A 144179-nucleotide genomic window follows, 5' to 3' on the forward strand; every position below is an offset into this window, starting at 1 on the left:
ACCCCTTGACCCAACTCGGCAGCCCTTCTGCTCCTCGGACAGAATGTTGTTGGTCTCGAGGTGCGCATTGATCCTTCCACTAATAATGGACGTGATGAATTTGTAGAGGGTTGGTAAGCAAGTGATCGGCCTTGTGTCTGCGGGGTCCTGCACCGTGTCCTTCTTAGGGATAAGGTAGGTAATCCCCGCAGTGAGGAAAGGTGGAAATTCCTCCGGCCGACTCATGACCTCATTTATACTGCGTGCCAACCGACTGTGTACGCTGGTAAATTTCTTATACCAGAAATTCTGCACCCGATCCAGACCTGGGCCCCTCCAGTTCTTCGAGCTGTTTATGGCTCGTCGAACTTCCTCTTTGGTAACATCCGCGAAATTCATGCCAGGTGTATTGGCATGGCGGGTGCCTTTGGCGGTGATCCACTCAGCATGCTCAGCATGCTGGGCAGGTAACCCCCAAAGCCCACCCCAATACTCTTTCGCTTCCGTCACCGAGAACTGTATTGTCTGGGCGCTCTGTTGGGATTCGTTGAGAGATCTGAAAAAGCTCCGCTGGTTCCTCGCGTATATTGCATTCTGGACACGTCTGGAATAACTTTCGCCATACCGTCGTAACCGACTGCATATGACAGAAAGTTTCTGTTTTAGTGTGTCCAGAATTTCAACAACGGGTGTCTCACAGGGGATGGCATAGTTCCGGTAAACCCTCTGCACTTTATTTCTCACCCGTCGGCTGGCATTGCCAGTGCTGATCTGAATCAGTCTAGCAATGTCCTGCCTTAGTGAGTCCCGCCGACGTTCCAGACGAATTTTCCATGGTGGATCTCTTTTGTCACTCAAACCAATAACGCGAAAGCGAATCTTCTGACCGTGCAATCTGATAGCCGCAACTGCACCACAATACACAAGTGATTGTAGTTGCAGCAGCGACATATCAGCACACAGTCGAGACGCAATCTCATCATTGATTTGAGATAGAATTCCCGGAGTTGCTGGAGATGCATAGAGCCTGGGAATACCTGGTCTATGCAAAGGATCCAAATCCGAGAATTCTATACACGCTCTTTGGAATTCGTCCCGAACTTCAGCGGAAACCTCAGCTGGACGGTGGAGAAGAGTTTTATTATTATTATTAAGAATTTACTTGCCAAGATTGGTCTGAACATCGATGGTAAACAACCAAAAGGCCCCCCAAACAACGATGGCTTGATACGCTGGATAGGGATTTAAAAGCCTCGAGATTGCATCCAGATCAGCCATTTTATAAAATAAAATGACGAAACCGATCACAACGAGCCGACCCCGCTTGTGAACCGGATAAAGGCTGAAAAAAAAGAAAGATAGTGCTCTGGACTCGAATCATAACACCACGTACAATCCTTTCTGACAATCAGGTAAAAGTGAATACTAAAGCCATTCACAACACACTCTTTCGTAATACCTATAAAAGGAGAAAGAGTAATGTTGCATTCGTAAAAAACGCCGGCACACGCAGAAGTTTATCACGAACTCCGTCGAGCGAGAAGCGCCAACTGAAGACGATGGACAAATAATGCCACCACCACGCATGGAAGAAACTGTCCGTGCAATCCACCGGCTTGAGAACTATAAGTCGCCAGGAGCCGATGGAATTACATCCGAATTGGTTAAATATTGAGGCGACCAATTACACCAAGCGGTTTGTTAACTGATGCTCAAAGTGTGGGACAGCGAATCAATGCCTGACGACTGGCAACGATGCATTATCTGTCCCATATATAACAAGTCGGAATACCGGAAGCTCGCGCTTCGGGTATAAGGGTTTTGTGTTTATCTTATCTAAGAAATTTCAACGCACATTTTACTATCCGCATATATTGCTACAAATCCAACATACTCCTTCATATTTTTTCAAACTACGAGACATACGTACATATTACAGCCATAGATATTACGCTCACCCTAAACAAACTGCCTATTTCCGAGTACTGTACACATATATGCACGTACATATATAAATCGATCGTACCCATATTTCCGATTTACTTCTTATATCTATCTGAATTAGGCACTACCCGCAAAGTCCATTAGCACGCATATACTATATACCTACATACACACATATCTCGTTGCAATAATTGATATTCATATACAAATGACTAAAAAACTAAAACAAAATAATCCTTTTCCATCCAATTCATACGAACTAACTTCGTTGTGGTATTGACGAATTGATATGTGATGATGACTTCATGCAGGTTGTAGAGTGCACGAAATTCACAAAAAGTTGTAAAGTTTCACCCCCCATAACTTTGTTAATAATGGTTGGATTTTCTTCAAACTTGACCGAATTGTGCACCATGTTATTCATTACACCTATGCTAAATTTTGTACTTCTGCGATGAACATAAGGGGGGTGCCTGGTGAATTTCTAAAATGTGGAAATATACTTTTATTAACTTTATTTCTGCAGATATCGAAACCGGATATATTTTGAGGCCTAGATTTTATAGAGGTGCACTACTGTGATTTTTTTCTAATTTTTCGGTTGGATGGGTTCTGCGAACGAGACCTGTTACACTTTTTGATGGTCATATTTTGAGCCTTCACTCCGCTATGTTTCACCCAATTTCAAATATTGAACCAGTTTCGAAAAATACTAATTGAGACCTTTCATTTGATACCCCACATGGCTACATTTTGTGAAAAAAATATTGCAGCCTCCTTTCACCTGTATGGGGAGCCCCCCTTAAACTTAACGCAAAATGGCGCCAGTTGCTGCATGTAAAGGGAACGGCAGATCACATACTCCTACCAATTTTCGTGACAATCGGTTTAGCCGTTTCCGAATAAATCGGGTGTGACAGACAGACAGACAGACAGACAGGCAGACAGACGGACAGACAGACAGGCAGAGGGTATGCTCTGCCTTCACGACTGTCTCAGATGATGCAGCATTCGTCATCTCTGGAACGATGCCGATTGACATCTTGGCAGATGAGATGGCGAACATATACATTGCAAAGCCAACCTCTTCCTCCTCGCGGACGAAGAAGACTGAAAGGGAGAGATCCATAAATAGATGGCAAGAGCGGTGGGAACGCTCGGCAAAGAGCCGGTGGACGCACAGGCTCATTTCTGTCATCAAGGAGTGGTTGGAGAGACGACACGGTGAGATTAATTATAATCTCACCCAGTTTCTCACGGGGCACGGAGGATATCTCCAATACCTTCACAGGTTTAAATTGGAGACCTCAGCCGATTGTCCAAATTGCAATAGAGTCCCAGAGGACCCAGAGCATGTATTCTTCCACTGTCCGAGATTTGTGGAAGAAAGGAGGAATCTAGAGGAGACTCTAGGAGAGGTGCTGGTACCAGATAATTTAGTGCCGAAAATGCTAGCACATCAAGAGAATTGGGATGCGGTAAACTCCATGATCGCATCTATCCAAAATAAACTGCGAAAAGCAGAGGAGAGGAGAAAAACGCGATCACGTGCGCAGCGTTTAGAAGAAAGGTGACAAAGCTAGAGTGAGCTGACTCCGCCCCGTGATGTAATACCTTATGGTTCCGCGGGGCAGGGAGGGAGTCGGGGGTGGTTTTAGTGGGTAAAAATCCCACACGCTGGTGTGTCCAGACCAGTGTCTTTTTGAAGATTTCCACCTCCTCAACAAAAAAAAAGACAGACAGACATACAGAAAGACAGACGGACAGACAGACATCGAATCGATTCTAATAAGGTTTTGTTTCACACAAAAACCTTAAAAAGGGAGATATCACGTAGTGCAGCAATTATAGAAGTATCACTTTGCTGAGTACCATCTAGAAGATATTCTCCGTTATCTGGCTAGGTAGAACATCATTGAACCATACCAAAGAGGCTTCACTCCAGGCAAATCAACAACAGATCAAATTTTCTCTGTGCGGCAAGCAATGGAAAAACTGTTGGAATATGGACATCAGTCCATACAGCCTATGACAGCATAGCCAGGGTGAAAATGTACACCACCATGAGAGAATTCAGTATCCCAACAAAATTCATAACATTCACTAGGCTGATCCTGACCAATGCCTGATAAAAGCAGCAGGATCACTCTTGAGACTATTCGACATTAACAACGATCTACTACAAAGGGATGCCTTAATATGCGTCCTCTTTAACCTGGCCCTGGAGAAAGTGATTCGCGATGCAGATGTAAATGCGAGAGGCACCATCCTCTTCAAGTCCACCCAACTACTGGCCTACGCTCACGATATCGACATCATGGGAAGAACACCCCGAGATGTAGGCGGCGCGAGATCTTGGGCTGCACATTAATGAAGGCAATACGAAGTACATGGTGGCAAAGTCAGCGCCAAAATCAAAAGAACGAACAACTTCGAATCGCACTGGCCGAACGAAAACAATGAAGATAGGCGACTACAACTTTGATAACAGCTATGACAATGAAATACGCGCACGGTTGTTGGCAACCAACAGAGCCTATTTCAGCTTACAAAAACGGTTTCACTCGAAACGTCTCACCATAGAGCCAAAGCCCTTACTGTGCAAGACAATAATCTTGCAAGTTCTCATCTATTCCTCGGAGACTTGCGTTCTTAGCAAGAAACATTGCGAACTCCTGGCCGCATTCGAGAGAAGAATCTTCCGAAGAATTTTTGGCCTCCTACATGAGGATGGACGTAGCCTCCATAACGACAAAATCTATGAGTGATACCACAACCGTCCGATTGTGAATAAAAAACAGTTCAACAGGTTGAAGTGGGCGAGTCACTTAATCCTTATGGATGAGAATGATCCAGCCCGGAAACTCTATAAGGGCAATATGTGTGGTAGAAAAAGAGGACGAGGCAGATCCTGCTTGAGATGGAGCGATGGCGTTGGTCAGGACGCCAGATAGCATTTTGGGATATCGAATTGGTGGACCTTGGCGGGATGTCTGGAGTTCGTTATTAAGGCAGGCCTAGACCGCATACCGGCTGTTGCGCCGTTGATGATGATGAATTAACGGTTTAAATCTTAATAAAATTACACTTTCCTAATTTAGATTAAATCTCACCTCAAATTGACAACAAATCTTTCCTCGGCCGATATTGACTTCCAGAACTTCGTATTGGTGGCTTCTTTTTCTTGTAATTGTTGCTGATTCAAACAAGTGGCCGACACAAGTTGAAAAGAGCGGGAGCTGGGACAGCCTATTAAATTTTCCTCTTCTGCTCCAGATATCGCATTATAAACTTCATTTTTGATCCTCAATTGTAAAAGAGGTGGTAATCGCTGCACACATTGCTGCAGACATTGCCTTAAAAAATGTTGCAATGGGATTTTGCTTTTCTCGCGTCCATTCTTTTCTTCAAATAGTCCTGAAATACCTCCGCGAACACTATTTTGCGTCTATAACCTGTTGTTTTCTTTCGAAAAATTCCAGGCTTTTCAGATGAGCTTTCTTGTGTGAAAAGTGGTTTTATCGAAGTCAGCATTTTCTCTGGGGAATCGCCAACAACCAACAAACTTAGCGGATGATCGCTATCGTTGCTGGAAGTACCAACCGAAACGCTCCTCCCAATAGTGGTTCTCTTTGCTTCAACTACAAGACGAGAGATCATTTGCGAGATCACACCTGGGAAGAAAGCTACAAGAAAAGAGTGTAAATTTACCTCCACCGAAAGTATTACCAGGGACGAATAAGGCAGTACCGCATGTTATTGTTGGAGACGAGGCATTGCATTTAAAAATATATCTGATGAGATCCTACCCAGGTTCCCAACTAAGCGGCAATGAAAGAAAAAAAATTTCATAATTGGCATAGCCGCGCTCGACGGGTTTTAGAGAATGCATTTGGCATATTATGCCAGGAATTCAGAATATTTTGTAGGAGAATTCAGCTTAAAGGAGTGATCCCGCTTTTTTAGAAATTTGTTGTGAGGAACTGGATAAAGATACAAATACGAGTTTTTCACCATAGATTTACTAATACCTTGGGCGTGCATAGTAATTTTTCCAGCCCGATCGCATAGTTCATTATTGAAATACAGAGCAATTTCTATACCCATCTCCAAAAAAAGGTGTTTTCTTCTGCCACGCTAGAGGGCGCTGCGATCACCTTAGAGAAAAAAGTAAACGGCATTTTAACGTACAGACAGTCCGCAAACTAGGATTATTAAAAAATATTAAAAGCTAAATTTTTGGTGTCGTGTTAAACTTTTTTTGTGAATTTTGGTGTTTTCTCACAGCTTCTTCAATGAATAAAAAAAACTGCTGAATGAATCGCAATTATCCTAGTTTGCGGAATCGATAGATTTTGGGCTATGGTGGCAGCCGATTTTCAACATGCGGTTACGAGAAAAACGCGTTTGAAAAGTAAATTGAGATTTTTTGCCATAAAACCTTAACTGACCACTAATCTGCTATACCTAGTCCATGAACGTTAGGTTTCTCGAAGAAACACATATACGGACTTGGCTTCAATTCTTGTCTTTTTAGTGAAGTCATTCGAACGTCATTCGGACCGATAAATTCGAGCATTATTACGCCGATCTACATAAATCTGGCATGTGACTTATCACGTGTTCAACGCTATAATTTCCGAACGACTCCGAATAGCAAAAATCACTTTGCCCCTATAGTCTACACTATATCTAGATACAACTGATGCCAAAAGAAATCGATTCCGCGGATCCGACACCCGGGATTATCCTCTTAAATATTTAAAAGTTAAGATAATTTAATATGTACATAAAACCAGGCAGAGTGTATTTGCTGTCATAAAATAATTTTTAACAGGTAACGGAAACGTCTTCTCAAATTTTTTGTATATTCACTAGTTAGTTTACAACGAAAACCACGATAATAACTGGACTTTTTTCTGCGGCCTGATTGTACACATTTTAAAAATTTTTAAATTTATCTATTTTTCGACTTATTGGATACTCCCATTCGCTTGTTAATTTCTTCTCACATATTTTCTTTCATTGCTTGATGTTTGGAATTACTGCTGCGCACATTAAACAGTGGTTCGTTTTTACTCACCAATGTAATTTATTACTCTTGCACCATTTTAAAAAAGTGTACTTCAATTATAAATGACAACTGGGAAAATCGCATGGATTCGTTAAAATAATGACGCGCGACCCTGCAAAATATTCTCTGTCACGCAACTCAGCCGCGTCACGTTGCCCGCTGAATGTTGCGTCACGCAGCGTTGCTCAAGTGTGTATTGCTGCCTACAAATTAATATAAACATATTTTGACATTTAGTGTAGTGATTGGCCGGGTTGTACCTTTAGGTGATGCGGTAGTGTTTGGATCGTGCTCGGTGATGGTAATGTAATATTACACTTTAAAGTGATATCACTTTTATGATACTACATATATCACCAACCCATCTCTAGTAGAAATTTATCTCAACTACTACGCGGCAGCTCAAAATGTAGAAGTGACGATAGATTGTGGAACGCCGTGAAGTGGGCAAAGGGAAAACCGACCACACATGAAACAGAGGCATTTCCGTAAACTGGTTTATTACGATAGACTTAACAGCAACAATATCTACATCTAATGCGTTCTTCTTACTACAGCCATATAAATTGACGCAAGACCGGGATGTCTGGAGTTCCTTAGTTAGGCAGGCCTAGGCCGGATACCAGTTGTTGCACCGTTGATGATGATGATATAAGTCTTACCGGGTGGAAGAAGTGCCTCCCGCCCAGAAGTTACCGAAGTCAACCGGCGACCCTCTTCTTAACGACTTACATTTTAAATATTATGAGGAAGATACTGAAGAGGTATACAACAGGCTCTTCTTGCTAGTCTAGCGGTGTAACAGTGTGGGTATGACCGTCTTGGGTCTTTATAATCGATGTAATAGTAATGGTCAAGGATCTTGAAATGCGATGACCATTAATTCGGCTAACTTGAGATAAGATAACGGAATCTTGGCTAAACTAGGTGTCTATGACTACTTAGTTCCATCAATTGAGAGTCATCTTGTAAAGAGGCTCCGCTGGACGGAACACGACGGAATAGGAGGTGTTCTTAAGGTGGGAAATCATGTATAATCTGGTGCTTGTTCATCAAGTGCCAGAGGAGGTAACGTTGATTATTTTACAAATGACCTGAAAATGGTTGTAGTTGCGAAACAAGCCGAAGGAATGGAATTATATTGAAGCGAAACAATTCATTCCATAAACCTGGCGGATTAAAAAACAAAGGCGTAATTGTCACCAATTGCGACAAAAACAATATTATCAATATCCATCAACATCATGAGGTTGATTGAAAATCGATCATTAGATACCTGGAGTCGCTGAGCTGAGCTCTGGACTAATAGCGCTAAAGCGCTCAACGCATTTAAGATCGCCTTGAGTGAGGCAGTGTGTGCCATTGCAGGAATGAACCTTTGATCCCCCTCGCACTTCTGAAAAGCTAACAGAATAAATGCCAGGAACAGTGGGGAAGTTTCAAAAAGGGTCGATGCACTCATACGTGTATTAAGAAATATTTCGAACAAAAACATGCAATTCCTAACGAGACACGATAATTATAGAGTTATAGGAAATATTTGCATTGCCTTGAATTGGACGAGTTCCCCGACTTTACCGAATGCACCACCACATTTGCGGAACATATTATGCTGCAATATTTGAAATTCATCGAGAAGAGCTGAAAATTGATAGACGCCTTCGACTTAGTCATTAAACACTAAAACCTCGTAGAAAAGTGGCCAAGGTCAGAGGCTTATTGGATTGTAGTAAACGCCAGAATATTCACAATTCAAAAGAAGAACTATGCGCAAAAGAGTAGAGGTGGTTTAACCTGGCACAGTAGCACCTTTTTGAGATTTCCTGCTCTATCTATAGTAATGTTCAAATAAAGCTAATAAAAGTATATTATTATATTTCGTAAGTTTCCTGGAAATTCTCACAATACCACTCTCCTGGTTAACGATTTCTCCTGGCCTTCTTTCGAACTGCATTCAGAATTCACTTAGGGAAGTAATGGAAGCAAGTGTTACATAGACTGAGGGAATAATTATAAGTTCGAATGCACCCATAAGCTAGACATTATGTCGATGATGATTGTTGTTAGACTATTCCAAAGTGGATTGAATTTTTATTGGTAATTCAAGAGTTTCCCGAATTTGTAGTACACGAATTTGAGCAGTCTGATTTTTTACATTTTGTGGGATGCAAAGAGATTGAGCACATGGACATAAAAAGGACATTTTTCCTCTTTCCTTGCAATACTAGCGTGTCATAAAATCAGGAACCTTCCCTTCTACGTTGGCTTTAAGGGCAATATTCAGTTTTTCATGGTTGAAGAACCGTGGGCACGCTAAGCTTAGACGCTACAATCATAACATTACAAATCAACAATTCGGGTTCAGTGGTAGCGCATAATTTATTGATAGCAGGCGGTACTCGCGACCTAAGCACCTCAGACACGCCAAGAGCATGGATTCAAGCTGCCTTTTCAAATTCCTTTCTTTAAACTCAAATTAAATAATTTGAGTCATGCCACCCCTCTGGGACAAATTCACGTACCCTGCAAAGCTGCTGCTTGTGACACTATGCGGAATTTTCTCGCAATGGTTCACTGAGCGTTATGGTCTTTTGAACTCAAGCCTGCCTGGCGTCCCATGCAATGGAACTCGGCACCTCGGCATGAAGGAGCAACGAATCTCGAATTTGCGTAAGCAACTCAAGTCCCTTTTCGCCAAAATAGGACAAGACTCCAATGTTCCGTTCGTGCTCATGTAAATTTCGCCCAAGCATATTTCTCGCATAATATCGGCATTTCTTTTGAATAAAGTAAAAGAGCTAAAGGCTCAAGTTATGCCGAAATTAATGGAAGCTTGCACCTTCCTAGCTTCGTCCCGGGCGCACGAAATATGAATAATGAAAAACTGAGACTGATCTCATACTAGTATCGATTGTGTGCGTTGTGCCGCGGTGGTGGAATAAGTTCAAGAAGTACATAATGACCTTTTCCTTGAATTCGTATTCCATCGCTCGTTTCAAATACTTCTCAATTTTCAAATGTTCCGACCAAAATAAAGCATTCAAACTCGACGGGCAACGTAATATATTATACGAATAAGGAAATTAACGATATAGCCGCATAAATTATTTGCACGAACAGAAAACATTAGACCTACCCACATTTAGGCAGGCGAATTTGAAAGGACGCCGAGGAAAGAAAGCACAGCAGAGATTTTCTAAAAACGGCAAGGCAGTTACTTGCCAACGTACTTGCGAAAAACCGTAGTAGCGTTCGTTATTACAAAGATCGAGCGCCAACCAGACATGCGCTGCCCGTGTCGAGGTCAATTATGCCTGAAGGGTTGACTAATAACAACCCTAGCGCGGTAAATGTACCTTACTTTCTTTAAATCATCGCTCCGGGTAAGACGTGTTGCGTGCTAGCTTGTGGCGAGTGGTGGACTTTACCAGTTATTTTATCCTTGTGAGACGTGAGCCCTAGAGGAGTAGTTTCTGTGAAAAGAGGCGGTCACGGCGAAAACGCGTAGTCAAGGGACGATCTTGGTTGTGATTCATAGTGGTTGTTGCATAAATCTCTCAAAGGCACATCACCCCACATCGACGGAACAACAATAGCCGCCACCATGCACGCCTTGAAACGCTTCACACAATGCGGAAGTCTAACGATGCTGTTCACAGTCTTCATCGTCCTGTTCGGAGTGAGTTCCACGGCCCTGACCACATTCGGCAAAACGAGTCCTAATGTCCAACAGCCGCCCACCACACCTCCAGGTAAGCTCGCTTACTATCTTATCAAATGCCATCAGAAGGAAGCACCCGCGGAATGCGAATATCAGTTACACGCTAACGGACGACAGTAGACCTTCGCCGACTCAATTACGGAGCGTGAGTTAGTATCTCGCAAAGTGCGTTTTCGTGATTTCCGGACAGCGAAACAATTTCTATCACTTCCGTTGGAACTATGCCGCCGTGGGAAGTGGCTACTTTGTCCTTTTTATAGGTCTGTGGGTTAGGTCACCACTCGTTGTGTTGTGCTTTCTGTAGACTGAATACGGGCATGCTAATATAACCATATCTTGCGAGTGTTAAATTGAAATGCTGTGATGAATACATGGAAATGGAGATACGTGCTAACAGAAACAAGAATGTTTCTTTGTTTCAATGATAATTCATACACGCATATGCACTGCGTGGCTAAATAAAATAAATGGAATTTCGAATGCAGCATTTGCAGATTATGCAAGCGAAGCTGCATTGAATAATTCAGAGCTGATTGATAGGGTGATCTCCATATATTGGGTTGCGTCCAAGGACCAGCCTATGTTCAGTGAACACATAAAAAGTAGAACAAGCAATACGATATATGTGAGCAGTTATTAAGGGAATGACTACCTAAAACGTTGATATCAAGGACATATCTGAATCGATGCAATGAGATTCTCGCAAATATTCACTTCACGTCGGCGCGTCTTACTTCAAAAGTGCTTGCATATTACCCACTTTTGCTCTGCTGTTCCTGCTTCTGAAATTCTTTATTGGTATAAAAAAATACATATCTCCTGTCTGCTGCTTTGTGAGACATAAGGTATCCATATACAAAATCTACCTAGTTATTTTTCACGAGACTGCGCTTCAGTTTTATAACAGAAACATTCGTGACCCCAACTAATCGTATCAGGGTAGGAGAGGGAAAGGACAACCACTTGGAACTCCTCATCGTCAGTTAGCTTATATATTTTACCAGTACAGACTGAACTCCAAATATCTTCTGGATGGAGCAATGTTTTAATACCTTCTTGCCCACAGGAATTTTATCCACCGTTTTTTCTTATCAAACGCCTTTTCTGGAACTTCTTTTGATCATGGTTCACGAATCACAGCCTAGCAGCCAAACCCTCTGATATGGATTCCACTGTCAGTGAAGCATCCGCTACTGCCTACTCGCACCACTGAGCCCGGATAAAAGGTGCCCTCCCTACCATAACAGCTCTTTGTGTCCATGCTATCATACACTACTTCTTCGGACGAGGTACTCGAGTACATTAAGAACAAAGTTGGCTCGCCTTAACCAACCCTATGTGTCAAACTTACAATTGACAACTCTGACCAAGTTATAATTTCGTTCAAAATAACTTATTGCAATGAATTTCCAATGATTCGAGAATCCGTTTTTGTGGCGGAACGTGTAATCATCAAGCCGTACATCCGCACTAACTTTCGGATAAATTTCAGAGCAATCCATTGACCGGCACTAATTCCACCTTTCCTGCCTGAATATTCTATCAAAATGTTAGGGCCTCCTCATCATATCATCTACATTGCAGCATCCTGATAACCTGATAAAATATTAAACTCCAACCTCTCCGGAGGGTACTCCGTTTTTCGATGCGACAAGGATCGTACTGCATTACGGAAGTCCACTGGCAGTGGAGTCCTAATTGTAACTAAATATATATTCCGCGCCGAATCCACCTTTTCCTCTCCTGCATTGGTTTTTTGTCTGAATTTCTTACTGATATTTTCCCTTCATTCAACCTCACATGCTTAACTGGTCTCATCATCATTCTAGCATTCCAATGGCTTCCAACCAACCCCTCCCCCCAAAATTTTCTCTACTAGTACTCTCCCATATATCTGTGCTCTTATCCAACTCGATTCACTACGGAGGTTCAAAAATATGCCTGAAAACATGCAATAAGGAAGACGTTCCTGTCTTCTAGAAACGTTCCTATTCTTACTTATTTCACAGATTTGCGTTCGTCTGTGAAATCAAGGATTAAATAAAAAAGGCCACAGTTGGGGGTCATTACCAGCCGTTTTGATCACATGATCAGAATTTGCGTAAAACCACGCCATTTTTCCCCACTTCTATCTGTTTGACTGGCTCCAGTGCCAATTCCCCACAGCAATTTTCTGACCCACTTCGTCACTTCGTCATCGTTTGCAAGTGCGTTAAACTAGGCACGGACGTGCCATCAAATTGTCAACCAAGTTCTTGATTGCGGTAGGATTGCACGTTTGCAACCAACAACTTGCTGAACAGTTTGGTTCCATGTCTGTGGCTAGTATTAAGCCGATTTCACATGTTCGCCGCTTGCCGCAAACTCTAAGCCTCTACAAACGTACGAGGTGAGCCACAAATCGCTTGCAACTGCAATGTCTAATGAACATACCACGTTTTCGAAGTTCGTTCCAAGTGGCCAACTTTCGTGCGTAAACTTAATTTGAGACCCCTCGCTCATCTCGCATACACACACGCACACACATTGCAGGAAGTTTAGCACATCCTCACTAGATCAGACACACAGTCGCAAGCACTGGCGGCATATTCCTCTTTACTTGTGCAAGAAACCGACATTCAATCGGATCTGCGACAAGCTCGAGCGAACCTACACATACCAAGGCAAACATCTTATCCGCATGTTTGCGTTTACCACAAACTGTTGAGGTTTGACAAGGGCGTGGACGTACTATATTGCCTACAAGCGCTGGCAAATCTACACGAACCAACCCAAATAGCCTATCCACACGTTTGCTTATGTTGCTTTTTTTAGGTTTGGCAAACATGTGAATTGCTCCCCTGACTTTATTTTAATCCAGCCCTCCTTGACACATTTTTTAACTCCCTCGTTAAAAATATCCTCAAATATTGCTCTGTTGGTCCCCCTTACGCAACTGTAACCGCCGCGTTCTCGACGCTATGCGACTCACATTCACCCGATCCCTTACCTCGGATATTACTTTCTGCATTATCCTCCTTAGCACACTTAGGGGGTATATTTTTGTAGTTCCCTCCGCGGAGTTCAAAAACCACTTTAACTACATGATCCCAAGATTAACTTAGTCCTACAACACCGTACGGCTGTAATATGTGCGCATATTTTGTAGTTAGGAAAAATAGGAAGGAATATGTTGTCTTTCATTTGATAAAAAAATATACATCCCCTTTTGCACGTAAGAAGACCCACCTTAAATTCCACGTAGAACGATGTAACTCGCTGTATGAGAGAGCGTTCACAGTTTCCATCTTCCCCCTTATTTGGTATCAATCGGTTTAACCGTTTCTGGGAAAAGTGCGTAAGACAGGCAGCCAACAAACCTATAAGGTTTTGTTTTACAGAAAACCTTAAAAAGGTAGTGTGTGTATGCTCTTTTCTCATAGAGGAAAGGATATAAGTACACATATTATTATATTAGCTACTCTGATGTACAAAAGGATCTTCTAAAGAGCACCCTGTTAGACAATAGTATTTTCTAAGAATTTAAGAATTCCATATAATGTCTACGTTAAGTTCATTATGATGTGGTGGAAATGAATACTAGGCTGAGATCTTGGCTTTTCGATCCTCTGAACACCATATACACAAATGTATATGTCTTATACCAGCAACGATTGGGAGGAGCAGTCCATCAGACCCATGGAAAGTTTGAAAAATATGCATAGATCGAGATAGGCTCAATGTTGTTTTAGGAAGAGGGGGTTAAGGGAATGAGCAGTAGTCGAAGATACTTAGCACGAGGAGGTTGAAGAGAGTTAAGGAGGGTTGGAAGGATTCAAAATCAGAAGAAGAGGGTAGTGTAAAGTCCGACAGTTTTACGGCCCGATTGTTAACTTCGGCGCATTGGGTGTCGAAGTAAAGCTTATTGTCTAAAGTGAATCTTAAGTCTTGAGTGTCAACAGTCAAAAGAGTAGGAATAGAAAGTGGGTGTGGATTTGAGCGATTACCACTTAGAGATACACTTTCTGATGTTTAGCGCTATCCCATTAGCAGAGCACCAGCGATTAAAGGGAGACATAGCCTATAGGCGAACATATAGTAGAAAACAGCTTAAAGTCGTCGGTATAGAGCAAGCAGAGCAAGTAAGGAGGGGGAAGGTCGTTGACAAAGAATAGGAGCCAGATGATCCCAGCATCAAACTCAATAGTAGGATTATGGGCGTCGCAAACAACGTAAGAGTGGCATGGGAAGAAGGGTGGAGAAGATAAAATCAAAAGTAACAAATGATTTCTGCAAAGGTTAAATTGAAGGGCGTTCATGAAAGTGGGTAAAAGAAAGGAACGATGGGGAGGTATTGGAGAGGGAGGAACACCGAGAGTAGTAGGCCACGGGAGTAAGAGAAGTTTAAGGTCTCCACAAAAGAGGAAAGGACTTCTTAGGCCTTCTGATAATCTTCGTACGGGAAAGGAGACGAAGGCAGGGAAAGGGGGCAGCTATCAAGGAACCTTAGCCGGTTGTATTGCCAAGTACAACGAAATCCTTCTCACAACGAAATACAAAGTAACCTTCGAGAAGCTCGGAATCTAAAATCCTGTCACCCAACCAGGTTGCAGTAAAGTAGATGATGTAGTGTTAAAACTCGACCCTTTACATTTTGGTAAAAAAGTCTTATATTTCGAAAATTATTGAAAGTCGGCGAGGCAACCGGGCAGGCTGGAAATTTTCTCGATGCTTGGTTCTTTGATAATGATGATGTTTCTTTCTATTGGCTAGTAAAAGTCAGGGAAGAATAGGATCATAGTAGGTAATCAGACCAAACGATTCAATCTCACCACAGCATAATCTTTTATCTTCCTTAGTAGTATCTCCGATTACAATGACCGCCAAGCACTAGCAGATCAAAATTATCGACAATAATACACGCACTTACTGCCTCTTCAGGAATCATACTCAGATATACCTCTCGGCCCTCAATCCAACCCTAACCAACAATTTTGAGCTAGGATGGAACTGGGTATTGTGGTGATTAATATGAGCGCCAGAGCCCGATGCTGATAACCACTTCTTCCACCACCAAAGGACAAAATAATTTTTGATACCAACCGACTCGAGGGAGACTTGCTAGAATCGACTCACCCATAGATACCTCACCTCTTTTCTTTGCTTAATCCGATAAACGCTCTCCAAGCACACCACTACATCTACCTTGGCTTTGACGGTATATCATTAGAACTGAACATGAACGCTTTCAACTGCAGTCTTTAAGTTCGCTATAGATGCCACTGAATTGGAGAATCATTTACATGCCACATCGCTCCCTCCAAACATTGATAAATCATCATCATCATCATCAACGGCGCCACAACCGGTATCCGGTCTAGGCCTGCCTTAATACGGAACTCCAGACATCCCGGTTTTGCACGAGGTCCACCTATTCGATTTCCCTAAAAGCCGTCTGGCGTCCTAGCCTACGCCATCGCTCCATCTTAGGCAGGGTCTGCCTCGTCTTCATTTTTTACCATAGATATTGCCCGTATAGACTTTCTGGGCTGAATCATCCTCATCCATACGGATTAGGTGACCCGCCCACCGTAACCTATTGAGCCGGATTTTATCCACAACCGGACGGTCATGGTATTGCTCGTAGATTTCGTCGTGGGATTTCATAGTTCTCATCTATCCACCAAAGTTCGTTCGGATCGGTTTAGCCGTTTTGGAGGAAAGTGCGTGTGACAGACAAACAGACAGACAGTGAATCGATTTTAATAAGATTTTGCTTTACATAAAACCTTAAAAATGTTCGGGTTTAGCGCACGCATGGAACTAAATGGCTCACAATCAGCAACACGCAATCGAAACGATGAAGGTAGGTATGAAAGTATCAGTAGACGTTCCGAGGAGCCAAATTACCACTTTGATGCGTCATTTTGATGCCAAGCTCCTAATACCGGGATTGCTGTGGGAAAGGAAGGTGAGCAGAATCCAGCAGCAGCGGACCTCTTTGAGGTCCTCAAAGAATCGTTTATTTGATGTCCGCTCCTGGTTCTGGTTAGAGTTGGAAAATCGCAAAGGAAGTGAGACGAGGAAGAATCATGACGGATTGCATTCTCCTTTCATCCTCAGTTGAAATCGGGACGCAGTTCATCCACTTTGAAAGTTCTGCTGAGGGGAGAACAAGATGACTCTCTAGTCATAGAACAACTCTACCCAAATAGGGTTCATATGAACAATGGAGTAAAATTATGATGAGGTATACATTATAGTCTCACCTTAAGAGAGCGATCAGTATCAACACAATATCTGATGCCATTCGACGCCAACAAAATTATAGTAAATAATACCGAGCATTGGAAAAAAATTGCCCATTATATTCCTGGCGCATAGTAGCTTTCAACGGGACGGATCTTAATATCCAAATAATAATAGAAATTGCAATACAAATAATATATGTTTGATCGATTTGGAAATGAAAATAAGAATAAAATTCGGCAGTCCAATTGCATAGGTGGAGCCAAACATCTCACTCACTCACTCACTCACTCAGCCCTCATAATGAGGGATATAATTTGATATAGGTAGACTTTTTCCTTAGATGAAAGCGAGGAATGACAGACTCCAATGATTTAAATGTATGATTCCACAATCCCTTAGCTGGAACTTCTTAAAAGGCGAAAAGTGATACTTAGATCCATACAAAAAAATTTACTAGCGCATCTAATCGTGATCCTTTTAAAAAAAAGCAAAATAAATATTGATGCCTCAATCTATATAGTAGGGATGAAAAAAAATATTCCGAAATCTACTTTATTAAACGTTGAGTTTTGAAGCCCATCTCCGAAAGGGTGGCTAGTTTATGGAGGAGCAGAGTCATGATAATCCCTCTTCAATCCTGATGAAAACTCGTGACGGTCGCTCCCTTTTAAAAACTGGAGCCTTTGATATCATCACGGTAAAGTTTGATTTTTCAACCCTACCCGAATTTAGAAAGAGAGAAAATAGAAAGGGTTTGAAAGAGGAAGGCAAAGGTACCTTCTCTCTAATCCTTTTAAAAATTGACGACGCTCACCTCTTTAAAAAATTATCGCGCTCTAAAGTGGGGATATTTTCATGTCAAAACGGTAAGGTTCAACCTTGAACTTAAACTCTGTTATAAAATCGTGGCGGGCGGCGCCCCTTAAGAAATTATGTGCTTTAAACGGGGGTATTCTGAGATCAAAATGTTGGTTTGTGAGTACTACCCTCAAAGGAGGGGGAGGGGGGGGCGGGGGGTAAAGAGAATACACCCTACCAATAAGCTTATTAATGATACGAGAATGGCCCCTGTGGCGGTGCTAATTACTTCCAAGCACTTGCCTCACATTAGAAGCTTTAATTACCTTTCTCTTATACTAAACTTATCTAAAGCTAGCTAATTGCTACAGGGATAATACTCACTCGGTAAAAGTCTGTGTGTGAACACCACAATGAGAAGCAGGATCGATATTGGATTTAAATAAACATCACATATGTAAACTCGACTTTCATTCAACTCCTGCCATCAGCCTAACCTGGCAATTCCCAAACCCATTTTCGAGGCACCGCAACATTTTGAAAAGTAGTGGCCGCTACAAGTTTTTAACAGGACTAGATTATTTTCTTCCTCTTACAGGGTTTCCGGCCATGAGAGAATTCGGTATGCCGCTTAAATTGATAAGATTGAGTAGGCTGATCCTGACCAATGTACGAGGCAAGATAAAAACACCAGGATATCCCGACCTTTCACCGTCAACAACGGTCTAAGACAGAGAGACAACACCAAAGTAATCCATGATACTCATGTTAATGTGAGAGGCACCATTCTCTTCAAGTCTACCCAAATACTGGGCTATCCTTAACATGACATTATGGGAAGAACAACCCAAAATGTGCAAACTGCCTTTATCCAGATCGAGTATCTTGGGCTATAGATTAATGAAGCTAAGAGGACAGACATGGTTAGCACCAAAAGCGAAGGAACCAACAGCATGAATTAGGAGTGACCAAGTGATAACAATAAAGATAGGAGAGTACAACTTTGAAAATGCTCATAATTTCTTCTATCTGGGGTCGAAAATCACAACCGATAACAGGTACGACGATAAATCCACAGGGCTTTTTTCAACTTACAAAAGCTGGGTCAAAACTATTACTGTACATTGTGCAAAACAATGAACTTGCTAGTCCGGCGAGCGGTTCACTTAATCCATATGGGTGAGAATGATGCGCCCCAGAAAGTATTTAAGGGTCCGATATTACCCTAATTCGTTGGAAACAAAAATTTATTAAAATAGGTTCACTGTCTGCCTGTCTGTCCGTCCATTTGTCTATCGCAAGCACTTCTTTTGGATGAAAGCATTAATGAAAAAAATTCTCAGATATTTTGAAAATTAGATGACGGCTCCAAAAGCTTAAGGGATCTCCCGTTGTGAAAATGGAAAGAACGAATGTCGTAAGGCTCGGAAAGTTTTCCCCAACTGCGCATTTCTCTGAAACCTTCAGGAGGATACTTCGAAACCCCATTACCCCCTCTCAATTGTCTCATTGTAGATGACACTCCTTTAAAGAACCTATTAAAATTCACGTTGGTGGGAGTTGATTTATCGTCATCTTCAATTTTGTGTTAATACTAACTAAAACTAATAACAATTCGTTGGACAACTTTCATACAGACTTTTATTTGTAACTACATAATTTGGTTTTTAAGGTTTTGTTTGTAAACAAAGCCTTATTAAAATCGGTTCAATGTCTGCCTGTCTGTCTGTCACACGCACTTTTCTCAGAAACGGCCACACTGATTGACACAAAATTAGGTGAGAAGGTGGAAACTGTGGACCCCAGACATGCAGTGAGTGATATCCTTCTGCGTTGAGATTTAAGGGGGGGGGGGGGTCCCCATACATGTAAAAGGGGGGTGTAACATTTTTTTTCACCGAATATAGTCATGTGGGGTATCAAATGAAAGGTCTTGGTTAGTAGTCTTAGTTTTGAGATTTGTTGAAAAGGCGGCGGGTGGGAGAGGTGGAAAGTGACGATTTTTTTAACGAACCGATTCTCAGAAATTACCCAACCCAACCCAACCCAAATCTGAAAAAATTCATGAAGCTGCATCTATATGGTGCCCAGGCCTCAAAATACTCTCCATATCGATATCCGTTCAAATTAAGTTAATAATAGTATATTACCATATTTTTGGGAAAATTGAGTAAAACCCTCCTTAAGTTTATCTCAGCGTTACAAAAGTTGGTAGTAGTATAAAATATAATATGAAGCATATTATCTCCAAGTTACAGTAACTCAAATTTGTCTTTACGGTATAAATTTACAACCCGAAGTACTAAATCTGACATGCTAAATACATATACATAATGGGCTATGTACAAATGGAATAGTTCTACACCCAAATATACTCACAGAAGAAGCAAACAAAACCTTTATACCTGAAGTGGCCAGCTTCCGGTTTCCCGACTTGTTACTCGTAATCAGAACTCATTACATCAGCGAAACATTGAAGTTCGGTATTGAATCAAACTACTGCGAAGAGCGTATGCCCAAATAGCGTCAAAAGTATTTTGATAAAAATTACTTTGATTTCGGAAATGGCTATGTAGGTTAAATTAGGTCAGGCGGCAAGCACTGTTGCAATAAAGAAAAAGAAAGTCCCACGGTTTATCCTCATTTTCCTTCAATTCGATTGTTATTCCACACCATGAAGATTTTTGCATGGCAATGACATTCGCATCATCGTTCAAATTACCCTGAAACAAACCAGGTTTGTCTAGAACAACGAAACTACTGATGCAATACATGCTGCGAATTTCTTTCTACTTTGACAATTTGCATTTATATCCTTCAGATATACAGTTTATTTTCAAATTACCGGGTAAACTGTATGTCAGGCGATTTCGATTTCGATTTGCGCCAATTTTTTGGCTGAGTTTCATCAGGCCAAATAGTGGTTATGAGCTACGAAGCTTGCTGTCCATCTACATACTTCATCCTGTTTGTAGGCACTCAGTCCACATCCAGAGCATTTTTAAGGTTTTGTGTGAAACAAAACCTTATTAGAATCGAGTCGATGTCTGTTTGTCCGTCTGTCTGTCTGCCTGTCTGTCTGTCTGTCACACCCGATTTATTCGGAAACGGCTTTAATTTTTAAGAGGGTGTGATCTGTTTTTCCCTTTATATGCAGCAAGTGGCGCTATTTTGTGTTAAGTTTAAGGGGGGGGTCCCCATATATGTGAATGGATGGAACAAAATTTTTTTCAGAAAATGTGGTCATGTGGAGTACCAAAGGAAAGGGCTCAATTAGTTCTTTTCGAAACTGGTTCCATATTTGATATCCGGTGAAACATATAGGAGTAAGGGCTTAAAATATGACCCAAAAAAAGTGTAACAGGTCTCGTTCTCAGAACCTATCCAATCGAAAAATCTGGAAAAAATCACCGTGGTCCATCTCTACGAAATCTAGGCCTCAAAATACATCCAGTTCTGATATCTACATGAATAAAGTTAATAATAGTAGAATAGATATAGAAAGGGCTCAATTAGTACTTTTCGAAACTGGTTCCATATTTGATATCAGGTGAAATGTAGGGGAGTGAAGGCTCAAAATATGACGATCAAAAAATGTAAGAGGTTTCGCTCTCAGAACCTATAATAATATATATCTGCACAAATAAAATTAATAATAGTATATTTGCACATTTTAGAAATTTACGCGGCAACCCCCCTTATGTCCATCCCAGAAGTACATTTTTTGTGATTTTCGTGCATTCTACAAGGTGTATGACGTCATCATCCCATATCAATTCGTTAATATCACCACGAAGTGAGTTCATATGAATGGAATCGGAAAGAATTTTTTTTTAAATTTTTTAGGCATTTGTATATGAATATCAATTACTCCAACAAGACATGTGTGTATGTAGGTATATAGTATATGCGTGCTAATGAAATTTGCGGTTAGTGTCTAATTCAGATAGATATAAGAAGTAAATCGGAAATATGGGTACCATCGATTTATATATGTACGTGCATATATGTGTACAGTACTCGGAAATAGGCAGTTTGTTTTTTTAGGATGAACGTAATATCTACGGCTGTAATATGTACGTATGTCTCGTAGTTTGGAAAAATATGGAGTATGTTGGATTTGCAGCTATATACGGATAGAAAAATGTGCGTTGAAGTTTCTTACATAGGATGAACATAAAACCTTTATACCCGAAGTGCGAGCTTTCAGTATTCCGGCTTGTTTTCTTCTCTTTAGATGCTACCGGCATTTTAATTTCTAGAAAAATGGCCACCTGTAGCCACTAAAATCATAAAGCATAAAGAACTTCTAGAATATAAAAGTTTGCTTTTGGAAATAGAGTAAGCTGTGTAAAAATAATAGCTTCCCAAATGCAAATGTGGTTTTCTTCCCCACAATTTAGCTATTTAACCAAATTTTTCTCAAATTTTAACATACATAATGTACTAAATTTCTTACAAAGAATTAATTTCCGTTTCACCGTAATGACATTCTGTTAACCTAATTTTATACTAAGTGCTCAAATTGTCGTACTTATAATAGGATAGATGGGAACCCACTCACTGAAATCGATGGTACCCATATTTCCGATTTACTTCTTATATCTATCTGAATTAGGCACTACCCGCAAAGTCCATTAGCACGCATATACTATATACCTACATACACACATATCTCGTTGCAATAATTCATATTCATATACAAATGACTAAAAAACTAAAACAAAATAATCCTTTTCCATCCAATTCATATGAACTAACTTCGTTGTGGTATTGACGAATTGATATGTGATGATGACGTCACGCAGGTTGTAGAGTGCACGAAATTCACAAAAAATTGCAAAGTTTCACCCCTTATAACTTTGTTAATAATGGTTGGATTTTCTTCAAACTTAACCGAATTGTGCACCATGTTATTCATTACACCTATGCTAAATTTTGTACTTCTGCGATGAACATAAGGGGGGTGCCTGGTGAATTTCTAAACTGTGGAAATATACTTTTATTAACTTTATTTCTGCAGATATCGAAACCGGATATATTTTGAGGCCTAGATTTTATAGAGGTGCACTACTGTGATTTTTTTCTGATTTTTCGGTTGGATAGGTTCTGCGAACGAAACCTGTTACACTTTCTTATGTTATATTTATAGCCCTCACTCCCCTATGTTTCACCCAATATCAATATATCAAATACCAGTTTCGAAAAGTACTAATTAAGACCTTTCATTTGATATCCCACATGGCTACATTCTGTGAAAAAAAATTTTGCAGCCTCCTTTCACCTGTATGAGGAGCCCCCCCTTAAACTTAACATGAAATGGCGCCAGTTGCTGCATATAAAGGGAACGGCAGATCACATACTCTTATCAATTTTCGTGACAATTGGTCTAGCCGTTTCCGAATAAATCGGGTGTGACAGACAGTAAGACGGACAGACAGACATCGAATCGATTCTAATAAGGTTTTGTTTCACACAAAACCTTAAAAATAGCGAATAATATTTCATAACTGCTAGTAAGTAGACATCATTGATTTTTGTTAACTGTGATTCATTGGGAGACACCATTACCACTTCAGTGTAATTGGTTTTTAATTACTAGGGGTTCGTGAGAGCATTTGGAAAAATCAGATTAGATTTAAGTGTTGCTATAACTTACTAAAATCACGGTAGCTTTAAACAAGCATAATTAGGACGCAATCTTAACAATGAAACAAAAACAAGTCCGGAAGTTAGACGCCTCAGGTATAAACGGATTTTGTGCTGCCTTATGTGAGAAACGATGAGTGCGGAACAGTCCCGCGTGTACGTAGCTAAATATTCAACCGTGCCCTATTTTCTAAAGATCCATTTACGCAAGAAATTAATCTGGAAAGCACTGTATTGATAAAAGTCAACCTCATAAGCTTCACACTAGGAGTTCTGACAACAACAGATATAATTATTATTATGCGCGATGCTGTCCTCCATGCTGTTGCAAAATTAGGTACTCCTAGGATGAGTTTAAGGGGGTTTTTCCAGGCTACTTCAAAAAGTTGCTAATATACCTTTAGCAAGTTTATTTCAGCAGATATCGGAATATTTTGAGGCCTAGATTTCATATGAGCGCACGTCCTGACTTTTTTCGAATTTTTAGTTTCCGTGCTTTCCGAAAATTAATCCTGTCTCCCTTTAAGTGTGGTAATCGAGACCTTTCATTTAGTACCACACATGACATATATTCGATGAAAAAAATGTTTACATCCCTCTTTGCGCCTGAGGTCTCGACGTTGGAAAGCATTGATTTTTCGCTCTCCGGACTGCTACGTTGTCTCACATCTACTGGCGGCGAAAATGTACTCTGACGGGTTACGACAAATTCGTTTAAACCAACAAACGCCTGCTTTCCAATGAAAGTGTTTACTATGGAAACGAAGGGCATGTCAGAATACCCCATGTTAGGTTTCGGAAGTACGCGTCCGAACAGATTTTCGTCAAAACTCTCATCCGTAACCTTAGTCAAAGTTTTATATATTGTAAACTTTGTTTTGCTATATATATTTTAATTTTTTATGTTGGCAGCATGAGCTTAATGTTTCGTTACCAAGCATTTCGTCTATTTCATTGATTTTGACCTTCCCTTCCTTTATTTGTTAACAACCTTGCTTCGCTACTTTGAACTTCACCAAGCTCTCCTTCGCACTTTCTTGGGATCGTGCCAGAGTATTTATATTGTAACATCCGCATAGGACACGTCGTTTTTGCGCCAATCTTTTAGCTGAGTTTCATCAGGCTAAATAGTGATTATCAGCTCACGAAGTTTGGTTTCCATCTCCATCTTCAACGTTCATCCTGTATGTGGGTCAAACAATTATTCAGTCCACATCCAGAGCTTTTTTCTTTCGAAGCATCCATCATTTTTTCTAGTATATATAGTAGGACTGGTGCCTAAAATCCCGCTCTTATTCTTTTCGTTAAGTTATAAGAAGGTCTTAAGTGCTGTCCACATTGTTGCTAAGGCACAGTCGATCTAATAAGTAGTACCCACACTCAACGAACCGGACTTGCGATTGATTGGGGAAGCTTATTCGTCACATCATAGGCACTAAACCGCATGTAAATGCTGACAGATGTTGAGGGCCTACGATGTGTATGGATAAGGTTCCCCAATATTTCGCAAGTTCGGCCCATTAAGTTTGAGTACTGCCTGTTAGATATACTGTAGCCAAGGCTTGACAAAAAGTCCCAATCGCAAGCGTTTGGACAGGGTATTTGGCGTAGTTGCTACCGCTTGTTGGCCATCTGGCGCGTCTGCACACTTGCCAACAACAAGCTCCCGTAACGTAAACGTGGGGACAGAGTCGCCGTATATCTAATAGGCAGTACCCACACTAAAATGCCCCGACTTGCAAATGTATTCCGGAAGCCTATACGTACCCATGCTAAGCGATGAAGAAGGACAAAGCATAATCTTCGTCAAATTGTATTGGTAAGAGAGAGAGAGAGATGAAAAGAACATGTCAGCCATATTTGATTGAACGAAAATTTATGTGTCATGGTCTCTGTCAAATTTGTATATTTTTGTATTTTGGGTCGAAAAAAGAGAAATCTCTGAATGAAAAAACGAATTTCAATGGTATATATCTTGCGTAGTCTCCAGCAAAATCTATTTGGAAGGTGCCGATGTGATAGTTTCATTCATGAAATGCGTGCATGGAACAGTTTATCAGTTTCCAGCTCCGCACTTCCTCCTTTTGCACCAAATCTCTAAAGGACCGCTTTGAAAAGTACAAGTCGAAACCTTTCAGTTTATACTCAACATGTACGCGTGGAAGTTGAGGAGTAGCAATTGTGCGTGTAAAAGACAGAAAGAAGGATACACAGGCAGACATACAGAAAGACAGTAAACCGAATTTATAGAGGTTTTGTTTGACACAAAACCTTAAATATACAAGAGATATAAGAAGCCTGTATAATTTTCACCTCGGGCTTGGATTTCCTTTCTGCGACTCTGTCAGGCAGCTAAAACTTTATTAGCATATATACAGCAATTATGGATTTTAATATGGAATTTAATAGAATATTGACAAAAATGTAATTTCTCTGAGGATAAAGTTTTTGTTTTTTAAACAGAATCGACAAGGAACTAACCGCACAGTGTGCATGTAGCACCATTCAACTATTTATATTTTTAACATATATTTACAGCTACCATTTTTAAATTATATTAATATTTACGAAGCTCGAACGTCTTTTGCTGACCCCTTACTTCAGTTCCGGGCGCACATTGCCTCCTACAGTGTACTGTGGTGTACCGTTACGGTCTTGAATGAAGTGCTCCAACACACTTCAAAGCCCTCATCCAATATGGATTGTTGCGCCAACATTACTTCAACTCAATCTGACTTTGAAAAATAATTTTTCAGTGGATGTCAAAAAATTGTTTTCCATAATTCGAAAAGATTGACCCCTCTTTCGCTAAAGCGTCCGAGATTTAATTTCCTTCTATGCCACAGTGACCAGGTACCCAGAGTAGTTCCACCGTATTGAATCTAGACATAGAATTCAAACGGTTTCTGCAATCCTGAACGATTTTCGAGGTGATCAAAGGACTGCTCAAAGCCCTCAGTGCAGCTTGACTGTCACTGCAGATTGCGATGCGCCTGCCCTTCAACCGCTCGTCAATCACCCAGTTTGCCACCCTTAGGATCGCATAAACTTCGGCTTGAAAAACCATTGCATATTGTCCCAAAGGAAAAGCCCACTTCTCGTTTTTATTCGAGAGGTAGACTCCGGCTCCAGAACCCTCTTCTGTTTTTGAACCATCCGTGTAGAAGACTTCCGTATATCCTTCCACGCATTCCTCTGGGTCTTCCCAGTCCTCTCTACGCTTCAGGGTAACTACATATCTTCTACCAAACAGATGTATGGGGACACGAGAATCGGAAGGCATTGTAAGAACTGGATTCAGTCCTCCCAGTAATTCTTCCAATGCTCTGTGCCCCCCACATCCGTTGTTTTCCCATAGATCTAATCGAATTAGCCTATGAGCTGCTCGCATTGCAGTGCTTTGAATAAATATATCCAGGGGCTGCAAATTGAGTAGTGCATTCAGAGCTGCGCCGGGTGTCGTGCTCATGGCACCAGTGATACCCAGACAAACAGTTCTTTGCAGTGCAGCTAGTTTACGGTGAAAACCTTTTTGTCTCACTTTAACCCACCACACTACGGATGCATATACGAACATCGGCCTAATGATGGCAACGTATATCCACATTACCACATGAGGCCTGAGTCCCCATGTCGAGGCAAAGGTCCGTCTGCACAGCCCATAAGCCGTGAGAGCTCGTTTCATCTTTACCTCTACATGTTTGTTCCAAAGAAGTTTTTTATCTAGAGTAACCCCCAGGTATTTCACTTCTTCGGAGAGTTGAAGGGTAGTACCCCTCATCTCAGGGAGGCAAAGTCCATCCAGTTTTCTCCTTTTTGTGAATAAAACTATTGTGGTTTTATTTGGATTAACTGACAAACCATGTCTAAGGCACCAGCTGTCTATCAAATCAACGGCACGCTGTATATTCCTACACACCGTTCCAAGATCCCGATCAACAGCAAGTACAGCCACGTCATCAGCATAAGCTTGAGCGTGTATTGGCAAATTTTGCAGTTCGCATAGCAGTGAGTCGATCAGCATACTCCACAGAAGCGGCGAAAGCACACCTCCTTGGGGGCAGCCCTTCGTTGCCTCCGTAGTTAGGTAGCGATCGACCCCTACCTCAGCGCACAGCAATCTTTGCGTTAGCATAGCATGGATCCACCCAATTAAAGCATCATCAACACCATGCGCTCTGGCGGCATCACAAAGTTTTTGAAAAGGCGCACAGTCAAAAGCCCCTTCAATGTCCACAAACACCCCCATCGCGTACTCACCATTCAAAGTTGCATCCTCTATCTTTGTGACCAAAGAATGAAGAGCAGACTCACAGGACTTTCCACGTTGGTAAGCATGTTGGTTTTCACTAAGTGGGTGTGACCTAAGTGCCCCTCCACGAATGTGACGCTCCACCAGTCTCTCCAAACCTTTCAGCAAGAATGAAGTCAAGCTGATCTGTCTGAAGTTCTTTGGATTAGAATAGTCATCTTTCCCAGGTTTCGGTATGAAAACTACTTTAACCTGTTGCCAAGAAGAAGGCACGTAGCCCAGAGCAAGACATCCTCGAAAAATATTTGTTAGAGGTCGCTCTAAATGCTCCATACCCTCCTTTAGCATTGCCGGATAGATGCCATCCATGCCAGGTGCTTTGAAATGTTCAAAGGACAGTATCGCAGCTCTCACCTTTTCAAGGGTAACAACCGCTTTCGCAGTGTTCCAGTTCCTCTTGCAACACTTGCATGTTGAAGGGGTTGCAAGAACCGTCAACTCTCCCCCTACCACTTCTCTCACCCGTTCCCCTGGGTGGTGTACTTCCAGGAGGGTCTGTACTGAGTCCAGTCTGGAGTTCGTGAAAGTACCGTCGGGTTTTCTAAGAGAATCCGACTTGGCCGACTCATCCCTTTTGAGGACTCTGCACAGCCTTGAAGTCTCCCTTTCGCCTTCCAGTTCCTCACAGTACGCTCTAAAGGAGTCTCGTTTCGAGCACCTCACGAGCCTCTTATATTCACGTTGTGAGTTCCTGAAATTTAACCAGTCTTCGTTCTTGTTACTTTTGCAAGCACGATTTAGAAGTCGCCTGGTTGATTTCCTGAGTTTTTGCAGTTCTCGGTTCCACCAAGGAACTGTTTTACCGCTTTGGCCTCGGGAAATAGGACAAGCCTCTTCATAACACTCTAAAAGTGTGCAGTTCAGAGTTTTCAATTCATCTTCCAGCACCAAAGGAGTCCTTAATCGCCTAGGGAACTGTGCTTTATTGCCAAGAAGTTCATTGAACTTTGCCCAATCCGTTTTCCTAGGGTTCCGTCTTTGTACTGCAGACTGTTCGCCCGCAATAGTCAGATTGAATTCTAGATATCGGTGATCTGACAGTGAGACCTCGTCTAGCACTCGCCAGTGTGTAATCAACTCTAACAATTTTGGGGTACAGATTGTTAGGTCAATTACTTCGCTTCTTCTCGGTCCCACGAACGTAGGGGCGCACCCCACGTTTGCAGTCATAAGACCAGCTGAAGTGATGAAATCAAATAGCTTCTCTCCTCTTGGATTGCATTTACTACTGCCCCAACAAATATGTTGAGCATTGGCATCGCAACCTATTAAGAGTTCGAGACCACTTGATTCTGCATACGCCACCAGATCCCTAAGTTCTTGCGTCGGTGGAGGATACAAAGAATCATAGGGTAAATAAGCAGAGGCAACTATTATGTTTTTCCTCTCGCCATTTATCTGGTATTGTATGATGACCGTAGCTAAGTCCTGGGAACAATATTATCTCAGCATAGTTGCCTCTAACTGTCTTGACATCAGGACGCAAGCTCTCGGTCTTATGGATCTTTCGTCGTAGAAGATCCTAGCCCCCTTTACTGATCCAATACCACAGATTCTGTTAAATCGAACCCACGGTTCTTGCACCAGAAAGATATAGGGGAAATCCTGTCATTCTCGCTGCCAACAGGTAGGAGGGAGCTTTGGCATGCTGCAGGTTGATTTGACCAATCTTTATGTTTTTCGACATAAACTTAGTCTATTGTCTTATGGAAAACAGTTAGAAGCATATGCGACAGTCCGCGTATGACGGGGTTTCCCCCACACCGTACCGCCAGAGACTCGATCCCCTCGTGATTGATTTCTCTGAGAAAAGCCGTACTTGGGAGTACCGCAATTCCCATGTTCTCATCCACGAAAGATCTCACCTCATCCCGCAGAGCATTCGTCTGTTTTCTACTTAGCACCTTACTTGGTTTGCGGTGTCCGGGTTGCATAGATTCGATCACTCGAACCGGCATCAAGTCAGTTTCGTTCACGTCTCTGGCTACCCTTCCTTCCGCCTGTTCCTTGGAAGGTGTAGGAGAAGTTACTAGCAGGTAGGATTCACTCTGTAGTCCCTTCCCCAGTGCGAGCCCCCATACGGGGGTTCCGCCCCTGTATGCACTATCCTCCGCGCACGTCTCCATTGTGGGAGAGCGCACCGAAGATGCTGCAATTTGCTCTATGTTGTGTAAATCGAAGACCATCATTGTTCTTCGCTCTCAAAATGGAGATGATGCCCTACAGTCTCCTGATATGACTGAATTTCAGTCTATATAGGAAAAAGTGGAGCACCATATGGTGACTTCCCCTGAGCACATTCAGACTCTGTTGGTCCAGTTCGAATACCAAGTTGAAGCCCTCCACGTTTGTAGATTGGTCCTTCCTGGCATTCATGAACTTCACCCTCCAGTGCCCAAAGTCCATGCCCGGGTTCTGTTCACCCAGCAAGCGGATGATATCCTCTGCCTTCCTTCGAAGGCCCGGTAGCCAACATCCGACATGTTCTGTCCTGCGTAGCTCAGTGTTCACAATAGTGAACTTGGGCCGACCGCCGGAACTCAAAGTTGGGATTACCTGCTGGAGCCACTTTAAGGCAGCCTCGTCAGCGCACTCCAAATGTAGAAGCCCATCACGAAAACCTTGATCGTTAAATCGTGGCTTCGTTCCAGGCTCCATCATTTTCTTCCACAGGCATTCCTGGAGGATGGTAAATTGTCCCTCTGACATTTTGCCATCCTTGGAGGAAACTCCCACGGCAGCAGTCAGAACAGAGGCCGCAGCTTGCGCATACGTCCTCTTCCTTCCCGCCTTCGTGTTCGTATTCCTGTGGGAGGGACCAGCTTCATTGAGATCTCTCTCGCTGATTTGACCTGCTGACCTCCCGGCACACCGGTTCTAATCCCCGCGAGACGCGTGGATGTAAGCCCTGGTGCGGAGCACAATAAAGCGTCGGCCACAGCAGATGTGTTGGTCTTACGCTTCTTGCGCGCATTACCGCTGACTGAAGAGTCTGGTGCGTCCAGTGTGGATCTTACCGGGGTTTCCAGTTTATCCCCACCTTCCGCCGGAGATTCGGCTACCTTGCGTCCGATTTCTCTGGGCGTTACCGCGCCTAGTGGTACAGCCACGTCCATGTCCTCATTCCCAAGGTGCTTCATCTTCCTTCGCAGTGCTCTCTTCTGCCGTCGGCTTAGGGCCTTTCCAGGTTCACGGTGTTCGGACCGCTTGGATCCATTTCCACATACTGGCGTTGAACCAGTAGCGTCCACGTCACCAGCTTCCCGTTCTTCCGCTCTTCCCAGTAAGGATGGCGGAGAAGGTTCTGACAGGCAGGATTCAGCCTGTAGTCCCCCCTCCTTAATGGCCGAAGTTCCCTTCTCCCAGGCCTTTCTCTTCCGCTTCCGGGTAGATTTGGGCTGTAGTACCGCGGACGGGCCGGCCGTAGTCGGATTTCCAGTTTCTCCCAATTTGAGAGTTTCCGTACTTTCCTTTCTGGCTAACTTCGCCGTAGGCACTAAATGCAAACTTTCCACTGAGTCGGAAAGCATGCCTTCTACAGATTGCTCTATAGGCAAATATGAACGTGGTGAGGCCTCCAAAATCCGCGCCTCGGCCGCGACATGATTGCTCATGGTCGCGGGTGGATTCGAAGTCTGTGACTTCTTACCACTTGGAGAGTTTATATCCATCGTTTCCATATTCATATTTTTGGACACCCTTAGTGTAGTAGTAAACTACTACAGGCTCCCCCACCACGACAAGGTGGTGTCCGAGGGGGAGCGTTGCAAATATAATCTTGGAAAGGATCAAGGAACAACTCATAAGCTTGCTCGACAGAGAGCAGACTGATTTCTACTTCGGATTTCCTGGATTGACCACATCAACCCCCTACGGATAATTTTAGAACAGTGCGCAGAGTTTAAATCTGCGCTGCGCCTGCTCTTCATCGATTCCAAGACCAGCGTGACCAGGGAATGTATCTGATCTGATGTATCTCTACACAGGAAGGAAAAGCTATTATCAAGGTAAAATCTCAGAAGATTTTGAAGTCCAAAACGGAGTCCACCAGGGTTACGTTTTTCATGCTGCCTTGTCTGGTGGACGTGGAGGAGTTCAATGGACAATGGCATCCTTCCTCACTACGACTACGCTGATCTGTTTGTTCCCTTACCGGGTCGTGGAACTTAGCCAAATGACTCTGGATTTGGAAAGAGAGGCAAATAGAGTTGGACTGAAGATATACAGCAACAAAACCAAGGTTCTGACTCTGACGGGTCAACACACTCTCCTTATTTGCATTAATGGACAATGGAAGCGTGGTTTCTGCCGACAGTGGCACCGAACTGGATGTTGCCCAACGCATTAAGAGCGTTAAATTCGCTTTCGCTACCCTGTCTAAAATCTCGAAATGTAGTTATCACAACACTAAGATCAAGCCGAGATTGTTGTGTTCTAGTGTTCGTTTTGTGTTGCTATATGGGGGTAGCACATGGAAAGTGAACTCCACTATTATTCAAAAGCTCCAACCTTTCGTCAATACTTGCGAGCTACGCCATGCAATAGAATCCACTCTCTCGAGATAGCCGACGAGTGGATACCAAGGGCACTTGACGCAGAACAGTAAAGGAGAAATGTGAGCGTGGGGGCGCAGAAGCGCATTTCGGTTAATCAGGAATGATAGCGCGTGGTTGACGCGCTATACCCCACCAAAGGGTGTATGGCAACCATATATATATCACAACGGTGGGCATGATTTTTGGCAGCAAGTCCGATTATTTTTAATATGGTGTAAAACCTTTCATTAAGGGTACAAATGGCAGCGTTTTAGCAATTTCCACTATATGTTTGCCCTTAATAGGTGCGCCAAAAAGTAAAAACACTAAATTGTGTTATATAGAACTGTAAGGTTGGATCAACCGAAATCATCGGATTTATCAACTTTGACGTAGCAGTACTTGCAGACTCAGTACTATGTTCCCCAATATGACAACTAACAGGTTTTTTTTCTTTTTTATTTCTATCAGGTCGTGTTTTAGGTTTTTCGCCTCTTCACATTAAAAGTGTTATAAAAACTGAAAGCGTGATAAATGTTCACGAGTTATACGTATCCAAAGTAGCTCTTATTATACACAGTTTCTAGGAGTACTATCTTGTATATACAGGCTTCATCATCATTTGGATAACATATTCATCTGTATATTTAGAAGAATGAACCACGAAAGATTTTATCTTCGATAGCTGCCCAAAGAAAAGCAAGGTATCGAAGAGCGTAAAACACCGAAAATGCCGTTTCACTCTACTTCTCTGTGTAGCAACTAATTTTAAAATTTTGTTTTTCGATCTAAAACCATTGAAATCATGTTTTAAACCATTCATCCTTCGTTTCAAATTAAGTAAAAAGAAATTTGATAAAATCAAAACTTTTACGTAGAAAGACCCCTATGTGAATTTGAACCCTTTCTTTAGTGACGTAATAAATTTAAAATCCGTTATTGTGTATAACAGTGATATTAGTGATACTAAATTTGGTAATCAAAGTAGTCCATTAATGCAGTTGAATGCATTTTAGTTATTGGCGTCCCTTAATTATATTGTAGAAATTTTTTTCATATACAGAGGCTTCCCAAAAGATTAGATCGTCTCTGGTAATACTATAGTGATAATTTATGAAAAAAATAAAGAAATATATATTTGGCATTTATAGAATTATAACATCGAATTTGAGCCCAAACTGTATATCTTCTGAATTGCCTCCAATAATAGTTTCTCTAGATACTGACGAAAATTTAAAAAAGTTGTCGAAAATGCTATAGAATATGTCGGGTGAGAATAGTGCAATCGGTCGTCGACACTTCCCGCTCGTGAATTCTCTGGGACTATTCAGCCTCGTCTTCTAGTATGTTGCAGATAGTTTATTCTATATGTGACGAATATTATTGCGAATTGTCAAAGGTACTTCGTAATAATATGTAAATTTCACATATTATTTATAACTTCAAGTCCTCTGACCACCCTTTATCTTCCCTCTAGCCTCTAACAATACGAACTACGAATTTGTCTTATAGTAGACATTAAACATTAAAAACGAAACACAAAGTTCCAACAAAAGCCTAAAAGAAAAACAGACGGCATCTACTGTACAGCTGAACTTCCATTGTTTTGACATAAATGTACTATCAAACAATGGCTCAGGGTTTCGAAGGGACCGAACAATGTATGTCAATTTATTTTTATTGACCATTCCCTCGATAACATCTTATCAAAATCTGTTTGCGAGTTAGTTTTCTGTGACCCCTGAGTGGGGCAGCACAAAGTACACACGGAAAGGTTTGTCTATCTGAAAGTTATCCTATCCTATCCTGTCCACTCTTGCATGGAGTATGACAGAAGTATGTTCATAATCAATCAAAAATCATACACTGAAGTCGCAGTCGTTTGGCGACAAACTATTAACAAGTCGGGAAACCGGAAGCTCGGCGCTTCAGGTATGAAAGGTTTTGTTTGCTTCTTCTATGAGTATATTTGAATGCAGAACTGTCCCACTTGTAGGTACCCCATTATGTATATGAATTTAGCATGTCAGACTAGTCACTTCAGTGTGATATTGATATTTAGTAGCAGTAAATTTACACGCTAAAGTCAACTTTGAGCTATACTATCCTATAATACTACAAACTTTTATAAATCTGGGATAAACTTAAGGGGGGTTTTACTCAATTTTCCCAAAAATATGGTAATATACTATTATTAACTTAATTTGGGCAGATATCGATATGGTGAGTATTTTGAGCCCTAGACACCATATAGAGGCAGCTTCATGAGTTTTTTCAGAGTTTTCGGTTGGGTAGTTTCTGAGAATGGGTCCATTAAAGAAATCATCACTTTCCACACCTCCCACTCCCCGCCTTTCTGACAAGTGTTAAAACTAATACCGGCTTCGAAAAGTACTAATCGAGACCTTTCATTTGATACCCAATATGACTATATTTGGTGAAAAAAAATTTACAGCCCCTTTTCGCATGTATGGGGACCCCTCCTAAATTTCAACGTAGAATGATATCACCCACTCCATGTGTGGGCCTTCACAGTTCCCACCTTCTCACCAAATTTCGTGTCAGTATAGCCGTTTCTGAGAAAAGTGCGTGTGACAGACAGACAGATAGACATTGAACCGATTTTAATAATAATGTTAATAATGTTTTGCAAACAAAACCTTAAAAATGCAAGATGGAAGCTGCAATGCCTTTTAATTTTTTTCACGTACAACATGATCATATCTTTAAGACGCTAATATTCGCTATCCAGGCGAATACTAGGATTTAAAAAAAGTTGTTATTCGCACTTGGAAATATTAAATCAACAAAATTTGTATTCGTACTCGTAAATACGATTAGATTTGTATTCACTTTCGGAAGTGAGAATACTGGCGTATTCGTATTCACTTGAGTAAATACCAAATTTCCACTTTAGAATCATCAAAAAATCATCGTACGAATTTATTCGTATTTACGAATGCATTCCTCAATTCCTAGAGAAATATTTCCCAATTTTATCGACATGCAATCACCCGATGTTTTAATTAACACGTGAATAAAAAAAGAATCAATTCCAGACTCAAGTTGTTTCATTCGAGACTCCATGACATACATTGCTCCTGCTTCCGACAATAGTACACTTGTATGTACATATTATCTCATCTTGTTCAATAATATCACGTTTTATTCGGAAAATTGATCTGACTTTGTAATTACGTTTTCATTTTGCTAAAATGTCGCTCATATGTAATATTAGGTGTCGAATCTATGAATACCCGTATTAAAGTTCCTTCATTCCATATTAAAATATTTACACATTTTGTTCACAGCACATTTCAATGATCGCTTCAATAAACGTGCACGTGCACGATACAAGATTACCCTGAAATCATACCTATCTACGTACGTGCAATATTCATATTTGCTGCATTTGCAAAACAGAAATGTACCCACTATGCACATAGTACACCGCACCAACAAGCCATCTTATATCGCCTCAGCAGCTGACTCACACTAACACACTCACTTACATCAATGAACTGAGTAGTACAATTGACTCGACTCACTCATGAGTTGCCCATCTCTACGTCAAAGAAATGATCGCTTTCCAGCGCCCTGACTAATCATTTGGTATCCCACATGATTATTTTCAAGGAAAAAAAAATTGTACTCGCCTTTGCATGAATGGAGACCCCCCACCACTAAACTCAAAATAGAACGATGTTTCTCAGTGTATGCCCGGGAATTCAAAGTTCCCACTTTTACACCAAATTTTATTTCTGAGGAAAGTGCGTGTGACAGGCAGACAAACATATGCACAGAGAGAGAATAAGCCTAAATAGAAATTTTTACACAAAGCCTTAAAAATTAAGATACACCTGCTCCTACTAGACAACCTTTAAAAAACCTGCACGATCACCCTTTGCCTATTCAAATCCTTCAAATTTTGGCCTTCAGAACCTTAAAAGGTTCCTTGAGAAACCCCAAGCAAAGGTTTTTAATGAAAGCCTCATTAGTTTCAGCTCAAACTTTGGGGAGAACCTGAATGACATTTTCCTTGATTAAAACATGAATGACAAGGAGTAGACATGTGTGCTGTAAGCATGTGATCCTTTTTATTTCAGAGCTGTTAATAAAATGCTCCTACTACTTTTATTTCGTTCATAATTCCTACTAAATACAACAAATTTCGATTACAACTTAAGGGAGCCCCTGAACAAGTGTATTAGACCACTTTAAAAATACCAGGAGACATTAAATATAGTTTTTCATTTTTTGGGAAACACCTCACCATGGCTTCTCATCCTTTTCCCTCTGGACCCTTCATATTGAATCAACCCTGTATATCGCGCACCGTAGTACCATCCTTTGACTATGTCCAGTTATCGAAAATATTGGTCATTAATTTTGAAACGAAAAGGATTCAAAGATTAGTTGTAGGAAGTGTAAATCTTAGATATGATAAGCAAGTACGGGACCAGTGGTTAAATTTGTGTAGATCTCCTCCTGCTAGTTACTTACGGGATAAATTATCTGAACGCTCAACTATTGTATCTATCGTCCTTAATACTTTTTAAATATTCTTTTCTTATCATTCTAGTGAAAGGACGAGAATGCAACACTCACACAGATTGTAGCACTCTGCAGAGCACTAGTTGTGTAAGGGACCCCAACGACTCAAGGCTTCGTTGTTTATGCGGTGACAACACAGCCCCAGTCAACGGTCAGTGCTTCGCTAAATATAAAGGTAAGTCGTCCCTCTTTCCACAAAATATAGCGTAAATGGAAGTTTTATATGAGAAACTCGTCCTTAGAGAGAGCCTTGAACTGAAATTAAATTCAAACCTATGTACACCATATCTGTGCCAAATATCACCGTATGAGCGTATGAGTATTTCATACGTGATGAATGTATAACCTACGTAGGTCGGTGCAGTCAGAGGTACTGAATAACACTGAAACGTGGGGCATAAATTTGCATATTTGCATAATGAATGCAGTGTACTGAGTGATTTGGACAACATTTTAGGACTGAGAAGCGTGTAACAGCCTACATAGAGATTCCAATGGTTTCCTGCTTTTGCTAATCCACCACAACGCGAAAGGCCAAGTCATTGACATCGAATCTAGATCGAAGACTTCTAGCAACAATGATAAATGGCCGCAAACCGCATCGTTTCCGCCGTGATATCAAATTCGCAAATAATGGTCACCTAAATACCTTCTTAACAATTGAAGAATGGCGCAAGGCTCCTTAGGTGACCTTACTGTACGTCACCTTCCGATGAACCCGCGGAAAAAGAGGAAGCCAAGGAAGTTGACCTTTAGCGAATACTACCCCGTAATCGAATTTGTGAAGAATTATAATCGGTTACCATTTACTTTCGGAACGAATGACCGGAACTTGAGATTTTCCTGATAACGGGCAAATTGTAAGTATAGGGATTACGGGCGATCTCCCGCTCCAGTTTTTCTCCTGATGTGTTTCTCCATAGCAGCTGGAGTACGTGGGCACTTTCTTTAGCCACAATCGTAGGCTCGTGGCTACCCAAAGCACGTGTAGCAATGAGTTCAGAAAATTTCGATGCGTAAAAACTTGGCAAAGGACAAGGAGTAAGAAATGTAAAACAGAAAACGAAATCACAGTAATAAAGTGAAAGTGTACTCGCTCTGTAAGTACATTACATGATACGAGTAATCTTCGTGATTACCAACACTAATGAAATAGAAACCAAGGCGAAATGGTCCCTTCGCCATAACGTGACGGTTGCGAATATGCCATTAGTAAGTTTCCCCATCGATTTCTAGTTTCCTCCAACTGCGCGGGTATTGCAGAGTAGTTAAGTACGTACGGGCGAGGGTATATTTTTGAAACCAACAACTAGGACGACTGTGTGCGGATGATACAGAAATAAAAATGGAATCAGGACGAAGGCCCTGGATTGCGAAGGCCAAACATAGCTGGGCTCTAGGAACGCAACATTCATAGCCCACTTCGTCCCGCTAGAGCTTATTAACTGCCGCCTGACTTTTCACGAACGTCGGGGAGTAATAAAGTTCACCTCTTTGGCAGCATGTTATCAAGCTGCGATGGTTAATAATGTGAATAAATGACAAGCAAATGCTAAAGGATTCCGTGTCAGTAGCAGAGACAGTTTTGTTGAATTTTGTGGTAATGCCCCACTTTTTTTAGCATTAGTTCTAGTTAGCCTTTGTCTCACGTAGTTGCTTCTTACTGATCGAATCCATAACGTTACAGAAACTTTGCTTCTTTTCCCAATGTGTAATTTCACATCTAAGGATTTACAAAAATTTACAAAAAAGTGTCACCCAGCCAATATGCCTGTTTGTTTGTTCTTTCGTTTGTCTATCTGTTCGCCTGATTGTGTGCCGTATATTTATCCGTTTGTCTGTCTGTATGTCTGGTCATCTGTCGGTCTGTCTGGCTGCCACACATAATTTACAAGGAAACGATTATACTTATTGCCAGGAAATTTGGTGAGAATACTCCATTTATGGACCCCATGAGGCATGCATTTTAAAGGGGATCATACAAAAGTAGACGTAATTTTTTTCACTAAATATAACCCCGGAAAGGCTGTGGTCAGCACTGTACTAAACAGGATTTAGGTTACTTTAACGTTTGCGAGGAAAATTTTTCCATGTAGCTGCATGAGCCATCGCACCTTTTAAAGCACACTTGGCAATGGATGCCGTGACACTAAATGGTAGCCCTGTTCCCACCACTCTGGAACTAAACATTTGGCAAACTAGTCTATCAGCCTCCTTATTGCTAATGAAATTCGTGGCCTGGTACCTACAGAGGAGTGCTTCGTTCAGTCAATCAAGTTCATCAGCTTCAGATGAAAGCTTCACACCAAATGGCTTGATAGGTATTGCTATTAACGTTGATAACGCTGTCCGACTACAGATTCGAATGATGCGGCCTCGTCATTTTTCTCCCAAACATTCTTGTGCTACCAATAAAATTGCACCTATGGAATATGGTTGTGATTTTTTGCAAAAGTCGGGTCAGTTCTATTATCTAGGTATCCAAAAATACCCCTGACCTTAACCCATCTTCAAGAAAGCTTTCGATAGCGTGAACAGGGAGTGTATCTGGAGTGCTCTTTGTAGGAGGGACATTCCGGAGAAACTGATTGGTATTATCAAAACAACATATAATGGCAGAAAATATGCACCGAGGTAAAATCTCGGAGGATATTATTTTTTTTTTGTTATCGGTAACGTTCTTCATGCTGCCTTATGCGGAAAACGTGGAGGAGCTCAATGGACAATGACATCCTTCCTCAAACACCTCGACTACGCTGATGACATTCGGACCTTAGCCAAATGGCTGTGAATTTAGAAAAATAGGTAAGTAGAGTTGGACTGAAGATAACACCACCAAGAAAACCAATGCTCTCAGTCTGACGAGTCACCGCACTCTCCATATATGCATTAATGGGCAGAGCATGGAAGCGTCGATCAATTAGTATATCTAAGGAGCGTACCGACGGTAGCACCGAACTGGATGTTACCCGACCCTCGCTTTGGCTGCCATATCTAAAATCTGGAAATTCAGGTTATGTGGAAGTAGTACATGGAAAGTGAACTCCACTGTTACCCAAAAACTCTAAGCTTTCGTCAATACCTGTTTACGTCGTATCATGGGAGAGTGCTGGCCTGATTCTATTTCAAACGAAGAACTTGGTCAGAGTACAGACCTGCTATTCGTACGCGCTGTGATCGGAGGACGAAAGTGGTAGTGAATAGGTCACACTTGAATGAGGGGCGACAAATACGTTGCGGACTACGCCATGCAGTGTTATCCACTCTCCCAAGATGACCGACAGGTGGGTCCCCCTCAAGGGAACTTGGCGCAGAGCAGTAGAGGAGGAGTGCGAGCGTCTTGGGAAGTCATGGGAGGAGCTGAAAGGCATCACGTAAGCGCGAGCGACGGCGCGTAGGTGTGGTTGACCGCCATACCCCACCAAGGGGTGAATGCAACCTGACCGGTGGTGAAGATCATTAAATCTGTAATCACCCTATTTCACATTTGTGGAATGAATCGTTTTTTTCTTGTTTCTGACACGACTTTTACTGCATTTAAAATCTCATTAGAATTGAAGAGTGTTCCTCTTTTTAAGGTTTTATGTAAACACAAGACCTTATTAAAATCGGATTAATGTCTGTCTGTCTGTCTATCTTTTTTTTTGTGGGGAGGTGGAAATCTTCAAAAGTTTCCCCCCAAAGGGACCCCGTCGCAGTTTGGAAAATTAGGCGAGGTGTCCAATTTAAACCTCCTCCATGGCTGTTGGCATCTGCTTATAGATCTCTCTCTTTCGACTTTTTTCACCTGAAATATGGGAGCGATGGACCTGGTGTTATAAATGTTCATCATTTCGGTTGCCAGGATGTCAAGCGGCATCATTCCCGAGATGACGAACGCTGCATCGTCTGAGACGGTCCTGAAGGCAGAACACACCCTTACGGTTCTGTAAACCGTACTCAGTTTATGTGTATTGCCTAAAACCTGCAGTGCTTTTCCCCAAACTGGGACTCCATAAAGCATGATAGAGCTGGTCACCACCCTGGCCATGAGTAGCCTGCAAGTATGCCGCGGGCCTCCTACGTTCGGCATCCTTGCCAGAGCCATACTCGTGGGGGATGCTTTTTTACAAGTATGCTCTATGTGCTGCTTAAAATAAAGTCCTCCGTCTATTATCACCCCCAAGTATCTGATGGCCGGCTTGGAAATGATGATACGATTCCCGATTCTAATGCAGGCGTAATTTCTTTTGCGGCGCTTTTTTTTCATCAAATATAGTCATGTGGGGTATAAAATTAAAGGTCTAGATTAATAATACTTTCCGAAGCCGGTCTTGGTTTTGACATTTTTTGGAAAGGTAAGGAGTGCGAGGGCTTGAAAGTGATCATTCCTTTAAGGGACCATTCTCAGAAACTACTTAACCGAAAAATTAAAAAAAAAATCAGTAGGCTGCCACTATATGGTGCCTGGGCTCCGAAATACCTTCCGTACTGATATCTGTACAAATAAAGTTAATAATAGTATATGACTATAATTTTTAGTAATTGGCAGGAAGACCCTCTTAGGTTCATCCTAGCACCACGCAACAATATAGGGTATAACATAGAGCATGGTCTCACCAAATTTGGTGGAAATCGAACTATTACTAACAAAGTTATAATACGTCAAAGTTGTCGCTTCTTTGCAAATTCAAGACTATGAATGTCAATATCATCCGAAAGTGGATATTCTCACATAATATATGCATATATTACGTGCTACGTACTAAGAAATACACAAAACCTTTCGTACCTGAAGCGTCCAGCTTCCGGTTTCCCGACTTGTTTTTTATTTTTGACATATTAGGGAATTATAGAATTATGTGGCCAGGTGGGGTATCAAATGAAAGGGCTCAATTAGTACTTTTCTAAACTGGTCCCATATTTAATATCGGGTGTAGTGTAGTCATCATCACATATCAATTCGCCAATACCACAACGAAGTGAGCTCATATGAATGGGATCGCGAAGAATTATTTTATTTTAGTTTTTTAGCCATTTGTATATATGTGGTTCCCCTTAAAGATGTGTGGATCTTATCGAGAAGATTTTTTCGTGTATCCCAAATGTTTATCAAACACTGGTGACACAGCTACGGCATTCGAACCCTATTCATTCGCAATTATTTTTTGGATCTATTGGATCAATCTATTTGGATCTTCGTCTATTTTGGCTTTCAATTTGAACCAAATTCGTATCATCAGTGGAAGACTTTACGCGGCCTTGACGTTGGTCCTCCCACATAGCGTTGAGATATGAATTATACTACCTGAGCCAATCGTCCGTATTTTGATTAGCAAGGTATATCCGTATCTTTTTACAGTATGTACCCACTCACTCAAAGCTTGATGTTTTGCGATGATGCAGTCCTTATAGCTAAGACGAGTTTCATTCTAAGCTGTTCGCACCGATCACTATTGCAAACTGATGGAATGCTGTTGCCATACGAGACCCATTCATTAGCTTCAACAGATGGTCCTTTCCCCTCGACTCCTGAGTGTGGTTTACCCGGAGGCGGTTTGCCTGGAGAAGTATTTTGCTCGAGGCGGTTTTTTGTCTGGATGCCTGAGTAGACGACGCCGACTAGAATCCACGGTCAAAAGTACTGACAAAATGGACCTACTTCGGCTCGTCCGTTAAGAACTGAATCTGAAATGGATTCCCAATTGAATAAATGGATAATCTTGATTTAGATTTAGGTTCTCCACCAATGAAACAGTGAAATGAAATTGGTTTCAGTTTTGACGCCGGTTGCCAATTAAGATAATAAAGAAGAAAAAAAATAGAAACTTAAAAATGGACCCATTCTCAGAAACTACCTACCTACTAAATTTGAAAAAAATATGCAGGTCCCCATCACGACATGTGCTCATATAGCACAGTTCTAAACTGTAGTAAATCCACTAAACGAAACGACTCGTAACAATGAAGTTAGGGCTCTTGTTCTAGTTTCCCATAAAACGAATGTAATGCCTTACCTATTATTTTTGTTTCTAACATATCACAAGCTTCCCCTGTTTCACTGCAGATTTCTGGCAGCTGGTCTCTGGTGGCTGGGCCAAGTTGTTGTCACATCCAGAGCTCTCCCGGAATTATCAATACCCCCCGTCAAGCCGCCTGTCTTGTTAGTATGGTCTAGTCACAGCCATAGGAATGTTTGTTAAACCACTGTTTTGGCAATACTGATGTCCTTCTCGGCTTTGACTTTGGACATGGTGAAATGTTATGTCTCGGTTTGGGGCTGACAAAAGTCAGATTTTTCGTTGGTCAGTCATTTGTCTGGATGCATAAAAGCTTCTAGTAAAATGTGGTCCTTTCGTTAATTTCTCTAGTTCCCCACTCGAATGCCCACTCGGTTAAACCACCAACAATCATGTTTGGGTTTCATCTCCCAACGTCGATAGCGACTCTGTTAGGCGTCCCTTAGGCCGGCTGTGATGCTTTTTGGGAAAACAACTTTCGGCCATTCCTTAAAGCTTTTTCTTCCTTCTGCAACCTGTTATAAAGTATCCTAATAGCTCTCACCATGCATTTGTTGGCTTGGGACATCCTGTGCTTCTTCTTAATAATCTCAGACAACACAAGTATCTTTGTTCCAAGCTGTATGATAGCTAGTACCGTTCGATCAAGGCTTTATTCTTTACAAGTTTCGACCGGATATATGTGTATGTATATGTACTTAGTAAGGGAGTAATGTTGAATAATTTAATTGAATAATGTGAATATATATTTAGCCAACATTCGTAACCTCACTTTGCGTCGGTGGGAGCTGAAATGAGGTTGCGATTTATTGCGACAATTATCCTTCCTTTGAAAAAGGATTGATATGTTTGCCCTTCGCGTTGAACATTGAGAGATTATCAACACCATTGCTGCACTTATATATAAAACAAAACTTTATTAAAATGATATAGATGTCTACTTACCTCTCCATCCGCCACCTGCCACACCGGCTCACTCGCGAACCCCTGAAGCAATTGTCACAGAGTTTAGTAAAAGTATGTAGCCTGCGAAGTCTGTTTATGCAACGAGTAGCGTGATTCTAAGTTGAGTTTAAAAGGGTGCTCTCCATTCATGCAATAGAGGAGTGAATATTTGTTCCTCAGCATCTAATCATGTGGAGTATCGAAAAAATTAATACTTTCCGGAATAAAACCAAATTTATATTTTTGTTCTCTATTTCAGATCCTATCCAACTGATAAAATCTGGAAAAAAAACATAGTGAGACACTTATAAACTCGAAGCCTCAAAGTACATCCCATCATTATAACTGTTTAATAAAGTTAGTAATGGTATATTACCATATTTTAGAAATTCACAGCAAAGTCCCTCCTAAATTCATCATATATGGTAGCTTCAATCCCCGGTAAGGCATAGAGTGCCAACTACATTCATCCACTCTTAATCCCTGTAAATGTGCTGCAACTCACACCATGATTTTCCGAAAAGTTTGCACCCATTCTCCACTATTCTGCGTCACGTAATGTTCGCGCAACCCACTTGTCTGCCATCTTAGGATAGTCTACTTTTCATGTACAATCTCAACTTGATATTGGTATTGTGATAGTAGCATTTCCAGACTTTAGACAAAAGGCTTATTAGCGTCGTTAATGGATCCAGCGAAATTCAGGTCGGTGCCGCCGTCGGCAAAAACAATGCTACCTAGATAAACAAATATACAAATTGTTCACGGGGGACCAGTCTGTCTGAGAACCTTGGTTTTGTTGGTGTGTTTCTTCAGTCGAAGTCTCCTTGCATCATTCTCCAAAGCTAAAGCCATTTGGCCGAATCACAAGATGCGATTAGAGAGCAAGCGAATGTCATTAGCGCAATCGAGGTGTTTAAGGAAAGATGATGTTCGTTCCTAAGGTCCAGGCCAAGCCTCCATGAAGGACGTTACCGATAACAAGAAGGAATAGTATCGGTAATGGAGTGCAATACAGTCCTCCCAAATTTTACGCGATATTTTGCACCGCCATATATTGTTCTAATAATAAATATTAATTTCTCGGCAATGCCCCTTCTACGTAGAGCATTCCAGATACATTTCCTGCTGACGCTGTCGAAGACTTCCCGAAATCGATAAAGGTAAGTTAAACGCAGATCATCATTCTACAATGCCACATAAGTTGCCACCAATCCGCTCCTGTCGATTGAGCTTTCGAGATGTTCTTTTATGTATTCTAGGATAATTTTTTTTAAATTTTTTACTGCATTAAATTTAAGGACTCCCCATATATACATAAGGGGAGAGTGTAACAATTCGTTTTGCGAATATGGTTGTGTGTAATATTATGTATTATTATGGTATTTCTGAAGCAGTCTCAGAGACCTACCAAGCGAAAAATTTCGTTATACTTCTCTATGACAAGCAAAACTTATCCCGACATGTGCTAAAACCTTTCAGCTTCGATATTACAATTAATGTTGTAGATAACGAAACTACAACAGCTTGGCAAGTGCAAAGACAAATGGAAACCAACATCACACAAACAGGATTCAAAACCCGATTTCTTACTTATTCAATTCTATTCATAGATGATCCCGTTTATTTTCCAGGGCTACGACATATGTGCAGCAATGTCAATGAATGTGATGAAGGAATGATTTGTGCGATTGAAAATGCAACAAGGATCTCAACGTTTGGTAAAATCACTGGAGGAACACCAAACACGAAAGCATGTTTATGCGATGAAGAAAATGGCTACGAAGAAGACACCCGCGATTACTCGTGCAATATGGGTAAGTAGCTTTGTCAAATTTAATGAACAATGGAAAACAGGATAGCATATTCCTATATTTATTATTATTGTTTAGACGATCGTAATAAGTTCCTAAAAAGTCAAAATATGTTCCTTCAATTTTTGAGAACAATGAAAAAACTCGCAGTGATACTAAAAGCATTCTTGCTTACTCATTACAATCGACTCCTGTCTGCAAGCGATCCTTAGGGACGTAGGATTATGCACGTACAATGCATCGAAGTGCCCGTTGGCAGGTGCCTATTTGCCACAGGGCTATCTGTTTTGGGATAGTGGGGTACTTCCACTTGGCTCAATCATGCACTACTTCAAAAAATTTACCGCGCTTGTGCAGTGCGCATTTGGACGTGAGGCGGAAAGTACTAATTGAACCCTTTCATCCGGTCCCCATTATATCCTGGAACAAAATGGATACTCCTTTCGCATGAATGTCCGCCCTTTCCCCTGGTATCTGACGTCCAGCCACGACACAATTCTCTCTGTCAACGGTGAAATTTGAATCACAATCTTTTATTATGTAAAACCTAGTGCTCTAACCACTAGGCCACGTTCGCGTCCTTTCTTAAAGTAAATATAAAATTGTACTGCGCAAGTCCATTCTGCGGTCGCTATGGTTGACTAATCGGTACCAAAGGGAAAGGCCCATGATAACAATCTGCCTTTCCTGTTTTTCAAAAATGGAGATTTCTTGGACGCACTGGAATATGTAGATGAAAGTTGAAACCAGTTAAAGTCTGTCGACATTGCTAACGTAATGGTGGACAACATGAGAATCGATGTTTTGGCTAAGCTGTCCGCCCTTTGATATATAAATATATGTAGACATATATATCTATGTATATATAGGCAATCTTGAAGGTAGTGCGAATCAACTGACAGTATTTGAAATGCACTTCGGATAATCTGCTGAATTTCCCAAGGAGGAAAACATCGACATTATATAATAGTAACACGAGTACCCTGGATTGCAGATTATTCTATAAAAGCGATGTTAAATAAACATTACAATTTCTTCTACTAAGCAAGAAGTGTTGATCAGGATAGGTCCAGAACCTCCAGAGTGAATTTGTAGGAAAATAAATTTCCTAAACAAAATGAAATACCACCGCGTTCGATGGGGATTTATCAGAGCTGTACCTTACTCAGGCACAACCGGCACACCTGGCATAAAGTCACGAAGGACTTAAGGCCAAACAGTTTGGGGTATAGCGCATTAACCATACCTACGCGCCACCGTTCGCGGTTACCTGAAATGTGCTTCAGTTCCCCCCACCACTTCGTGAGATTTTCGCACTCCTCCTCTACTGTTCTGTACCAAGTGCCCTTGGGTCGAACCGCCTGCATGTCTTGTGAGAGTGGATTCCATTACATGGCGTAGCCCGCAATGCAATTGTCGCCCCTCTTTAATGTGGGACCTACCCACTGCCACTTCCGTCTTCCGGTCACAGTGCATACGAGTGCACTTGATCTAGGCGTTAAGATAACTGCATTTCCAAATGTTAGACAAGGCAGCAAAAGCAGATCTAGCGCTCTTAATGGCGTCGCGCAACATCCAGTTCAATTGCTCTAACCCTTAAAGTAAATAGGGTGAGTGCGATGACGCGTCAGACTGAGAACATTGGTTTCGTTGAAGATAAACTCATTCCAACTCTTCTTACCTTACCTCACAAAGTTCATAGCCGTAGAGTCAGTCCATGTGCGAGGCGTTGTTGACGTTTAAGTAGCAATAAAATTTGAAAATGTGCACCACCTGGCAGTTAGGTATAAAATGAAAACCCATTGAATGATGAGAAGCAGAAACCTAGACTGCGGTACGGATAACCGGCCGGAGTCGTCTGACTTGGTGACTGAATCGAGCTCCCGTAATGAAAAGAACGGCGTCGAAACTGCTAATTGTGGGGTGGTTCGCCACAACGGCGAGTAGGCAGCAGATGGAGTAGACTGAGGAAACGAAACTCTTTAACATGCGCTCCTACTACGAAATAACAACGACAAGTTACAACATCTTACCGTTGCTTGCTGCACCAAAAATTCGTCGAGCATTTCCCGCAATACGCGCACGTGACGGTTGAGCAGGTTGCGAACCAGTACCGTGACATTACTCACAAAGACACAATCGTGACCATCATCAGGGAGGATTTTCAACTTGAAGTCATCGCGTGAGTGACGCTCATGACGAATTCCAAATAGCGTGTATAGAAATTTCGGAAATAAATCCTTTGCATAGACCAGTTATTCCCAGACTCTATGCACCTTGAGCAAGTTCGAGAATTCTATCTCAAATCAATAATGATATTGCGTCGTGACGCCGAGGAGCCAGGTTCTGCTTGATATTATATATAGCTCCTGCAATTACAATCGCTTGTGCATTGTGGTGCAGTTGCGGCTGTCAGATTGCACGGTCGTTTTATTGTTATTCGTTTAATTGATCTAAGAGACCCACTATGGAAAATTTGACTAGAACGTCAGCGTGACTCACTAAGACAGGACATTGCTAGCTGACTAAAACCGTAGTGAAAAAATTATAAAGGAAGTAACACCGAACGTGTTCAAAACGCAGCGTACGCGAGGAACCAAGCGGAGCCTTTTCAAATCACTCATCGAATGCCAACAGGGCAACCTGAGAATATAGTTTTTGGTAACAGAAGCAAAAGGGTGGAATTTCAGGGTTACCCCCCAAGCATGCTGAACATGATGAGTGAATTACAGCATGAAGCACCCGCCACGCCAAAATGCCTGGCATGAATTTTGCGTTACCAAAAAAGAGGTCCGACGAGCTATAAACAGCTTGCTGAACTAGAGGGGCCCCGGTCTGGATCGGGTGTAGAATTTACGGTATGAAAAGGTCACCAGTTTACATGGTCAGTTGACACATGGCCTAAATTAGGTCATTAGCCGGCCTACGGTATTTCCACACACCTACCGGATCGATATCCAACATGTGTATAGCATTGATCCCAAACTTATAAAGTTTTTGTGACAGTCACGGAAGGGTGGCATACCACCATGTCAGTGCATTAACTGAGTTTATCAACACCCCAGAGCCCAGCTGCATACAGAAAGGAATTTTTCCAGGAGAACCGTTGAATCCTCTTTGGTTCTGTATTGCACTGATCCTCCTTTCATGGCTACTAAATAATGCTAGAGGGCATAATTTTGAAATAAATATATATATTTAGATAACATCAAGTTGTATGCTAATACTGATGGCCATCATAAACGTCTGTTACGAATAGTGGACATGTTTGGCCGTGGTGTTCTGATGGAATTTAGATTAAATAAACCTCGAATCTAAACAATTCACAAATGTCATCACAAGCCGCGTGCCGAACATAGTATTAGTGACCTCTACATCCAAGCTATGACAGAAACAGACTTCTACAAACACCTTGAGATTCCGCAAGGAATCCATTATTATTATTCTGTTAAGGGAAACTCGCACCGCGTCCTTAAAGAACTATTATGCCCCTTTTGCTGGTTACAGTGTACCTATTAATCATAGTATCTCAAGCAAGCCTTAGCTTTCCTAGGTGATAGTCTAGCCGACAGTGACCAGTGAGAATTCCCACTATGATTCGGAGGTTCCTTGCCTTTGGCGCATGGGTTCGTATCCCAATAAGCTCCATCCCTGGTAGGCCCACCCAGTATAGTTCCCTCAACCGTTCCTCCTTTTCTTGCAGTCATAGCCACGAAACCGTCTTTCATTCCACAGAAGGGTTCTGGTCCGTGTAAAGGCGTCCCTGCTCCCTTCTTGGCTAGTTCGTCCGCTGCCTCGTTGCCTTCCAATCTAACATGGTGTGGAACCCAGAGTATCCAGATCTTGTTGGAGGAGCCGAGTGTATTCAGTCTCTCAAGGCATTCCCAAGCCAATTTAGAGTTCACCTGGTTGGACCTAAGTGCCTTGATCGCTGCTTGGTTGTCGTTGAGAATAGCAATGTTCTGCCCCCTGTAGTTCCTTTGGAGATTAAAGGAGGCACATCTGTCTATGGCGTATATTTCCGCCTGGAATATGCTAGTGTACCTACCCATTGGCTCCAAGTACATTTTCCTTGGACCAATGACACCGGCACCCACTCCCCCTGGTGTGAGGGATCCGTCAGTGTACCAAGTAATCAGTTGCTGGTTTAAGCCGTACGTCCCAACCACACTCTCCAAGTTTACCTTGTTACTCCAACGTGTTTCAAATTTCTTATCAAAGTCAAACCTCGTTGTCAGTTGTCATGTTATCCTTTAGTATCAGTAATTCGGGATACCGCCTAGAAAGAATATCAATCTTCGTCCGGTTTAGGCAGCTCCGCGCCTCACTGATACTCTCGGCCATCCTGAATATTGCCCTCCTTGCCTACATCTGTATGTGCAGATGGAGAAGGGTTAATCCCAGAAGGACCTCCAAGGATGCCGTTGGGCATGCCCTAATTGCCCCACTGATGTACACGCAAGCCAGTCTTTGGAGTTTGTGTAATTCCCTGGCTTGTGTGCTGAGTTCCTTTCTTTCTGCCCAGATTACAGCTCCAGATGAGGTAATCATTGGCCTTACTATTGCAGTATATCCAAAATATTATTTTCGGGCTGCAATCCCTTTTTTTTTTTGCAATGGACCTACAAGTCATCAGAGCCCTCGTGGCTTTCCGATAAGTGTTTCCTACATGTGTCTTGCAGAGTAATTTTTGGTCTAGCGTAATTCCCAAATACCTCCGTTTCTCGTTTCACCTCCATGTCATGTAACCTTATGGCTCTCAGGTGATCAAGCTTACGTCTCCTAGTGAATGGTACTATGGTGGTTTTGGCTAGATTGATCCGCACTCCCACCTTCCTGTACCAGGCACTAGTAGCCCTTCGTCCAGTTTGGATTCTATCAAATAGGGTGTCTTCATATTTGCCCCTACAGATTAAAACAATGTCGTCGCGTAACCCTGGACTTGTATTACAGTATTTGTTAGCACGTCCAAGAGTTCGTCCACTACCACACTCCACATCAGCCGTGACAGTACCCCGCCCTGTGGGCAAGCTTGAGTAGTGTTCATGACAACAAAACTTGTACCTGTCTTCTGTACTTCTTACCTGTACTTCTATTTTGCCTGCTTTCTAGCGTTCTGCCCATCCAGAATGCCGGGGTATTTCCCACTCCCTTGCGGCTCAGGGAATCTTGTATCTCTGTGTGCGATGTGTTGTCGAATGCTCCTTCGATATCCGTAAACGCACACAGTGCTATTTCTTGGCATCCCGTAATACATCTGTCAGCTGATACAGAGCAGTTTCAGTTGATCGTCCTGCCCGGTAAGCGTGTTGACAGTGATGTAGGGGATTACGCGTTAGAACGTTAGTTCTAATATAGTTGTCTATGACCTTTTCCATCGTTTTGAGTACGAACAATGTTAGGCAAATTTGTCTGAAAGATTTAGGGCGAAAAGGATCCTTTTTACTTGCTTTCGGAATAAAGACCACTTTTGCCCGTCTCCATGCCCTTGATATGTATCCCAGTGCTATGCTCCTCCTTACCACCCTTAGAAGAGACTTTAAGATGATTCCTAGGCCTCTCTGGATAAGTGTTGAGAAAATGCCATCTACTCCGGGTGATTTCAGTGGTTTAAAAGTTTCCACTGCCCACCTTAGCTTAGCTTCTGAGCATACGTCTCTTGCTAGTTTCCAGTTCTCCTTTCCTCCCCTTTTTATTCATTGTTGGCGTGTCAGGTAGAATGTTATCGCCTGCTACCGTGGGGTAGGACCCCGGCAAATGAGTTCTGAGAAGCGGGAGTACCCTGTCCTCCTCATTCGCTGTATATGTCCCATCTTCCTTCTGCAAGCAGACAGAGGATATTTCCCCGTCTTTGGCAACAGCCTTATAAAGCCTGGTTGCTTTTATGATCTGTTCGATCCCTTCACAGAATTCCCTGAAACTATTCCGTTTTGCTTCCCTGATCGCGTTGCTATACTCAGTCAGTGCATTTTCGTACCTCTGCCAGTCCCCGGTTTGTTTTGCCCGGTTGAAGAGCTTTCGAGCCTCTGTTCTCATTCTGGCCAGATTCCTGTTTCACCATGATCCCTTCCAGTTCGCTCTTGATGTCACCGTTCCAATGTACTCCTTGGAACTTGCCACTGGAATTACCGCAGATGCAGCTTTCGCATGGTGGAGGTTTATCTGGGCTATCTTAGTGCTGGCCATTGGCTCCGTTATTGTTTGTAGCTCTTCTCCTCTCTCGGAGTATCGTCCTCCTCCTCCGACATGGCGCTTTCCTGCGCGCCGCTGTCCACCCTGAGCCCTAGGAGTCCTAGGTTTAGGTCATTCACGGGGCAACAGGTCTACTTCCCTGGTTGATCCAGTCCTTTCCGCCTCCGGTATGCTTTTAACCCGGTATCTCCTCCGAGGTATCCTTCCTCGGCTTTTCCGTATCGTATGTTACCAAATCAATAGTTGATATGGCAACTCCGATATTTGATTGCCTCCAAGGATCGGTAATTTACCACGATCGAAAAGAGTTTACCCTTTCCCTCCACTTTGTTTCTGAAGACTCTCCATAATCGCATATGAAGATCCTCATTCTGAGCGATTAGGAGGTCCATTGTCCGCCTCTATTGTCGCGTCTTTTGAGAGAAAAACTATCACCATGTATGCTCCTGGTATATCATCCAGCGCATGTTGACAGTTCTGCCCCTTCCCAGCCTGGCAATTCAGGAACTATGGTTCTAATACACTCTGCAGTGTCTTCCGTCGCGCAGTCCACCAGTATAAGATCTGGTCGAAAGCGCAGTGAATACAAGTTTCGAACTCCATCCCTTGTACATCTACCTGACAACAAGGTCTTCGATAGTTTCCTGCTCCTCACGAGTGAGTATTTACTCGGGAAACATATTTGGCAGTATGGGCAGTCGAATGCCCTTGATGACGAGCTTCCTGCGCCACTGAGACCTGTCTCTTTTCTGACGTCTGATATATTTATCTCAGACGTGCTTTTGCTGGTCTCTGCTTTTTGAGCAGTGGCGTTTGTTGGTTGTTGTCCACGCGGTATACCAATGTTAACCTTGGATCCACTGCTTGTCGTCCTAACTTCTCCCTTCTTGTAATGTAATCGCCTGTCTCTCAGTATTTCGGAGATGTGGCTCCGCCTGAGTAACCAATTTGTGTGCGGTACGGGGTACCGCTTTATTGGTTTTAGTTTTTAATTCCCACGAGTGTCCGGGCTAGGAGGTCCGCGTGCCATAGCCCCCCGTAGCACAGTAAGGTCTAACTTATACACTGAGGCGACCAGGTACCAGTGAGGCTCCGTTCGAATACAGTCAGTTACCCCCGACTGCAAACTATCCAATGGACACGGTTCGCATGACATCTTGGATTGGGGGAGACGTTTTTCGACTAAACAGTCTAGATCCGTAGCGTTTTGTTAATAGTAGAGTCACCTCGTACAGGGTGCGGCTATCAACACTCACTAACGGTCTTGGTAGACAAGAGGCTTGGCCCCTGACAGCTCACCCTCAGACAATAGATACGTTGACCTCAGGAAGCTGTATTCCCCGTCAGTCTATTCTGCAGTGCACTGATTGACCCAAGAACCCGTACTCGAGTTGGTGATCTGAAAAACGTGCCTTGTGATATCGGAGGCAGGGACGTAGTTAACGTTGTGGCACAACAAGTCCCCTCGCTACGCGCTTATTTTTACAGCAAAGAACAAGTGAGTCCCTTACATGCGGCTGTTTGTAAGGTAGTTTGCGGGCTGACTGCACTTAAATTGAAAGATCGATCATTCAATCCTTTTTGTAGGGTGAAGCCACACAAAGAACGGATGGATCAATGGAAGTCGAAGGCAATTCACGGTAAATACCTGAATTGTCTCTGAGGATGGCGTGGTCACCACATTAGCTTACAAAAAGCCCATAGCGAATGGAGAACAATCAGTGTAGAATCTGTGGTTCGATGTGAGAGAGGTTGGACCATCTCATTTCTCATTGCACTGTTATGGCACCGGTGCAATGCACGGACGAAGCTTTTAAATCCCCATCCAGCGTATCAAGCCACCATTGTTTAGGCCTGCCTTTTGGTCGTTTACCATCGACTTCGATGTTCAGGCCAATCTTGGCAAGTGAATTCTCGTTAGCACGAAGGCGCCTCTCTCGCAACTTTTCCACGATTGGTGCAGCCCCATAACGATCGCGGATATCCTCATTTCGGATGTGATCAAAACGTGCCCAGCCACTAGTTCAACGTAACATCTTCGTTTCCATTACCGCAAGACGCCATCGCTTGCTTTTTTTGGATTGATATGTTTCAATGCCACAGTAAAGTGAACTGCCTGAGATGCGCAGAGCCCTCCTAATTATACACGTATATGAAGGCCGCAAGGAAACATACACGAGATATACATATGTATATGAGTACAAATTATATGTGCAGTATAGAATTTAGATGAGTTCTCGAATGTTACCGGCCTCTGGAAAGTAAAGCGAAAGTCTTCAGATGCGTGAGGATTTGATTTCTAGATATTTCCGAATGAATTTCCGTTTCTAGCTGGCTAGGTTAAGGTACCACCAACATTTCCATTCAATCAACCAAAAGTAAACTTGGGAGCATAAATCCAGCATTATCTATCTCAAATACTGGGTCCTTTGTGACCATGTTTTCCCCTAATTCCAGCTCAATAAGAAGGTGAACTATGATTTTCTCATCAGATAGTAGGTACGTATGACCAAACCACGAGTAATTCTCCGCCAAGTTAAAGGCAATTCCGATTCAGATTGTCCGTCTATGTAAGGACATTGGAATAGAGTATAAAAGCATTCGAAATTTATTTCGAATGTTGCGAATGCGAGCGGTTAGATGACGCCACCGGCGCTCTCCACGCGTTTTAAAACTCGCCACAGGAGAGCCAGCGGTGAAAATGTGCCGTTGGTTGGAGGCAGAGGGACCGCATGAAGAACAACCGGCCTTGCAATTCAGAGTGTCGCTCGCGAGTCATATATAAGTTTATCAAATATTGGTTTTACAAATTTTTTAATAAATAGGGCTTCGAATAAAACGATACACTTTGTTTGGCTCGGAATTAGGAACCAGACATTGGTGACCCCGAGGAACTCGCATGAGCATAGCGAGTTGGATCACGGCCACCGCAGCCCCCGCCGCCGTCGCCGCCTGCAATCCAATGGGATGCTCGAACGTTGGCACCGGACGCTGAAAGCTGCCATTATGTAACGCGACGATCTGTCCTGGACTCAAGTCTTGCCTCTCGTCCTACTCGGCCTACGTACAACCCGCCGAGAGGAATTTGCTGCCAGCAACGCGGAGCTGGTATTTGGAGAGAACCCAAGACTCCCAAGTGATCCGCTAATCTACATAATCAAAAAGTTTGTTTTTTTTCCATCAGAGAATTAACAAAATTTGATGAACGCGGGCAACAATTTTCTTCCTAAGAACCCAAGTTTCCAAAAAGAAACTGGAAAGATCACATATAGTAAGAGTTTTGACCCTATGGGAAGACGTTTCGAGTGGAATTTTTGTAAGCTGAAATAGGCTCTGTTTGCTGCCATCATTATTGTCATTAATGTGCAACCCAATATATATCGTCAGCAGAGGCCACTATTTGGGTAAACTTAAAGAGAACAGTCCCTCTCGCATTTACACCAGCATCGCGGATCACTTCCTCCAGGGCCAGATTGAAAAGTATACACGTCTTAGTTGTTGATGTCGAATGGTCTCGAGAGTGATCCTACTGCTTTTATTTAGCCTCGCACATTGATCAGGGTCAGCCTAGTCGAGATATCGAATTCTCCCTTGGCCGTGTACAATTTTACATTAGCTATGTTATCACAGGGGGCCTTAAAGTCGACGAGTGAATGATGGTAAAACTGATAGCCATATTCCAACAGTTTTCCATCCTTTGCCACAGAAAGAAAATTTAATCTGTTGCTGATTTGCCTGAAGTGAAACGTCTTTAATATGAGCCGACGATATGCAGGTGGTGTAGTTGGTCCATATTTAATTAATTCGGCTATAATTCCATCGCCTCTCAGCGAATTATGATTTTTAAACCGATGAATTTCACGGACTTGTTTTTTCATGCTTGATAGTGTCAGCATTTGTCCGTCGATTTAAGCTGACAGAACCTCCTAATCGCCGATATTTTGATTATTGGACGGTTCATCAAAGTACTGAACCCATCGCTCCAACATGCCCACACGGCCTAAAAGGGAACTTTTTGTCTCCGCAGGATGAGCATCGAGGTGTATAAGGCGCGCCTGGTGCGGTTGCTCCCTGCATTTCTAGAGTTCAATGGCCTGTTGGTTCTCCCAGGCTTCCTTTTCTGTGTGTAAAGTCGCTTCTCCCCTCGACGGAGTTCGTAATAGCTTTGGGCGTGCCCTCCTTTTGTGAGAATGCAGCATTGTCCAATATTCAGCGGTCAAATGGTCGCTCCAACTTTTTTTGCGTCTGGGCCCAAGTATGCTTGCAGCCGTAGCAACGATTATACTTTTCAGGTGATTTTGAAGTCATTGCCGTATCCATTTCTCCGTTATAGCTGCTACGGAGACCGCTGTTTGTGGATGGCGTCAGTATTTGCTCCCACCTGATTATCAAAGGTCCACTTTACTGCCTCGCAGAAGGTATCTTTGTCCGACTCAGCAGTCTTGTGAACGTTAATGAGGCTTTTATTTGGAAATTTTCCTCGCAAACGCAGAGTGCATAGTCTTTCGCTTATACGATAACAGCAGGTTTCATTATTTGGCTGACTAGGAAACCTACTCCGAGCACATGGTTTACTGGATAGCGCCTATAATATATGGTGTAGTAGCTCTTCTCCGAAAAACGGTCCCTGTCCCGCGCATCTCTTGCAAAGCTGTTATAACGAACGTTCCATGAGAAAACGCGTAAACTTTTCCGTTTTCTTTGCGGGTCCGTAAAATCTATCTAGTCCCAGGCTTCATGTTTTCCATGTATTTTTGCCAGCCCTGCCCAACCCCCAAGTTGAAGAACCAGTTGGCCCAGTTTGTCCCGTTTTTAGGCGTGGGAGACTCGCCTTCATCCTTCTCCGTCCGTAGTTTTTCATTAAGAAAGAACTCCCAACAATCACCACGTGGAAGTGGAGATAGGGTTTGATAGTAGAGCTGATGGTGTTAGTTCCCAGGTTTTCTGCTCCATCGTAAGTATCAATCCACCTTTCGCTCTGGAGCCTATACTGCCCTTTAACCAAGCAAAGTGAATAAACCGTCCACGCTTCCGAACCGAACAAAGGCTAAAAAAGAAGAAGAGAAATGCTGATAACATTTTTTCATATATTCGCCCTTTTTCTTGGTTTTGGGACCGGCATGTTATACGAATACAAAAATATAGTGGGCAAAGTGGAAGACCCGCGGCGTGTTGCAAGACTATGACACAGTATTCTTTACGGACGGATCAAGGAGTCGGCGCGGGGTGCATCCAAGTCGTATGGTCTCTCAGGTTTCGCCAGTGTATTCCAGGCGGAAGTCCTGGCGGTATTGGAAGTCTGTCGATGGCTGGAGCGTGATTTGAGCCCCAAGCGTAACATAGCTATTCTGACCGACAGCCAAGCGGCCATCAAGACCTTGTACTCAACGACGACATCTTCCCGGCTGGTGGGGCAGTGCATAGAGGGGAACGAACGAGCTGACGGATTGGCCAGGCAAGGCTCTGCTCTTGGCAGTCCCTCGACGAATGCACTCGGTGTTCTGCTGGTAGCTGTCGGGGGCCGAGTCTACTCGTGCTACCTAGCAGCCGCGGGCCTGAGATTGCGAAGGCTTACAAGCTGTGCCAAGTCAAGGAGAATTTGGCCCGCTTATAACATAGCGCGATCACGAGAGCTCCTGTGCCAGACGCGTGCAAATGCATTCAAGATTACGGCAGTCTGCACGGGGCCGCTAGGCTCGGCATACCCTACAACTCGCATTGCCGAAGTTGCGAAGAAGGAAGGGAAACCCTCATGCACTTTCTCTGCGATTGCCCAGCTCTGGCTCGAGTCAGGCTGCGGACACTAGGTAAACCATTCTTTGGGGACCTCAGAGAGATTTCTAGCTGCAGGGTGGGAGAGCTGCTTTCCTTCGTGAATGCTACGGGCTGGCTCTGAAGATCCGAGCCGGCTGGATTCTGCCTCCCTGCTCCCATAACAACAGTCACGGTCTTAGGAGTTTGTGGCATCAAAACGGCGCACCAAAGCGCTAATTAGACTCCTCAGAGCAGCCACTGACACCTACCTACCCTACCCATGGTGGAAACTTTGCGAGATTATTGAGCAATGTGGCAATAATGCTGTCACAGATTTTCAAGGAATTTGGATGCAAGCACTCGGATTTCTTGTAAATGCCGCATGAACATTTCCCACTTACCACCCATGGAACAATATTCGCAGCTTGTCGCCAAAAATGTCACCCTTTTCATTCGTTTTCATTTACTGCACATGCGCTTAAACGATCTAGAAGGACAGAACGAGTTGAGCTTTGGCGAATAATTTCTGCATGTAATCCTTAAGATGAGTTGAGCAAGAAAAGCCCTCAGATTATCCTCGTCTAATTTTCTTATATTCCATGTTCTACATGACATCACTCCACATTATGATATTATTGTACTTGAACTAACTATAGGTTCCTTACTTAAAACACTGAAAACTGACATTTTCTTTTCTATTTTCAGGTGATTTCCAGGCATACACGAGTTTCTTCGTGCCAGTGTTTTCCGTAATATTGTCTCTGATTCTGTCGTCGATAAACAGTAAAGGATTCTAAAATACACCAATTTCCCGACTTAGCGAATTCAAATACTCGAATAAGATATATAGCAATTACATAAATATAATACATAGACTAGATACTCAGGCACGATCAAATATTTTAAGTGAATAGCTTAGTAGAAACCGTGCCGACGTTCCAGTGCATTCTCCTCAGAAGAATATATCAGCGCAATACTCCTTTAAAGCAAGTTATATTTATAAATACACGTTGTGAAACTTTTTGAGCAACCCAAAAAAATTTAAAAAAAAATAATGAAAAGTACCTCTCAAACGGACTATTGTAGACGTGAAATAGCTGCAATATCGTAAGGTGCATATCCTTATAAATACACCTCAGACATTTTTCACTTTGCGTATCCAAATTTGAATTCTATGCACATTTTATATTTTCAATGATAATCCTTTAAAATCGTAGGTAAGGAATCCGAGACAACCGAGGCAGAAACTTTAGCTTGTTCAAATGAAAAAATACAAAAGTAGAGCCTGTGTGGGTTTTTAATGCTATGCCAATAAAAGGAACCTTTCTAGCAAATTCCTCTTTTCAGTTTCAAACCGCAAATTAATATCCTAGAAGATACTTGCACCAATAAATCAAGCAGAACAAAAGCAAAAGAAACAGATGTGATTGTATAGTAAATTCCAATTTGTAATTAACGACTCTCGAGAGCAAAATCAACTCCGTGTTTGCAGGATGCAGTCTGTGTTTCGCACGATTCGAACAAAAAATAGGAAGAATTTGTAAAAAATAAACTTAGCATTTGGCATAATTGCGAAGTTGTTGAATTTAGCAATGAAAGGTGTTTTACAAACCAATCGAAAACCGGAAGCTAAGCACGGTAGGTGTGAAGAGCTCTATGTATTTCTTTTGCAAGGATATTTCGGTGGACGACAGTGCGTAGCTCATAATTCGCAGGGTATATGCATGCCCGTCTATAGAGAAAAGGGAAGGAGGGTCTAAACCAATTGTTGGGTAGAATCGGTACAAAGAAGCTCAAAAATCGCTGAAGAAGAGAGCATAAGTTAATGTCGGCCAAGTGATCTAGCGACTAAGTCGATTGGGGCCACCCCGAAGTCGAAGTGCATTCTTATCAAAGAAACTAGCCAGCTTTTGGGTAACTTAATTTTACAGAGCAACAAGGTACACAGAAAGTAATAAAGAAACGGTAAACCATCTGCTTGAAATGCTCTTCCAAAGCAGCATGTAAAATATGCGCTCAAGGCAATAGACGCGAAATAGACGTTTAACTCGTTCCATAGATACAAATCTGCGAGTCCGGATGGCACCATCCCTCCTCTAATAATATGTCCCGGGTCTACATATTCAGAATATATACTGTGCCCGCTTGGAAAACACTTATATTTCAACCGGAGTTATAGCTTTTCAAAAAAAAATACTAGGAAATTTTACAACAAACTACAGAAGATAAATTTAATTAAGTATGTCTTTTAAAATATGGTCAAAGGGTAGTATAGGTCCCAGCGCGAAATGTGGATTGGTACCCACGATGGAGCATAAAACCTGGGAAACGTCAGCCGAACCAACACCACCAGGTCTACTACCAAACCCTACCTCCACCTCCACGTGGTGGCCGCTGGGAGCTGTTTCTTAACGAAAAGCTGCAGACGGAGAAGAATCAAAGCGAGCCTCCCGCGCCTAAAAACGGGATAAATTGTACCAGCTGGTCCTCCAGGTTGGGGGTTGGGCAGGGCTGACAACCCTGCACAGAAAGCCGAAGTTACGAAGCCACAACAGGAGCCTCGGGCTGGTCGGATAACACAACAACGAACCCAGCAACGACAAAGAATAACGATTACTGATACTGAGAAGAAGCTACCAAGCAGCTAACCGATACTCCGTTCCAATATAGGGCTGACATAACAGCGTTACAGGAGACGCGTTGGACAGGGACCGGTTTCCTGGAGAATAGTCGCTACACCATATATTATAGTGGCCATCCAGTAAACCATGTGCTCGGAGTAGGCTTCTTAGTCAGCCAAAAAATGAAACCTGCTGTTATCGGCTTTGAAAACATAAGCGAACGGCTATACACTCTGCGCTTGCGACGCAAGTTTAGAAATATAAGCCTCATTAACGTTCACGCCCCTACAGAGGAGACTGCAATGTCAGAGAAGAATACTTTCTACGAGGCAGTAAAGCGAACCCTCGAAGCCTGCCCCAGATATGATATGATACTTCGAGATTTTACCAGCCGGGTAAGGAAGGCGCCCGTATTCAGGCGATACGTTGGCTCCAATGGCTTACATCAAAATACAAATGATAACGGACTGCGGATTATTCAATTAGCAGTGTCACACGAAATGGCTGGTTTGCGTGGAAAGCGGTCCACTAACATACGTGGGTCTCTCCAGACGGGACCACTTTCAACCAAATTGACCACGTGTTGACCCAACGCCGCATCTGTCAGCCTTGATGAATGCCAGAACATATAGATGGCCAATATAGACTCGGATCACTATCTCGTTGGCATGGTGCTCCGAGCTCGAATAACAATACCACCTAGAATCCCCTCTGACAATCAGGTGAGAGTTAACACTGAAGCCATACACAACACAGCCCTCCGCGACACCTATAAGCGGCAAATGGATGCCGCAATTACCGCAGACAACAGAGATCCTGGAGATGAAGCATGAACAAATGATCACAATCACCTGAAGAACGTTATCATAAATACGGCCACAAACATACTTGGTCCCAGCCGCAAAAAGAGTCGGAACTCTAGCAACGGAACCGAAGAATGCTGCATACTGAGTAATGTTGCATTCTCAAAGAACGCGGGCACGCGCGGAGATTTACCACGAACTCCGGCGAGCGGAGAAGCGACTTCACAGACGGAAAAAGGAAGCCTGGGAGAACCAGCAGGTCTGCGAACTCGAAAAGTACAGGGAGCAACCGCATCAGGCGCGAGAGTTTTACCAATAAGTCAGCAGGATGAAGCCTTACACACCTCGATGTTCATCCTGCCGAGACAAAGAGGGAAATCTGATTTCCGACAGAATGGGCATATTGGAGCGATGGGCTGAGTACTTTGATGAACTGCTAAACAACCAAAACATAGGCGAGTTGGAGGTCCCGCCAACTGAAGACGACGGACAAATACTGCCACCACCAAGTATAGGAGAAACAGTCCGTGCAATTCATCGACTAAAAAATCATAAGTCGCCAGGAGCCGATGGAATTACACCCGAATTGGTTAAATATGGAGGCGACCAGTTACACCAAGTGGTTCATCAACTTGTGCTCAAGGTATGGGACGGTGAATCAATGCCTGACGCTTGGCAACGAGGCATTATCTGTCTCATACATAAAAAGGGAGATATCACACAGTGCAGCAATTATAGAGGTATCACGTTGCTGAGTACCATCTATAAGATATTCTCCGCTATCTTGCTAGGCCGGATAGCCCCACACGCTCAGAACATCATTGGCCCATACCAAAGAGGCTTCACTCCAGGCAAATCAGCAACAGATCAGATTTTCTCTCTGCGGCAAGCTATGGAAAGACTGTTGGAATATGGAGAACAGTTGCACCATCTATTCATTGACTTTAAAGCCGCCTATGATAGCATAGCCAGGGTAAAACTGTACACGGCCATGAGAGAATTCGGTATCCCGACGAAATTAATAAGACTGACTAGACTGACCCTGACCAATGTGCGAGGCCAGATAAAATCAGCAGGATCACTCTCAAGACCATTCGACATTAACAACGGTCTACGACGGTCTTTAACCTGGCCCTCGAGAAAGTGATCCGTGATTCTGAGGTAAATGCAAGAGGTACGATTCTCTTTAAGTCCACCCAACTACTGGCCTATGCTGACGATATCGACATCATGGAAAGAACCACCCGAGACGTACAAACTGCCTTCATCCAGATCGAGCAGGCGGCGCGAGATTTTGGGCTGCATATCAATGAAGGCAAGACAAAATATATGGTGGCAACGTCAGCACCGAAGACGAACCAACCAACAACATCAAACCGCACTGGTCAAACGGGAAGAATAAGGATAGGAGAATACAACTTTGAGACCGTTGATAATTTCTCCTACCTAGGATCGAAAATCACAACCGATAACAGCTACGATGATGAAATCGACGCACGGTTGTTGTCAGCCAACAGAGCCTATTTCAGCTTACAAAAACTGTTCCGCTCGAAACGTTTCACCGTAGGGTCAAAGCTCTTACTGTACAAGACTATGATCTTGCCAGTCCTCTTGTATTCCTCAGAAACTTGGGTTCTTAGCAAGAAAAATTGCGAACTCTTGGCCGCGTTCGAGAGAAAAATCCTGTGAAGAATTTTTGGCTCCCTACATGAGGATGGACGATTTCGTAGCCTACATAACGACGAAACCTATGAACGATACCATGACCGTGGAGGTTGTGGATAAAATCGGGCTCAATAGGTTACGGTGGGCGAGTCACTTAATCCGTATGGATGAGGATGATCCCACCCGGAAAGTCTATAAGAACAATATGTGTGGTAGAAAAAGAAGATGAGGGAGACCCTGCCTGAGATGGAGCGATGGCGTAGGTCAGGACGCCAGACAACTTTTAGGAATATCGAATTGGTGGACCTCGGCGCAAAACCGGGATATCTGAAGTTCCTTATTAAGACAGGCCTAGACCGGATACCGGTTGTTGCGCCGTTGATGATGATGAAAATATGAATCAAAATATGTCGATTTCAATGTGGAGAAAACGTTTCCGTGACAAGGAAAAATTAAAATGGATTCATGACACTACGTTGATGGCGCGATAGTTGATGGGGTCGTCACGGATGTTTCTGTTTTTGTCTTGCTGCTGTCATTTTATCACTTGCATCACTTGAAACTGAAACACAAGCTCATCAGAGACGGTGTAGATGCCCTACGCTCCACTAAGCAGTAACATGATTTTGTTTTTTGGTCACAAGTCCCAGGATAGGACGGCCAAGAAAATGCATCTAATGTCGTTAGAAACAAGATGACTGGATCGAGTAACAAGTCTCAGAAAAATGCACCTCAGTCGACGCGGCAGAACGGACCCCGGTCCTTTCGAGAAATGCGAAAAGGTTCTTGACGCATGGACGGCGTCAGGACATAAGTAAGCTAAATGTTGGCACCCTAACTGGAAAGACCAAGGAACTCGCGAGAACACTTTGGAAAAGTGGAAAAGTGGAAAAATGGCCTGGCGCTAAAAGCTGCCACATTGAACGCGAAAGCGGTAAAAATGCCTACAAACTTCTCTATTTTGGTAGTCCACACACTCTATACGGTGTTGCCATTGCCATCTCAGAGGGTTTCCGTGATCCCATTAAAGAAGTCGAACGATTTCATGATCGGCTGATGAAGCTCACTATTATATCAGCTGATCGCACTATTCATTTCTTCACCGCGTACGCACTACAGACAGGTTAAACTGATGCCGAAGAAGATGCCTTCTGGCAACTTCTCGATGAAAAGACTTGTCTCGTGCCTGCTGACAACTATATCATCATTGCCGGCGACCTCAATGACCATGTGGATGAAAAGGCAGACGGTAACAGGTGCCATGGGGGAAAGGGGTTTGGGGCGCGCAATGAGGGTGGCGAGCGTATAATCGATTTTGCCGTCCTGCGAATAAAACCACCGATAAAATAGCGTGAGGAACGCACTGGTCCCCGACACATTAAATGGTGGCGGTTTCGTGAGAAGAAAGAAGAATCGGAAGAATCGTGGAAGCAAATGAAAGACACGATTCACAAAGCGGCCTCTGCAACCCTCGGGGTCACCAGATCAGGTAGGCAGAACATCAACAGAAAAACTTAGCTTTGGAATACGATGTTGAAACGAAGGTCTGTGAAAAGAAACGCCTTTACCAAAAGTTTCTCGGCGATAAAACGCTGGCCAATTGGCAAATTTATAAGAATGCCAACCGGGGAGCAATGAAAGCGATCGCTGTCACCTGAGCGGAACTTTACAAAAATCTTTATGATAAACTGGACACTCGGGATGGCGAGAGAGATCTGTATTGACTTGCTAAAAGCCAAAATGAACGCACACTTCTGTTGCGTTAATGGCAAGAACGGTACTTTGCTTGCCAACCGACGAGCCGCGACGGATAGATGCCTAGAATACTTCGAGTAGATCTCGACTGAAAAATTTGCTCATCCGCCGCCTCCACAATCATTGCCGACATTTGGAGCAGTTCCACCTGTCAGTGCAACTGAAGTCGAGGAGACAATAAAACGAATGAAATCGGGTAAAACCATTGGCACTGACGACATGGCATCTGAGCTCTCAAAATCGAAGAGCTGGGACTCAACACTGTAGCTCAGTGAATTCTTTAATCGGGTTATTCAGGTAGGAAGAACACCATCAGACTGGCAAGAAAGTACCACTGTTCTAATATGGAAAAAGAAAGGTGGTCCAGCAGAATGTTCAAATTACCGTCCGATCCGGTTACTTTCGCATACCATGAAGATTTTTGAATGCATTCTTGACAACAGTATTCGCAAAATCGTTGAAATAACCGTGAACCAAGCCGGATTTGTCGTGCGGTTACTTATGGAGAAATACCGTGAGAAGCATTACCCTTTTTACATTGCATTTCTAGATCTAGAGAAAGCGTTTGACCGTGTGCCACACGAACTAATCTGGTATGCTTTATGCCAACACTTAGTGCTAGAAGAAATCATGTGCTGGGTTCAATTACTCTACCACGATCCGAAAAGTAAAATGCGAAGTGTGGTGGGTGTATCAAAACCGCGGCCCACGATACAGGCACAATCACTGCCAACGACAGTGACCTGCCCAGAACTGAGCGATTTAAATACCTCAACGCTATTAGCCAATGAAGAACTGCACTGTGAAATTGCTTGACGCATTAACGCAACCTGGATGAAGTGGCGTTCCACAACTGGTGTTCATTGTGATTGACGTATCAACGAACGTCTCAAATCTAAAATTTACCGCAATGTCATCCGTCCTGTCGCACTTTATGGTTCTGACTGTTGGTCGACTATAAAAGACAATGAACGGCGTCTTGCTGTAATGGAGGCGAAGATGTTGCGTTGGACTAGTGGCGTGACACGTTTTGATCACATCCGAAATGAGGATATCCGCGATCGATATGGAGTTGCACCGATCTTGGAAAAACTGCGAGAGAGGCGTCTTTGATGGTATGGTCACGTAATTCGCGCTAACGAGAGTCTATGGTAAACGACCTAAAAGCCAGCTGAAACAACGGTGACTGGCTGGGGATTTAAAAGCCTCCAGATTACATCCAGATCAGGCATTTGATAGAGCCAAATGGCGAGACCGATCACGACTAGCCGACCCCGATTGTGAACAGAACGAAGGCTGAAGAAAAAGAATAAGATGTTCGATTTTGTTTTTGTGTGGACACACATATTTTGATGTTGACAAATTTCCTGATCATTTTTCTGAAAGGTTATAACCCGTTTCTAATGAGTTGGCCTCTTCACATGGTGGATAGCTGGAAAAGAAAAGTAGGTCAGACTGGCTTGCTAGAAAAATGAGAGACACAATTGATACTCGCTGTTATTTCACTGACCCAAACCCCCATATACATATGTACATCAACCTCCCCATAAGAAATCCCTTGGGAAAAGCAATTGAAACAATTAAGTTATCTACACAGGATTCCAGGCTACCTAATAATGTAGGATGCAGGAAGACGAGGAGCGCGACCAGAGAAAAGCATACGAAGAATTGATAGCCATTAAGTATCAGCGGAAAGGCAGCAGAAATGGCTCCATGCTAACTTCCTTTCCCCTAAGAAATGTAGGAATTAAAATAATGATTGCACGGAATGGTGATCTATTTCTCTAGTTCAAAGGAACTGGAGAACAGCAGACAATGGTGAAGGAATTTAATCTTCGGGGGACTTAGACATCAGAAAAGCAGAGTACCGACGGAAAAGACAATTGAAATGCGTCCTAGCAGCAAAGGTAAAAAAATTGGATAGGTAGAAGGTGTAGCGAAAGAGGTTTGCACACTCTGTAAAAAGGCAACTGAGAAGAGCGACGGGCACATTGCAGGAAGCAACACATGGCCGCTATTCAGACTTAATGCAATAGTAAGGTTCATACAAGGAAACCTCTTTGCGACGACACACAAGACGAAATGATCCCAGATGTTGCAGTTAATAGTGAGCTCTTTAAAGTAGTCGATAGCTCTGTCTGGGATAAAGATAAAACTGGTAAGACTGCTATTTGGCTATGCGGAAGGGATCCTTTCCAAAAGCAACTATGAAATATTAATTTATAAGAGTGAATGTAGATACGATCGATATTTTTAAATTCTATGCCTTATAAATACCACAATTAAGGCGTATGAAATAAGGCTAGAGGAGCTACGGGCAATACGGGCAGGAACGCCCACAATTGAAAGTGCTACCCCCTGTGGGCAGAGTCTACCGAGAGGATACGAAAGGAAGGCACTCCAAAATTTAATCAGTGATTAAGAGGCAACCACCAACGGGGAGGTAGGAGGTAACAAATCCATTAAGCTTTACGAGTTTATCAAGGAATGCCGGAATATTCATCAGAATATGAGGACGATGATTGCTATCGAACTCCAGGAAAAAGACAAGTGGAATTGCCCGATGAAAAGGTAAACCAGATAACACAAGCCCCGTAAATTCAAAACATGGGCGAGCCAGGAAAGAGACAGCGCGGATGGTTGAAGGAATCACCAGGGCAGCAAGCGTGCAAGGGCTTCAACTTCCAAAAAAGTATAGTAGATGGCGATAACGGCTGAAACTGCCGGCGATACTCACGCAGTCACCATTCTAGACAGAGGATGTGGAAGCCTGGAAAAAAACAAGAAGAGTCATATATACGTTGACATTCTCAGGGGAATGAAGGCAGACACAGAACTCATCAATTGGGAGATAATGTTAGCAGAATAAGACGGTCCCAGAAAGGAGACCTTATGTTGCAGTTCAAGAAATCCAAGTATGTAACCACATACAAATTCTTCAGCCAAATTGGAAAGTCGTTAGGACAGAAAGTTGGAAAGGAAAAGGAGCCAGCAGTATATTACAGGCTGCAATACAGGAGAGTCCTCAAGGCAAATCGCAGATGAAGTTGATACAAATCAACCTCAACCACACAGGCAGCGCAGGACCTAATATCTCAAAGGATCAAATTGGTCCAATTGCCAGGAAGTAATAGAGTACCTGAAGAAGGAATTTATCAGAGCGAAAGTCAAAGGAGTTTCTAAATATAACTGCCAGCTGACGAGTATAGGCAGATGCTGACGGTTCTGGTCTTGGATTCGAGAGGATCGATAATCATGACAGATGATTTTAATGCGTGGGTTCTTGAATGGGGCAGCCGGATAACTAAAACGGGAGGATACTTTCTGCTCAAAATATTCGCGGAACTAAATGTGATGCTCGCGAATATTGGGGTCTCATACGCTCTGAGAGGTAGGGCAAAGGGTCTGTAGTGGACGCCGCTTTAGTTAGAGTAATTGTTTGGCAAATTTTCTCACTAACTCCCTTCACAGTGACCACCCAAACACGCCCGCCAAACACGCCGAAAGCTAAGACCGTGTGCCCGTCAGAAGCGCCAACAACCGGAAGAGGGATCGGTGGGAACTCTGTCCAGTCGAACGGAATTTCTCAAAAAAGTAAGTTGACCCGGAGCCCTGAACAGTTTAAGTGGCGCTCGCATAAAATTAAAAACGCCTGGAAAAAATTCTCGCCTCTCCCGCATGAAAACTGCAAAGTTTCTTCAAGTTCTAGTAAAAAAAATTAACTGATTTCCACAAAAGGTGGTCCAAGTTAGTTAGTGCATAGTACATCTAGTTACCGAGGAGATGCTGCGGAAAATATGTCGTAGGATCGGTGACAATAAGGTCCCAGGTTTAGATAACAGCGCTAACAGGGCGTAGAAGCTGGCTGACCTCTTCACTAACACCTTCGAGGCGCGCCTTAAAGAAGGTTAATGTGATAAACACGGTGGTGAGCTTGGCAAAAGACGCACTGAATTCTGGTGGCTGCTGTGCCCTTTTAGCACATGATGCCAAAAATGCATTTAATTCCATCAATTGGGGCAATTTACAGTCGCATTGACTGACATAGATGTTCTTGGATATTTAATGAGTTTGGTAGAGCAAACTGGTACGGGACGGATAAGGACGAAAAACACGCCGTCACAGCTGCGTGCCACAGGACTCGGTGCTGGGTCCCTTGCTGTATAACGGTGTATTTCTGCTTCCTGTCCCAGAAGAGGGCACGATTATTGGCTTTGCCGATGAACTGGCTATAGTTGTAGCAGCAAAGCACACCGATGATGTGGAGATCTACAAGGCGGATACGGTGAGAGCGGTTAAAACCTAGCTTGAAAAGGTCGGGCTAGCCTTGGCGGTTGAGAACAAAAAACGCTGCAAAGGTGAAAGTCGGTGGACAAACGGACATCTCTTACTCGCGGCAATAGCAAGAGTGTCGGCGGATCGAAACACTGTCGAAAATTGCTTTTGCCCCGAGCAATCCAATCTATTTTGCTTTACGTGTCACCGCGTACGCGATTACAAACCATGAAGATGTGTTGAGGTGGTACAGAATGCAGCAATGCACCAAAGTCGCCCATCATCCCTGACAAACGTAAATGCTGCGAGACTTCGGCAGACGATGCATGCATACATCAAAATGTGTTTTATTACGAATGTATACATCCAATGAATCTATTGCGGTCAAAGTCCCCAGGTCTTACCTATTGCAGTCCTAAAGCACCAGAACCATTTGCAGGATTTCCGAAATTGTTCCTGGATATGGTGCTTGTACGGTAGCTTGAAGTCGAGATGCACTTCTAAATACTTAACTGTACCAGCTGGATTTTCGCTCGTGCTATAGTGGGTAACGTATAGCTGTCCCAACTGACGTTCCCAGTGAACATAACCAGCCCCGTCTTCCTAGTGTTCACCGTGAGTCCATTGCGAAGGTATCAACTGTGGATTTCATGTAGAGTTGCATTCAAGCGGTCACATACTGTGTCTGCAAACTTGCCGGTAATTATTACGACTATATTGTCCACAAATGCTTGCGCGAAGATTTTTTTGTCCCCCAGGAGCCATAGCAGGTATCCATTACTGGGAGATAACCCCTCCCTGCGGGCAGCTCCTAAGACATCATGCCTCATTAGACTTCTGGCCGACCAATATGCCGCAAAAGAGGCATAATTGAAGGCATCTTCGATGTCCATGAATGCGCCGCGGACATCCCCTTTTCCATTTTTACCGTGAATTCATGGAGCGCTGTCTCCCCTACCCTACTAATAGGCGCGTTGCCTATGATGAAGTGGCCACTTAGGAATGTTTGTATTCCTTATGAAACGATGTACTAATTTTTCTAGTCCTTTTAGTAGAAAAGAAGTTAGACTGATGGGTCGGAAACTTTTTACATCCATGTAGGTGAGTATCCCTGATTTGGAAATAAATATCACATTCACATTACGCCAAATAATTGGGATATAAGCTTGTGCTAGGCATGCACGGTATATATTCCCAATATGTAGACCTAGGGCATCCATTCCCTCTATTATTAACGCACAATGATGCCATCCGGACCTGCAAACTTGAATCTATGGAATATTTAAATGTCCATTTTGCTCGCTCCAGTGGTATTAATTTGCATATCAAATTCCAGTCTCTCGATTTTGAGGGCTATATACACCTGTCGGCCCCGAGGTGGGATTTTGGATGCTACCTAGGCAGTGCACTTCAAGCAAATGATTCAGCGTTTCTTCAACGCTTTCCGTATACCTTCCGCTTTGTAAACGTAAACAACCCAACTCCCGGGTATGCTCTTTAACAAGGATCCGCTTCATCTTTGAGTTAGCCTCAAAAGAGTTAGTCTCTTCGCATTACCCAAACTGAGAATCTGCAGATCGGTTCCTACTAGATACCCTAATAGTTTCGATTTGCATTGTTGTTGTAACTTCCCCAGCATATGTGGTGGACGTTGCCATCGCATCCTGCTATTACCCTCATGCCTTTACTTTTTGCATATTTGGTAGCTCTGATGAATGCTTTACTGGGGACTTCTTCTGCATCATAGGGGACATATACAGATTACCACAGAATCTCTTTATCTCCCTGTTAACTTTTATGATTAGTTTGACCGTTGTAATAGCGCCATCCCATAGGTCGTTAACCAAATTATTCTGGAGTTCTTTTAAAAGCGCCATACAAGAGCGGCATACAACAGGTCAGCATGTTGGAAGCTTATGCCCCTGATTACCCCACCAACAACTCATAATTCTTATTTGAGGTATATAAATGTCTTGCAGCTATTGATCCGACGATTGATAAATGCAGTCGCCACTTTACAATGTCGCAAATTTATCTGGGAAATATTGCCCCTCATCTTCGTTTCAGATGAAGATTCCGAGGTCTGTCCATCACCTTCAATGCTTTTAGGAGTCGACGTTTGTAACTTGACGGCCCCTAGCTCGTAGTAGAACCGGTAGCCCGTTTGTTTCCGAACCTTCTTAATGACGAATTCGGGAACGCTGAGACACTTTTCAGAGTCAATCGCGCACCCTTCCACATATCGTTGACGGAGGAGCAGTACTGCCTGAGCCACTCGTTCGTATTTTCGTCAGCAAAAATTAGCCGTAATATTTTATGGTATACGCCCACCGACTCAAAGCGAAGCTTAATGCCTAGCGAGGATGCAGTCCTTACAGTTAGGAGGAGTTTCCTCCTAAGCTGTTCGCACTGCTCAATATCGTAACCAGATGGATTAGTGTCGTCATACATGACCTATCCACCCGTTTCGATAGCCTTGACTACAAATGAAGGCTTAGCCGTTGCCGGCCGAGCCCTCTTTGCAGCCTTTTATGCCGAAGAGTTTACCTGCGGTATTGGATCCCGCTTTCTGCTGTTGTCTTAATTATTGGTACATATTTACAAACGTGTTGGCTACAAGCCGCTATGGTGAACTGAGATGCACACAAATATATGTGTGCACTATGAGCTACAATATTTCCAATTGCCAATTGTCTATATGTACATACGTTTTTTGTGGCAGGTACAGACATTTGTCTGTCTAAGGCAGACGGAGACATTTGCCCAAGTCAGACATAAGGCAATAAAAGTATTTTCATTATGTACATCTTGTAACTACTCCCGGAAATATTCTGTCGTGTTGTTCTCAGTGGACGTTAGCCAATCTGCGTGTCGTGCCATTCCCGGTGGACGTTAGCTTTGTCCAATTCTGCTTTGCGCTGCTCGAAAAAGCTCTTGTTCGAGTCTGACTTTAGCTCTATAATAGCCCCAACCCCCCCCCCCCCCCCCCCCCCCCCCCCCCCCCCGCGAACACCATAGAATGCAGGAGTGCCATTGCCTTTTTACTCAATGTGACGACTTCAGTTTTTTTCCAGCGCAGGACTGGTTTAAACATTTCACTTATATAATGAATAGAAAACTGGAAACAAACTTGCTTATGACGTTTCAAAGAGACATCATTATTTTACACATTTATTCGTACGACAAATAAATATAATTCAATGTTCGTTATATGTACGCATCATTCTGCCATATGAATGTGAATTCGAAAGGTTAATTACAAATAAAAAGGTGTAACAAATAAAGCAATTGGAATTAACGGTTGACACAAACATAACTTAATCACTAGCTGTCTAGAAATATAAACTTCTTATCGCACTAAGGTTATTGAGTCAAAAGTAAGACTCTTCTACCAAACGCTACATTTCTTAACAGGATTCATCGGAGCACCAGGCGGGCACTGGAATTCCCGTGCAAAATCCTCGGAATTAGACAGCGTCCCTATCACTCGGAATTTTCCCGGACTGTGTACTGCAGTTTTCAACTTACTCCGGGTAGCTTCTGGTCTCATTGCTCCACACCACACCTGTGCGAAGTTCAAGAAGAATAGCTGCTTGCTCGTCATGTTCAATCCAGGTAAAGTTTCCCTTTCGAGCATGTCCTGTGTGGCGTTCCTTTCGAGCCAGTTTTCATAAGCGCGGAATGCCTGTCGTATTCCTCCATTATCAGCGATGTTTTCACCTTGGGTACTTTCACCATCCACAGGAATACCCACTTCTGAGACTGTATAGTTGCTGTACTGAGTAACCAAACAGCGAGCTCTTTCATGGAATCCATTGATAGCGTAATCACTCCACCATTTGTGGATGTTTCCGTTGCGATCGAATAACCTGCCTTTATCATCGAACCCATGGGTTAGCTCGTGTCCAATCACAACTCCTATTCCTCCATAGTTCAGGCATCTTGGGAAGAAGCGATGATAGAATGGAGGCTGCAAAATTCCAGCAGGAAACATTATCTGATTCTTGTTTCGGCTGTAATAGGCGTTGACTATGGCTGGAGCTGTTTGCCAAAATGTTTTGTTCACAGTTTCCCGCAGCTTGTTCTGTTCGGTACGCGATACATGTCGGAGAACATTTAAAGTATTTTCAAAATATTTTTTACGGTCAATATGAAGCCCTTCATATTTCTTATTCAAATCCTCTTTGGATAGGATGAAATCTGGGTATCCAATTTTAAGAGACATGGAATTTACTTTCAACTCGGCCAGGTGTTTAGTCGCATTGTCCAACCAGTCAGTGGTGTTCAATATTTCCCGGAAGGCTTCCTGAAGTTCGTGTGTCATCCTCAGCGTATCCTGTTTACTATTCTCATCAAAGTATTTCCGGACAAACATTGCGCCCAAGGCCATGCCCATATTCGAATTCACTTGCCCAACGCAGTTTTTCCATCTTGGTGGACATTGTTCCCGACCGAATAGTACGTGAAAGAATCTCTGTTTGGCTTCCTGGAAACGATCGTCCAAATTATTGACGCGATGTCGCACGAATCGCCAAAGCAAATAGTTTGCCAGTGTTTTCGTCTTAGATTTCGACACCAGAGTCACCAAACTTTGCATATATTCTACAGCATAAATGACAACCATTTCTGTGTCATGAACCTGCCGTTCTTGAACTATCGATAAATACCTCTTCCAGTCGATTTGCGGAACCGCGTGATGCAACTCGTTAAGAGTCATTCGCTTGTAAAGCACCGAAACATTTGCTCGATCTTCTGATGAGGACGTAATTTTAGCCAACTCCGTTTCAAAACGGACGACTTCTTCAGCAGTTCTCCTTGCCAATTCTTTAGTACTACCCAAAAGATTCATAATTGCCTCCATGAATATACGATAAGCCTCCAGATACTGTGCATTAGAATCGTGTAGGAAGTAGTCTCGTGTAGGAAGACCCAAACTGGTTTGATCGAATTGGATGATGTTCTCGTCGGAGTTCTTTATGTCAGGACCAACCCACTCTACGATAAACACATCATTATTATACAACCTGAGCTGAGCAACAAGATCCAGCCAATTGAAGTTGTTTCCGTTCCACTCTGGATCCAGCACGGGCCATCCACCCAATTGCTTCAAAAGATCCAAAAGAGGTTGTAGACCACGTTGTGACAACACCTCAGAATCAATACACGACGCATAGAGATCCTTCGCCTTCTGCTCCGCATCAACCGTATCTCCTTGCCTCTTGGGGAGGGTAACATGCCGACGCCTGCGACGGCTCGCGTACTTGGAAGCATTGTACTCCCTGACAATCTCGCTTAGAACATGGCGCTCCTTCACTATTGCTCTTCGAAGACGGATCGTTTCCAGCTTATTCTTAATTTCTTGTGCCAATCGGGATACTGGATTTTGGTCACCTGGAGGTAGATTTTCAATAACTGGTTCCGTACTAGCTGCTACTTGAGCATTCGCTTCCTCAACCAAAAGGTCTCGAAGGACAAGGTCAAGACTTTCGCGCAACATTTCGAAAGTGTCGTACCCTGCTTTATCCTTAGGAATTGGATTGAGCTTTGCCCAGTTTCCACAAGCAAACTGATAAAAATCATTGCAAGGATCCATTGTCATGTCCATATACTTTTTCATTATATTCGACTGTATTATTCGAATATTGTTCGGCGTGCCTTCTTCCTTCCAAAATGAATGGAACCCACTACTTGAGTCCTTTTCACTACTAGGGAATTCTAAGTCGTTGACAGTTTCAACGTTCGATGTATAGTCACTCTCCTCTGAGTCTTGCCCTTCATCAGAATCGAACGACCTTGTCTGCCGTTCTAAAATGTTTGGGCTTGGGAATTCATCATCCAGTCCAAGTGGTAGCCTGCGTCGGAGGTCACCAAAGCCACAGTTGGGTGGGATGTACACTGACTCGGGGGGAATGAACGACGTCCGAACGTCCTTCAAAATACCTTTTTCCTCCACATCTAAATATTCCGAGAGCCCAGTGTCCACGGCCAAGCATCTCGATCCTCGATCATCTTCCCGAGAGAATGAGCCATTGTTTGTAAACAGACTCACCCCATCATAGAGGAAAGATGTAACGCATGTGCGCCCGAAACATGTGAGCAGTCCAAACGTGAGTACTATCAGCAACATTAAGACTGCGGTTAGAATTAGCCCCCGGACGAACTTCCCGTCGACGCTGGAACACTGGAAATAGCCAGATTTACTGTTTGCACTACTGAAGCCACTTTCACAAGGACACCCGCCAATTGATCCCCCAACTTTTTTATGTGTTGCACGTGACATTGTCGCTGCACGCTCTCCAAGATATCGCACAGTCTGCAGGGCGCACGCAGCCAAGACACAAACGACGCAAACGGAAAATGGTCCGCGGAGATACTAAAAGCCTACGAGCGACACTTCCTACGCAACGCATTTCAAATTGCCACCAAAGAATGAATGAACTTGTTAAACTAATTTAAACCAATTCTAAATTGAAGTCAATGCGAACGCGTGCTCGCGCCTCAAATGCATGGATCAGATTGGCGGAAAGTATTCTTGGCGCTTACAGAAACGACAAGTGGAGGTCACTCCTACTTCCGGAATTTTCCGGGCCGTTGTGGGCTACGTCACGAACCCCTTGGTGTCTTTATATTCACCTCGACTCGTGACTTCTTCTGCCTGTGAAGTGGAATTGCAATTTTCACTTGATTTTCTTTAACCGTAAAATGTGATTTCAAAAATAAAAATGTCTAGTCAGAAACGACTGACTTCTCGGGTTGTTTGATGCTATCACTGACTCTTAGTGGGATTTAATTGTTCCAGCTTGCTATTACCCGTTCACACTCCGGAATCTGGCGGGACTCTATATCCATTTAAGGTTCACTGGGTTCGCTCAATAAGTTTTTGACATTTTGTAAAGCGGCTTGAATTTCCAATTCCGCAACTAATATAGTCTAAGAGCCCTCGGACTCCAAACTTACGTCATTGACATTTGGGTGCAATTGAGTCGTAGTGGCTTCGGCAGGTAACAAAGGTTAGTAAAATTCCTACTTGAAATTGCCATGTATTAAGTGTATTCCTCTGCCCTGCCTCTGCCCTTGGAGCAGCGGAACTGACGTGGTTCAGAGGTATTGTTTGCTCGCTTATAACAATTCACAAACACGCCGTGGATGCGATCTGTATTCAAATTAACAAAACCCGTACAAATGCTGGCTTAAGATGGCCGAAGCTGAAGATTTTCATTTTTGTTAAGAATTGAGGGAGCCACGAGTCCACCATTCACTTGATGGCGAACCGGACCAATTAAAGAAGAGCTTTCTCCCCCTTTTTAGTCCACGGGCTCCCCTTTTTGCGTTACCACCCAAAGCTTAAAAAATGCAAACGACTACGGTTTCGTCCATTTGGTATGCCCCACCATCAAGTGGATGGTGGACTCAGGGCTTCCTCAATTCTTAACAAAAAAATCTTCAGAAACCAAGTTTTACATTACCAAACAGCTATTATCGTGGCAATCCCTCGATAGACACCATAAAATGTAATTGTACCTACGTTATAGTATAAAGGTACAGCGGAACTATAGAAATATGTTTCCTCTGTAGCCAAATATTTTTGGCAGTTCCAACATCTAGCAGGCCAAGTACGACAGACATTTTAGGGAAACTTTTACGTTTTATACTATGACTAGGTTTGAGCCCCGCGGGCTCTTACTCTGTTACCAAAACCGAAAGTTTATTATGGATCTTGGTATCCTATACAATGCTATGCTGCAATACACCTTTTTTTAACATTCCCCCACCGTTCGTAATGTCAGATTTGTAGAGCGCCTCAAAATAAGCCTCTGTTTCAGGTTCGACCCCCTCATTCGAGTATAATCTTATGCTCTGTAGCTATCTCTCCAAGTTCGAGAGCCTCTAGTGCCATGTCTGGGCAGAATAATGGTTGGGAACAATTTTCATACTTGTGATCTTTTAAATTAGTCATTGTTTTTTTCAAACATATAAATTGTTGTATTATTGGAGGCTTAGAGCATTTTTTAAAGTTTTGTGCAAAACAAAACCTTATTGAAATCGATTCTCTATGGGTCTACATGTCGGTCATGAACGCTTTTCTCCAAAACGGCTAAACCAATCTAAGCCAAATTCGGTGGAAATACGGGGACTATGAAATCCCACGCATGCACTGAGTCAAATCAGTTTACGTAGAGTTTAAAGGTTTTTTTTTTCATCGAATGTAGTCATGTGAAGTATCAAAGGTCTCGATTATTACTTCGAGAAATTGATATTCGTTTTGACGTACATAAATTATAAAACGCGCGAATAAAGGATCAAAATGTGCAAGCCTAACGTGAGACAGGACTCATTTTTGGAAACTACTCAACCCAAAAATCTAAAAAAAAAAATCAGGCTAAGGAGCTTCTGCGAAATCTAGTAAAATATGTCCCTTTTCGATATCTACTCAAATAAACTTACTAACAGTATATTATCAACATTTTGAAATTGACTGAACACCACCCTTAAGTTCATCCTAGAAGTACTAAATTTTGCAGCCGCATAGGGGATAATAATGTTTTTCATGTGAAGCCATAATTTACCTAATAATTCAATTGCTCCATTTGTGTAACATAATATCGCAACGGTTTTACCTTTCAAAAGATTATTTATAAAAAGCCAGAATACTGGAAGCTCGAAGCTTCCGATATAAAAATTTTCATCTTAGGTGAGAAACTTTCTATATATAATACGTTTTTCAATTCATATATAGCTAAGAATTCAAAATATTCCTTGATGAATTTCTAAACTCGAATATATACTTATGTAGACGCGTTATAGTATAAAGGTATAGCGGAACTATACAATATATGTTTCCTCTGTAGCCAAATATTTTTGGCAGTTCAAACATCTAGCAGGCCATGTGCCACAGACATTTTCGGGAAACTTTTACGTTTTATACTATCACTAAGTTTGGGGCCCGCGGATATACTTATGTACGTATTATTATATATTATGTGCATATTAGAGACAAAAATATTTTACTCATCCTAAAGAAACAAACAATGTCAATTACCGCGTACTATCTATAAGATATTCTCCACTATCTTGCTAGGCCGGATAGCCCCACACGCCCAGAACATCATTGGCCCATACCAAAGAGGCTTCACTCCAGGCATATCAGCAACAGATCAGATTTTTTCCCTGCGGCAAGCGATGGAAAAACTGTTGGAATATGGACAAGACCAGACCAGAGAAATCTTCAACATCAGCTACAGGCAAAAATACTGGCAGCCATACAAGAACTGGCCGAAGAAGTACAAGTCAGCCATCAGGACCGCCAAGAGACGGTCGAAAGCACAAATGAATCCGCAAGGCTCAGTAAGATTCTGTCCAAGGAACATAAGAGCCCATCCTTTCTCAAAAAGTTGGAAGGCTCCTGGGCGAAATCTTCTAGCGAAACCCGGCAGCTGCTGGTTCAAACGCACTCTCCCTCCAGCGAGGAGGACTGTGAGTCAGAACCTTCCTTGGAGGGTTTGCTGCAACCCCAGCTGTGCGAGAGTATTAAATTGGTAATTACCGAAGATAGGATCGGCTGGGCTATAAACAACTTCTCCGCATCCAAATCTCCAGACCCAGATGGCATAATGCCGGTCATGCTACAGAAGCAGCAGGAAAGGGTTGTGCCGTGGCTTGTTGAAATTTACCGGAGCTGCATCTCTTTAAGATACGTACCGCAGTCCTGGAAGCGCGCACGGGTGGTTCTCATACCGAAAGTGGGCAGGCGCGGGCATGACTCCTCGGAGGACTTTCGAGCAATCAGCCTGACCTCTTTCGTGCTGAAGACCCTAGAACCCGTCCTGGACATTCACTTGAGGACGATTATGGAGAAAACGCCTTTCTCTAAGTCTCAGCATGCCTACCTCAAAGGAAAATCCACAGAAACCGCCCTCCACGAGGTAATTGGCACGGTTGAGCGGTCGTTGCTGTACAAGCAGTATACCCTTGTTGCCTTCTTCGATATAGAGGGAACTTTTAACAACGTCAGTACCAACGCCATCAAGGAAGCCTTGACCGGTATTGGATTGGAGGGGCATCTCACGCATTGGATTATATCCATGCTAAGTACCAGGATAATCCAGTCGGATCTGGGCGGCAACCACTTGACCACACCTGTAAACAGAGGCACGCCCAGAGTGGCGCCATCTCACCGGTGCTCTGGTTAATAGTAATGGACGAAATTTTACGTACATTGGACAGCAGAGGGGTGAAGGTGGTGGCGTATGCCGACGACTTTGTGATATTAGTATCAGGGATGTTTCTGTACATTATGAGCGACATCATGGAAGGAGCGTTGCGAAAGGTGTGCCTGTGAGCGGCAAGATGCAGACTCAGCATAAACCCAACTAAAACGCAACTGATGCTATTCACCACCAAGATAAGGATACCTGAATTCCATCTACCACGGCTGAATGAACAAAAATTGGTTCTTTCCTCTAATGTAAAGTATCTGGGTGTAATCCTGGATCCTAAGCTAAATTGGAGATTGAACATAGAACTGAGGGTTAAGAAGGCCTGCATAGCCTTCTATGCCTTCAAGAGAACCTTTGCATAGAAATAGGGTCTCCGGTCGAGGATGGTTCTCTGGATGTACACCGCTGTAGTGCATCCGATACTAACGTACGGCTCTATTGTATGGTGGCAGGCTTTGAAGAAAAAATATTATAGAACGAAGCTTAATAGGATTCAAAGAACCGCGTGTGCAGTCCTGTCCGGCAGATGCTCTCAGTGTACTCCTGCATCTACTCCTCCTAGACCTCCACATTAAATATGTTGCAACGTGCAGTACCGTCAGACTACGTGAGTCCGGATACTGGGCAGCGAAGTCCTACGGCCACAGCAACATCCTTCAACTTCACGAGAAACTTTGCTGTGGAACTTCCAACCAGGGCAAAGTGGAAGACGGGCGGCGTGTTGCAAGACTTAGATACAGTATTCTTTACGGACGGATCAAAGATGGCCTGCGGAGTCGGCGCGGGGGTTTTCTCGAATACACACAGTGTATGCAAGTCGTATGGTCTCTCGGGTTTCACCAGTGTATTCTAGGCGGAAGTGCTGGCGATATTGGAAGTCTGTCGATAGCTGGAGCGTGATTCGAGCCCCAAACGTAACATAGCTATTCTGACCGACAGCCAAGCGGCCATCAAGGCCTTGTACTCAGCGACGACATCTTCCAGGCTGGTGGGGCAGTGCAGAGACGCGCTGAACCGTCTGGGTTGCACGCTCAAGGTCACTCTCCTCTGGGTTCCCGGGCATAGAAACATAGAGGGGAATGAGCGGGCTGACGGATGGGCCAGACAAGGCTCTGTTCTTGGCAGTCCCTCGACGAATACAGTCGGTGTTCCGCTGACGGCTGTCGGGGGCGGAGTCTACTCACACTACCTAGCAGCCGCGGGCCTGAGATGGCGAAGGTTTACAAGCTGTGCCAAGTCAAGGAAAATTTGGCCCGCTTATAACATAGCCCGATCACGAGAGCTCCTGCCAGGCGCGTGCAAATGCATTCAAGATTACGGCGGTCTGCACGGGACACTGACTCATAGGGGACCATCCCACCACACTCGACATACCCTACAACTCGCATTGCCGAAGCTACGGAGAAGGAAGGGAAACCGTCATGCACTTTCTTTCCAATTGCCCAGCTTTGGCTAGAGTTAGGCTGCGGACACTGGGTAAACCATTCTTTGGGAACCTCAGAGAGATTTCTAGCTGCAGGGAGGGAGAGCTGCTTTCTTTCGTGAATGCTACGAACTGGCTTTGAAGATCCGAGCCGGCTGGACTCTGCCTCCCTGCTCCCATAACAATAGTCACGGTCTTAGAAGTTTGTGGCATCAAAACGGCACAACAATAGCGCTAATTGGGTTCCTCAGAGCGGCCACTGATACCTACCCTACCCAACCCTTTAGTTGCAGGCTTTTTAATTTTTAATCAAGCCGGGATGCCGGAAGCTGGGCACTTCCGGTAGAGAGGTTTTGTGTTCATCCTATGTGAGAAACCCTCTATGCACGATTTTTACATTCCTACATAGCTAAGAATACAAAATATTCCCTCATATTTTGCTAAACTCCAAGATACACATATGTACATACATATCAACGACATAAATACTGTGTTCATCCTAAATAAACAAACATTGTCTATTACCGCACGACGATACATACATATATATGTGCGCATCTAAATTGATCTAATGCATCTTCACCAATTTCCCCTTTACTGCATACATAAAAGCATACATATAGTCATGTACGTAAATTAAAAACCGCTGGTAACCAGGTACACAAATGTCTATTATATTAGTTCCTACCCGCAAGCTTTATTAGAACATACATATACATACCTTGAGTAATTGATACTGATATGCCAAAAACCAAAAAGAGGCAAAAAAGGGAAAGTAAAACGTCCTCAAGGACGCCGCCGTTCATAAAACTTCACTTTATATGATGATGATGTTATACGTCGTAGGGTGCCATCAATTTATTTATTTATTTATTATTTAAGTGCGAAATTTTGACCTTCTATGACTTTATTAAAAATAGTCGGATTGCGTTTTCAGAATTATGTCCAATACAATCGCCTATGCTAACATAATGTTGAAATTTTGCACCTCTGGGGTGAACTTAAGGTTGGTTTTCCGATAAATTTCTAAAACATAGTATTAATAAATTTATTTGTACAGATATCGAAATGGAATTTATTTTGATTCCTAGATTTCATAAGGTTGCATCACTGTAACTTTTGCAGAATTTTCAGTTGGATAGGTTTTGAAAACGAAACCTGTTTCACTATTTGGGGCACACATTTTGAACCCTATCTCCCCCATATGTCACCCAATATCAGAAATCAAAACAGTTTCGTAAAATACTAATCGAACCCTTTCATTTGATACCCCACATGACCATATTCGGAGATAAAAATGTAAAATGATTGGTATGCATGTAAAGGGACACACAGACCACATCTTCCCACCAAATTTCGCGACAATCGATTCAGCAGTTTCCGAGTAAATCGGGTGCGGCAAACAGACTGACGGCCAGAAAGGGAGAGAGACATTTAACCAATTTTAAAAAGGTTTTTGTTTCACACGCCTTTAAAATACTAAAATCGTAATAACTCAAAAACTATGAAACCTCGGATATTGAAATAAACGCTGGATCGTAACTAAAATGTCGCTCTATGTCAATTTGTATAAATAAAGGGAACCGCTTGGAAGTAATACATGTTCAAACAATTCTGCTGTTTAACCCAATTTTTCTGCAATTTTAACATATACAAAGTACAAATTATTATTTGATTAATTTCATTCTGATACAATCATGTTAGGATTAGTTTAGTATAGTCCAGCCTATAATTAATAAACAAAGGAGCAACTTTACCCAAACTTCAACTATGTGTTTGAACAAAAAATTGTAGTTTGGGTCAAGTTACTCCTTTTTGTTCAAACAAAAAATTGTATGTAATTTGGCAACAACCGGTATCCGCTCTAGGCCTGCCTTAATAAGCAAGGCTTCGAGGGTTCGTTCTACTGCCTCGGTAGCCAGGTATCCTCCTTCGACTCTGCAATATCCTCTGTAGTGGCGTGAACGTAAATGTGGCTTATATTTCTAAATTTGCCTCGCAACGCAGAGTTTATAGTCGTTCGCTTATGCTTTCAAAGCCCTTAACAGCAGGTTTCATTTTTTGACTAACTAAGAAATCTACTCCGAACACATGGATTACTGGATAGCCGCTATAATATATGGTGTAGTGACTCTTCTCCAGAAAACCGGTCCCCGTCCAACGCATCTCCTGCAACGTTGTTACATCAGCCTTATATTGGGACAGGATATCGGCTAAGCTGCTTGGCAGCTCCTTCTTTGTACAGGGAGCACACGTTCCATGAGAAAATGCGCAAATCGTAATTCCATTTACGTTGCCGGGTTCAGCCCTACCCAGGAGAACCAGTTGGTACAATTTGTCCCGATTTTAGGCGCAGGAGACTCGCCTTCATCCTTCTCCGTCTGCAGCTTTTCGTTAAGAAAGAGCTCCCAGCGGTTACCACGTGGAGATGGAGATAGGGTTTGGTAGTAGAGCTCTTAGTGTTGGTTCAGCAGGTGTATACTAATTCACATTTCGCCCTGGGGCCTATACTACCATTTGACCACCTGTCAAGCAACTAAAAAAGTGGAAAGTACATTTCACCACCGCTCTTAACCGTATCACATCCGGTGAAGTTCCGCCTGTTGTGGATGAAATGATTAGTCACCGTAACGTGCGAATACGAACCGTTTTGAGTTTCACAATTGGAAGGGTGTCTGCGTGCTCCCTGGCGTCACAAAGTAAGTAGATGTAATAATCCTGGAACACATCAAAGAACATCTCGAATGGTTGATCGACAGAGAGTAGGCTGATTTCCACACGGAAAACTCCTCCCTACAGATCATTCTGGAACAGTGCATGGAGTTTAAATCTTCGCTTCACCTATTCTTCATCGATCTCGACAAAACTTCCGACAGCGTGATCAGGGAGTGTATCTGGAGTGCTCTACGCAGGACAGGCACTGCTTAGAAACTTTATCAAAGCGACATATGGTAGCACAAAATGTCACGTACTACATAGTGGAGTCCGCCGGAGTTGCATCCTGTCATCGATATTATTTCTTCTTGTTATCGGTAACGTCCTCCATACAGCCTTGTCCGGAGGATGTGGACGCATTTAATGGACTATACCATCTTTGGTCAAAAGCCTCGACAGCATTGACGACATCTATTTGCTCTCCCACCGGCTCGTGGACTTCGGCCAAATGGCTATGGATTTGGAAAAAGAGACAAGTAGAGTTGAACTGAAAATAAAAACCAACAAAACCAAGGTTCTCAGTTTGACAGGCCATCGCACTCTACCTATCTGCATTAATGGGCACCGCTAGAGCCATTTTCTCTGCCTTGGCTAAAATTTGGAAATGCAGTAACAAGATTAAAGTGGGGCTGCTCTGTGCAAGTGTTCTTTCTTTGTTGCTATATAAAAGTAGCACATGCACCTGTCACTCGAAAACTCTAAGCCCTCGTTAACACCTGTCTGCGAAGCTGGCCTGATACTATTTCCATTCAGAGCTGGGTGGGTGACGGACTGGCACGACGCTCTGCAATCTACCACTCGAATACGCAATCCGGACAGTTGATACCAGCACCAGCGGAACACTACTCATTAAGTCGACACATTTGTAAGCGTATGCAGGTAACATCAACGTCATGTCCCGAAAACTGGCCGACGCAGAGAAACTTCTGCAAACGCTTGACACTGCTGCGAAAGAAATTGGTCTAATCATCAATGAGGACACACCAAAAGTAATGAAACAATGAAGAAGTAGGACGCCACCTCATTCGAGCATAAACATAGGGGACCTCAACATCGAATTCGTAAGCAGCTTTATATATGTGGGTAGCAGCCTTTCAAAGGACGCCAATGAGACTGACAAGGTCAAGCGACGGATACAGCTAGCGAATAAGTATATGCACAGAGACACGAAGTTCCGCGCATATAAAACCATCATGTGATCAGTACTATGCTATGGATGGGAAACCTGGATCCTAAATCAAGCTTCTGAAAATTTGCTAAACACATTCGAAAAGAAAGTCCTTCGGCGAATTTACAAAGCAGTTCGCGACCGCACGATGTGAGCAGGGCATGCTCAACAAATAAGCGACAATCGCATGCCTAAAAAGGTTATGAACGGACGATGTGTCGACGGAGCGAGACTTCGAGGAAGACCGAGAGCACGGTTGGAGACCACAATATATGCTGACACCGAGAAACTACTGGACTTCCAGGATTGGCGGACGCGATCACGTGACCAAGATAATTGGAGGACAACGATTCAGGCCAGATTTAGGAATCTGGATATGGAATAGGATCATCTTTACCTGCAACTCTCTAAAATAAAATTGCTTCGATGACGTGGTTAGAGCTTCCAAGGTGGTTTCTGAAAATTCGGTAATGCCAGGATTTCAGAGGTAGCAAAAAACTCTATGAACAAGTTAAACGCTTTAGTTTCCTCTTAGTCTGATTATCTCCTTTTTTAACCGGCATTAGAAACTGTCTGTTTTTTACACCGAAATAGTAGTTTCACCTGCCCAATTCACATATCCTTTGAAAAAAAAACTACTTTGGAACGCTAATTTGTTAATTATGATGATTTAAAAATCGAATTCTCAGAAGGCGAGGAAACAAATGGGTTGAGTGGCTGACACTTCATGTAACGTCGCTGGGTGATTAGTTTGAATCTTAGCTACGTGAAAGCGTACAGTTTAGTGTTTGTTGCTTCCTATTTTTGAGGTAATCAATCAATTTTTACAGAAAGAAGTAAAAATGTTACGCGGTTACGTATATGTTCCGATAATTTAGGATAATTTCATTAAAATAAAAGTGTTGTAATGTTGACGCCAATATCTGAAGTAATCAATAAAGACAAACATATATTCTGTTCTATAAATGTGAAAAATTAAATTATAATTGATAATTGATTTGCAGGTGTGAGCATAAAAGTTATGTAAACAATGCAGCGGGGAGGGTGTTGCTTGCTTGCGGGAATAACGCCCGAACACAAGGTGCACAAGAAAATTGACTTGAAAGATTCGCATGCCGCCAAAAAAAATCGAATTCGCACTGAACGCGATTCAAACCTTGGGCCAGATGAATAGTTTGCGCAATCTTTTCTGTGACGTCATTTGTGTTAGACTCATTTGTCGCCAAAAAATGCTTACCAAGATTCGATGCCTCCGGAATTTTGCAGTTCCAGGTCAAATTTTCTTAGGATGAGACGTTCTGAGACTGTGGAAGTGGGAATGAGAGCCGCATGTAACTCCAAAGATCTTCTTCAACTGAACCATCAAAAACGAATACAATGACATTGAATTCTATCGCAATAATATACAGTAGCCACACAAAAATGACAACTCGCAGAAACTAGAACCAACCATTTATTTACAAATGCTACTCTGAAATTAGAATGAGTGCTCCTAATTTCCGACCTTTTCTTAGGTTTTATTTCCCATTCTTCCAATATTCTCATTTTTTAGGTAGAGTAAGTGACTGCCAAGTGAATACCCCCGTTTGATACATTACTTTGGGCTAGCCTCGTTTTAGGGAGCCTGCAAGTCAGAGAATTTCTTTCACCAAAAGCAGGGCAGAGGAGGAAAGGAGCTCACTCACTCACTCACACCGGTCGAGCTCTATCTTTTTCGCAACAAGAACTTGAACCTGATAAGGCGCATCACGTATCTATCAGCGTTTATCAACATCTTTATGAAAACCGTTGTCTGTGGAGAGCTTCCCTCTATCTCCGCAAAGTTGCCGATGAATCTCATCCCAACTCCCACAAGAAAAAAGATGGGACCGGCGCAGTTCACCATTGCAGTACAGTGAATGAATTATTTTATGAGGACTAATTAGAATAAATTGAAGATTATTCCTTGTCAACTCTCTTCTTTCTCCTCGCTTTTAAGTTGAATAAACATGTATCGCGATCTAATTTTAAGGTAAAATAAATTGTTCCATTTTATCCTAATTCCTTTAATTGTAACGAACTAAGGGATACCGTACAATACACACTATTAAAAAGATTTATTTTCATTTCTTTACGTCATGCCGTCAAGTCATGGCCCTCTGCTCTCCACTCCTCTGGCGAGGTCTAAACTGAGTGGAGAGCGCCGGTAAGGTCATCTGTCCGCTCGCATTTGAAATAAATTTCGAATGCCGCGAATCCTGCCGCGCCACAGACCTAAGTTGCTTATAAGCCGCGCAGCCTATCTGCCTTCTGAGTATATGTTGCCTCTTCATTTTGCATTTGCAAATCGTTTTATGTTCCTTGGCAAGCAGGGTAATGGGAATCACTCCCGCAACCACCATCACTATCGATTCTGAAACAGCGCGGTAGGCAGATACAGCCCCCAAAGCTCTCTGTACTTGCTCAAAGCAATTGCGATACACCTCTTTACCAAGACCATCAACCCAAAACTGCGCGCCGTAGAACAAAACGGGCTGTTGTTTTCATTAAACAAAAGTCTTCTACTAAAGGTAGGATTCCCAACGTTAGTCATGAGTCGATTTAAGGCCGAAACTCCAGCTGTGGCTTTGTTCGCTGCTGCTTTGATTTAGTGAAAAGCTCCCAAGGTGTGTGTTAGTTTGGACTATTTAATCGATCGATAAAGGACGCAGGGTCGAGATTTTCTTCTTAGTCAAGGCATTTTCCAGTGTAAGGATGAGCCCACGAGCAGTCATCCATCCGCTTATCCATTACATCAATATGCCAACCTACTTTGTGTCTATTCGGGGTCTCCTTCGCCTTAGCTGATCTACGCCAGCCTTGACACTTTTCACCGACAAAGAAAATTGCCTCCTCCAGCGTTGAATGCGCCGAGGAGTAGGTCCCACCGATGGGGGGAACACCAGGATATCCTCAGGCCCTGACCCTTTCTTATTTTTTATGGGGAGAACTGCTTCTTTCAGGTGTTTCATGATGAAAAGTGCGCAATCCTCAACGCCTTCCACGCTGTTGTCATCAACCGGAACGGATCCATCTTTTTGGCATTAAATGAATGAAGTTTTGGCAGCGCTAGCATTGAAGAAGGTTACAATCCGCAGAGCTATTCTGCTTTTAAAATCCGCTTGGAATTCCGTTTCTCAAGTTGTACTGCAATCGAATTAGAATTGACCACTGGGGCAATAGCACTGTAATGAATATTGCCGCGAGAAATGACTCTTAAGAGGAGCACAATATCCCACTTGCTATTCTAATGCTCAGACGGAAAGTACAGAACTTTTCCAACCTCTTAATCAGGTAGATCATTAGTTTTTCGAACGCACAATACACAATTTCACGGCAGCTAGGATCGAGCCAGTGACCAACAAGGAAGACATTACTTCCCTTACAGGGAAGATACTGTAAAAAAACATAACACCGCTCAAAACGCTGCTTCTTAACAGCAGTTTGACAGAGGAAAAGCAGAACAGCAACAGAAAATGCCCTCTTAGCCATTCGCACTCCTTGAGAGGCATTTTAAAATCTGCCTGTATGACGGCCTATTGGAAAATGAATTTCCTTGTGAACGTTCATCGCGAATTCATAAATTGTATGGAGCCAATGGGATGAACATTCTCAATAAATATCAATTTTAAATAACAATTTAAAAAAAATTGATCGAAGCACAGCTGACAATGTAACTCAATAGAAATGACAACTGGCAGCAAAACAAAAGAAATCGCAGCTTACAGAATAGATCAAGATTTATGACTTGCGGTTACGTCCAGGGCAGACAACTCATCAGACGTTGCCTCACCTCCGTCCTGGGAGCAGCGTGACAAACATATTTCGGTAGAATAGACTCCTCGCCTTATTTTCGGTAAGGACGGAAATCATTTCTATGGTGGAATCTAACAAAACTGCACTGCATTTTTTACATTTCCGCTTATGGGGATTCAATTTTTAAACCATTATAATTATTAAGCGATTGGAATTAGTAATTCAGAAGGTGAAACTACTATTTCGGCGTCAAAAAATATACAGTTATTTTCGGGGAGGGGAGTATATTTTCGTTATTTAGCGTATTTCGCAAGAAGATACATGCTTTCAGTAAACAAAATCGCGATCAATTGTTTGGGTCACAGTGTGTTACCACGTGGCTTGCGGCGATGGGATTTGTATTAAAGATCTGTGTCTAATCCCGGACGAGTGCATTGTTAACCACATTGCCTCCCAGCGTACTGTTACGGTCTAGAAATTAAGTGCTTCAAGAACTTTGTCCTTAGTCGCAGGGGAAAAGGCAGCTGCTTTCATAAACAGAACTAAATAGCTCGCAAGAGGACGCGAAGCATGTTTTTCGAGTATACTCACTCGACGGCCTACAAAAATCGTTATAGTTGATACTGTTCGGATCTTCATGAAATTTTTAGTGCTTACAAATGTCAATGCTGTCAAAAAATTAAAAAAAACAACGATTTTTAGGCAGCCGTAAATGAAAAGACTGATTTTACTTCCCCTATACACATCAATTTCATAATAACGGTAAATTAATATGAGAAAAAGGTAGGAAAGGATTAAGAAAGAAGATACTCGCCGCATCCCTTTTTAAAGAGGGAAGGCTAAAACTGCAAAGAGATTTAGTACTGTTCGTGAGGAAGTAGAAGTTTTTCAGAGTAGTCAAAAAAACTTCAAGGTAAAACGCAAGTCTAATGAAAGAGTTAATTTAACGAGCCTCTAGAGGCTAGAACTCCAACTTTCCAGGGTATTTTGGATAGCCTAAGAGAAGCTGGGGTTGAGATATCTCTCATACACTATGTAGGCATATGTGCAGCTAATAAGCCACACTTCGCGCGCACATTATTGAGAGGACATGACTCAAGTGACAAATTATGTTTGGAGAAGAAATGATGAACGTTTTTCTGACGAGTGCATATTTTCAAACATTAAACATCCATCCGCTAATCTGGAACTACATTCCTAACAAAGGACCTAGTCCAATACAATTTATTGACGGTACAATGCGGCCTTGGCAGTACATTATTGTAATTTACAAAATATTAAATCTAAGGAGTTGTTGGGCTTACGTCCCTGAAATAATTAAACTTGTCTCAAGAAGACTATACACAGGAGGTGAAACTCGAAAGAAAGAGCACAAAAATTGAATCATCCGGTTTGAGCCTAGATCGCAGTATGTTCTGCGCATCTGTTAATGTATTGTGTCCTGCGTTTCTGGGAGCCGTGTGAAATGGACAGACTAAACATTGTCCTAGAGCTTATGAAACCCCAGAATACCAGACATCCAGGTCTCTTACTAGGTGCCCCTATTCAATCAATTTTGTTAAAATTTGGATTGAATTTTACAAACTACACTGAAAATGTTTACCTCTTAAGGGGGTCATCCCGTGTGAAGGTCGTTTTTTTTGGCTCTTTTTCGAAATTTTTTGTGAAGAACTGGATAAAGATGCAAATACGAATTTTTCACCATAATATCTTGATCGTGCATAGTAATTTGTTCACCCCCATCGCATAGTCGGTTATTGAAATACAGGGCAATTGATACACCCATCTCCAAAAAAAGGTGTTTTTCTACTGCCACGCTAGAGGGCGCTGTGATCATCTTAACGAAAAAAGCAAACGACATTTTAATGTACAGATTTAACTACAGTCCGCAAACTAGGATTACTAAAAAATAGTAAAAGCTAAATTTTTGGTGCCGTGTTAAACTTTTTTTTGTGAGTTTTGGTGTTTTTTTTCTTCAATGAACAAAAAAAAACTACTGAATTGATCGCAATTATCCTAGTTTGCGGACCGTAGAAATATGTTCTGAATAAGTCGTGAAAATTTCAAAGAATTTCGTTGGATAGATTTTTGGCTATGGTGGCAGCCGATTTTCAACACGCAGTTCCGAGAAAAACGCATTTAAAAAGTAGAATGCGAATTTTAACCATAAAACCTTAACTGACCATTAATCTGCTATACTTAAACCATTGGCTTCAATTCTTGTCCTTTTAGCGAACTCTTTCGAACGTCATTCGGATCGAAAAATACGAGCTTTATTACAGCAATCGACATAAATCCGGCATGTGACTTATCACGTGTTCAACACTATAATTTCCGAATGATTCCGAATATCAAAAAATCACTTTACCCATATTTTCTACACTATATCTAGATACAATTGATGCGAAAAAAAATTCGATTCCGCGGATCCGACACAAGGGGTGATCCCCTTAAGATTGGCGGAGGTAATTGGAGAAAAATTAATAAATCTTCTGGAATGTTCTCTTCAGTACTAAACTATCTTCTATTTAAACAAAGTAAAAAAAAGGTGTTTAAAAAAAATTTAGGATTCTTTTACCAAGTTTTCCTGAAAAATTCATCCAGAAGGGAAAAATATAGTAGTTGAAACTTAGATTTTTGCGTTTCACGGAAGAATTGTGAGTTGCATCTTTCACGCCATTGGGAAAGCGAACCGACGTTCTACAAATTTCCACACCAACCAAATGTTATGGGATATCTCAACTGATAACAATGTTTTTGGAAACTCAAATAAATACCAGGATATACAAAAAATTTTGCTAGGATAAACTTTTTTCTTCTCACATAAAAAAAAAATAAAAAAACGTCTTTTTGAGACCTTCTCAAGCTCATAAATTCCAGAAAAAGTCATGAAAATGTTCACCATTTATTTTTACATAATAGTTTTATTTGTGCAGTACATTGTAAACTATGATAACAATAATATATAGATTTTAAAATAATTCCACCGCTCTCATATGATCTGTTTTCTTTCTTTAAAATTGTATCATATATATGTGCAAATTCTTTCATATACTTACATTGTAGTTTATAAACAGACAATAAAAATAGTTTTATCATTTGATATTCTCTTTCTTCTTTACTTTTCGTCAACAATCTTCTCACTTTAGTTTTCCCTTTAAAACATCATCACAAGTATAATAGTTAATTGTATATGTAAAAAAACTCAGCACAAAATACAAAAAAATGTCAACATTCTTATGCCTACGGGGTTTTAAGAGTAAAGTATATGTGGCGATATCCCGGAACTCAACTCTGCGGAGAGCTTCATCTGGACATGTCCGAAAGACGAAAAAGATCACAAAATTTTGCACCAAGCATTAGAAAATATCTCTCAAAATAGATTATTCGATTTGAAACCACAGTAAAGAAACAAATGATTTTCTGAAATAGCCATCATCTATCAAGTAAACTTTTAATTTTCGTTGTTTTCTTCTACATCACGGCAGTCCTCGGCCCGTAGGTCGAGGAACGACGATTCTTTAAGCCCGAGGCAAATATCAATTGATAGACATCTCTTAGTTTCATAGTAATATTAACAATCCTTGCTTTCGTGGGAATGCCACATACGTTGTTTATTTTATGTTAAGAGAAACAGCGAAACAACATTAAGCTCGAATAACATTGATCATATATTTCCATCAAGTTAAAATCCTGTAGCTGAATAGAATCCACAAGGGAGGTCTTAAACGTAAAATAATTTATTACACGTTTTTGCGATTTGTTTGTCTGTGAATGTGTAGCATAACACAAATTTTTGGAACATGCACAATACGTAGTTCGCAATTAGACTTTCCAATCAAACCGATTGCTTCGTGCAAAAGTATAACAGCATTAGCACTTACAACATAATGAATAGAAAATTGCATTCCCTAGAAATACATTTTGTATACATATAATATAAAAATATTGTGTAAATATGGAAAACTAAACTTATTCAATTAGCACATGAATAATATATAAAAAACATAAGCATTACTTCTCAATGGCATCAATTTCAAATTTAACGCTGCGCATTCGAACTTAACGACACGAACTAAAAACAATATATTTGTCGCACCGCAATATAAATCATATTATATACTTTAAGTAACAGGTTAGTAATAATTGCTTCAAAACTAGAAATATTGGTTTTGTATAGAAAAAATCGATCTAGGTGACGAACTGAAAATAAATCGTGAAAGTGATTATTAACATTAAGAATGCCACTTGCTTCTAAATATAATTGTTTAGGATCCATTATATATAAGTTACCCTTTCACATTTACACGTTACAGTCATTGTAAAACAGCAAATACAACATTCAATCCAAGGGGTTCAAACCACCCCTCCACCAAACCCGTGTGATTATTTGATTATATAAATATTGAAGGAAACATCAAACATCGACACTCATTGGCCACTTTCTCATTTCTCGGCGACCATATTGAGATGCTTACAGGTGAGGTTTTAAATATTTCCACGTTCTCCATTGGAACAATAACTAAACTTTAAGAAACCAAAGCGATGCGTTGATGACATCTATGAGGACGTAACGGCAAGGGACGAACTTCCGTTTAGTCCCTGATCAGAATGACTGGACTTAATGCAATATTCACCATTGGAATAAACGTGGGTTGATTTAAAATGTACATCCTACAAGCGCGTAGTATGTTTTAATATTTGATAGAAAAATCATATTCATTTGCCTCGTCCAAAACTCCAAAGATAGCAGCCTCGATTATCAAAACATGAGATTCGCCAGATTATACTCTTTCCTAAACTAAAAATAATTTCATTAGAGATTTCGCTTCTATTTATATTTGCTGAATCCAATAACAGAAGGTGGGGGTCGCGGTTCAAATCTCACTGGTGGTGGTGGGATTTGTATCGTGATTTGACATCGGATACCAGTCGACTCAGCTGTGAATGAATCAAATCAGGGTAATAATCTCGGGCGAGCGCAATGCTGACCACATTGCCTCCTACAGTATACTATAGTGTACCGTTACGGTCTTGAATGAAGTGCTCTGACACACTTCAACGCCCTGATCCAATATGAATCGTTGCGCCAACGATTATTATTAATAACAGGACTGATTTCATGAGTACTTTTCCGCAGATCACAGATTAGCCGTGGTTATGTTAAACTGTTGGGTGATATCGTGCCAAGTGGATAACGAAAATGTTTTCTCCCTGGGGCGCAAAATAACTTTGGGGAACCCAAAATAACCTGGTACCTATGCATGAATTTTGAAATCTCGGCCATGTCTCTGAATCAAATCGAAAAATTAGACCTCTTGAGTGAACCCAATTATTAACCTACGCAGAAAAAACTAACCAAGTTAGAACATTTTATTCAGGAATTGATGAATAGATTCCTTTTCAATGTATCCACGGAATAAAAAAATCGAGATAAAAAAAACTATAAATGGGAACAAGAAATCAGATTACTAATCATTGCGAATGAGAAAATGTAGCAAATGCCTTTAGATCTAACTCGTACGCGAAACGAAATTCAGGCTTCTACGCAAACCAAAGATAATCGACATCTATGTATACGTTAGTGGAGGTACAAAAACAAGGAGTCTTATCTGAGCCAATATAAGGACACCTTTGACACGTCTATGACGCAACCAATTTGCTTGCGCCATAGACGGATAAAAAATTCCTTCCCTGGCTCTGTCAATTGCAGTTTTTTTCGAAGATTGAGATTTTTAATTCACAAAATAAGATCTAAATATGTGGTGACCGCGACGTGAACTTTAGCAATGATAAGTGCATTGAATTTAATAAAACTATCGCTATTACCTCAAATGTACAATGACTAAGGCCAAATGGACGATGCCTAGTAACAGGAAGCGGATTGGAAGTCCTGTCTACAAATTATGTGTGTGGTGTTTTTCTTCCTCTTATTCCTAAAACTAAATTGTAATGACGTCCCCCGCACACAGCCAAATGTGAGAAGCTCAAGGTGAAATAAATTAGCAGTTTGTCAAGTGAGAGGACTAGGCAGCAACTTTTTCCGGCAAACTTTTTAATCTTTTTCTTTTTACGTTCTTTTTAAGGTTTTATGTAAACACAAAACCTTATTAAAATCGGTTTACTGTCTGTCTGTCTGTCCGTCACACGCATTTTTCTCAGAGACTGTTCTAGCGATTACCACAAAATTTGGTAGAAAAGTAGGAACTGTGAACGCTCACGCTCACGCATGCCTCCTGTTACGTCGAATTTAAGGGGAGGTCACCGTACATGCAAAAGGGAGGTGTACGTTTTTTTTTCATCAAATATAGTCATATGGGGTATCAAATGAAAAGCCTCGGTTAGTACTTTTCAAAACTGACATTTGACATTTGGTGGAAAGGTGGGGAGTGCGGGAGATTGAAAGTGATCATTTCTTTAACGAACCTATTCTCAGAAACTATCCAACCGAAAAATCTGAAAAAAATCAGGAGGCTGCCACTACGAGTATATGGTCCCTAGGCTCCGAAATACCCTCCATACCGATACCTGTTCAAATAAAGTTAATAATAGTATCTTACTATAATTTTTAGTAATTGGCAGGAAAACCCCCCTTAAGTTCACTCTAGAATCACGAAATTTTGCAGCAATGTAGGCACAGCATAGAGCATCATCCTGCTAAATTTAATGAAAATCGCATTATTACTAACGAAGCTATACTAGGTCAAAGCTGTCGTTTCTGGGCCAATTCAAGACGGAATGTCATTATCACTTGAAAGTGGATATTTACTACTAATGAGAAAATCTCTTTATAAAATAAATACACAAAACCTTTAATACCTGAAGCGTCTAGCTACCGGTTTCCCGACTTGTTTTATTTTATTTTTTCAATAGAGTGTTTTCTAATAATACTGTGAAAATTTGACATAAATCGATTCAAAACTAAGGAAGATGCAGCGGCTTAGGCAACCATGTTTCATACACGACTCAGCGCAGACTCGTGGTTCGAATGGCAAAAGGCTGGTAATGCATTGGGTTCGTTGGAACGATCGTATAGTGCCACATAAGCCTATATATGACGATCTGATCAAAGATGCTTCTCCGAAGCGATGTGTCGGAAATTTATGCAGAATCACAATGAGAGTTCGAACCAACTTATTTGAAAAATCTCACCAAAGCGCTTGATTGGAACCTGTCATCGTTGAGATTGCAGTTTCTGTGGCGGGCTATGTCTCCAATGAAGGTTCTTTGCTTTACTGCTTTACTACTACTACTGCAACGCGTGAGAATCAGTAGCAAACCAAGAGCTCGTGAATAGACGTAATAAGCCGGGAGCTGAAAAACAGACTAAAGGAAGAATGTTGTGTCGGTGTCGCTCATAACTCCAAAATGACTACATCAATCCTTTTGAAATTTTGAACACTACTTCTGTACATAATAAATTGTAGCTGTTTTTGCACGCACGTATGTTAGATTTCGAATAGATTCACCATGGTGAATTTTCACAAATTTTTCTGTTCAATAGATTCTGAGAACGAGACCTACTTCACTTTTCGAAGTGAAAAGTACTAATCGAGCCCTTTTATTTGATACTCCACATGATCATATTCTGCAAAAAAAATGTGCACACCTCTTTCGCATGTATGAGGAACCCCCTACAACTGATCGCAAAATGGCGCCACTCGGTATATGTAAAGGGATTCACAAGCCACACTTTGTTACCGAATTTAGTGACAATTGATGAAGCAGCTTCCGAGTAAATCGGGTGTAACAGACAGACTGACGAACAGACGGAAATTGAATCAATTTTCATAAGATTTTGTTTTACAACAAACCTTAAAAAGACTGAGTAATTGGAGCTTCCAAACGCCGTGCCGGGCATTTGTTAGCTGCAACTCTAAACGAAAAATTAGGATGACAAAACATAAAAATTGTTTGCTGAAGTGCGCTAATAACTTGCACAGAAAAATCTTGTTTACCTAAGCACACATTTTTACCGTGCAAAGAAAAATTTAACAAGCGATCTTCTAAGGAAGCATCTGAACTGATTTCATAGGTCGAAAAGGATCATCACCCAGCTTCAGTCATGATTTTCTGGGGTCTCCCTTACGATGGGGTCACTGACTTGCATTTCTGTGAACAAAGGGTCAAAGTATCGGCTAAAGTTCACCAAGAAACTCTTGTAAGACCACTTAACCATCTTATGTTCTAAAGCCAGCCGTGGACTTTCCAGCAAGGCTCTGCGTTTGCCCATAAAATTAAAACGGTCTAAAACTGGCACCAAACCACAAAAAAAAACCCCAACATTGATCTTCATAAAACAGCTTCCATTCAAGCTGCGGCCAATTTTGCAATGGATAAGATGCGGGCCAGTTCAACCTGAGGGATTTATAGGCTTTGTACAATAAGCAGTATTGTCATGGTATGAAAAATTTTTAAAATTAAAATGTATTGTCTTCGTTATTCATTCGAACATCGACTTCCATGCATAGGGCCAAAGACCATTCAGAGGAGCGAAACCTTGTAAAGCCGCATATTACGTATACAGTGCCCTCGTATCATTTGAAATGTTAAAACAGTGTTCTTAAAAATATGCTTTTGTAAAATATTCAAAAAACCAAAAATTCGTTTCTTTAAAATTTATAAAGCCTATAATCCCCTTACGGGGTGCGTGAAGACCAAAGATATTTCAAATGATTATTTGCTTTTTGTATACAGTATACATCAATAAATATATAAACAAGAGAACGCTTCGGGTATGGAGGTTTTGTGTTCATCTTATGTGAGAAATTTTCTTTGCTCGATGTTCCATTCATATATAGTTAAAAATTCAAAATATTCCTTCATATTTTTTCAAATCCTAACATATATGTACATATTACAGACATAGGTATTAATGCTTACCCTAAACATTGCCTATGAACGAATACTGTATATATGCATGCACATGTATAAATTGATCTTTCGCATAATATACAAATGACTAAAAAAGTTCAAAAGAGGAAAAATGTTCCCATTCGGCCCGCCACTCAGCTGAGCTCTTCATCTTCATCATAGAATGCAGTAAATTCACACAAAATGGAAAACTTTCACCTCCTATAATTTTGTTGGTAATAGTTGGATTTCCTTAAACCTTATACCTTATATTACCCCTTTTACCAATGCAAGTTCTAATTGACCCTTTGATTTGATACTCTGTATGGCTACATCCTGCGAAAAAAAAAATGTTGTACCCTTCTTTCGCATGTATGGGGAGCCCCCTTAAACTCAACAGAAAATAGCCCCACATATATTTTACTTTTACTTTACTTTAACGTCACATACCATGCGCATGTTTTAGTCTAAATTAAATTCAAAGTGGTTATAGTTCAAAAATTGCAGTTCGTTTTTCTAGAAACAATTTCTAAAAAACAATATAGTTGTAATTTTTAGACTATAAGTTTCGTTAGATTGCTCTAGAGAAATAAGAATAATAGTTTTGGAGACGCTGGTATCATGGACATGCGATGGACAACGTTTCTACCACAAGAAACTTTCGAAATCTGTTGGTGAAATATAGGGGAGTAATGAGAATTGTGCAACATCTTTTAAGTTAAGAATTGCAATTCTCAATCTTGGCAGCATCGGTGCAGCCCAACAGGCAGGACAGAATATAGCTAAAGCTGCTCAATGGAATAGATACAACAACAAAACAAGTTTCGATTGCAGAATATGTGAATATAATCCGTAATGTTCAACTGTGGGGCATAGCATTGTGTAGCCACCGATATTACTTTCCTTATGAACTCAAACACCTGACACCCTGGTAACAATATTATTTAGCATAAAGCCCTTTTTAATTGGTCTAGATAATCGAGACTGTACTAACTTTTGGTAAATAAATGCCTTCACTGGGAAATGGAATACCACAAATGTTACGAGATAAAATGGATTATATCCGGGTAACATGATTTGCGACGCAGGTTTTGCCCAGAGATAAACGATTCTTTGCTCCCAACAAACCGTTCAATTTTGTACGAATGTCTTGAATGAATATTGTCATATCAACTAAAAGCACATCTCTGTACGTTTGGTAATTGATCAGGGCAAACTTATAGTGCACATACAATCAACAATTGATGATCATGTAACATACGTTTACATCAGAATAACGAACACCCGAAAATTTAAGTCTTCCTTGATGCAGATAGATATTCATCTGAATTAACCAATAGAAATTGAAACACATTCACCAAATCGTAAATTTTCGGGTGATCGCAATCCCTGTGAACTAGCCTTAACCAAAAATACATACCATTTCCTTCAGTCGACGACTTTCGATCATTAAAAACCTCTTTTAGATTCATCATTTACAATTATTTGCCTTATTTCTCGAGAAACTTCGTTCGAACTTTACCCCAATTCATAATTGTATGTGCACGCTTATTAAGTCGACAGCAAATATTCAAAGTCATCATCAACGAACTCCTCATTCGAATAATTATTGTACATTTCTGCGTTACTATAACAAAAAAAAAGAAATCAGACAAAAATCATAAACCACACTTTCCTACAACAAAAGTGCATTCCATCAGCAAGAAAATTATAAGCCTAAATCTACCAAACTCAAAACTAAATAGCATATGAAAGTTACAATGACAATTAATTATATGAAATACGTGCTAAAGAATTACAAATAGAGAATTCGCTTTCAGTTACTTTCGAATTTGAAAAATTTGTACAAAACATCTATTCTCCCTGTATTTACTTTTCGCTGGAAACATCTTGAATTGACTTATCGCACTAAACACGCAGGAGGACCTTGCAGTATTTTAAATTTTATTAGACTACCCAATAGTATTAAGCTACGTTTTCTACCCTTTCGCACAGAGTCATGTCTCGATTATTGGACTTTTTTTTCATTTCATTTCCACAAACTAAACTAATCAGAAGATTAAGGAGGCAGTTGCGCTGATAATGTTTGCTTTGGATTTTGCATAAATTTTCAAAATGCTTTTGTCCTGTACTATTAAGGGAAGATAGACCATTAGACGAAAAAAGAAAGCTGATCTTTTGAGTTGTTTTTGTTTTGTTGTTGCAAGTTCAGCTCAAATTTTCATCATTATATTGATGATAATCTTTGCTTTTCTTCAAACCTAACAAAAAACAACTACCGTCATATAAAAGGCAATCATGTTATTTAGATGTATACAAAGTTTCACGTCGATCGGATGAATAGCTTTCACGCTGTGTTTTGATGGCGCACAGAAACGTCTCCATGTAAAGGAACCACAGCGGATATATAAATGGATAAAACATTCCAACGTAACTTGAACTCTTTACAGTGCAAAATTTTTTACATTGGAAAAATACTTTGCAAGACTGTTTTTTGGAGTCTAATGACCATTTCAAAAGGGTCCTTCGGTCAATTCGATGAATGAAATGCAGTTTTTATACGGCTGCAACTTTTACAATTTTTCGAATATGATTCTGAAATTTTTGGGAAATATTCTTGTCGATTAAAAGAAAATAAAAAAAACCAATATCTGGGAAGCTCTAATTGAATATATCCCCTTAGGAGCAAAATATAGCAAACCTAACACTACCTGACACGAAACCAATACCCCACAAAATAACACTCTCTTAAAATTGAAAAGTTTTTACCTCATTATTTGACAAATAGAGAACATGAAAATGAATTAAGAGCTCGTTAAAATCCTAAAAGATCTATCTATATCTCCAAATGATGGGCACAGAGACTACCATCTGATCAAATTTGTCGCGGACTGGTTAATTTAAACCGTGTTGGTAAATTGGATCGGTTACTTTTTTTTCTAGGTTAAACGTCCATGACGTCCGACGCCTATAAAAAGTGCACGGAAAATTGAATGAACACCGTTGACATGCTTATATTAGCCCAGAAGGAGCCTATTTTCAAGGGGATAATAAAGACTTGACTTAGCATACTGGTGAAATCAGTCAAATCGGCGCAGAAAACCGAAAAGAAAATTTCGAGAACAGAAAAATGGAAAACAAATCATTTTATTTCCAAAGGAAATAATGAGAGACACACACAAGTAAAATACCTAAAGGCACCTGAATATTCCACTGCTTGATATTATCTTATCCTTAACACTGAGTTATTATTTTTCTCTTGCCTTCTTCTGTATTCTGCCTCAGCACCATAAAACTAAAAAAACATTTGAAACTAGTCGAGAAACCGAAAGCTATGTAAGGAATGATGAGTGCATGACAGTTCCGTCCTCAATCATTTAATCCCAGACTTCATATCAACTACGTAAAATTTCTTATAAGTGGATATATTTTCAATTGCAAAGGTCATCATCACTTCGAAAATATAACTATTCAAATTTAAAAAAAAAATTTTTGAAGTTTATGGGAGATACTGTAACGATTCGCACAGCACAGCGTTGGTCCGATCGTCGTAGAAACTGATAAAATTGTCGAAATCATCCAAATAGACCGGCATATGAGCATTCGCTCAATTGGCCAGGAACTGGGTATAGACCATAAAATTGTTTGAAACCATTTGCAGAAGATTGGATTCCAAAAAAAGCTGGAACGGAACGAATTCGACCCATTTTTGAAGAAGATGGTGACTGGTGATGAAAAGTGGATCGCGTACGAAAATCCCAAGCGAAAAAGATCGTGGTCGAAGCGCGGCGAGCCGGTCCAAACCATCGCCAAGCCTGGATTGACGGCCAGGAAGGTTTTGCTGTGTGTTTGGTGGGATTGGAAGGGAGTCATCCACTATGAGTTGCTCAACTATGGCCAGACCCTCAATTCGGTCCTCTACTGTGAGCAACTCGGCCGTTTGAAGCAGGCGATGGACCAGAGGCGGCCAGGATTGGTCAATAGGAATGGTGTTGTTCCACCAGGACAACGCTCGGCCTCACACATCTTTGATGACCCGCCAGAAGCTACGGGAGCTCGGATAGGATGTCTTACCGCACCCACCGTATAGTCCGGACCTGGCACCAAGTGATTACCATCTCTTCCGGTCCATGCAAAACGCTCTTGGTGCTACTAAGTTCGCGTCAAAAGAGGCTTGCAAAAACTGACTGTCTGAGTTTTTTGCAAATAAGGAGGGGGGTTTTATAAGAGGGGTATAATGGAGTTGCCTTCTAAATGGCAACAAGTTTGCCAACAAAACGGCGCATATTTGACTTAAATCGAATAATTCTAAGTATGTTAAATAAAGCGTTAAAATTCGATCACAAATACGACATTACTTTTTCCCCAACCCAATATATTATTGTAACGGTACTTTAAACTTAGAAACCTGCAAAGTTGACAAAAGTTGCCCCATTATGTTAGCTCTCAAATGATATATAAAAATGATGAATCGTTCAGATACGCCGAATCAATTATCCAGAAATACATTCCGACAGTCCACAAAGAAGATACAAGAAAGTTATTACATCACAGAATAAAATCCATATCTAAACTCTGGACATGATTTCAAGCATATGAACAGCTATGTGGGACCACTAAAATCGTTATCAGCAGCATTCCATTGCTGACTCACTTTTTAATACCCCATAGGCTGTTTGGCCTTCGCAGTTTATATTTACAATAATGTGATATATTATCAAATGATCGTCTGCAAATTCGAGCTGAATCCAAAAATTGTGGGCAAATACAGCGTGAATAAGCACAGTATTGGATGAATGGGCACCAACAATAAAAAACCTTTTACTGCTTTCTTATCTGGCTGACCCAGAGACTATTTGTAGTCATATGTATGCATACCAAAGATGGAATCAGACAATAGCTACTGCAATGGGAAAACATCGTTAAGAATGATGCTATGTTTAGTTCAACGCCGTTAAGAATTAGAAAGAAGAGAAATAAAGCTATTGAACCGCAGCGCAAACATTTGCAGCACATGCATTTTTTATTGAAAACATGTTGAGAAGTTACACGACATTGTTAATTGAGCAGAACAACATTTCATCGCTAGCCTTTATCCCGTTCAATAGTGAAATCATCTGAATCGAACTCGCCACTGCTTTTGATCATACATTATGATTTGATCACCGTTTCGGGCGCGATTTGGATATAGGGGGTTAATTTTAATCAGTGAATTAGTGTCCGCTAGATTGATCATACCATCAAAAGTGCTTCACTGGATGGATGCAATGATCGCAAAGGATGTCTTCCAAAGCGCATCTTCATCCAGGCTGTGAAATAACTTCATAGTAGATATGTGCAACTAATGAGGTTCTAAATGTGCCACGCCAATGGATATGATTCTTTACCAAAGAGGTGAGTCGACTCAGCAGGGTCCGCGAAATTGAAGCAAGAAACATTAGCATTGCATATCACACAGTACAAAAATAATACGCTACACATTGAACTCAGCGAGGGTATCTGTATACACAAATCTATTTTATTAATTAGCTTCCCCAGTAAAAAACTAAACTTCCCTTGATGGCAAAATGGAACATTCCTATTATGAACTTAATGTGAATATGGTTTATTGTTATGAATTGCTTTTGAATTTTTCGAGACGAACTTTACCGCATACCCAGTAGGTACTCATATACGTGATGTGTAAATAGTGCTGATTCCTTTCAGGCACTTTTTATATCCACTCAACAAAGTTAACCAAAAAGAGGCGACTCACCGAAATGGGTCAGATTTCCAGATTCAGGTTTTCGGAATCCACGGAAGACAGATTGGGCGACATATAAAATAGAACTGAGGACCCGAGTCACGATCCTTGGGAAGTGCATCAAATCCATGGCTGGAATTGAGAAGGCAATCCAGATGATCACAATTAGCACGAGAGAAGCTTTCGAAGAGAGCTGTCCATTCGAGACGTCAATGAAGTGTAAAACACCATGATGGAACGCGGTTTTGGTAAAATAGAGGAGAACAACAAGGGTACTCTTCTTCAGTATGATTCAGCTCACTAGAATCGATACAAATGGACTCAGAAAGCTATAAAAAAGAGCATAAGGTCGGCTAAACGATCACCATGGAGACGCTTCTGCGAAGAATCTAACCTTATGCGCATTCATGAATATAAAAGGTGTTTTTAATTATGCCTCATTCACAGCAATTTGCAACAACGTAACGTCACGTAAGGTAGCATGGAATCGATCCGCTGTGAGTCAGTTGGATCCTTCACACGCTAGAGTGGAAAAAGTTCCGCATGCTGGCCGGACAGAAGTTTTTTAAAGCTTAGGGGCCGCCACAGAAAGGGGTTCTCTCCTCTGTTATAGTTCCTGGTAATGAACACCTTGTTATGGCTCCTGTAGGACACAAAAAGTCCTCGCACAAGCATTTGCGGACGACCTAGCTGTAATAATTGTCAACAAGTATGTGACCGCTTGAACATAACTCTGCATGTAATCCACAGTTGGTGCCTCCGTAAGGGACTCACGGTGAACGCTAGACTGACTAGTATGTTATGTGGCGCTACCCGCTTTATTAGATGGGGAAATCCAGCTACTACAAGCAGTCAAGTATTTAGGAGTACATTTTAATTTCAACGTGGAGGCACCATATCCAGGAACAATATCAGAAATCCTGCAGATTGTTCTGATGATGTCGGGCTGCAATAGGTAAGACATGGAGACTTTCAACACAACGGATTTAGTAGATATGCATGCATCGTCTGGTGGCTGAGACTGAACTTTGCTAACAGCAGGAAACTGCTGGCGCAGATTCAAAGACTCAGTTGCCGAAGTATTACTGTTATTCGCGGAACTCCAGGCAATTTATATGTCGTTATATATCCATTTGAAGGTGAAACGGAAAGCAGCTAACTACCCATATAGGCTTGCTGCCATTGCCATATGGCACATGGTCATGTGCCCTTCTGAAAATTCCATCAGATGGCTCTGATGCTCCCCGATCATATGGTTTTCAGATTTGCCTTTGGAAACATATACTCCGTCGCAATCAGCAAGAAAGAAAAATGCTCGATAAATAGCCTAAAGTCTTTTTGGATTACAGACTAGCCTCCACCAACGAATCAGTCATGGAAGACGGATAGGGCGCAGGGATACTCTTCGGAAATCCGATTATGGCGCTGGCCCAACCTCTCGGAAAAATTACAACCACATTGCAGACGGAGATACTATCTATTTCATTGGTAGCAGGAGATAGTTTTCAATAAAAATAATCGGGTTGCACCATTCGAATCTGCTCCGACAACCAGGCAGCGTTATCAGCACTAAACGGCAACGGCATATCAAGACAGTTGGTGTGAATTTGCCACCATTTGCTCCTGAAAACCGACTGAACAAAACATTCTTGGTGTGGATACCAGGACTCTCGAACATCGCTAGTGATGAGGAAGGTGACAGACTGACCCCCAGAGCCAGCTTTCAGCATCGGGCCATTCACTCTCGAGTCTACTCTGAATGATGAAATTTCAAGGATTCACGCAACCCAATGGAGAAAATTTTACTTTTGCCGACAGGGGGAAAATTTTGTGAAAAAAGCACGGGTTCACTAGAGCGGCATTTTTCTTGTCCCTTAAAAAGTGGGAAAACCCCAGTAGGGCTCTTAACGGGACATTATTCCTTAAACTACCACACTTGATTAAATTATTTCTGTTAACAGTGATGCTTTTCGATACATAACAGTGCTAAGCCTGCCTGTGCTATGCTTTTCAAAATCTGGAAGTGCAACTATTTTAACCATAACAAGTTGAACCTGTTCCGCGACAATGCTATAGAAAAGTAGCATATTGAAAGTGATCGCTACTGTCACTTAAAACTACCAAGCAGGGTTACAATATCAAATGAAGAACTTCGTCCGCGTACGGGCCGAATACCCGTAAACGGATTGATCTCGGAAGGTGAAGTAGTACAGAATATCTCACGTTTTAAGAAAATGCAATAATTCCACTTTCAGGATGGTTAACGAATGGGTCCAAATCTGCTTGGCGCAAAGGGTTGAAAAAGAGTATAAGTTTCCGCATTTGTGAAACCAGGGCTTGCACTTAAAAGACTACCCAATAAACAACTATCAAAATTATACGAGACTGGAAACTCAAACAATAAGCTCATCGGTCGGAGATAGCGATCGACTAAGAGTTCATACTACAAAATGGCTGACAAATAAAAATTATAAAACCAAACTGAACTATAGCTGGCCACTGCCCCCTAGGAAAACATCTCCAAAGGATGAGGGGATCTACACTGAAAATCCAACATCTAGTCTCTGTAATCAAGGGAACGTGACAACGTTCCACATAATATTAAGCTGCCCCGCGTTCATGTGGTTGAAGTAGATCACCCGAAAAATAGTAAACCATAAGAAAGGTCTCGGCCATTCACAACACCCTCTACAATATCTCCTTAGCTTAGCGAGTAGGGATAATAGGTAAAGTATTTCTAATGCACTCGAGAGCAGTACATTTCTTTTATATATATAACGCGTATCCTTCCGATACAATGTTTGCCAAAAAGGATGAAGAAAAATAATCAGGCCTAACGGGAAGGATAACAAAGGGAGTGGCTCCCCGGACCCGGAGCTTTCTCGGTGGCCCGGGATAAAGACTAATAACCCTGTGTAGAAATTTTGCTAAAATAGAGGTCCTGTTACTACTTTACGAAAACTTCACAAAAGCAATGTAAAAGGGGATTAATTGGTCCGCTCGAAATAGAAGAGTTGAGGACACAGGGTGTATTGCCAAGGAGTACAACAATTGTTCGCATAAAAGCCACATTGCTACCAGCGCCAAATGTACAGAATTGAGATAGATGTTAATTGGAACAAAAAAGTTAAGTTAATACTTAATATTACCTCAAGTTTGAAATGTCGCTCAGAATTTGCATTCCCAGACCAATTCCGAAGAGAATCCTTGGGAGTCTCTGCAATAATGTATGGATCACAAGTTGCACTGGTGGGGTATATAAGGGATAGCATAAGGTAGCTTGTGTTAGCTATGACAGCCGATAGAATATTGCCCCCAAGAAGATTGGCTCAGTTTTGGAGCTGTCAGTCAGTATCGACTGCCAGATAATTTTATTCTAGCTGATGAGAACCTGTAAGAAACCTGCAAAGTCAAAGTGAGCAGATCGTCGCAAACGTTAGTATGGCGAAGCAACGGAAACGCTTAAAGGGACTTTGCTCAGATGCGGTGCAGCTCTAGAGAGTTGCGAAGGGAAGCCGTACTAGGAATTACGTGAACTCATTTTATCAAATTATTGCTTCCTTGTCTTGAGAGATAATAGTAGTATCCGCAGTAATCAGAGGAAAGTAGGATATGGGAAAGCAACCCTAAATAGGCCTTCAAGTTCGCGATAAAGACAAGACCGGGAATGCTCACTGAGCGATGCAGAGTATCTCTTGGAATGATGGGAGTGGTACAAGTTTATGCTGCTACCCAAACCGTCCATTTACTGTTCCATACATATTCTAACCACAATGGAGGAAGTGGGAAACGGGCGACGTCTGTTTGTATAGTTGATGACCTGAAACCTTTTCAGACTATGTTGATTTCCAGAGGGAGATTTCATCATTGAAACCATAAAATTGATTAACTGCATCCTCATTGCATCCAATTCGCCCAATTGAAAGTAAGTCGGGCGGTTTCAAGAGAAACTGATATTCCCAGTTATTTCGCGCCTTTGTCGGTGGGCTCAAGGAATATATTATATAGGAATATATTTTTTGTGGAACATCATGTGACTACAAAACATTTGAAAGTGAAAAAATCGTGTTTTACTCATGTGTATTGTGTTGTATACTTGAGAGTTGTTCAGGCCTGTAGAGAGGTGGCGAGACGAATGTCAGGAATAGAGACACACGACGAAATAGCTAAAGGGAAAATAAAGCGGCCCGCATAATTTGCACCCTGACCTCTGTATTTTTCTCTACAGCCCTGGAAATAATAATTTTCATTCAGAAGAAAAAGTATTCTACATTTTAAAACTTTCTCTTGAAACCATGTTTCTCGAGACGGGCGAGTCGGAAGCCCCTTCAGTTTCAGTTAAAATGTTAACTGTAGTTTCAAAATAAGATTTCCTAATCACGCCCTCTTGACTTTTAGATATATTTCAGATATAAATCAGGGTATTCGCGATCGTAGAGAAATTGCAGGAGGAACATCTTCAAAGATATGTACATGTAATTCGCGCTGGTGAAAACTCACTCGCCAAGTTTGTTCTAAACGTGGAAGTCAATGGGAAAAGGCCAAAAGACCGTTCGAAATAACGCTGGCTTGCTACGCCAGATAGTGAACCTCTCGACCCCAACCAAATCAGGCATATGACCGAGCACATTTCCTGCACACAATGTGGTGTTAACTGTTAAGAATAACTAGTCCCTTGAGAATGCATTGGTCTGTAAAAATCAGCATTGCTGGAAAGGAATATTAAATACGGTACCATTGAGAAACGACCTCTGAATGAGTACAAGTCTGTAGCAATCAATGTCACAACATCATCAATATCAAAGGAGGAGAAGTTCAAGGAAGGGTATATGAATCCAGCACAAACGATTCTAGGATGTTCCTTTTTCCATAAACTTTAACTTGATTCTCGTAAAACAAAGAAAGTCATAACGAGGCTCCGTATATATCGTAGTTTTTTGTTACAAAGTTAAAAATTAATACGACCTCATGTCGACAAAACTTACAACCACACGAAATTGTCTGTATTAGCCTCTATTTTGATGATAAATAATAAATTCCTAAACAAACCCAAGGAACCCGAAACAGGAAGAAAAAAATTAACCTCATTTTAAGTCATCTATGCTCAAATTCATTGGGCAAGATAGAGGATTGGCAAATCTCAAAATCGACTATTCTTGTTAACTCCCTTAAAAAACATAGTGTCCATAAAAGGTGGTCTAACTCGACATGATCTCCACGGAAAAGGGTAGCAACTTGATAAATTTACCTACAACAAACAACACTTAGTTTCAATATATATCATAGTTTTTGGTCTAAAGAAGATTTCAGCGAAATGAGACTCAATCAGATGTGAGACATGCATCTCATAACTTCAATAAGTTGGCCGTTACTAACAAAAGACAAAATTCAACATTGGTCAACTGACATAAAATGCAACCGCAAATCCAAGCAACATGTAATATATCATTTCTCTAAGAAAAGGTGATCATGCAACAGAATACTAACAAATCACAACCTATCTCTTTAGTCAATAAAGTTTTTGGTATACTTTCATAGAGGTACATCGACATTTAGAAATTTTCACAGTAATTTTCATTGTATTTTGTCTTCTTTTCCTCCTCATAAATGTATGTAAATAGTCTCCAGAAATACGATTCTAATATACTCTCAAAAATGTAAATACGTTGTAAAAAAATCTATCAGATGAAATTTTGTCATTTATCAATGATGTTTGTAAATAGAGTAATACGCAAATGAGATGTTAATATAGCAACTGTTTGTATTAATCAAGTTAGAGATGCATTATCGTGCTATTCTGGAAGCTGCTGCAATAATAACAATAAAAAGGATTAAGCAAACGTGTGAACTCCTAACGAATCTTCTGTCATAAATTGGTTAGAAATTGAGTGTCCGCGTTTATTCAATGAACTTCGCAAAGCTGTCCAGACTAAAACAAAACTCATAATTAGCACTGCTTTCGCTTACCTTGCACCCATCTCCATCATATCTACCGAATGGTTCGGTGACTGCATATTATGTTGCGGTGTGTTTGGATAACTAGCGTTTCCCGAGTTTTCCGAGTAGCCAGGTGTGTGTGCCTTGATTATGCTTTTCACGTAGCCATTAGTTGTTCGTTGTTCACCTGTGGTTCATGTGAGAAAAATTATTATTCGATTGCCAGGCATAATTTCTATTGCCGCTTTCATTACTTAAAAACTCACCTCCTGGTGGAGAATAAAAGACTCCGAATGCGTCATCTTTCGGTATATTCGGGTACAAATATCGAAGATATGATAAATCATTTATCCGATCTGCCAAAGCCCGAACGTTCAAATCTTTTGCCGTCCACGGTTGCAACATAAACACCTCATTCGTATCGCCTGCTCTTACCCATGCAATTGTAATGCCACCTGAAACGTTGATTTATTGGTACGGTATTTATCAAGTTGCGATAAGAAGTTATAATGGCTTACCCAATTCACTGTCAGAAAATCGTAGCAAAAACGTTCCGTCTTGACACTGTCTCAGCTGCTCTATTGTCTTTTCCTTATTGATGAAACCAACAATACGATCGGCTTGCCATGGACCAACCAGATGGTCTTTGGTCATTTTCATAATTGCGAAGAACCAATCCCAAAAGGTGAACGTACGGCCCGGAAGAGGCTCTTTGCAAAATTGTCCCCATTTCACGTAATTCTTTGTATCGTCTGATTTATATTCATTTCTGAAGATTTTTTCACCTGAAATTTACAATAAGAATTATTAAAATGTACCTCGACTAACATGAAAATTATCAACAACTTACATAAAAATCTTTTGTTATCTTCGGTAAGTGCACGTTTGGTTTGCGAGTAAAATTTCGTATTCAATGCTGACGCCAATTCTAGCCATGATACGTACTCCGGCACCTGGAAAGGTTCGCGCGTAATCTCTGCAAATGCATTGTCCCATGTGATAGTTGCCCATGACTGTGGTTCTTGGTTGCCATGCACGATGACTACGACTGGTAAAGATAGTGTCCATGCCTACAGTCGACCAGAATCCAAGACTTATTTCTAAACCAAGTCAATTTACTTTTCTATTCACTTACTCGGATTCTGTAATCTCCATACGATGTCGTTGTGTAAAATAGAAGCGAAAACTTCTCGTCCATTACGCTCTCGGTTCCCTTCTTCTCGGCACGTTTGATTTTCTTCAACTGCATATTTCTAGAAGAAAAATATATTCCAGACCAAATCTTCCTAAGAATCAAATACTCACCTAAAACTCGCTGTAAAATGTCTCGATTGAGGCTGGAACTCCATACTGCTACTATTGTTCGTTATTTCACCTGACGAATGAGGAGGACAATCGTTCATGGGACGCTGAGAAAAGTATCTCTGTGCTTGAGCCTCTGGAAGTAAGAAAATATCAAAGCTAGCTCTGGTCACGCCAACCATTTGTCACTTACCTGACAGAATCAAGCATTCTACCTGCGGATTCGCTGCGCTTACTCCTAATTGCTGGCCGATGAGCCAACGAACCGTGGAAGCAAATCTAAATGAACGGCAATCAACAAATTTTAAATAAATTTCTGGAAAGTGTTTAATTCTTTCTTACCTTGTGTTGGTTTTCATAACTTGAGGCGGTTGCTTTTCCACAATAAACGATGAAATTATCAAACTTTCCTGAAGATGCATTACTTGTCGGACAAATCCCTCAAGTATCGTCTTACTGTCTCCAATGTACTGCTCCCAATAGCTGAGCATCTTTGTTATGACACCACGTGCTGCAGTTATGATTTCTAGCAGGCCTTCTATCCAATCTTGTATCTCATCAAGATTATCTTTGTAAGGCTGACCATTTCCACCTAATGCTTGCGACCTTTGCCAATTTTTCAGTTCATTTATTACTGCAACCTGTACGGTTTCGTAATGCGTCATGAAACTTCGCAAGTCAGCCAATAGTGCATCTTTCTGTCTAATCATTTCCAAATATTCGTTATTTAGAATAATTTTCACTCGTTCTTCGAATTCCGGGGTACTATTTGGGCTGCCCATTTGTAATGCCCTGAATTCACCGGTTCTAGTATGGAACTGTTCGCAGAGCACTTTCACAGTCTTCTCCTTTGTCACCATGTTCGTGAGATATTGAGTTAGGGTCAATCTAATTTGAGTTGTTAATTCGTGAGGAGGCTGGTGGTTTCCATTAGGGGGGCATGTTCGCATCATTTGCAACTCCTGGAGAATTCCATTTCGCAGGTGACGATAATAGTCTTCCGGTGGGTACTGATCAATTGTGTCAATTATGTTGGTTGATCCCGGAAAATTTCTTTGAAATTCTGCTTTTAAGCCCTGTACAAAATTCTTAGCTATTTGTTGAAATAACGGTTCGTCGTTGGTAAGATCCCCTTGCGCCCTATTATTATATCTAAATTTTGATAATTGTTTAAGTTACAAATCACAATCTTGAACGGAATTCTCTACATGCTGCCCTTACAAAGAAAACGAGAAAGCAATTATTCTATGGCATTAATGAAACAGTACCAGTAAGGAACAGTCGAGAAAAGTCCGTTCTAGTCAATATCGAAAACCCTACATACAGTATCGTAGTTTCAATCCACTTCGCACAGAAATATCGCAGTTCATATTGACATTTTCTTTGGTAGTAATCCTGCATAACCTGTTTGAACTCCGGCCGCTGTTCGATCTTCTCCCACAAACTCATTTTTCCGACTTAAATTGCACCTAAGAAAAAATTAAAAATAATTCAAACTTGATGATAGTACAAGTAGTTTCAAATATATCCAAAGTATTCACTTTATCCAGCGTTCGCGAATATTAGAGCATCAAGTAAATATAACCGACGACGAGCCAAAACTGAAAGGAAAACGTGCTGTTCGCTTAATTTCCAGTTTACTTAGGAAATTTATATAAAAAGAACTGCTCGCTTATCTTTATCGCAAAAATACTTATAAATGCAGACAAGTATCAGTTATATCTTTGTTATGATTGACAAAAATATTTATCAATAAATATTGATACTTGGAAGCCGGGGGTTTCGGGAAACACAGACAGTAAAAACTGAATTAATCAGTTTCCATAAGTAAATTCTGGTAAAATTAACGGATCGAAATCAATTTGCCTACAATGTTGCTGTATCCAGACGATAATTCTGCACATTATAAATTATTGGCGATAAGAACATAATTCAAACACAATAGTGACAAACGTACTTCCATGAACTTATAAGAAGTTTAATATTTTCTAGAAATAGAAATATCGATAGGCGTCCCTTTCTGTGGCAACTTGTGTTTCAAGAAATTAATCAGAACAAAGTTTTAAATAGAATCCATTTCTAGAAAATCAAATTACGAAGCAAATGGCACTATATAGTTGAAGGTCCTCAAACGCTTATATCAGGAATTAATCTAATCTGCCAAATATATCGTACTGGTTGGAGTAGCACTCTCCTCCCCGACACTGATGTATTTTGGCGGGAAAATTAATAATTGAAAACTGCTTGTCGGGACACCTGTTTAACACCTTGGACATTCCGACGTAAGGGAAACAAGTCGGGAAACCGAAGCTGGACACTTCAGATAAAAGATAAAAGGTTTTGTGTTTCCCTATGTGAGGAACTTTGAGTGCGAGGCAGTTGCACTTGCAGAGTAATTTAAAATTGAAGTGCATACCATTTTTCAGCAGCCAATCACACCATTGATTTGCTCTGAGAAGTACTCTATCCATTATAGTCAATTCCATACGCTTCACGCTAGGAGTTTAACATTATTAGCAGATGTGGAAGAAGTTCACCTAAAACAGGTACAAACAAGTCGGGATTCAAGTATGAAAGGTTTTGGATATTTCTTTTATAAAAAACATTTGGTGGACATTTGTCCCATTAGAACCTAGCAAAACCTTAAACAAGTCTCACCTAATAGAGGCAAAGGGTTGGGAAGAAGTAGCTTCTTCATATATGGGACTTTAACATTTCACCCGAATGTCATGGCATGGCTTAAGATGTAAAAAAAACCGCGCGATATGGATAACTTTGAACTGCTATAACTTTGAAAACTAATAGCAGGATTCTCCTGAAACTTTGCAGTATTGTGCGCGGTACTGTCTTCTATGTTGCTGCAATTTGGTAAACCTGCTTGTGAAAGTGCTAATCGAGATGATACCCTACACGGATACATTAGGCGAAAAAAATTTGTATAACCACCCCCCCCCCCTGGATTACGCGCCTACCTTTTGGCAGAAAACTAAGGCAGTGTTCATACCTAAACATGAGAAAGGTGACTATTCAAATCCAAATCCATCCAACGTCAGACAAATTAGCTTATCACTTTTGCTGAAAAGTCTCGAAATACCGGTTCGGCGCGGTGAAATCTCGGATGCCTTAGCAAAAGAAGGTTTAATTTCCTCCATGTCCACGACTGGAACCAACAATTAGAGTGTCAGGAGCATTGGCTCCCTACTATTAAAAATTGAGAACAAACTTCCCATAATGACAGGCGACAGAATCTCTACTAGACACACCAAACTTTTCTTGTCAGAACTAAACGAACGTGCTGCAAAGTGTATCCTGTCAAATGCAGGAAAACTTGCAGAAATATTGTTGGCATTTTGACAGGCCAAACTTCACTACCTGGATTCATGTTCAAGAGAGGGATTCTCCTAAAAAATTTTTATTATTTGCTATGAGGTTTCGATCGCAGGGCAGAGGCGATCTGATCAGACGCTGCCTCAGCGCCTCTACCCTGCAGAGCAGCGCGACCGAAAGCGGCAACTGGTGGCATTTGGCTCGTTTATATTCAATTCAGAACCCGCCAAGGGTATGAATTACAACGACCGACATCGCATTTGTTAGAACCTACGACTGGTTTGAGCTAATAAAAATTGCGTAAAATGGACCACTGGCTTCTGAGCGCTCATAGGTTTTGCCAGCTAACCCCCCCTTACACACCTGCTGCAGAAACTATCTTTATTCGGACCATTAAACTCATAACAGATCATACATATCATGGACAGCCAGCGGTGGGCTCGAAAGTGAACCTGCTCGCACATTGGTCAAGACCAACCTAATCAGTCTTACTAATTTTATCGAGATATCGAATTCTCTCATGGCAAGGGTTTTTTCCTGACTCAGGAAGAGAATCTCATCTATACCTGATCATCCGGAAATGAAGTCTCTTTATATGGTTGTTATTCACTCCTTGATGGGGTATAGCGCGTCAAGCACAACGATGCGCCATTGTACTCAATCCACTAAAATCCGCTTCAAAGCTTTCCATGACTTCCCGCGACACCCGGACTCCTCTTCTACAATTCTGCGCCAAGTGCTCTTGGAGAGACCGACTCGTCGGCCATCTGGAGAAAGTGCGTCCCACTGCATAACGTAGCTAGCAATGTAACTGTCACCCTTCCTTAATGTGTGATCTATTCAGTGCCACTTCCGTCTTCCCACCATATCGTCAACGAGTAACTGGCCCGTGCGTCCAAGATCATTGTTCGAAATAGTATAAAGCAAGCGTACTCCGATGATACATCGTAGAAAAGTATGCGCGAATGCTTGGAGCTTTCGAATAACAGAAGGGGTCACTTTCCCCCTACTGCACAGAACAGTCTCAAATTGATCTCGTTGAGAAGACTGCATTTCCAAATTTTCTTCGATGATCTGCAAATTAATGCAGCCAGCCAGATCTTATGACGCCTCTTCAGGAAGTGTCACAACCCTCTCACCATTATCGTTAAGCTCGTCAAGGCTGTGGTTCCCCATCACGTGTCCGAGCCCACTTTTTCATTCAGAACTCATCACCCATGAACTGCATGTCATCGAAAGTCTCCGTTGGTGCACAGCGCTGAACAATTGTGATGTTAATTAACCTGGGCCGAAACCTTGAAATCAGAAGTCTATCAGAATCTAGTTCCCAGGTGGAGAGAGCACACCTCGCGGTAGCCGTAAAAAAAACCGGTACCGGATTTATATCTGCTACAAAAGTAGTCGTTTATCCATTCGTAAATAATTCCAATTCATAATAATCCTTGATATTTGTATTTTTAAACTTCAACGTCGCCGTTCATATGAGTTCGCTTTATATGATGAGGACGTCATACACGTCTGCCATAAATTCACATGAAATACCTAATTTTGACCTTCTATAACTTTACTAATAATAGTTGCATTTTGGCGAATAAATCTGGTGTGACAGACAAAACCTTAAAAACAGGAAAAATGGTACTTAATATGCTCAACTTATGCCTGGAGGCGTTGTGGCTCCTAATTCTATCAATTGTGCTTTTCCTATACCCATATATTAAAATAAGTTTATTATCATATTAACCAGATTTAACGAAAAAGATTGTAATATCGAAACAAGCCGAAAACCAAAAGTATGACACTTCACGTATCAAAAGGTTTTATTGAATCTTTATGTAAGAGTATTTATCTACACAATGGTTGCATTTAATTCGATGTGATACTGACATTTTGTCAGTTAGGAAGTAGTAATTTGAAGCGAAAGAGGAGATTTTGACCTACTAGAACTGTGTTAACAATAATAGGATTTCCACCTGACCTTCTAATATAATACTTCATATTAAAACCTATATAATTGCTGCGAATCTAGAATAAAACTTAAGGAGGGTGCGCCGTCAAATTTCAAAATATATATTATTAACTTAATTTGAACAAATACCGTAACGGAGAATATTCCAGAGCTCAGCCATCATTGTTTCCAGATTTTTCGGTTGGGTATTTCCTGAGAACGAATACTTAAAGTGCCACCACTTTTGGAACCCCGCACTTCTCCCGTTTGCAATTAATGTCAAAACTGAAAGTGCTAATCGATACCGTTCCTTTGATACCTCACATGGAAATTTTCAATGAAAAAAATATGTACTCCCCTTTTGTGAGTACGGGGGTCCCCTTAAGTTCAATTTCTATCCATGCGCTGATAACATGCATGGCAATTCACAGTTTAAACCTTTCTGCCTAATTTCGTGCCAAGAAATGCACCATGCTTTTCAAACCAAAGAAATCGGTTAGTTTTGGGAGAGATTCTATATCGTGAGAAAATCGACAAACGTACGTCTAAATAATGAAAGTAAAAGACATTAGAGTTAAACAAGTCGGGAAACCGGAAGCTCAACGCTTCAGGTATGAAAGGTTTTGTGTTTTTCCTTTATAAAGAGATTTGAGTGTGCATTTGTCTCATTAGTATGAATTTGCAGAGAAGCGACAGTTTTGACCTAGTATAACTTTATTAGTAATAGTGTGATTTTCACCAAATTTGACAGGACCATGCTCTATGCTGTAGCCTATATTGCTGCAAAATTTTGTGATTCTAGAGTGAACTTAAGGGGGGTTTTCCTGTCAATTACTAAAAACTATAGTAATGTACTATTATTAACTTTGTTTTAACAGGTATCGGTATGGAGGGTATTTCGGAGCCTAGGCACCATATTTCTTGAACCGAGGAGAAAGACGTCACCAGGAGCTAGATCCGCCGACTTTGGCCATTGATATTCTTCGGTGTCGGTGAATCAACATCCTATCCATGGCCATGAAAATTTACAAAAAAAATTCTAATCTGCTTGGGACTTTCAGAGTTTCTCCTTGGAAATGTCGACTCGTTTTTCCTTTTGCTCCTCGGTTCACATTTTCGGTACCCAACGTGCTTAGCCCTTCCTCATGCTCAATTCGTTCACAAGGATTCTTTGAACGCCGCCATATGAAGTGTGTATTTCTTCGCCTTTGGTTCACACGCTGTAATATAGCAACCGATCAGGTCGTTTAAGGAAGGAGCTCCTAGAACATGATCGGAAATTGTCATTAAACAAAATAACATAACAACTGGCCCCGAAAATTCCTCCTTCAATGCGATCGAAATAAATGACACTCTTTTGATTCTACCAAAAGCAGAGCGAATCTTTATTTCCATCCTATATTCCATTTTTTTCACGATGCTCCGTTTTGTAAAAACCCCTTTATTGTTGTTAATGGCTAAAAAAAATGAGGGGGCCCCTTCGAGCATAAATATAACGCAAGATAAGAATAAATTGGCGTATTGAATAATGTTTCCAATTCGTATGTGCAAAAGATTACCGCGAAGCGAAGGCAACATATCTCCACAATTAGGACTTATGGTTATCGCATTTCGTTTTATAAAAACATTCGAATATCTAAGCAATCAATGAAACATAGAAGTGTTGATTTCGATAAAATAAAACACAAATCGAACTCTATTGCCGCTTGTGGCCAATAACGAGATTCACTATCGCACTTGATAATTTTATAAGCAAAAGTGTTTATTTAGAGTCCGCATATGCCAGTATTTCGGATGCCAAATACTTCCTTACTTAGTGCTTCTAGCAAGTTTGATTGAGTCATGGCTTCCGAAATGCTAATATTTGCATATTGCAAATAAACACTTTTCCCCAAACAAGTCGGAGCCCCCGAAGCTTGACGCTTCGAGTATGAAGGTTTTGTGTTCATCTTGGACGCTTGACGCTTTTCCATTCGTACATAGCTAAAAATTTTAAATATTCCTTGATATATCCAACTCCGCCGTTCATATGAGTTCACTTTATGATGATGACGTCATACACGTCTTAGACTGCGATAAATTCACGTTTCACCCACTATCAGTTTAGTACTAATCATAATGGTTTCATTAAATCCCAAATGGTAAGCCAATTCAATCTGATTTATCACAGAACTCTGCCAAAAACAATGCAAAACTCATTTAAAAAAGGATGGCAAGGCCACTCCCGTCTGAATGGCCAATCAAGATCTATGCATCTCTGAAACGGCTTGCAAAATTTTTGTAATTTCATTTTGCACGCCATCCGCGACTCAAAAATTGTCAAACTTCTGAATATTTATCTTTTGAATGTATATATTCTCCTCAGCAGCGTTTCCGAGAACCACCAGAAAGTTTGTTTTTTTTCCAAGAGAAATCCAGCGAAAAAAATCATGGTCCTAAAGAGGGCTCTGAAGACCGCTTTCACACAAGTCCAATCTGAGAAGCATTCCATTGCTGAGCCAATGCCACTAACAGGAGCCTCCAAAATAGAAGAGAAGAGTATTTTCTATAAGAAACTGAAATTAATCCAGGAGAAGTGTCGGAAGGTTGACATTGTGATCATGATAGATTACCTGAATGCCAACGTAGACTCAAAAGCAGATTAATTGATTATCCGAAATACTTAAAACTTGCTTTTTTCTTGGACACTGATGAAAAGAACAGGTAGTTTCCGAAATATCGGTATTTGCAATCATAATAAATACCACAAGCGAATATAAACAAATCGGCAAACCGGAAGCTGAACCCTTCAGGTACGAAAGGTTTTGTGTATTTCTTAGTACGTAGCACGTAATATAGCCATATATTATGTGAGAGTATCCACTTTCGGGTGATATTGACATCCGTAGTTTTCAATTTTCAAAGAAGCAACAAATTTGAAGTATTATAACTTTGTTAGTAACTTGGTAAGATCAAGCTCTATATTATAGCCTATATCACTGCAAAATTTCATGGTACTAGGATGAACTTAAGGGGGGTTTCTAACCAATTACAAAAAAATGTAGTAATATACTATTATTGACTTTATTTAAACAGATATCGGCATGGAAGGTATTTCGGAGCCCAGGCACCATATAGTGGCAGCTTCCTGATTTTTTTCAGATTTTTCGGCTTGGTAATTTCTGAGAATGGCCCCCTTAAAGAATTGATTATTTTCAACCCCCCACGCTCCCCACCCTTCGAAAAGTACTAATCGAGACCTTTAATTTGATACCCCACATGGCTATATTTGATGAAAAAAAATTGTACACCCCCCTTTTGCATGTATGGGGACCGCCCTTAAATTCAACGTAAAAGGATGTAATTCACTGTATGCGTGAGCATTCACAGTTCCCACCTTTCTACCAAATTTGGTGTCAATCGCTATAACCGTCTCCGAGAAAAATGCGTGTGACGGACAGACAGACAGTAAACCGATTTTAATAAGGGTTTGTGTTTACACAAAACCTTAAAAAGGAAGTCTAATTTAATCTAAATAATTTAAACCTCGAATTTACACTTAGATAACTGAAGATGAAATTAATGGTAAATAGAGTCATTGATGGTTTTGACCGGCAAAAAAGTCTAACCAATCGAATGCAATGCAATCTGCCGACTACTATCTTCTTTAAATTAAAATAAAAGAAATCATCTCGGTCATCAATACCTTAAAGCGAAGTAAATTTCACCAGAACCGCTACTTATACTCACTTGAAAATCGACTACTTATTCTGGAAGCTGAAGGTGAGGAATATCGTTAAGGCCACATTACACCACTGAATTGCGTGCCGCTCCAGTCAGATTTTCAAGGAATTCGAAGGGAATAAGTGCATCTTTCAAGACTGTTCCCTATCAACTATACTAGGATATGATGTCTCAAAGAGAGGGCCTGAATTGAATTGTGTCGCGTTTTTTTTTTCTGCAAGTAACGGCTCTGAAATTTGTCAACTTTCGTTTTTCGTTTCGTGTATGATTGTTCTGGTTATTGCAAAAGGAGCGCTACACAAGGAAAGAACGAATTAACATTGTGAAAATTCATTGTAAAAAGGGTAAAGTCACAATGAAATAAATGGCCCACAAGGTTGGTCTAAATATCGAAGTCGACGGTAACCAACCAAAAGGCCGGCAGACTTGATACGCTGGATGGGAATTTGACAACCTCGCGGCTGCATCTAGATCAGGCCTTTGATAGAACAAAACAGGACAACCGATCCCGACGAGCAACCTCGCTTGTGAACGAGGCAAAGGATAAAGAAAAAATCACAATACGAATCCTTCTGTCACCACTGATTGACGCTTGCAGATAATGTACAAAATCTAACTTCCTTTGGACCGATATCGAACTCGAGAGTATTTGAGGCCTAGATGTCATACACAAGTATCACCCTGTGTAAAATACTGTAAACTTATCCACATTATCATTGCCTACTACGTAATATTTTCTCTAAAATACTGTAAATTCATATGTACAGGCCTACTAAGTATAGGTAAAATTTGTATAAAATAGGAATTATGAATTGAAAATATATAGTTCGTTAGAACTATCAAACATAATCACAACGTGTTTTATTCTGTGGAGTCCAGGCAATTGCTGCTCCCAAAGCGGGTTAGTCTGGAGTTTGGCATTTAGCTGCTCCGACTATCCATAAACTCATTGCATTTAAAAGAAAAGTAAGTTAAAGAGGAACTATCAAGTGGACTGGCAACATCACATAAGGTGGCAACATCACACCCTGATTTTTTTCACATTTTGTGGCTGGATACTTTCTGAAAACGGCTTCTTGGTTTAAATGAACACTTCCTAATTCCCTTTACAACCGATGTCAAAACTAAGACCTGCTTAAAAATCTATCACAAAATTTCGTGAAAATAGGTATAACGGTTTCTGGGTGTGTCATACACAGACAATGAACTGACATTAATAAAGTTTTGTTTTCCACAGAACCATAAAAACCAAATGGGGCCATTATTCATCATTCATTTAGTATTTAAATGGAAGCTGGAAAGTAGATGTAGCAAAGGACAGAATTTTAGAACCGTGAAACGGTTCCAAAATTCTTGCAGATATCATGCAATTAGTTTGGTTAGGAATTAGCCCTTTGACATTGAAAGTTCTGTTGAGTTATATACAAATCTAACTTAAGGAAACGAATCAAATGAACACTTTTTCAGGTTACTAAAGATTGACATTGAGAAATCATAAACCCTGCTCATTGTATATCTGTAAACGTTCCAGGAATTTTCTCAAAGCGGCACAACAAGGGCAGTTCATCTAATATCGGCAAAAAATCAAATCACAGAAGATATTTGAGATGTTTAACTTTATATATTTAATCTAAAGAGATAAAAACCAAAACTTGTTTCGACTGTTGAATGACCCAAATATAGAAGCTACGACTTGTGTTCCAGGTACAGATTTTATGTGTATGATTCCATCTAGAGGACTATAAAATTCTCCACATGAAATTAATGACATTTATGGTCGGTTTAAAAGAAATTCTCTAAACAAAAAGGAAAAAGAGGAAAAGTGGATACACTTTTTTCTCCAAATTCGTCAAAGGGGATTAGAAAAAAACGAAGCGAAAGTTATTGAAATTTTTTTTTTAGTTAACTATTCAGTGGTCAAAGGGTAGTATAGGTCCCAGGACGAAAGGTGGATTGGTACCCACGATGGAGCATAAAACCTGGGAAACGCCTGCTGAACCAACACCAACAGCTCTACTACCAAACCCTACCTCCACCTTCACGTGGTGACCGCTGGGAGCTCTTTCTTAACGAAAAGCTGCAGACGGAGAAGAATGAAAGCGAGTCTCCCGCGCCTAAAAACGAGATAAATTGTACCAGCTGGTCCTCCAGGTTGGGGGTTGGGTAGGAACGTGCGCTCCCTGTACAGAGATGAAGTTGATAAGCAGCTAGCCGATACCCTGCCCCAATATAGGGCTGATGTAACAGCGTTACAGGAGATGCGTTGGATAGGGATCGGTTTCCTGGAGAAGAGCCGCTACACCATATATTATAGCGGTCATCCAGTAAACCATGTGCTCGGAGTAGGTTTTTTAGTCAGCCAAAAAATGAAACCTGCTGTTATCGGCTTTGAAAACATAAGCGAACGGCTATACACTCTACGTTTGCGAGGCAAGTTTAGAAATATAAGCCTCATTAACGTTCACGCTCCTACAAAGTCGAAGTCTGTCCCAGATATGATATCAAAATCATACTTGGGGATTTTAACAAAAGTAAAGTAGGGAAGGAGCCCGTATTCAGGCGATACGTTGGCCCCCATAACTTATATGAAAATACAAATGATAACGGACTGCGCATTATTCAATTAGCAGGGTCACACGAAATTGTTGTTGGAAGTATCTGGTTTGCGCGGAAAGCGGTCCACAAACATACGTGGGCCTCTCCAGACGGGACCACTTTCAACCAAATTGACCACGTGTTGATCGAACGCCACCACCTCTCAGCCTTGATGAATGTCAGAACATATAGGGGGGCCAATATAGACTCGGATCACCATCTCGTTGGCAAGGTGCTCCAAGCTCGAGTAACAATACCACCTAGAATCCCCTCTGACAATCAGGTGAGAGTGAACACTGAAGCCATCCACAACACAGCCCTCCGCGACACCTATAAGAGGGAAATGGATGCCACAATAACCGCAGTCAACAGAGGACCTGGAGAGGAAGCATCAACAAATGATCTCACAATCACCTGTAGAACGTTATCATGGATACAACCACAAGCATACTTGGCCCCAGCCGCAAAAGGAGTCTGAACGGCTAGTTTGACGATGAATGTAAGCTAGCAACGGAACGGAAGAATGCCGCATACCGAGTAATGTTGCATTCTCAAAGAACGCGGGCACGCGCGGAAACTTATCACGAACTCCGTCGAGCGGAGAAGCGAGTAAGGTTTGTGAACTAGAAAAGTACAAGGAGCAACCGCATCAGGCGCGGAAGTTTTACCAACAAGTCAGCGGGATGAAGCCTTATACACCTCGGTGCTCATCCTGCCGACACAAAGAGGGAAATCTGATTTCCGACAGAATGGGCATATTGGAGCGATGGACTGAGTAATTTGATGAGCTACTGAACAACCAGAACATCGGCGAATTGGAGGTCCCGCCAACTGAAGACGACGGACAAATACTGCTACCACCAAGTTTAGGAGAAACAGTCCGTGCAATTCATCGGCTAAAAAATCATAAGTCGCCAGGAGCCGATGGAATTACACCCGAATTGATTAAATATGGAGGCGACCAGTTACACCAAGTGGTTCATCAACTTGTGCTCAAGGTATGGGACGGCGAATCAATGCCTGACGCTTGGCAACGAGGCATTATCTGTCTCATACATAAAAAGGGAGATATCACACAGTGCAGCAATTATAGAGGTATCACGTTGCTGAGTACCATCTATAAGATATTCTCCGCTATCTTGCTAGGCCGGATAGCCCCATATGCCCAGAACATCATTGGCCCATACCAAAGGGGCTTCACTCCAGGCAAATCAGATCAGATTTTCTCACTGCGGCAAACGATGGAAAAACTGTTGGAATATGGACAACAGTTGCACCATCTATTCATCGACTTTAAAGCCGCCTATGATAGCATAGCCAAGGTAAAACTGTACACGGCCATGAGAGAATTCGGTATCCCGACGAAATTAATAAGACTGACTAGGCTGACTCTGATCAATGTGCGAGGCCAGATAAAATCAGCAGGATCACTCTCAAGACCATTCGACATCAACAATGGTCTACGACAAGGGGATGTCCCATCATGCGTCCTCTTTAACCTGGCCCTCGAGAAAGTGATCCGTGATGCTGATGTAAATGCAAGAGGTACGACCCTCTTTAAGTCCACCCAACTACTGGCCTATGCTGACGACATCGACATCATGGGTAGAACCCGAGACGTACAAACTGCCTTCATCCAGATCGAGCAGGCGGCGCGAGATCTTGAGCTGCACATCAATGAAGGCAAGACAAAATATATGATGGCAACGTCAGCACCGAATCAACCAACAACATCAAACCGCACTGGTCAAACAGGAAGAATAAGGATAGGAGAATACAACTGTGAGACCGTTGACAATTTCTCCTATCTAGGGTCGAAAATCACAACCGATAACAACTACGATGATGAAATCCGCGCAAGGTTATTGTCAGCCAACAGAGCCTGCAAAACCTGTTCCGCTCGTAACGTCTCACTATAGGGTCAAAGCTTTTACTATACAAGACTATGATCTTGCCAGTCCTCATGTATTCCTCGGAAACTTGGGTTCTTAGCAAGAAAAATTGGGAAGTCTTGGCCGCGTTCGAGAGAAGAATCCTCTGAAGAATTCTTGGCCCCCTACATGAGGATGGACTTTTCCGTAACCTACACAATGACGAAATCTATGAGCGATACAATGACCGTCCGCGATAAAATCCGCCTCAATAGGTCACGGTTGGCGGGTCACTTAGTCCGTATGGATGAGGATGATCCCACCCGGAAAGTCTATAAGGGCAATATCTATGGTAGAAAAAGAAGACGTGGCAGACCCTGCCTGAGATGGAGCGATGGCGTAGGCCAGGACGCCAGACAGCGTTTAGGGATATCGAATTGGTGGACCTCGGTGCAAAACCGGGATGTCTGTAGTTCCTTATTAAAGCAGGTCTAGACCAGATACCGGTTGTTGCGCCGTTGATGATGATGATTCGAATGTTATAATACACATTGTATAACATATACCGACCGAAACAACGATAGCTTGATACGCTAGATGGCGATTTGAGAGTCTCACGACTCCATTCAAATCAGGCCTATGGACAGGGAAAATGACACAGTCGATATGAAGACAAGTCCATTCCGCTTCCGAACGAAGGAAGAAGTTGCTACTGAATTGATTGTAAAAAAGTCCAACTTACATGCACATTAGGAGTCCAGTTCTGTACTCAAATGCACTAAAAAAATCCTCTTCGCTTAAGGATAGTTTCTTCAAGTAATTGACTCTATAAGGCCTCCGCACCCCTCGTCTTTGTAACCAATGTTAACACTAATATTGGCTTGGAAAATTACTAATCGAGACCTTTCATTTAATACCCCACCGAGTCACATTCGATGAAAAAAAATTTGCACTCACGTTTTAGGTATATAGGGACTCCCTCTTCAGTCCAACGTGCAGCAATGTAATGCACCACATGTGTGGGGGGTTGTCGTTTCTGAGAAAAGTGCGTGTGACAGAACGACAAACAGCGAATAATACGGTTTTGTTTCCAACAAAAACTTAACAAGTTGGAATGCCGGAAGTTCGCGGGGGTATAATGGTTTTGTGTTCATCTTAAGTGAGAAATTTCTACACACATTTTTCTATCCGTATATAGCAGGAAATTCAACATATTCCCTCATATTTTTCCAAATTACAAAACATGCGTACATTTACATCCTAAGCAAACAAATTGCCTATTACCGAATACTGTATATATACATGCACGTATATAAATTGATAGTACCCATATTTCCGAACCTTGATCAAATTGTACGTTATATTATCCGCATTGGTGCCCAATTTTGTACGTCTGAGATGGACATAAGGGGGTTGCCGAGTCAATTTCTCAAACGTGGAAATATACTATTATTGACTTTATAGGTGCACATATCGGAATCGGATGTATTTTAAGGCCTAGATTTCATAGAGATGCACCACTGTGATTTTTTTTCAGATTTTTCAGTTGGATAAGTTCTGAGAACGAGACCTGTTACACTTTTTGATGGTCATATTTTGAGCCCTCACTCCCCTAGGTTTCACCCCAAATATGAGACCAGTTCGAAAAGTACTAATTGAGCCCTTTCATTTGATAAAAAAAAATTGTTTCACACAAAACCTTAAAACAATCATCACTCTGTTAAATGATACATGAAAATATTTTACTGGTCATTGGGAATGGGAGTAATCCATTTCTGGCTTTTGTATTGCAATCACCAAATTATTAAGCCAAAAGCAAAGCATTCTACACCATCGTCTTCGAGCCCGCTACAGTACAATCCAGTGGAAATATTTTAAAACAAGATGCAATAGATTCATTACCGCCAACTTCTATCATCTTTATTTGCATTCAGTGTAGACGTATATATAACCCCTGCTTTGATTCCTCCCACGCTCCTCCTTCCCCAGAGACTTTTTCGATTCGCTGAAATCAGCGACACTTGAAGGATGTGTAATCCCTGGAGACGTATGCATATAGGTAGACTCGTCTGATCCTTGCGCTTTCAAAACCCCCAGATCCCCATGGATGGGCTGGTGATCAATGAAGAGGGACCCCAAAAAGTGTAGACTTTCCTAACTTTTCAGAGAACCCAAGAGGAAGTTTGGTCAAGATATCAAGAATAAATCTCCGGTCCCCCAAATATAATATTGACACTACAGACTAACTGGAGACAAGCGCGACAAAATACAAACATTGCCACCATGGTGCAACCAAAATCTATTCACTCTCGGGAAACTGACTAAGGAAGTTTTCAACTCCTTCCACTGGCACAAAACCAGCAACCATTCAAAGACTGCCTCCAAAGGTACCAAATCCGCCATCAGCCCTGCCTGGAAGCGATCCTCCTTGGATTACTGCCAAAACATCGAAAGCTTCAGTGAATCTCTGAGATTCAGATCCTGACCAAGGAAAATAAAAGCCCACACTTCCTTAAAAAGTCGGAAGATACCTTGACGGGATATACTGGTGAGACCCTGGAATCACCAGTTCAGACGAACATCTCCGCCAAAGAGGAAGACAAAAGCTGAAGTTTATGCAGCTCCGAGGATAAAATCAGTTGGACTATAAACAGCTCCACATATAAATCTCCAGCGGAACAGTAATAAAGGAATTTGCAGCGACTTAAAAATATATTCAAAGTCTTTCCTGCTCGGCGTAAGAGGCGACTAAAAGGGATAGACATTTGTGAGCTAGCAACCTGAAACGTCAACAACGCCTCGGATAGGGACTGACATCACGGCAGCGACTTTTAGTTGTCGAAAACGGATTATGATGCTAGCAAAACCCGATCACGAGAGCTCTTCGGCCAGACGCTGGCAAATGAATACAGGAATATGGCGGTTAACAAGGCACAATAGCTTGTATTCGACAATGCCGCCAAACTTAGCACACCCTATAATTTACCAGGGTTGTGTGTCAGATGCTACTAGGGTTATGCTACGGACTTCAAATAAACAATTTTTTTGGAGACTTCAAAGGGAGCTCTGGTTATAGAGTTGGAAGCAGCTATCTTTCGTGAACGTTACGCATTGACGGTGGAGACTTGATCTGATTGGATTCTGCTCCCCTGCCCCTTCTTTATGAGTCACGGTCTTAGGGAGTTTATGACTAGAACAGCCCACCACTGCGATAATTATTTTACTACCAAGAAAGATTCTTTAAGAACAAACAAAAGGTCTTATATTTGCTTTCATAAACTTGCATTCATGTTGCAATGGTGGGGAATACTTTTCAACGGCCCAAAGTTGCTTTTAAGCAACTGCCAACACCTAACGGCCCGATAACTCCAGCAGTCTGAAATCTTCAAAAGTCCTCAATTTGGATCTAATCACAACAATCGGGAAAAGTTACTTCGGAAGCGGGGCCGAAACCCCACACGAGAATCTCACGAAACTTCGTGTTGGATGGGATGAAACGAGTGCGCGGAATTTAGAATATATCTGGGATCATGAATTCATTTGTATCGCCACCAAATAATCAAGCAGTTCAGGACTATTAAAAGCGTTGGGCAGCTGTCACGCCGCACGCCATGTTACGTCAAGAATGCTTGCCTAGCTGAGAATAGAAGCAAAAGTTCGAAGACCTGTTGCTTGTGCATCACCAACAAATTCGACATCTGGAAACGTCGACACCCACATTAGGAAACGCAATGCGCAGAAGATGCGTTAGCAGAACCATCAGTCCCCCGCCATCACAATTTCGTTTCAGAAAAGTGATCAAATGCGATTGGCAAATCGATGACCGGAAAAGCATTTTCAGGAGCGGACTGTGACTTTATGAAAGGATCACTGATGACACTTCACGTCATGGGAGGATGTTTTTCACTTGACTTCCATCAGAAATTTTGAGTTTCAAGGCGAATGCAACCTTGAAGACGACAAACCCCACATTTCAGTCAAATTCGGAAATGATTCAGTGGAAATCACTTAACAACTGCTTCTGTGTAGGCTAAGCACTATTTTTCCCATCATTTGACGTGAAAAGACGAGATCCAACGACTTTGCATATATTATCTGCAGCTTGAACCGAATTGTCCGGGCCCCGAGCAACTCGAATGGCGCTAGCCGCTCGCTGGTTGCAAGATGTAAATAAATTAGCAATAAATATGCATGAGATCGCTGACAGTTTCTCGAGAAATGCCCACGTTCCGCGAAATCGATTTTCTCGTCTTTGCAACAGTTCGACACAGTGGACTTGGACGCAAAAGTATAGAAATTCGATTGAAAAGGAAAATTCCTGGTGATCGCTTATCACCTGCGTTTTCAGAACGCGGCGATATCAGCGGTTTCGAGCGAATAGCGCAGTCTCTGGACAAAGAAATCGCAAATTATCTTAAGCTGTTCGCTCCCAAAAAATAGAACGTAGTTAGCCGCAGCCGCTCGGGGCCGGGTTCCCAGGGTTACACTGCGTGAACGCAGGATTCGCCTTAAGCCCGGAGATCAGACTACAGGAGGTGGCCTGCCCGCAGTAACCACCCGATTCGCTTATCAGTCACCTCCCCTGCTGTATCCAACAAGCGCAGCGAGAAAGTCGTGACCCGTCCGCGACTGGAGTGCCAACCCGTCCTGCAACTAGGGCAAAAGAAAAACAACCGTCCGCGAGCGAGAACTGCACACACCGAGCCAAAGGCACCCGAATGCGCGTTCCGGCCGTCCCCAGTGCTATCACACTCGACTTCTAGAATTTGCGTGCACCACTCGAGCAGGCGTTGAGGCCGGAGCAGCAGAGCGAAATACTTGAACTTGAAATCCAAAATGTCCGAATCCTATTACGCTTCAACACATCTCGAAGATGACATTCGCCACCAGCGGCATTTTAGCACGCGTCTCCGCTCGCGCCCAGCTACGCCCGGCCAATATTGCACAAAGCAAAGAAAGCGAACGTGAACAGCGCAGAACCCGAAAATCATCTGTGCGCCAATCCAGAGATCATTCTTGCCCGTCCATCAGCCAGCGGACGGCCCGTTCAGCGACGACACTAATCACGACTATCATTTTCACCATTACACTATTTACCTTCGAGTGGGTCTACTTGTTCGCTGGGTTAAACAACTGACAACTATTGTCCGTCTAAAATCAAAACACATGCAGGAAACTTGCCACTATAACAAATCAATAAACTTTTCCGAGCTACCGAGCACTAATATCGCGTCAAGAAGTTATTTTCCTCGACGGCCGCCATATTGGTTTCCGGTGGTGCCATATGCGACGATAGTGTGCGTCCGGAAAACACGAAAATCGGCTTTGGAAAACCTGCCTAACAATGGTTTTCTTTTACTTTTTCTCCGATCAGCGAGAATCATATAAAAAAATAACTAAACTCATGTCAATTTACCCATTTATTTCTTTCAACAATTCTCCGGCTTTATTCCATCAATGACGATTCTCATTCACCATCCATGTCACTTGATGCATTCCTCAAAAGGAGTTTTTCCGGGAATTCCATAGATTAGTCATAATGTGTGTTGAAGTTGGAGGACTGAAAAAGTTCACGTTGTTTTTATTAATAAGTTTAACAACCGTGAATTGGCTTTTCGTATTGAAAAATTATTAAGTCAACTTTAATATAAAGGGGAATTAGAGAAAAATGTTCAAGGTAGCAAACGTTTAAAAAAATATCCCACATCCTCCAAGATACCAGCTCCACTAAGATTCATGTTTCAAAGATGTTATGTAGACAAAACCTTTCTGTAATAAAATTGGCTTACTGTTTCTCTGCCACGCGGGCTTTTCTCAAAAAAGGCTACACCTATTGATACGAAATTTAATACATATAAGTATGTAGACTATAAAGTCTCAGGCATCGTCCTAGGTCTAGTTTAAAGGGGATCCCCACACATACAAAAGCTGTTGTAGAATTACATACAAAAGTGATATAAAATTTTCCAACTTTGACAGACGTCCCCTTAAAAATTTATGATGCTTCAAATGTGAAGTAATTTAATCTCAAAAATATAAAATTTTTTCCCCAACCCCACCCCTGGAGAAAGAGGGGATGAACACGGTATGTGAAACTCCTCGGAAAACTCGTGGTTGTCACTTCTTTTAAGAAGTTACGACGCCCCAGGAGGGGCCAATTTTCAAATCATTAACCCTTAACTGGAGTCGACGTTTTGCTCTCGGCATCAAACTTATCTTGCAGAAATACATGTACTGCCTGGGCATATAGATTTTGTGACATTTTGGTTTCAAATTAATGAAAAAAAAAACAAAAACAACATTTATAAATTCAAATTAAAAAAATATACGTAACTGATGTCGTGGGTCCACTTCAATCCCAAGATATTTTTGCCTCTAGCAAGCAATAAGCGTCGTTCTTCAGCAACCACCGCAACAGGTGACGTAATAAGATTACTTAGATGAGTGTATGCTTAAGTTAAAAAATGTAATTTAAGTAAAAATCGGGCTCAATAAGCTTAAGCTGAAAGTAGCCCCTTTTTGGGATGCTGTAACTTTTATGGAGAGCCGACTGCGGCAATTCTTTAACAGCGCTTCAGAAGGAAACTCCTTCATCTTCCTCGTAAATATCCTTTTTGCACCCTTTCTTCTCTGCGAATCAAAATATCCCCCATTTGAAACGCCCTAACTTTTTTAAGTTGGAGCGACTGCTGCAATTTTGCAAGGGGGGCTCAGAATTAAATCCAATCGTTTTTTCCCAAAAATAGCATCACTCCGATCCCCTCCTTTCCATCCCCTCCTTATCTGGAAATGAAGTTCAAAATTCAACAATGAAGTTGAAAATTCAACTTCACCATCATGATATCAAGAAAACCCCATTTCGAGATGCCATAATATGTAAGGGGGTGGGGGGTATTTTCATCAGGATTGTCGAAGCGGTAATGGAAATTCAATTCACACGGAGCCAGTATTTCGTTCCAGCGATTCTTTTCAGAATCATCCCATCGTTGCTGCCATCTCGTATATAACTTCATAGTGGGCTTGCGTAAGTCCGCAATTACCTCGGGCGAATTCGCCCTAGTTCTTTAATAGAGACAATGTGACACCCAGATGGATCATTCTCCCGAAAACAAACACTTAATGTTCTCCTATACACATTAAACACCTTTAGCGCGATTGGCCGGTGTAGCGTACGTTTAATAGTGTATAATATAATGAATCCACTCCTGTGATGCGCAGCCTATGACTATATTTTTGTCTTCCCGATATTAGGCATAATTCTTGCTATAAATGAACTTTTCTTCGCTGCCTTCTTTCATGCACAGTCCAAGTGCCCTTTGACGTTTAGGTCGGGATGGATCGTTATCGCCTGATATTTATTAATCAGTTTTGGGAGGACCTTGTGATCACCGTTCCGAGTGTTGACAGTATTGTATATTATATATTTGTATTTTGTCAAAATGGCCATCTCCGCCTTTTCACTATTTGTAATCATGAGTTGATGGCATGAATAGTTCCACGTCTATACAGTTCCGCGCCTTCGGAATGTCTCAGAACTACAACCAAATCTACATTATGTGTAAAACCAATCAAACCTGCCTCTTCTGAGCGCGAAGGCAAAGCACTGCATCATTAATGGCGTCCCATAAAAGGGGCTCCATTACGGAACCTTGAGGTCCTCCCGTCGTCACAGTGTACTCCTTCAGTCCGTCGACAGTGTGATAGCAAAGAATCCCCTCTAAGAGATAACTCTAGATTAACTGAGCCAAGCAGCCAGGGTCATCCAGTTTAGTTAAAATGTCTTTATTTCAACTTCCGTTTCCCGAATTGAAGGTATTGCAGACATCCCTATGACCATCACGCAACACTTTTTTTTTTTAAAAACTCAGCACTTAGCAACTCCAGCACTCAGGATTTTAGTAGGCAATCATAAACATCCATCACGTCGATATCGTGAAAATCAAACCCCAACCATCTTAACCATCGCACTATCCTCGCGCAACACTTCCCAACAAGCATTCCCCCTGGACCCAGATCCACGACAATTGTTATCGCATCGACCGTAGAAGGCTCGACGAAACCCATACTGATGCTCTGGAGGAGCGGCAGCCGCCTGTTACATATCATTCTCTTGAACGTCTTCTGTATAAAGTCCAAAAGGCAGAAAGGAGGAAGAAGATCCAGCACTCATGACTTTGGCCGAAATTCGATCCAGGGACACAATGTCAAGACCGTGAAACTGACGCCCCAACCACCTCGGCTACCGCATTGTATAAAAGACGAATAGGGCGACATAAAAAAGACACGCTAGGCGGTCTTTGGGGCTTCGATAACAAAATTACTCCTTGTTTTGAGCACGGGAAGCGCTCCTTCCACCACTCACGATTCCCACATTCGGAGTGTAAAGATTCAAATTTGATACTTCGGTTTTGAGTTGTGTGACGAAGGAGTATGAACTGTATACGTGCTTCTATTAATGAAGATAAAAACTTCGGTTGAGCAGAAGCTTTTAATGCATATGATCGATTAGACATTATTGTGTTCAATTTTGTGCTCCAATTAGTTTTATTAATTCTTAGCTAGTGGTCAAAGGGAGGTATAGGTCCTAGGATGAAACGTGGATTTGTGCCAACAATGGAGTATAAGACCTGGGAAACGCCTGCTGAGCCAACACCAAACGCTCTATTGTCAAACCCTGCCTCGAAACTCCACGTGGTGACCGTTGGGAGATTTTTCTTAACAAAAAACTGCCGAGAGAGAAGGATGAAGGCGAGTCTCCCGCGCTTAAAAACGGGATAGACTGTACCTGTTGGACCTCCAGGTTAGGGGTTGAATAGGGCTGACAACCCTACATGGGAAACCAACGTTAGGAAGCCACAGAAGTAGCCCCGGACAGGATGGACTTTATAACGTTGAACCCGGCAACGGCAACCGAATAACGATTTGCGCATTTTCTCACGGAACGTGCGCTCCCTGTACAGAGATGGAGCTGCCATGCAGTTAGCCGATACCTTGTCCAAATATAGGGCTGATGTAACAACATTGCAGGAAATGCGTTGGACAGGGACCGGTTTCCTGGAAAAGAGCCACTACACCATAGACCATGTGGTCAGAGTAGGTTTCTTAGTCAGCCAAAAAATGCTGTTATCGGCTTTGAAAAGATAAGCGAAAGTTTATGTACTCTGCGTTTGCGAGGCAAATTTAGAAATATAAACCTCATAAACGTTCACGCCCCTACAAAGGAGACTGCAGAGTCGGAGAAAGATACCTTCTACGAAACAGTTGAGCACGCTCTCGAAGCCTGTCCCAAGCATGATATCAAAATCATACTTGGAGATTTCAACAGTCAAGTAGGGTCAGAGCAAGCGTTCAGGCGATACGTCGGCTCCCATAGCTTACATAGGGATACCAATGATAACGGACTGCAGATTATTCAGTTAATAGTATTGCACGAAATGGTTATTGGAAGTACCTGGTTTCCGCGGAAAGCGGTCCACAAACATACGTGGGCTTCTCCAGACGGGACCACTTTCAACCAAATTGATTGATTGATCGAACGCCGTCACCTCTCAGCCTTGATGAATGTCAGAACATATAGGGGGGCCAATATAAACCCAGATCACTATCTCGGTGGCATGGTACTTCAAGCTCGAATAACAACACCACCTAAAATCCTCTCTGGCAATCAGGTGAGAATGAATACTAAAGCAATTCACAACACAGCCCTTCGTAGAACCTATTAGAGGGAAATAGATGCCACAATAACCGCAGTCAACAGAGGTCCTGAAGATGCAGCATCAACAAATGATCTTCACAATCACCTGAACAACGTTATCATATACGGCCACAAACATACTTGACCCCAGCCGCAAGAAAAGTTGGAATTGCTGGTTTGAAGGTGAATGTAAGCTAGCAACGGAACGGAAGAATGCTGCATACTGAGTAATGTAACATTCTCAAAGAACGCGGGCACGCGCCTTGACCTATCAAGAAATCGGTCGAGCAGAGAAGCTATTTCACAAACGGAGTAAGGAACCCTGGGAGAACCAACAGGTTTGTGAACTCGAAAAATACAGGGAGCAACCGCACCAGGCGCGCAAGTTTTACCAACAGGTCAGCAGCATTAAATCTTATACACCTCGATGCTCATCCTGTCGAGACAAGGAGGGAAATCTGATTTTCGACATAATGGGCATATTGGAGCGATGGGTTGAATATTTTGATAAACTGCTCAACTACCAAAATATCAGCGAGTTGGTGGTTCCGCAAACTAAAGACGACGGACAAATACTACCACCACCAAGTACAGAAGAAACAGCCGGTGCAATCTACCGGCTTCAAAACCATAAGTCGCCAGGAGCCGATGGATTTACAGCCGAATTGATTAAATATGGAGGCGACCAATTACACCAAGTGGTTCATCAACTGATGCTCAAAGTACGGGACAGCAGATCAATCCCTGACGACTGGCAACGGGGCATTATCTGTCTCATACATAAAAAGGGGGATATCACGCAGTGCAGCAATTATAGAGGCGTCACGTTGCTGAGTACCATCTACAAGATATTCTCCGCTATCTTACCAGGTCGGATAGCCCCATACGCTCAAAATATCATTGGCTGATACCAAAGAGGCTTCACTCTTCGCAAATCGGCAACAGATCAGATTTTCTCCCTGCGGCAAGCGATGGAAACACTGTTATAATATGGGCATCAGTTGCACCATATTTTCATCGCCTATAATAGTATAGCGAGGGTAAAACTGTATACGGTCATGAGAGAATTCGGTATCCCGGCGAAATTAATAAGACTGACTAGGCTGACCCTGACCAATGTGCGAGGCCAGATAAAAGCAGCAGGATCACTTTCAAGACCTCATCGTCTAAGACAAGAGGACGCCTTATCATGCGCCCTCTTCAACCTGGCCCTGGAGAGAGTGATTCCCCATTTGAACGTAAGCATATTCAAGTCCACCCATCTACTGACCTACGCTGATGATGTTGGCATTATGGGAAGAACAACCCGAGATGTACAGTCTACCTTCATTCAGATCGAGCAGGCGGCCCGAGATCTTGGGCTGTACATTATTGAAGGCAAGACGAAGTACATGGTGGCAACTTCAACACCAAAAACCAACCAACAACATCAAACCGCACTGATCAAACGAAACCAATAAAGATGAGAGACTACAACTTTAAGACCGTTTAGGGTCGAAAATAACAACCGATAACAGCTATAACGATGGAATCCACGCATGGTTGTTGGCAGCCAACAGATTCTATTTCAGCTTACAAAAACGGTTTCGCTCGAAACGTCTCACCATAGAGTCAAGGCTTTTACTGTACAAGACTATGATTTTGCCAGTCCTTATGTATTCCTCGGAAACCTGGATTCTTAGCAAAAAAAACTCTTGACCGTGTTCAAGAGAAGAGTCCACCGAAGGATTTTTGGCCCCCTACACGAGGATGGACGATTCCATAGCTTACATAACGACGAAAACTATGAGCGATACCATGACTGTCAGGTTGTGGATAAAAGCCGGCTCAACACCTTGCGGTGAACGGGTCCCTTAATCCGTATGGATGAAGATGAACCCACCCGAAAAGCCTACAGGGGCAATATCTGTGGTAGAAAAAAAGACGAGGCAGATACTGCCTGAAATGGAGCGATGGCGTAGGTCAGGACGCCAGACAGCTTTTAGAGATATCGAATTGGTGGACGTCGGCACAAAACTGAGATGTCTGGAGTTCCTTATTAAAGCAGGCCTAGACCGGGTACCTGTTGTTGCGCCATTGATAATGATGATGAATTCTTAGCTTTAAGAAATGCTCATAGTAGTAAAATCCTAATGAGATGTCCCAGTCCTCCCACATGTTTTGGGTTCCCCTCATTATGCTAGGAGCGGCAGGGGCAAACAATTAGGGTGGGGTCATGTCATCGGGCCTCCATGAAGAAGAAATGAAGGTGGACGCCACTGGTCCCGAAGTTAAATCAGTCAACTTAGGGCTAATCTTTCCGCGTCGTTCGCTCGGGGCGTTAGTTTTTTTTTATTTAGTCCCCTCCATTGTTAGACTTTTTGGGCAGTTTATCTCCTTTGGGAAAAAATTGTCGGTGGTATCAACCCGCTTCGAAACTTCACGTCTTTTAGTAGAGTCGTCTTCCCGGGGTGGGCTTAGGTGTTTGTTTATTGAATGAAGGTACGTGAGTAAATCTGTGTCCTGGCAGGGATATAATATTGTTGTTTCAAGTATCCTACTCTCCTCTTGCTGTGGAAACAGACTTGTAATTATTTTCAACAAGAGCCCCGGGCACTTTACAAGGGGTGATTTTTTTCTTGTTCGTTATAACTTTGTAGGCAGCGCATCACCCTGAGTTCACTGAGTCCTCTGGCTTATTCTCGTCGCTCACAGATTTGAATTCTCAGCAGCATGCAGAGATTATCGTTGGTCCCTTCAGGCCATGACCTCATCCTAAGTGTAATGGACCATTTTTCCCACCCATGTCAGGTCCCCCCCCCCCGTAAACTTAACACAAAATGGCACCACTTGTTGTATGTAAATGAATCCACAGACCACACATTGTGGAAATTTTATGACAATCGTTCCAGCCGGTTCCGAATAAATCGGGTGTGACAGACAGGCAGACATCGACTTGATTCTAGTAGGGTTTTGTTTCACATAAAACCTTAAAAAGGACTGGCGACAAGTAGAACGGGACTTTAATATTTCACGCGAATGACAATTATTCTCGTTAATTATGATGTCAGCATCTTATTCGCAGGGATTCAGATGCGCCAAATTTGCACGAAATAACTTTGGCATTAATGGCCGGATTACCATGAAACTTGGCGTAATAATGCGAGACATTGTCCTCTATGCTGGCTGCTAGGATCAACTCAAAGAGGGATTTCCAATAAATTTCTTAAAATTGATAATATAGTATTAATAAGTTTATTGGAGCAGATGTCGGAATGGCACCTTCTGATTTTTTTTTTCAGACTTTTGGGCTGGGTAGTTTCCGAAAATGAGTCCTGTCTCATTTTAAGTGTGTACATTTCGAGTTCTTACTCGCACAGTTTACAATTCACGTCAAAACTAATATCAGTTCCATTTGACACCCCACATGACTATATTCGACGAAAAAAACGTTTATATCCCCCCTTACATTACAAAATATAGTAATATGCTATTCGTAACTTTGAGCAGATATCAGAATGGGATGTATTCTGAGACTTCGGTTTTGTATAGGTCCATCACTCTGATTTTCTTTTCTGGTTTTTCGGTTGAATAGGTTCTAAGAACGAGACCTGGTTAATCTTTTGTGGCACACTTTGAGTCATCATATATAAAAAATAAGATAATTTTCGAAAATATCATAAATAATTCAATAGTACATTGAGCCCTTTAGTACATACCCCACATAACTCCCCCTTAAAGTCAACACCAAATGATGCAACTCATTGCCCGTGTAACGATTCATAGACCACATATTCTAACCAAATTTCGTGACGATAGTTGGAGTCGTTTCGGAATAAATAATATAATAATATAATAAATAACATAATAAATAATATATAATAAATCGATTTTTACGTACATCGATGATTCATATTTCCAGCTAATTCGTATAAATTTGCCGGTCCCCAGAGTTAATTTTTTTTATTTTGCATTCCCGATAATTCTTAATCCCGATATTTCGAATCAAATCGTCATCCCTTGACCATACGAATTATCGGGATTATACTGTATAGTAAGGTTTTGTTTCACACTAGGCCATAAAAGGACTGGGTTTAGGAGCTTGTATTCTTTTCCAAGTTGAACCGATGTTTATCCCTTCACTTTAATGAAAACTTAATAATATCTAAACAATTCGTCCGGAACTCCAGGTAAAATTAATAAACCAGGTACGTTTGAAATAGTTTTCTGGCATGTTTTTTGTATTTTACAAAGTTTTCGTATTTAACAAAGTTCAATATACAATTTCAAAAAAGTACTCCTATTATTAATCCGGGATATTAGAAATTATACTGATTTCCGTCCGTAACTACTTTCTTTCTGCACAAAACTCGTTCTTTTCACCATGACTGCCAACTGTCTTTTTTTACTTATTATTATTATTATTTTTCATCTGACGTTTCTCGTCACCTACTCTGTTCTTCACTTTTGTAGCGAGGTCTGTACTGAGTGGAGCGCCGGTGACGTCATCTGTCCGCTGGTATTTGCGACATTCGAAATATATTTATATAAGTAATATACTATAAGTAAGTTTGTTTGAGCAGATATCGGAAGAAGATAGACAGACAGTAAATCGATTTTAATAAGAAGGTTGATGGTCACAATTTATTTGATCAAAGTCAATATTAGTAGAACTAGACTCATTCAGTGTCTGTGCTTTGAAAACATTTTTATTCCCTCCATCAAGGTAGAGAGTTCCCAATTAAGATGGGTAGGTGATGTATGTAATATTACAAAAGTGATATCACCTTGTGATCAAAGAGTAGTGTAAGTCCCAGGGCGAAAGGTGGATTCGTACCCACGATGGAGCATAAAACCAGGGAAACGCCTGCTGAACCAACACCAACAGCTCTACTACCAAACCCTATCTCCACCTCCACGTGGTGACCACTGGGAGCTCTTTCTTAACGAAAAGCTGCAAACGGAGAAGGATGAAGGCGAGCCTCCCGCGCCCAAAAACGGGACAAATTGTATCAACTGGTCCTATTGACAACCCTACACGGAAAACCGAAGTTACGAAGTCACAACAGGAGCCTCGGACTGGACGCATAACACAACGCCACAAGCCATCCAGTAAACCATGTGCTCGGAGTAGCCAACTATCTCGTTGGCATGGTGCTCCGAGCTCAAATAATAGCACCACCTAGAATCCCGTCTGACAATCGGGTGAGAGTTAACACTGAAGCCATCCACAACACAGCCCTCCGCAACACCTATAAGAGGGAAATAGATGCCGCAATAACCGCAGTCAACAGAGATACTCGAAGGACGCGAGCATGCGACTTCACAAAGGGAAAAAGAAAGCCTGGGAGAACCAACAGGTTTGTGAACTCGAAAAGTATAAGGAGTAACCGTACCAGGCGCGCAAGTTTTCCCAACAAGTCAGCAAAATGAAGCCTTACACACCTCGATGTTCATCCTGCCGAGACAAAGAGGGAAATCTGATTTCCGACAGATCGAGCATATTCGAGCGATGGGTTGAGTACTTTGATGAACCACTGAACAATCAGAACCAAATATAGAAGAAACAGCCGGTGCAATTCCAGGAGCCGATGGAATTACAGCCGAATTGGTTAAATATGGAGGCGATCAATTACACCAAGTGGTTCATCAGCTTGTGCGATGCGGTGAATCAATGCCTGACGACTGACAAAGAGGCATTATCTGTCTCATTCATAAAAAGGGAGATATTAGGCAGTGCAGCAATCATAGAGGTATCGCGTTGCTGAGTACCATTTATAGGATATTCTCCGCTATCTTGCTAGGTCGGATAGCCCCATACGCTCAGAACACCATTGGCCCATATCACTCCAGACAAGTCGGCAAGAGATCAGATTTTCTCTCTGCGGCAAGCGATTGAAAAACTGTTGGAAGATGGACATCAGTTGCATCATTTTTTCATCGATTTTAAAGCCGCCTATGATAGCATAGCCAGAGTAAAACTGTACACGACCATGAGAGAATTCGGTATCCTGACGAAATTGATAAGACTGGTTAGGCTGACCCTGACCAATGTGCGAGGCCAGATAAAAGCAGGATCACCCTCAAGACCATTCGACATCAACAACGGTCTAAAACAAGGAGATTCCCTATCATGCGTCCTTTTTAACCTAGCCCTGGAAAAAGTGATCCGTGGTGCTGAGGTAAATGCGAGGTGTACGATTCTCTTTAAGTCCACCCAACTACTGGCCTATGATGACGATATCGACATCATAGGAAGAACCACCCGAGACGTACAAACTGCTTTCATCCAGATCGAGCAGGCGGCGCGAGATCTTGGGCTGCACGTCAATGAAGGCAAAATAAAATATAGGGTGGCAACGTCATCATCAAAAGCCAACCAACCAATAATATCAAACCGCACTGGTCAAACGGGAAAAATAAAGATGGAAGAATACAACTTTGAGACCGTTGATAATTTCTCCTATTTAGGGTCGAAAATCACAACCGATAACAGCTACGATGATGAAATCCGCGCACGGTTGTTGGCAGCCAACAGAGTTTATTTCAGCTTACAAAAACTATTCCGCTCGAAATGTCTCACCATAGAGTTAAAGCTCTTACTTTAGAAGACAATGATCATGCCAGTCCTCATGCATTCCTCGGAGTCCTGGCTTCTTAGAAAGAAAAATTGCGAACTCTTGGCTGAGTTCGAGAGAAGAATCCTCCGAAGAATTTTTGGTCCCCTACATGAGGATGGACGATTCCATAGCTTACATAACGACAAAAACTATGAGCGATACCATGACCGTCAGGTTGTGGATAAAATTCGGCTCAATAGGTTACGGGTCGTATGGATGAGGATGATCCAGCCCGAAAAGTCTATACGGGCAATATCTGTGGTAGAAAAAAAAGACGAGGCAGATACTGTCTGAGATGGAGCGATGGAGTCTGGAGTTCCTTATTAAGGCAAGCCTAAACTGGATACCGGTTGTTGAGCCGTTGATGATGATGATATCACCTTAAAATGTAATATCACATTACCACCACCAATCTTTACAATAACCAAATCGTGGTGATGCTAGAGTCCAAATGGGGAGAAGGCCTAACAGTTTCGTAGATTTACACCAATTGAAGAATTCTACCATTTAGTATCTTTTACCTGCGCGAGAAGGATCAAGCTTCTAGTGGGAGCTACGGAGACAGAACCCCAATTTCCACTTTTCCAAATTCATATAATGCAATGTAATGGTTGGAAGGGTGTCCTAGATGTTATTCTTAAAGTGAATAAATAAAATGCGTCTAATAAGGGATCTTCTTCGGATAACAGCTGGATTCAATTTGATATGAATGTCAACATGGATACTTCGAAATCTTTCACGAATGTCAGGAGAATCGCCTGAATTAAATTTGGTGAGGCCTTTAGATCTGAAAGAAGGGTATGGAGGCTACTTACAAGGCCTTTTGCCCCAACAAATATACCAAGTACACCATATCACTATGGTTGACTGATGACTTCTCTGATCTCAGAAAATGGACTAGGGAGATCTAATCCTATAAAGACTGCCTTACAATTTATGAGGAAGCTGTTAAGATTGCTAAGTGAAGGTTCTAGCCCTATTTGTATCAATACAATGAAAGCACCAAGGTTGCGTGATCGAGTTTGATTTTGAGTGTGCTGACGAATCTTCCAGGCGCCTTCGGGTTCATTGGGGACTTTTCACATTCAGTTTTTATACATTTTTTTGTTGATTATTTCGATAGAACATGGTCTCAAGGATGTTCAATACAACAACCCTGTACAATAGAAACAACAACCAGATGCATTTTTAAGGGTTTGTGTAAAACAAAACGTTATTAGAATCGATTCGATCTCTGTCTGTCCCACCCGATTTACTCGGAAATGGCTAAACCAATTGTCACGAAATTTGGTGAGAACATGTGCTGGTGTGTGAATCCCTTTACATACAGCGTACAGTGGCGCCATTTTCTGTTGAGTTTAATATCATACATACATACATGTGAACAATTTTGTTTTTCACAGAATATAGTCGTATTCGGGGGGTATTAAATGAAAGGATTCAATTAGTACTTTTCGAAACTGACAATATTGTTGATGTCGGGTGAAGCATAGGGGACTGCGGGCTCAAAATGTGCGCTCTAAAAAATGTAACAGGTCTCTTTCTCAGAACCTATCCAACCACAAAATCTGAAAAAAATCACAATGGTGCATCCATACAAAATCTAGAATTCAAAATACATCCCATTCCGAAATCTTCTTAAATAAAATGAATAATAGTATATTACCATATTATAGAAGTTTACCCGGAAACCCCCTTAAGTTCATGCTTGAAGTACAAAGTTTGGTACGATTATAAGCCGTAAAATTTTAATTACACAAAAATGCAACTATTATTAACAAAATTATAGAAAGAGAATGTTGTGTCTTCCAGGCGAATTTATGGCACTCTAAAACGTGAATGACGTCATCATCGTATAAGGTGAACTCATATGAATGGCGGAGGCGAAGTTTGGAAATAGATATGTATATCAAAGAATTCGAGATATACGCGAATGGGGAAACGTGAATAGGGTCTTTCTCAAACAAGATGAACACAAAACCTTTATATCTGAAGCGTCCAGGTCTAGTATTTCGACTTATTTATTTTGACTGCATTTTTTTCTTTTAAATAGAATCTGAAATTTATTTATTTATTTTATTTCACTGCCAAGAAACCATAATTTTAGAAATATCTTATTAATTGTGTAGTGGGAAACTTTTGCTGGAAGAGTGGACATCCTTGAAACTACGTTATCTAAGAAGGCTTGGTAGTGCGCCAGATTAAGGAAGATCTACATATTTTGGTTCTGCCTATTTGGTCCAGGTGTACACATGGACAAGCAAAGTTGTAACAAGCAAAGACTAATTCCTCAGGGATTTTCTTATTCCATGCATTGTTAAGATCAACGGAATCAATGAATCACAGTTGAATATTCTTTAATATGTACCTTCCAGTAAAAACCCTAGTCGGACTAACTAGAAGAATTTTTATCGTAGTGGTAACATTCACATCATGAACGAAGACAAGAGAAGTCCCTTCTAAAGTGTCGTATACCTAAAAAAATATTTACAGAGACTGCCTTTCACGAAGTGATAAGTTCGATTGAGCAATTATTATACCATATGTAAAACGTTATACTCTGACCGCGCCTTATCGTTGGGTGGTAGTCTGCATCACCAAGCTTGCTGAAGACTGTTTAAACTTCCGGATTCACAGCGTGCATATAAGAGGCTCGTAAAACGTTCCAAGCGAGACTCTTATAGAGCATATTGTGAAGAATCAGAAGGCAAAAGAGACCCTTACAGGCTACGGAAAGTCCATAAAAATTATGAGTTAATCAAATATCTCACTCACAGTACTTGGCATGCATGGATCTATCTAGTGATGCTAAAGGAAGGTGTAGAGCATTTAGAGCGACTAATAAGAAACATTTTTCGATGATGTCTTGCTCTAGGTTACGTGTCTACCTCTTGGCAGAAGGTTGATGTGGTCTTTATACCAAAGCCTGCAAAAAATGACTTTTCAAATCCAAAGAATTTGGAGCAAATCAGCTTAACATCATTCTTGCTGAACGAGGAGATACTGGTTGAGTGTCCCGTTTGCGAGATAGACTACGTAACTCTGGAAGGCGCGTACACGATTAAGGTGTTCGTGGACATTGAAGGGGCCTTTGATTTTGAGCCGTTCCAGAAATTGCGTGATGCCGTCAGAGAGCATGGTGTCGATTAAACTTTAATTAAGTATATCTATGCTACGCTAACACACTCTATGCTGAAGTCTGTGTTGATCGCTACCCGACAGCAGAAACAACGAAAAGTTGCTCCGAAAGAGGTGAGCCATTGGCACTTCTATAGATTTTACGAACTGCGAATTCTACCAACACACGCCCAAGCTTATGCATCTGAAGTATATGCGATCCTAAGGGCAACAACATGGATGATTGACGAATGCTTCAAGGACAGGCTGCATTGAAGGCGTTGATCAGTCCTTCGATCACTTCAAAAATCGTACAGGGATGTAGAAGCCGATTGAATTCTAATACGATAGAACTACTCTAGATATCTGGCCATTGTGTTGAAGAGGAAAATGAAATTTCGGACGTCTTAAAAAAAGAGAGTTTAATTTCCCCTTACCGAGGCCGGAACCAGCAATGGGAATGTCAGCAGCATTGGCTTATATTGCTATCAAAAACTTGGAACAAGCTTTCCATAATGACAGGTGGCAGAGCTTTAATGTTACTGGCCACACCAAACTGTTTCTATCAGAACCAAGCAGACATACTGCATAGTTTATCCTGTTGAAAGGAATACTTACAGAGGTATTGTGAGCATTTTGACTGGCCATAATTCACTAACTGGGCATACGTTCAGAATAGGAAGTTTCAAATGAGGATGAGTGGCCTATGGACATATCAAACATCAGATTTTTGGTGTGATGTGTTCCAGTTACAGTGTTTAGCATCACATCCACCAAGGGATCCGGGGTATTCTATTAGACGGCGGGATCCCTCTGCACTTACACATTTTAGCTTCCTTCCTAGAGATGCATACGAATATGTGGCGCGGCAGGAACAAATAGATGGCGCGGAACTATCCACTTTGTAGGACTCGCCACGGGAGTGGAAGACTAGCGAGAAAAGTGTGCCATGAGTCAGGGGCAGAAAAGAAACACATGAAGCGAGATAATTTCTCTTCTGCCTCTAACGAGAAAATAGTCACTTCACTCGTTCTTCATTCTTTAAATAAATTAATTAATAAAGTCTAATTGTTAAATCTATCGAGTATTGATGGTAAAAACCTAGTCTATGTTCCGGTGTACCTAAAAATTGTGGTTTGCAAAGAATTGGACTATAAAAGTTAAAAATACATAGAATGAGGAGGTGTCTTTTGAACTGGATAGTAGACATACATATACATACATATATATGCGCCATCTCTCCGATACTCTAGCTAATCAGCCGTGGACGACATTCTAACCAAATTCCACAGAGGCAAAACGTATACCTAAGACGTGCTGATATTCGTTCAATTGGAGACTAAATATTGAACCGCTGGTTAAATATTTCAACATAGCTTTCGTTTGTGAAAAATGTAAGCTTCGTCCAATAAAAGTTCTGTGAATATACACAGCAGTAGTTCATCCGGTTCTCACCGATTATCCTGTTGTGTCTACAATAAGCAAGTAGTATAATAGGATATCCTTGGCTTTATCTTGGTTTTGCTCTACGGAAACCCTGAACATATTCCAGCACC

At 41.7% G+C, this 144179-nt stretch overlaps 3 protein-coding genes across 9 annotated transcripts; 1 reads left to right on the plus strand and 2 right to left on the minus strand.

Annotated features, from left to right (window-relative positions):
- Positions 1-10315: 10315 nt before the first annotated feature.
- Positions 10316-58789, plus strand: LOC119651710. The gene is made up of 4 exons (XM_038055423.1): positions 10316-10749; positions 36826-36972; positions 45376-45558; positions 58207-58789. Exons 1-4 carry the CDS (start codon positions 10602-10604, stop codon positions 58296-58298), a joined length of 570 nt encoding a protein of 189 aa, XP_037911351.1. The 5' UTR covers positions 10316-10601; the 3' UTR covers positions 58299-58789.
- A 12990-nt stretch (positions 58790-71779) lies between these two features.
- Positions 71780-75362, minus strand: LOC119653193 (neprilysin-4). 2 transcript variants are annotated; one of them, XM_038057754.1, is made up of 2 exons: positions 75164-75362; positions 71780-74801 (listed from the first exon to the last, which is right to left on the minus strand). In XM_038057754.1, exon 2 carries the CDS (start codon positions 74745-74747, stop codon positions 72009-72011), a length of 2739 nt encoding a protein of 912 aa, XP_037913682.1. In that variant the 5' UTR covers positions 74748-74801; positions 75164-75362; the 3' UTR covers positions 71780-72008. The 2 variants fall into 2 exon arrangements, with proteins under 2 accessions (XP_037913682.1, XP_037913681.1); XM_038057753.1 differs by having other exon boundaries at positions 71780-75362.
- A 15446-nt stretch (positions 75363-90808) lies between these two features.
- Positions 90809-128494, minus strand: LOC119652245 (signal transducer and transcription activator). Of its 6 annotated transcripts, XM_038056226.1 has the most exons (13): positions 128311-128494; positions 111077-111221; positions 110095-110904; positions 109946-110031; positions 109756-109888; positions 109586-109703; positions 109301-109520; positions 108969-109235; positions 108705-108905; positions 108481-108637; positions 108044-108320; positions 98191-98397; positions 90809-92120 (listed from the first exon to the last, which is right to left on the minus strand). In XM_038056226.1, the coding sequence occupies exons 2-11, from the start codon at positions 111199-111201 to the stop codon at positions 108287-108289; spliced, it is 2151 nt and encodes a 716-aa protein (XP_037912154.1). In that variant the 5' UTR covers positions 111202-111221; positions 128311-128494; the 3' UTR covers positions 90809-92120; positions 98191-98397; positions 108044-108286. The 6 variants fall into 6 exon arrangements, with proteins under 6 accessions (XP_037912154.1, XP_037912149.1, XP_037912151.1 ...); XM_038056221.1 differs by lacking the exon at positions 108044-108320 and having other exon boundaries at positions 128311-128493; XM_038056223.1 differs by lacking the exon at positions 108044-108320 and having other exon boundaries at positions 110095-110892; positions 128311-128492.
- Between the last annotated feature and the right edge of the window lie 15685 nt (positions 128495-144179).

This window comes from Hermetia illucens, chromosome 3, assembly GCF_905115235.1.
Source record: "Hermetia illucens chromosome 3, iHerIll2.2.curated.20191125, whole genome shotgun sequence".
Classification (NCBI taxonomy): Eukaryota; Metazoa; Arthropoda; class Insecta; order Diptera; family Stratiomyidae; genus Hermetia; species Hermetia illucens.

Coding starts and splice junctions, on each gene's coding strand:
- LOC119651710 (XM_038055423.1), top strand. CDS start 10,602: ATGCACGCCTTGAAACGCTTCACACAATGCGGAAGTCTAACGATGCTG. Junction 36,973..45,375: donor GTGCTTCGCTAAATATAAAG/GTAAGTCGTCCC, acceptor TTTATTTTCCAG/GGCTACGACATATGTGCAGC. Junction 45,559..58,206: donor CGATTACTCGTGCAATATGG/GTAAGTAGCTTT, acceptor TTCTATTTTCAG/GTGATTTCCAGGCATACACG.
- LOC119653193 (XM_038057753.1), bottom strand. CDS start 74,900: ATGTCACGTGCAACACATAAAAAAGTTGGGGGATCAATTGGCGGGTGT.
- LOC119652245 (XM_038056221.1), bottom strand. CDS start 111,201: ATGAGTTTGTGGGAGAAGATCGAACAGCGGCCGGAGTTCAAACAGGTT. Junction 110,032..110,094: donor GTTATGAAAACCAACACAAG/GTAAGAAAGAAT, acceptor CCGTTCATTTAG/ATTTGCTTCCACGGTTCGTT. Junction 108,906..108,968: donor ATTTTCTGACAGTGAATTGG/GTAAGCCATTAT, acceptor TCAACGTTTCAG/GTGGCATTACAATTGCATGG.